Source organism: Callospermophilus lateralis, chromosome 19 (genome assembly GCF_048772815.1).
Source record: "Callospermophilus lateralis isolate mCalLat2 chromosome 19, mCalLat2.hap1, whole genome shotgun sequence".
Taxonomy (NCBI): Eukaryota; Metazoa; Chordata; class Mammalia; order Rodentia; family Sciuridae; genus Callospermophilus; species Callospermophilus lateralis.
The window spans coordinates 4,930,348-5,052,243 of NC_135323.1; the positions used below are offsets into that span (position 1 = coordinate 4,930,348).

At 55.9% G+C, this 121,896-nt stretch overlaps 4 protein-coding genes across 6 annotated transcripts; 3 read left to right on the forward strand and 1 right to left on the reverse strand.

Annotated features, from left to right (window-relative positions):
• Positions 1 to 74,128: 74,128 nt before the first annotated feature.
• On the forward strand, positions 74,129 to 83,414 carry Eef2kmt (eukaryotic elongation factor 2 lysine methyltransferase). Its single transcript, XM_076840616.2, has 8 exons — positions 74,129 to 74,247; positions 76,044 to 76,106; positions 77,732 to 77,812; positions 78,873 to 78,974; positions 79,859 to 79,992; positions 80,069 to 80,334; positions 81,377 to 81,523; positions 83,050 to 83,414. The coding sequence occupies exons 1-8, from the start codon at positions 74,152 to 74,154 to the stop codon at positions 83,148 to 83,150; spliced, it is 990 nt and encodes a 329-aa protein (XP_076696731.2). The 5' UTR covers positions 74,129 to 74,151; the 3' UTR covers positions 83,151 to 83,414.
• Alg1 (ALG1 chitobiosyldiphosphodolichol beta-mannosyltransferase) lies at positions 82,727 to 91,630 on the reverse strand. Of its 2 annotated transcripts, none has more exons than XM_076840614.2 (13): positions 91,419 to 91,630; positions 90,674 to 90,751; positions 90,457 to 90,560; positions 89,283 to 89,431; positions 88,328 to 88,417; positions 87,880 to 87,990; positions 87,146 to 87,267; positions 87,001 to 87,039; positions 86,701 to 86,760; positions 86,287 to 86,397; positions 85,237 to 85,351; positions 84,528 to 84,603; positions 82,727 to 83,882 (listed from the first exon to the last, which is right to left on the reverse strand). In XM_076840614.2, the coding sequence occupies exons 1-13, from the start codon at positions 91,624 to 91,626 to the stop codon at positions 83,751 to 83,753; spliced, it is 1,395 nt and encodes a 464-aa protein (XP_076696729.2). In that variant the 5' UTR covers positions 91,627 to 91,630; the 3' UTR covers positions 82,727 to 83,750. The 2 variants fall into 2 exon arrangements, with proteins under 2 accessions (XP_076696729.2, XP_076696730.2); XM_076840615.2 differs by lacking the exon at positions 91,419 to 91,630 and adding an exon at positions 90,913 to 91,174.
• Positions 91,631 to 93,344: 1,714 nt separating this feature from the next.
• C19H16orf89 (chromosome 19 C16orf89 homolog) lies at positions 93,345 to 103,593 on the forward strand. The gene is made up of 8 exons (XM_076840855.2): positions 93,345 to 93,552; positions 94,969 to 95,118; positions 96,838 to 96,988; positions 98,019 to 98,133; positions 99,621 to 99,756; positions 100,605 to 100,709; positions 101,757 to 101,840; positions 103,463 to 103,593. Exons 1-8 carry the CDS (start codon positions 93,345 to 93,347, stop codon positions 103,591 to 103,593), a joined length of 1,080 nt encoding a protein of 359 aa, XP_076696970.2.
• Positions 103,594 to 110,021: 6,428 nt separating this feature from the next.
• Positions 110,022 to 117,894, forward strand: Nagpa (N-acetylglucosamine-1-phosphodiester alpha-N-acetylglucosaminidase). 2 transcript variants are annotated; one of them, XM_076839899.2, is made up of 10 exons: positions 110,022 to 110,113; positions 110,189 to 110,644; positions 111,561 to 111,700; positions 112,621 to 112,729; positions 113,679 to 113,807; positions 114,173 to 114,378; positions 114,468 to 114,515; positions 115,108 to 115,209; positions 115,291 to 115,354; positions 117,235 to 117,894. In XM_076839899.2, the coding sequence occupies exons 1-10, from the start codon at positions 110,028 to 110,030 to the stop codon at positions 117,380 to 117,382; spliced, it is 1,488 nt and encodes a 495-aa protein (XP_076696014.2). In that variant the 5' UTR covers positions 110,022 to 110,027; the 3' UTR covers positions 117,383 to 117,894. The 2 variants fall into 2 exon arrangements, with proteins under 2 accessions (XP_076696014.2, XP_076696013.2); XM_076839898.2 differs by having other exon boundaries at positions 117,096 to 117,402.
• The last annotated feature ends 4,002 nt before the right edge of the window (positions 117,895 to 121,896 follow it).

Here is a 121,896-nt window from a genome sequence, read left to right on the forward strand (position 1 = left end):
CCGTGCCCAGAGGGGGATGTGAGTGGCAAAGACCACGGCGGCTGGGTCCCGGGTGACGCACCCCACACACAGGAGGGAGCTGGCGGTCAAGGGCAGGAGCCCAGCGGGAAGCCCAGGGCTCTCGTGGGACGCAGTAGGAGAGCCACTGTCCTCGAGGACAGCAACCATGGACCGAGGGCTCAGACGCCTGGGCCCAATGACGTCTCCACGCGGCACCTGGAGACCTCAGCTCCCCTGGCCGCGGCAGGTGCGGGAACTCAGGGAGCTGCTGAGGGTGGACATGGGCCCTGCCGGCCTCGTGGGAAGGGGTGGAAGGCGATGGCGGGGACTTCACCCCCAGCAGGCGGAGGAGCCCCTCGAAGTGCCCAGTGGGGCGGGGCAGGGCCTGGAAGCCAGTGTCCAAGCCACTCCAGCCCAAGCAAAGGGTGGGGGACAAACGGGTCAGACTCCGGCAGCACTGTCCACAGCTCGCTCCAGGTCCTCCGAAGAGCCAGGGTCTTGAGGGTGCCTCCACCTGCAGGCAAGGGGCTCATCCCTGTGACAGGCACCTTCTGGCCACCCCCGGCCTCCCGCACGGCTTGCTGAGGGCCTCCCCTGCTGACCAGCGACGTGAGAAGCTGCATATGACAACCGTGTGACTGAGCCGGTGAGTGCTAGCTGGACTCGGGGCCACGTGGCCACCAGGCTGGCACACTCTGCGCGGGGCTCCAGCCTTGGGTCCGTCCTCTCCAGCCGGGCAGCCGCAGTGAGGGCTCACCAGACGCTGGCAGCTCATCCAGCGGCCTCCGCCCGCTGGCTCCACCAGCCTGGCCTTCAGCTCCGGCGCTGCTCCAGGCTCCTGCAGGCCCTGAGCTGACCCTGGCAAAGGCGGGCCCATCAGACTCTCCACTGCCCCCTTTCCCGAGGCTCCCCTCCGCCCAGCCTTCACCAAAGGCTGGAACAGTCGTTGACAATGTTCCAAGGTGAGGATGGGTGGGGCAGGTCCCGGCTCTGGGGAAAGAGAGTGAGCAATCGTGGAAACGGAACAGAAACTGCACAGCGACCAAGCGCGACAGTGAGGATCCTGCATAATGAGCCCCAGGATAATCAGGGGCCATGGTCGCCCACAGGCTGAGTGCACCGTAGGCTTTGCTGGTTCTAACTGTAACCATCGACCCACCCACTAACAGGGACGGCAAGTCGGAAAGGCAGGCATTCCGTGTACACAACAAGAAGGCCACAGGCCCAGCACCGCCTTCCAGGACGACCCCTGGGTCCTGGTGACCCGTGTTCTAAGAGCCGGCTCGCACGCCCCTGTGGGAGAGCCACAACAGAGGAGCACACACACGGGCACACGCACACGTGTGCACACCCAAACACACACACGTGCACACATGCTCCAACACGCATGTGCACACACTCACACCCACCGGCCCGTGAGCCCTGCAGAGTCCAGAGAGGCAGCTGGAGCCTGCTGAGGTCCCCGGGCTCCCACACTGCCCTGTGCTGGCTCTGGGCGCAGGACAGCAGGGTCCCTCCCAGCGGGGGTCACTTGCTGTCCAGGTCCACACTGGGGTTGGAGGGGCCCTGATGAAGGGACGTGACTGACACTCTCCCAGGGCCACCTGGAAGACAGCTGAGCCCTCCGGGTGGCAGGGTGGGCAGGCGAGGGGCACACTGGGGACCCACCAGGGGCCTGCTTCTCCCCCCTGACCCCTCCCCTGCCACCACCCCCCTCACACATGGCTCACGGCGGCACAGCGTGCCTGACGTCACAAGAGCCCCGTCCACTCCTGCGGACTGCATGGCCAGGGCAGGGAAGAGCTCTCGCTGGGCCTGCCTCCCCGGGCCCCGGGCAGCGCCAAGAGCCACACGGCACCACTGCATCCCGTCCCCACTTACCTGGAGGAACCGAAGCCAAGGGAGGCACACACGGGCTTTGGAATGGGCAGCGACGTCCCCAGGAACGTCACCAGGAACGTCTGGAAAAGCAAACCTCCTTCCAGGGCGAGGTGCCCTCCAGCGCTGGGCAGCTGAGCCGGCCACTGGGTGGCTGGACACACGGGGCACTGTGGAGGGCAAGGAGGTGGGCCGCCAGCCAGTGTCCTTCAGGCTGCAGAGGAGGCCACCGGGGAGGATGGTGGGGACATTTAACCCGGAGGGGTACCCGGCAGTCGTCCCTCCCCTGCACAGCCCACTTCTGGGAGCGTCTGACCACAACGCGGCCTGGAGCACAGAGCAGCTGACTGTTGGACGTCGTCCATCCCCTCCACCACAGGAAGAGGCAGAAGATGGACAAAGACCTAGCAGCACAGGCCGGGTTCAAGTAGCACGTCCACAAGTCAGAGTGACTGTCACAGGGGACAGGAGCCGGGTTCCAACCAGACAGGAAAAGGAGGGTTTTCTAAATGACACATTGTCCACCACCATCATTACCATATCACTATCATCAGATGGACCAGGGATCGACTGGACCCAGTCTCTACCACTGAGCTACATTTACTTAGAGACAGGGTCTCACTGAGTTGCTTAGGACCTCACTAAGTCACTGAGGCTGGCCTTGACTTGGGATCCTCCTGCCTCAGCCTCCTAAGCCACCGGGATCACAGGCCCGTGCCACCATGCCCAGCTAATCCCGTATGATCTTTAAAAAGAGTAAAATTAACCTGCCTGTGCTCAGAGAGGGAGGTGCGTGCTGCCTCCGAGGCAAAACCAAAGAGAAGAAAGCAAAGGGAGAGTCTTGCTTTTTCATTCACAATTGTCTAAATTCTCCACAGATGAGTAAATAATGATTTCCAGTTGAGTAAACAGAACAAAGACTGAGAATCAGCCTCAGACCCCGCGGACCTCCACCGAGGACACGGAGCCAACAGAAGGCCCAGCCGTGGACGCCCAGGGCAGCAGGTCCCCGGCACCCGACCCTGCAGCCTCGCCAGGTCTCCACACGGTGCAGCTGCCCTCACCAGACGGGAGCCAAGAGCCCCCCGCCCAGGCTCTCCAGGAGGCGCCAGGGCCCAGGCCGGGTGGCAGCAGGGACCAGACCCACACAGATGCCCAGAGCGCATCCCTGGGCCCCCTGAGACGCGAGAGAAGGCAAGTGAGGTGGAGTCACCAAGTCACAAGCCCCGCTCAGCCGGGGCGTCAGGCCACTGGCCCGGCTCCGCTGTCCAGGAGGGGCGGCCTTCCCACCTGCCCAGGGCCTCTTCTCCCCTCCTTGGGCTCTCCGCCCAGCCTCTCTGGAGCCCCACCAGCGGCCTGCCCAGCCCTGCTCCTTCCCGGGGCTGCGCCCCAGGACCCTGGCCTGCCCAGGGCCCTGCTCCTTGGCCGATGGGGTCAGATGGCACCGAGGGTCCCCGGGGAAACAAGGCCGAGGCCTTGTGTGGGCTGGGGGGATCCCGCAGGGTGACAGGGGGGCGCCTGCTCCTGGAGCAGCCCCAGGAACCCAGAGCACCCGGGAGACCCGCGAGGGTCAGAGGTGCCGTCACCTCCACACGCGGCTGCCTCAGAGGACGGCTGCGGGGAGCTGCGAGTCGCTCAGAGAACAAACCATGGAAATCTGGGAGGAAGAGACTCATCACGTGGCATTCTGTGTGATATGACCTGACGAATCCCGCTGCTGAGCACAGTCGTGACGCGCCACACGAGGAAGGAGCCTGGGGCAGGCTCCATGTCTGATCATGAGGGTCCCACCCGCTGAGGACCAGGGAACCGAGGCCATCCTGAGGCAGCCTGGAAAACGCTCCAAGAAGCACAACCTGTCCCTTGGAACCCCGCGGATGGACCTGGAAGATGTCACGTTAAGTGGAAGAAGCCAGGCACAGAAAGACCACAACCCGCCATCTCCGCTAAACGAGGGGCTGAGAGCCTCGCGCTCTTCAAAGCCCAGAGCAGCGGTGGATCCCGTGGCCCGAGGCAGAGACCGGGGATGTGGGCGGAAGTACAAGGGCTCGGTTGGACAATCTCAGGGGACTGATTTCACAGCAAGGGACTGTCACCAAGAACATTGTCTCTGCATCTGACAATCACTGAGAGCAGAGTTCAAGGCCAGTGAGGTTCTGCATCCGTTAATCAGCCCAGCCTAGCCGGCGCACGGAGCTCGCGCACTTCAAAACCTGGACACTCACCACTTTCTGTGTCGACTAAAAACTAGTAAAAATATCTAAAAACATGTTTTCTTCGCAAAAATGTTATTAAAAATAATATGAAAGTAAAAATAATATAAAATTGGTCCACTCAACTAGAACATTATATATTGCTTCTGTTAAATAGTAACTGTGCTCCCTGCGGCCAAAAGGGTCCCCTATCCATGATTATCTGTTTCCACTGAATCTTGGTGAAGTTACCAAGCCGTCACTGGTTTTTCCGATGTGCCTGTAAAATGTGTTTGAAAGATTCATTATTAAAATTCCCTATTTGGGGCTGGGGATGTGGCTCAAGTGGTAGCGCGCTCGCCTGGCATGCGTGCGGCCCGGGTTCGGTCCTCAGCACCACATACAAACAAAGATGTTGTGTCTGCCGAAAACTAAAAAATAAATATTAAAATTCTCTCTCTCTCAAAAAAAAAAAAAAAAAAAAATTCCCTATTTCAACATGGAGACCACCCGGTGGCAGCCAGGGGGCACCCTAACAGCCTGCTCCTGCTTGGTCCTCGGCCTTCAGAGCCCCCTCAGCCACTGCCCCTTCACCCTGAGGAGAAGCCCCTTCCCCTACCACGCCACCTCTTCGCAGGTCGTCCCCCGCCCTCCACGACCACCCCAGGCCCTGACTCCTGAGTCTGAACACCTGCCCCAACGGGCCCTTCTGGCCCCAGCCCCTCACCCTGTCGGCATGGCCACGGGGTCCAGGGACGCTCAGCCAGCGAGTCCAAAAGCAAGCTCTAACTCTCCCCGCCACCTGGGGTGGACCTGCACCTGCCCCTTCCCCACCCAGTGCTGGACAGATGGAAAGTCCCCAGGACACTCCTCAGTGCGGCACTCACCCCGCTATCAGCCAAGCCCCCAGCACGGGACCTAGTCACCTCCCGCCCCTTCAGCCCCAGGTCATCTTATAGACGTCAGGAGGGCAAGAGCCACCACCCCACTGTGGCTCACAGTCAGGAAGACACTTGCCTGCAGCCAAGTCACTCCCGCTGAGAAGCCTGGGGGGCCAGCCTGCGGAGGAGCGGGGGACGCCATTAGACCCCAGGACAACCCAGCTCACTCCCCCACACCCCCACCCAGGCCCAGGAGGCTCCCCTCTGCAGAGGGGTGAAAGGAACACTCTGTCTACAGGAAGAGGCATGTCCTGTGCCTGCCCCCTCCCAGAGCGGCCCTGCTCCCTCCTGCTCTGTACTTTCAGCCCCCGGAGCAGGACTGAGCGACCCACCATTTCCTACTCACACACCGCAGCCCTCAGAAGCTGCTGTACAAATTACAGACACGCCGCGTTCCGGTGGGCGGCCATGTCTTCATGTCAGCTTGAGAGATCGTTGCCAGGGAAATATCTATATCTCGGCAGAGAGGGCTTCCGCCTGTGGAGTCCAGCTGTGCTCAAATGGGAACCGAGAAGCCCAGATGTTGGCCCAAATGCTCTGCCTTGGCAGGCCGGCACCGGGAGCCTCCAGGACGGGAGTGAACTCCGGTGCCACCTGCTCTGCCCACCACATCCCTGGCTCTGGGGCTCCTGCACCAGAGAGCCTGGGGGGCGGGGGGTGGGGGGTGGGAACCAGTGAGTCTCATGCAAAAAGTCAAGATGCCACCAGAATCCCCTGGAAGGTCCAAGCAGATGACATTCCTCTGTGCATCTCAGCAGTGGTTAAGGAAACGGAGGCAGAGTCTGAATGACCCAAATCATCTGGAAAGGTACTCCCCATTTCTTCCGTGCACCCTCTGTGTTTGGCACCATGCCAATCATTTTCCCACTTACTACCTCATTATCTCAAGGAATCTCCACGTAACTTTCCTGTGACATTGCATCCCATCATAGACAGTTATAGCGAAGGACACCGAGCCCTGGGGAGGCCCAAAGGCACACGTCTCCTAAGAGTACAGCAGAGACACACAGACAACTTTCACACTCGTAGACGTCTGCACGAGTGTAGACCAGTGGCTCTCAACCAGGATGGTCTCCCCGTCCCACCCCCAGGAGACAGTGACATTTAGAGACATTTCTAGTTGTCACAGGGGCCAGGGATGATGAGGCTCAGGACAGCCCCAGAATGGTCTAGTCCCAAATGCTACCAGTGCCGAGGTTAAGAAACCCAGGTGCAGTTCGTCACCCACAAGAGGGGGACAGACTGGCCATCTAGATGCACCACCTAGAGTCCCATGCTGACCGTGGCCTTCCTACAGTCCCAGCCCCGGGTGGCCCTGCCCAGTGAGTCCACCAGGGATTTCAAGGACTCAGATGATCTATTAACCTTGAACGCTCAGTTCTGCCCAGCACAACCCAGAAATGCCCACCCACTGCCTGGCCCTGAGGACAGCCGAGCCCGCAGCTGAGGTGGATCAGCAGTTCCCTAGGAGAGACCTCCTCCCCCGCAGGAAGACCCGTGGGCTGGAATCACCTGAGGTCTCTGGAGAGGGGTCAGTAAAGGCTCTGGGAGGACTAGGCGTTCTCTACCTTTTCAGCAGCCCTGCGCTGGAGAATGCAAGAGAAGCCAAAGCCTCCTTCCACACACATCCTGCAAGACTCGACGCCCGGGGAACCTGAGGGTTCTGATTAGCCTTCTAAACACATCCTCTAGCAACCAACACGCAAAGCAAGCCCCCCACCCAGAGGCAAAGGGAGATCCCGGGAGCCACTCAGAGGGACAACCAGTCACCAGAGGGTTGAGCCTGGTGATGAGAAAGGACATTTTATCTTAAAAATATCTGGGCATAGCATGGGCAGGGAGATGAAGCTCACGCAGCTTTGCAGAGAGGAGTCCAAAATGACCCGTCATTAAAGAACAAGGACGGCTCTGACACTCTCACCAGGTTAATGGTCTACCAGAAAAAAGAAAAAAAAAAAAAAAACTAGTGAAAGGACATTCTGTTCTTAAACCATTAGGACCAGGCCCACGAGTGGAGAAGCAGGCTCTCCTCCAAAAGGAAATCGCTGCTGATCCTCACACCAGCCCGAAACTGCTTCTTGAGGTTTTAAAGAGAACATTTCTATAGAAATTAAAAAGAAAGGGAAATCTGCCAGGCGGGTGCTGTGCAGGGCTTTGGCCGATCTTTAAACACAAAACCCCAGATTCTATCTGTGCCAGGGACCCCAAGACCAGAAGACCCAGACACCCCAAAAAGAAAAGAAGATACTCAGCTTCAGAAAGCAAGGATCATCTCTGCCCAGCTGTTACATAATCCTCCCAACCATGGGTTCCCATTTCCCTTTGTGGACCAAAATCCTCAGTGGGGCTTTTCTGCCTTTTACAAATTCCATCAGGTACCTACCCTTCTTCAAGCCTCCAGAAAGCCCTTAGTGTGGAGATGCTACCGAAGGACCCCCAGACCCAAACCGCACACCAGCCACGCTGCCTCAAGGAAACGTTGGTGCTAAATCACATTTATTGATCACATACTATGTGCCGGGGGCAATGCAAAGAGCCTCCAAGGAACAAGCCTTACTCAATCTCAGAAATAATAACCCCAGGAAATGGGACCTATTGGCATATCCATTTTGCCAATGAGGACCCTAGGGCTCAGAGGGGTCAACTGACTTGCCCCAGGTCACCCGGCCAAGGAGGGGCAGAGCCAGGATACAATCCCAAGCCTCCCAGCTTCCTCCCCACTCCCCTGCACTTGGCTGCTTTGCTTCATCCTGGTCCCCGGTCTTTGGCAGAGTTCCATGGAAAAGAGAGATCTGAAGGGAGGAAGAAGCGATGTCCAACCACAAAAGTCTCACACTGCCCCCACAGTTGTGTTGGGACCAGGACCTCCCTTCACCACACCCGGACAGTACTCTCTTCTCATCCTGTCCATCGTGTGCCCAGAAATCCTCCTGTAAGTACCCCCCTCCTCCTCCTGGGATCTCAGAGAGAATCCACTGGGTTCCAGTGCCCAAGTGGCCAAGCTCTAAATACAGACACCCACAGGGACACCAGGGCGTCACCAGCAGCAGCTGGCGCAGCCAGGCCTGGGCATTTGGGCTTCCACGCAGCCAGGTGAAGAGGGCTGCCCGCTGGCCAGCTGCTGCCCACATGCACTGGGGAAGGAGACACCGCTCGGCCAAGCAAGTGGTCAAGAATAAAAATACTTGGAAGGAACAAAGAGGTCAACCCCATTATCCATTAGAAACTATCAAGGTGGCAGCCCTGGCTAAGGGGAGCAGCTGTCCTGCCAGCCCTCATCTGTCCTCCAAATGTCCTGGGCCCCAAATGTCCTGGAAGTCACCACAGGGTAGGAAGCAGAAAGTGAATCCCAGGAGGGTCAGCTGGTCACTGAGCTTGGTCCCACACACAGCTGGTGACTCCAGACCTACACATGCCCAGGGCCACCACCCACACCTCGGGCTCTCAGGGACCACGGCCCACAGTGCCAACGGGGATGGGAGAACTTTGCTGACCATGCCTCTCTGTAGGGAGGGGACCGGAGAGTGATTTCTGGGATAGGACCCATCTGCCTCTGATCAACTCTCACTGCCCCACCAGAAAGGGGAGCCATAACAGGAAGACGCAGGGCAGGTGAGCAGCTGGGCGAGCTGCTGCCAGCCCATGTGTGACCAGCGCCGGTTTGGGGAAGCCTGGTGCCCGGGGCCTGCCACCTAAGCCCCTGGCCAGGGCAGTAGGCACAACCAGCGAAGTCCCAGAGCGGCGCCCCACTCAGCCCTGGCCAGCAAGGGGGTGCATGGGGCGGGCCCCGACCTCCGTCCCCCGGGGGCCCCAGGACGCCCTGTCCCCCTTATGGCCACCCGCACGGCCCAGCGGGTAACGGGCCAGCCACGTCGTGGCGAACCGGGAAGTCAGAGCCACATAAACAAGAAGGCGCCCGCCGTGACAGGGGCGCCCGCGGCCCGGGAGAGTTGCTGCCCGGTCCGCAACTTCACCCCACGGCCGAGCCTCCTGCCCCCCGCCGCCTGGGCGGCCGTCACTTACGCCGCCGCCTTCGCCACCTGTCTGGGTGCCGGTCTCCTCCCAGCCCAGACGTGGCGCGCCGCCGTCCTCCGGCCCCGCGCCGCCTCCGGCCAGCCCCAGCCTCAGCCTCTTCTGCTCCGGAGGGGCGTCCTCCTCCTCCGTCCGCGGCCAGCCGGCCCTGTCGCGGAGCTGGCCCGCGTCCTCGGGGCTGCCTGCGGGGCTGGCCATGGCTCCGGGCGCAGCCTGCACTTCGCTGAGAGCGCGGAGCCGGCGCCTCTGCTGCAGGCGGCTCGCGCGGGGCGCGGAGTGGGCGCGGGGCGCGCGGGGCGTCGGAGCCGGCGCGGGCTGCTGGGCGCCGCTCCCGGCCCCCGGCCGCCCTCTGCCGGCCGCTCCACGCACTGCGCCCCGGGCGCGCGGGCCTCACCTGCCCGGCCAGCCAGGGTCGCCCTGCGCGACCCGCCACTCCCACGCTCGCGAAGCCGCGGGCCTGGTCGCAGCCTACGCCCCAGGAAGCCTGGAGAGAGGGGGCGTCCGGAGAGGGTGGGCAGCGACATTCTTCCTAGTCCTGGGTCCTATTCTTTGGAATGAGGTGGAGGCTGCGGAAACGCGTGGGGGACTCGGCGTGGAGGACCTTCTGGGTGCAGAGGCAGGTACTGAGCATCACCATGGGCCAGGCGTGGCCACCCCAGAGGAGGGAGCAGTGGACATGGCAGGCATTGTCCTGCACAGCTCGCAGTGCAGCGCCATGGGACCGCAGAGATACTGCCAATGAGGCCGAGGGTGCAGATAAATGCTGGGTGTGTGGGAACCAAGGGGCAGGAGCCTCGGCAGGGCTGGAGCTGGGAGAGGGGCAGCAGAGGGAACCGCATATGCAAACGCTCCACTTGGTGGCCAGAGGCAGGTGGGCGTGGTTCCCGACCTGGATGTAGGGTCAAAGCAGCGTGTGGCATCAGCCAGTTCTGTCCAGTGCTCCTGGAGGTGGAGTAGACTGGAAGCCTCCCATGGTCTCACTTGTCCAGATGAGCACAGGAGATCTGGCCAAGTGAGCAGAGATCTAACTTGAATCAGAACACCAAGGAGTCCTGACTCCAGAGTCAATTCCCAGAACCAAATTGGTTTACAGACCCTGAATGCTTGACCAAGGCGGGGGTTGCAGGTCCCCCTGAAGAAGGCACTCCACCGTCAGGAATGTACGTTCTTGATCTTTCTCCCAGCCTGCTGCAAAGGGATCTCTGTCCTGCTACCAGGGTGGCCGTGCACCAGAGAAAGGGAAAGGATCAGACCTTCCCAGGATCCCTGGACAGGGGCTCTGAACCGGGGGACCCATGACTCGCCAGGGTCCACCAGCTAGAGATGGACTTTATGAAGTAAGGTAGCCAATGGCGTGTTAGCGCAAGTCTGCCTCAGAGGGTCCAGTGGGTCCCCTGGATTTATCCTGTGGTTTTTGAAGCCTGGCAGAGGTGGGATTCAACCCAGGGTGTCCAACGGGAGGCTGTGCTCTTGAACCTTAAAACAGTCTGACATCTCTGGGAAGAGAGCGTCACTCAGGCCTCCAGTCCTCACCCGCCAGCCCAGCCCAACTCCTACACCCGGGGTCAGAGTCCCAACCCCCTTCTTTGCAGCATTTGAAACTAGGCAGGAAAACGAGGGACAATCCAAAGGACAAAGGGCAGCCGGCTGGGCACAGGCTCTCTGATGTGGATAGTAGATGCTGCGGTTTCTCGGGTTTAATTCAGCCAGCCTCTCCCAGGACGCATCACCGACAAGAGCTGCTGCTCCACTTGTGTCCTCTTTCCCTGGACAGTGGATCCTGTAAGGGCAAAGGCTGTGGCTTGTTCGCTTTTGTTGTTTAATCATAGACTATTTTTAGAGCCATTTCAGGTTTGCAGAAAAAAGGAGCAGGTAGTACGGCGTTCCCTTACCCCCACACACACTCCCATTCCTGGATTCCCTGATTATCATCGCGTAGCTTTAGTGTGGCACATTGGTCACAACAGCTGAGCCAGTATGGATAGGTTGTTATTGATTAAAGTGTGGTTTACATTAGGTTTCATTCTTGGTGCCCTACACTGATGGGTTTGGACAAGTGTAAAATGACACGTATCAACCATGACAGGGTCGTGCGGAATAATCTCACTGCCTTCCAAACCTCCTGTGCTCGACTGGCCTTTCTCGGATCTCTTGCTTGCGGTGCCGCCCAGCACTTTGCTGGAGTGCATTTGATGTTCCAAATGACCTTCAACAATGACATCAAAAGGAAAGGTGTGCGTTCATCAAGCCACTGGGGTTAGATCCCCCTGGACCACTCCTCAGCTTCTAGGCAACGGGACCAGATCTGATGGTCGAGGCAGGAAAAGGGCCAAAGGGAGACCGTTTCCTCTCACCTCGTAAACGGACACCCTGGCCATCAGCCCAAAGTGGAAATGTCCAGAGAGAGAAGACGTGGATCTGTATCTGCCAGTCTGAACAGGACTCCCCACACCTCGGGCTTAGAGGAAATAAGTAATTGATAATGAAACAGCAGGTGGAGGGACGGGAACTGTGAGCAGGACTCCTTGTGCACTGGGGGGGGGGGGGTCTCTGGGTTGCCCTTGAACCCACACACCGCAGAGAAGATGCACCTGGCCCAGTGAGACCTGGGTCCCCCAAAAGCAGAGCCCAGAACAGGGACCCAAGTGCAGGTGTTTGTTTGGGGGCCTTCCAGGGAGCGCTGGCGACGGATGGGGGAGGGGACAGAACTGCAGTACCACTGCCACCTTCAGTGCCTGATCCAGCTGGGGAAGAGGAGAGAGTTCACTTCAGGCCCATCGACCCCAGGTGCAGAGCTGGGGCACTCCTTCTCAAAGTCCCCGGCACGACTGAGACCTGCTCCCGGGGGGGGGGGGGGGGTCCACGTCCCCAAGTGCTTCTCTCAAAATGGGCCACACAGGACGTTGACGACATCTGCTAGGAGCCTAGCCCAGCTGTGGACAGGCCAGCTCCCGCCAGACACTCATCAGCCGGGTCCTGTCGCTAGCACATCAGGGTGCTGACGAGCCCCCCTCTGGCAGTGCTACAGCTCCTGGGATCCTCGTCCTTCCCAGGACAGCCCCTGGCCCCGCTCTAGTTAGCCACGTAACCTGGGTGGGGGGGTGGGGGGGATCAGAGCGTTCCTGCGCGATGTCCTGGGACCCTGAGAATCCAGTGTGACCGCGCACGTATCGCTCTAAGCCTGACACATAACAAAGGCCCCAAACCCGGAATCTATTTTTAAATATCATGAATCCGCAGACCTTTCTATTAAAGAAGGCAGGTTTGGCCATTGGCAAGTTGGGGAGCTGGAGGGTCAAGAGATGGTGTCATGGTGAAAGGGAGAGCCGGCTGAACGACCAAGAGACCGTGAGACGCGACAGGAAGTCAGCGGCAAGGGCTCAGGGGGACAGCTGCAGCCGAGGCGCAGAGCAAGACGCTCCAAGCCTGACCTCCTGAGCTGGTCATGAATCAGGACAAGGAAACGAAGCCCCCCGGAGCGTTCCTCTGAAATCCCAGTTCAGACGTCCGTCACCTTCAGGAGGTGTGGGGGCACCCATCACCAAGGCCTGCAGAGGCCAAGGCCCGCGGCTGAGTCCCAGGCTCCACCAGGAAGAGACAACACCAGCCCCACCCCCGCCCCATCCAAGCCATGGGGGTCCCTCCCGAACCAAGGGCAGGTCCCTAAGCCCAGCAGGTGCCACCGGGGAGCCAGGACCTCCAAGTCCACAGGCCCCTCAGGCAGCTGCACGGGAACCTAGTAACTCAGGATGCCGTTTGCACACCCCTGCAGCTGGGCAGCCGGCTGTCCCCAAACTCCCGTAGGACACTGAGTGGAACAGGGCTTCCACGGCTCCGCACCGCTGCTGAGGAGACCGTAAACCCCGTCTTGCTTGCGTGTTCCCGGGGACAAGCAGCTTTCTTATCCCCAACGATACCCAAGGCGCCCATCTCTGCCGACAACTTCACGGCTTCGACCTCACTTGAAATACGTGTGGCTCTGTGTGACCAGTACTCAGGGACCCATAGCTCCCTCCAGGGTCCCCAACAGCTTTCCATCGGCTCCAGGCATGATCCCGCCGGAGAGAGAGCCTTGATTCCGAGCGTTCTTGTCATTTATCAAGAGGCCAGGGACCTCCCAGCCAGCGTCAGCTTCGGGTCACAACGGCTTCCTCTGCCCATGTCACCTTTCCTTCGGGGTGTGGCAGGGACCTTGCCTGCTCCTGTTCTCCCAAGAATCATGGCAACCCAGCTCTTTGTCTACTTCAGTGACACGTGTGGGGGTTCCAAGGGCCCCTCATTTCTTCCCCCCTCAGCTCTGAGCCAGCTTGGTAAGCGGGCACCTGCCAGGACGAGAGAGCAGAGCCCGCCCCCAGCACCTCCCTGCATCGTTCTGCCAGAGCTTCCTGGGCCCCGGGCACGCGGGTCCTGACCCTCCAGAGCCCCTCCTCTTGCTCTGGCTAAGTGGGCCCAGGCCGCGTCCCGCTGTTTCCTGCCGCGGGGAGCTGATGGCTGCAAGAGCCTTTCAGTACACGCCAGGCTCCTGCAGCAGGCTGAGTCCTGCCTCCCGCCAGGGGGTAGGGGGGCTGCACTGAGAATTGCAGAGTTTGGAGAGGAGGCCGTTCAGGGCAGCCCACACTGCCCCTGCGCCTGGAGGAGGCAAGCAGGGTCCCCCACCCCAGCACAGCCTCACGGGGGGCCGGGGCAGCTGCAGGGGTGGGAGTGGTGGTGGCAGGAGAGGCCCTGGGCAGGAAGGCTCCGCACCCACCTCACCCAGCTCTCTGGGCCTCGGGTTCTCAGCCCCACCCCTGATGTGTAAGAGCTGGTTCTTGTGGGTCCCATTTCTGTTTTTTGTTTTTGTTTTTGGGGGGTTTGGGTTTTTGTTGGGGTTTTGTTGTTGTTGTTGTTTGTTGTTGTTCAGAAAATTCTACATTATTTATCGTGTGAAGGGGATGAAGAGGGGTTTCTGTGGGCAATGGAAAGAGAACCATAATCGTTCAGGGAACTCCGGAACCCTCTGAAATTACATGTCACAATTCCATATTTCTGAGAGGAATATGTAATCCAATTTATGCCCCCCCCCAAAAACAACAGCAAGAACTTCCAAAATGTGCCTTTACTCCAACAGTGAATGGACTGACCCTAAAGGTGCTCGGGGGAGGTGGTGGCTGCGAGGCAGGTGGGGCCCGAGCCTGTCCCCTTTCTCTCCGCACTGGAGAGGAAACCCTTAGAGCTCTTTTCCAGGTAAGGCAACTGAGGACCAAAAGCACAGCCAATCCCCGATGCCGTCCATGGATAAGGGCCAGGGCGTCGTTATTAGTGAAGTAACAGGAGCTGGGTTTGTGTCAGGCACTGCACTGAACTGTTCCTAGTATTAGTCCATTTAATCCACCCAGTGAGGTGGACGCTGTTGTGATCCACACTACATAGATGAGGATGCTGAAGCTCTGAGAGGTCCACAGTAGGTCCACACCTCAGCACCATGAGCCACCAAGCACAGCACCACAGGCCACCATGCTCAGCACCATGAGCCACCAAGCACAGCACCACAGGCCACCAAGCTCAGTACCAAGAGCCACCAAGCCCCAGCACCATGAGCCTGGCCACAGAGCCAGTGGCCAAGACCTCCCGTGTCAGGAGCAGCCACGCTACCCTGTAGCACAGACACAGGGAGAGAGTGTCCCAGCGATGCCTCCAACACATAGTAATGACGATCCTTGCTCCCCCACACAGGCGCACCTGTGTGCCCACACACATGCTATTTAAGGAATTTGAGGATTCTGGGGGAAATGAATGGAAATGCTATTTAAAAAAAAAAAAAAACAACAAGGTGTCTGCTGGGTGCCAAGCTGCACCTGTGCCTGGAGCCCCGCGCAGGCAGCGCCCCCGCCGTCTCTTCCCTCCCCGTCGACTCTCCCCCCTTCCTGCCCTGACTACTGCCTCTCGTCCTTCCGCCCTCCTGGGATCCCGTCCACACCTCCCCTGCTGACCCAGCCCTGACCCCAGCACCCACCCTCTTCTGCTGACCGGTCACTGCTCCAGCCCCTGGCGTCAGGACAGGACTGCAGCCCCCTGGGCAGAGCCAACTTCCCTTCTCCTTCCCCGCGGTGGGAGGCACTGACTCAGGCCCCCTCCCCGTCCACCCCTCTGCCCCTCCTGCTCCCTCTCTCGGCCCTGACCGCCCTGCCTGTCCCCTTCCCTCTGCCTGATCCTGCTGGACCTCACCTGTGCCATGTCAAATCGTGCCCAAGGAGGAAGTATCTGTGGCAGACACAGGGACACCCCCAGCTGGCCGATGTGCAGCTGTGCGGCCCCAGACACGAGCCTGGCTGAGGGCTGGCCGCTGGGGGCACCGGGGCCTGGAGAAGGCACAGACTCAGAGGTCAGATCCAAGGCCCGCCCTGCACGTGTCAGTCCATGAGCATGAGGCCTCCCGTTACAGGCCAGAGCAATGCAGGGGACAAACAGCTGGGAGACTCGGGTCTCTGCCCACACTCGGTTCTGTCTCGCTCTCCTGGAGACGGAAGGAGGGCTTCGGTCCCAGAGGCGGGGTGCTCTCAGCCCACGTGCACTGTGGGTGGGGCAGGGAGGGCCGCAGACAGGCGACACAAAGGACCCAGCGGCAGGAGGAAGCCGAGCCAGCGCCGCCAGAGAGCAGAACGAGGAACCACAGGCTCGCTCTCTTCCCTGCGCAAATAACTTCTAAAAGCTAACATTCTGAGCCAGTGCCGCCGTCAGGCACCGCTAACTGCGCCATACGCATCACGCCTGCCGTCATGATGACGCTGGGGTTGGCACTAAGCCATTGCAGGGGCGAGATACAGAGGCTCAGAGAGGTTGAATAACCTCATCACAGTCACACAGCTTGTAAGCAACAGAGACAGCAGGAGGATAAAAAAGGCCAGAGAGATGCGCCCCGTGTGGAGGAGGCGCGTGAACTGGGATGGAGCAGGCTTAGAGGTGAGTTCTTCAACCAACAGTCTCCTTAGACACAGTCCTTCTCCGTGTGTTCGGAGCCCCAAGGAAATAGGAACGGGGTGAACTCAAAGCTCCTGTTTTGGTTGGATAAAGCGTGACCCTTGCGGTCAGGGTGGTTTGGTTCGGGTTGGGTCTGGGTTTTTAAGCTGGGACACAGGTTCTGTGCGTGAACAGCCTTGTGCGGGGAGTGGGGAGACCTGAACCCGAAGTCTGGCTCTTTCGCTGCCTTGGGGGTGACCTTGGGAAAGCTGCTGTGACCTTGGGTCTTAGCCGCCCGCCTGTCTGCTGCCAGGTGACCTGGTGATCCTCCGTCCAGCTCTGACTTCAGCTTCTGTCCCCAAAAGGGGCCTGGAGGGCCCTCCTTCCCTGCAAGGTCAGAACTGAAGCTCAGGAGAGCTCACGTCCAGCGGGGCTCAGGGAGCGGAGGCCACTGGACAGGAAGCCGGCTCTGGGGCCCTGGGTGCTCATCCGCCCGCTGGGCTCCTGGGGAGCTGCTCATTCTCCGGCTCTCTGTTACGGCTTCTGCCCAGAATGGATCTGAGTAAATCAGCCTGATGCTCTCAACGGAACCGACTGCAGGAGAGCTTCATTTGCTCAGCTTTGAACCACGTTGGAGCTGCTGGCGCAGGGCATTTGGCGGAGGGGGACTCCGACCCCCCAAAAGGAGGGGGCCCCGAAGCCCCTTGGGTTCCCCGGCAGAGGGTCCCACACCTGGAGAACAAGGCAGCGGCACCGAAGGGAGTTCCCTGTGCTACAGCCAGGCCTCGAGGAAGCATCTGGTCACCAGTCTCACCCTCGGGAAGGACACGGGGAGACTAGCCTCTACCCGGCTGGGCCAAGGCCGCTCCAAGGCAGGGGCCTCTCCATCCTGCTGACCCAGCACCGTCTGCCCTGGCCCTGCCCCGGCAGCTCCTGCCCTCAGCCACCTCAGAGGCCAGCTGCTTCTCTCCCCCCATGTCACTGTCCCCGGACACTGTGGCATGAACCAGGCCCTCACCATCACCTCTCAGGCCACCCTGCTCTCTACGTGACTCAGTAGCTCAGAAGGGAGAAGGGTCTTGTTTAGGGGGACAGTTGGGGAGCCTGGGGATCCCTGCTCCTCCTCTCGGGACTGTGGAAAAGCACCTCATGGTCCCGGGCCTCCGGCTCCTCTCCTGGGAGATGGCACTTCCAGGGGCACCCACCTCCTGGAGCTGACCCCTGGAAACAGGTTTGCTGTCCCTCGGGCTGGACCGCGCCCTGCCTCTGTCACCCACCGGCCAGCGCCCGTGCTGTCCATCACACGTGGGCCCCGAGCAGGCTGGCTGAGTGGACGGGAACCCTCCTGTCCCCTGGTGGGCTTGTCCCGTGTACTTCGCACGCATTTCAAAGGAGCGAGGAGGGAACAGCACCAATTTGGCCATTTTGTAAAGGAGCCCACTGATGAGAGGGCCCGAAGCTCACCAGGCGTGGCTGGCCTTTGGGGGGACACCCACGGGTCCGTTTGGCCTCCACAGAGGCAGGTCCGTGGGCACTTTCTCACCGTCGTCCCCAGGGCTCCTAATAAAGAGCTGCTGGATAACACTGTGGACTGGTGGAGTGGGGAGCCTGGCGGCGACAGAGAGGAGGGTTGAAGAAGTGAGCAACAGTGAGTGTCCTCATCTGTCCAGCTTCATCTTCCCTCTGACCCTGACTCTGCACCGTCACTAGCAGGACCGACGCTGGCCCCAGCTTGCTTTGGTCCAAACCCCAACTGCATCACTTGCTGTGTGTCTCTGAACTAGTTAGCGAATCTCTCTGTGCCTCGGTTTCTCCCTCTACAGAAGGTGGGCATTAAGAGTCCCTTCCTAATGGGATGATTCAGGGAAGTCCGTCCATATGAACTCTGGGAACAGTGCTGGCACCTGGTAAGTGCTCAAAATAAGGGCCAGCTATGACTGTCCCCATACGGGCTTCTCGACAGACTGATTGGGTTTCTGAGTGTTCGCTATTTCAGCCTTACTTGATCTGCCTGTCCCCAAAGCTTCCTGGAGCCCTTTAGGAGAGGAGGGAGAACACGAGTGAGTGTCCTAAGTGAACTTCTCCAGTGACTTTCACCCTGTGGCCTCGGGACTAACAGGCTTCCTGCGAGTAAGACACACGTGTCAAGGGCCCACGCTCCTCCGCCAGGTCCCCCTCTAGGAGTGGAGCCTGCAGGGACCCTAAGCCAAGAGAGCACCCAGGAAGCTCACAGCAGCACCTGGGAAAGCAGACGGCCCACACGTCCCCACGGGGGACAGGTGACCAGCACCTGACGGGGCCTAGCCAGACGCGCAGTGCCTGTGTGACTTCTCAGCACACAGGTGCACAGCACGGTCACTGTCCACATGTCACCCGTCACCGGAGGCTGGTGTCCCACCGCTCTGCCTCCCGACAGGGGCTGGCACAGAGGGACGCAGACCCCACACAGCTCTGGGGGGCAAAGCTGCAGACACCGAAGAGACCCCAGGAGGCTGAGGCGCTGGCCTCATGTCCGCTGGTGCCCTCTCCTGCCTCCCTCCTCCCAAACTGGGCATTCGGAGTAGATTTTCTAAAAACGGGCCCTTGTCAAAAAAGAAGAACCAAAGTAACAGGATAAAATGCAGAAAAAAGATGAAAACCAGCCATGTGGCAGTCGCCTACGAGAGAAGAGCGTCCCGGCCGGGAGAGGGATGAAGAGGACACAGAGGGCCTGAGAAGACCTGTGCTGTGGAACGAGCCCCCGAGGGTGGCACCGTGACCCCCCGTCTGTGACGTGCGCACGTAGTCATATTCACGGGGACAGAAAGCAGGACGGTGCTTGGGGAGGGGAGAACAAGACGTCGGCATTTCGTGGGGACGGAACTTCAGTTTGAAAAGATGAAGAAGTCCAGGAACGCGACGTGAATGTCCTTAAATGCCATGAACTGCACCCTCAAAAGTGGTTAAAATGGTGGATTTTATGATGTGTGTATGTTAACCACAAAAAAAAAAAAAAATTGACGTGCTGTTCTCCTAAACCACATTTAAATAGAATAGATATAGATGGGAATCCCTGGGGGGAACCTGGGGTAGGGGACTGGATGGCCAGCCGGAGACCGCGGGCCAGGCGGTGGCTCAGTGGTGGAGCGCTTGCCTGGTGTGCGCCAGGCCCGGGCTGCACCCAGACCAGCACCGCAGGGGAGAAAGCACACCCCGGCCTCAGCAGTCACCACCAGCCACGCCCCTCCGTGGGAGGACAGGCATCGCGCCATTGTCAGCAGAGCACAGAGCTGGAAGACACGTCCTGGTCCCCTCTGGATAATGTGACCCACGGTGGCTGTGTCTCTGGAGACTTTTTGCCAGTTCTTTTATTTCTAACCTTTCTCGATCGCTCTATTTTAGACAGCATTGGAGTCTGGTTGCTCCCGAGGCCCCTGTTCTGCCCTCTTCCCTGTAGTCACACTGGGTGCCATGGATGTGACCCGATCACGTCGGCTTCCCACCCCGTGGACCTGGTACCGGCTTTGACGGACAGAGTGACAGTGTGGAGCCCAGGTGACAGTGGGCAGCAACAAGCAGGGTGCTCCAGACACCCGGCACACATCTGCCCTCCGCCGGCCATCAGGAGGAGCCCCGTAGCCTTCTAGACAGCAGAGACTGCAGGAAGGAGAGCTCAGATGCCCCAGGCAAGGCCCCTGAAGACCACACCACAACCACTCAACCTCCAAAATCAACACAGAGCCCACCCAGGGAAGCAGACCCGCCTTCCCAACCCGCAGCTGACCCAAGACGTCGGGATGAGCCCAACCAAGATTGCAAGAATCACCCTGGACCCAGAATCACACAAGCTTATTTCTCCAAGTCACGGTTTCGGGGTTAGTCTTTTATGCGGTATTAGCTAGACGTTTCAATGGATTTTGGTTTTTTAAACCCAACTAACAATCACTGTCTTTTAATGAAAAAAAAAAAAAGTATGATCCATTTAGGTTTAGTGTGATAGTCCGGATTCTGATATTCTTGACTCTATACTTATGACATATTTCCCTTTATTTCCCATTTTTCATTTTCCCCTGGTTGGATCCAATTTTCACTTTAGGAATTGACTCCCTCGGTGCTGCTAAATAAATATGCTTCTCTATCTTTCTATGGAAATAAGACGGCAAGTCGAGACCTCACCCAAATGCTCCTAACTCCTCCTTCCCCCGCCTCCCTCTCCCCAGCAAGATGAAGCCTTTTGAATCCTTTCAACATCTCCCATTCCCCATCCTCCTGAGAACCTACTCCAACCCGAGCTGTTAGATATTCTTATTCGAGTGAAAATAATTCAGCACCATGATTCTGCCTTATGTGTGGAGACCACCTTCTTTCTCTGAGTTAAGCAACCCGTTTGAAGGTTTCCAGACTAGACCAACACCTTTATTAAGCCTCTGACTTTGCAAATAACCAAAGTACGAGTCAAACCAGTGCCTGCTAGAGTGTCACTGACTTACGAACACAGGGAATGTGAGCGGGCGGACGGTCCCAGCTTCAGGGTCAGCTGGATCTAAGTTTAGATATTGCCGTCTTCGTCCCTTTTCATCCCTCACCTCCGCTTTGCCTTATTTCCAGACAAGTTCTATCCAAATGGACACAAGGTGCCCCAAGCCTTTGTCCCCCACACACACAAGCTCTCAAAGCGGCTTAAGAAAACGCATCAACTTCTGCAAAAACCTCTGAGAAGAGACTCTTGCAAAACCATGACTGGCCCATCTTAGGATCCTCCGGTTCGCCAAGGGGAGAGGTGCTGATCCCTATCATCAAGCCGAATCTGAAATCCAGAAAATCACCAAGACTCCCCAAAATTCCAGGAAAGTGACAAGAAAGGAACATTCGATGCTCTGGGTGGCCTCTCCTTAGCCTCTCCTCGCGCAGACGTTGAAGAGCCACAGCCATTCCCAGGTCCCAAGAGGACCGCCAGGAGAGCCGTTTATTAGTTTTGATTTAGAAAAGAGACATGTGAGCTCCAGGATCCTTTGGGCGGCTGCCAGAGAGCCGCGAGGTTAAAATCCCCTCTCGGATCCCACACTCGTGACAAATGCCATCACGGCTTTGTATGTCTGGTGTCAAGAAGCAGCCGTCCTTCGGCAAGTCTGAAATCTCGCTTGGCGTGGCTTTCTGGGCTGGGCACCAGGCCCCGCATTGCACCTGAAGATGGCCCTGTGTTCGGGAGAAGCTCAACCGTGTCTCTTGCCCGAAAAATCCTGGGGCTTCAGTCTAGCTATGCCCAGGAGCACAGGGCGACCCCTTGTCGGGGAGGTGCTGCCGTGGCCCCCCACCGTCGGGGCCGTGACTCACCACGTACAGCGAGGCTTCTCCCGGAGAGAGAGAGATGTCCCCTGTACTCCAAAGCCCAGGGAGGAAATAAAACACAGATTCTCACAAATAGAAGGAGGTCGGGTGGCGTTTGTGATTCTCAACTTTGAGGCTGCATTGATTGCTTCTGGACAAAAAAATAAATAAACAAGTTCTGTTCCTAATATGCACTTCACCCCACATCTGATTTATATACCTGAGTTTAAAGGGAGCCAAGCAAAGTTATCTGCTCCTGTTGTACCTGATTAACCCCAATACACAAATTCTAAAAATCAATAGTTAATTAAAAATGTGCCCTGCTCCGTAGTCGAGATGCCCCATCCCCCCGCAGACACTACCCACCTTGCATGTTATCGAGCTTGAATCCAAGCCGCCCAACCTCCCAGGTCTCAAGGCCATGTCTTCTGCAGCCTCAAAGTCTGAGAAGATGCTCCCAGGGCGACCGAAAGTACGGTTTCCACTTTCAGCCTTCCTCCGGGCCGAGAGCCCTGGCCCCCTATTCATCCCTGCCTTTGAGTCAAGAACGAAGACGGCAGAGTTGATTTATGGGTCATTTCCTGGTTACCAGCAGGTCTGTGTGGGTTTCTTTGTTTTAACTTTGCACTCATTTCTGCCATAACAAAACCATATATCTTACTGATAAATGTATTCAGTCCCCTGCCTTGATCCACAGCAGGGCTGGAGTGGATGAGAAACCAGTCACAGGAAACGACTTTGTCGGAAGTCTCGGCCATGCGGAGTCACTTCCCCGGTGATTTCTCCTGGTGGCTTCTCTGGGCCCTCCACTCCCCCACTTCCTCTGGTGACAGGTGCGACCCAGCCTACCCCTGGCTATGGAGGTACTTGTGTTAGGGACCCCAAACCCCTGCTCTAGGGGTAGACAAGTAACCCCCAGGGACCGAGTTTCCAAACTGGAGCTGAGAGAGGGAGCGTCTATCTTCCTTCTGGCCACAAAGCTGCAAGTCGAGATGGCCAGAGACTTCCGCCAAGGTCCTCACGGTGTGCAGTACGGGGAGGGAGAAGCCGGAGAGAGAGTGAGAACAGGTGGAGCTCGCTGCCCCATGCCGCCAACACACTCCCTTCCCTCCTTCAGAAGAATGTTCTGTTCCATGAAGGGAGGCCAGGCACCCAGCCCCAGCCCTGGCTGGACTCAGTGTCCCCGACACCCAGCAGGGCTAGTACTCCTCCGCCGCAGAACAGGGCTTTCCAAGGAGCAGCCTGTGATCCACCAGCCAGGAGCCAAGGCTGGTCCCTGCCCCTCCACCCTCCTCAGCAGCGGGCACTGAGGAAGACCCCAGCCCGCTGTCCCCAAACCTGTCCCAGCAGAAAACCGAGCAGTCAAGAGCGCAGCCCTTCCCCATCTGGGAACCCAGGCTCAGAGCACGGTGGGTGCCTGTAGCCCACAGGACACCTAAAGAGGCACCGCCAGGGGAAGGCAGGAGGCAGGCTGGACACCCTGGACTCTCGGCAGAAACAAGGACCCGAGGATCCCAGGGGAGGAGCCTCAGGAACCCCCCCCCCCCGTGGAGATGAGGAGTCAGCAAGCACCAGCTCACCTCCCGCTCCTAGGAGAAGTGTTGGCCATGGTCCTGGGGCAAGTGGAAGCCCCCTCCCGCCACATGCCCACCAAGCCACAGCCACCCGTCTTCCCTAACAGCAGCCAGGTGCGGAGATCTTTGCAGGTGCCAGGAGCTTAGCGGGCGCACCCACAGCATCAGTTCCTGCGAGATCCCTGCGAATATGGATTCCATCTCTATCTCCATATCACAGACAAAAACTGAGATCCAGAGAGATGGAGTCCCTTTCACCAAGTCAAGGTCATAACCAGGATTCCAAGTAAGTCCCTTCCGACCCCAGGATACCCCTCTGCTCAGTCCCCCAGCTTCCCACCAAGACTAGACCATACCTCAGGCACTGAAGGAGACTTGTCCCCAATTCTCAGATAACTGAAATTCAATCAAAGGTCAGAACTTTTCCAAACTGTGGCTGCCGGTCCCACCCCCACGGCTGGACCCCCTGGGATAGCACCCCGGCCCCAAGCCCGCCCACATCCTCTGTGCCCGTCTGCACACACGGCTGAGGACGCTGGGGCCACCACCCTCATGGAGGTGGTTCTCCAACCAGCCTCCTGCCCAGCCTCCCTGATCCCCCCACTGCCCACCCTGTGAGACTGGAATGTGGCCGAGTCCACAGACATATTGACAGAGTCACAAACGTCCATCCTGAGTTCAGAGCCAAGGTCTCCGCTGGACACGGAGGAGAGCAGACTCTGGCTTAATTCCAACAAGAAGCCAGCGCAGGGCGGAGGAGAGACGGGGAAGGCCAGCCCCGGGCCGCACTGGGTCCCATAAATGACAGACGCCGGGCACTCATGTCGGGAAGCCAAGCTATAAAAGCCACCAGTGAATTAGGACCGAGTCCAGAGAGCTGATGTCATGTGAGAGCGTCCCGTGTCTGCCCGGGGAGCAGGCGGGCGCTCCTCCGCTGTCAGCTGGAGACCTCAGCCCCCCGGCGCAGACTCCAAAGGGTAGAACAAAGCCACAGCCAATTTGGAGTCCCTGCTTCTCTCAAGGAGGCCAGGTGGCCAGGGACACAGCCACCCACTCGGTCTCCATGAGAAGCATTCCAAGAAGGGCAGCGGCCTGACGCCCCTGTGAGCATCTCGATTTAAGATCCGTCTTGACCAGATCCTTCCTGGGGAGAAGGAGGTCACAGGAGACCAGCGCTTTGCCGCTTGAAAGAGAGACACAAAGACAGGGACTTCTATTCTGTTTGGGTGGCTCCCTGGTTGGCTCCACCTCCCACTCCTGCCCACTCCCCAGCCCTGGTCCTGCAGCTGCTGGTGGACTCTGCGAGCCCCCGAGACCTTCCGGTCAGGTCCCTTCAGGCTTCATGGGCAGGACTGGCCGCTGTTGCTGGCAGCCAGGGCCTGACACAGGCTCCACTGTCCACTGTGTCCTGTTTTGGGAGCCAGCAGCCCGAGGATATTTCCAACAGTGGGACCTGGTACAATTCTACGAAAAAGAACCAGAATCCATTTAGATGTTTGCCAGGAAGAAGCCCTCAGAGACACTTGAGGGAAGATGCAAAATCTCCAGGCATGGAGGGAGGCCCAGGTTTGGGATCCAAGTCCTCTCTGTCGGACCTCAGGGCCTTTGCATATGCTTTGCTCAGGGACTTCCATCTGGTCTCAACCTAAATGTCACTTCCTCAGAAAAACAACCATAATCTGTCATCATATGTGAACCTGTTCACTTGTTTAGAGTCCATGTGCCCATTAGACTGGAAGTTCTGAGTGGCAAGGACCAGGGATGTGCTCACAGCTCTCTCCCCAGAGCCTACCCCAGCCTGGCATGCAATTGGCATCCCATGAACATTTGTGAAGGAACTCACGACCCCAGGAAGGAACCACCCATCGGAGATGGTGTGATCATGGCGCCCATGGGACCCAGGTTGTTATGACCTCCCCTATTTTGCAGGCAGGAATTGGAGAAACAAGGAGTTCAAGAAACTTGTCCCAAGTCACCAGATGATACAGTGGGGAGGGGACTGGACCAGGTTTTCCAACTCTGAGTCCTCCTCATGCTCATAGAGCAAGGGCTTTATGCAAAGCGAATGTCATCGTGACTTGTGGCTGCAGGACAAACCACATCCTTTGTCCCCACAGTCAGTCTGCTGGGGGGGGGCGGTCAGCAGGAGAGGTGGGCTTCTGTCCCTGGCAGTATGGGCAGGGCTGTCTTCTCTGGGGCTGAGGAACCCCTGTCAAGGACGCCTTGTGCATGGCTGGAGTGTGCAGCCAGTGTCACCGGGAGCTGAGCCGGAGGGCTGCGGGCTGCTTGGGCTTCCTCACAGCATGGTGACATCCAAAGAGAGCCGAGGTGGGGGTGGGGGGGACAGCCTTTCCTGACAGCCCCCAGGCACACAGCGCTATGCCACTGCTTCCTGCTTGCTCAGATTCAAGGGGAGGGGACTTGGGCTCCACCTCTCAATGGAGGTGTGACAGGCTTCCAGAAGAATCCACAGGGTGGGGCCAGCGTTGGGTGTGACTTCACCAGGCACCTCGAGATCACAGACTCAATTTTCTTTCTTTGTTTGTATCCTTTTTCCTTTTAGTTGTTCAAAACATTACATAGCTCTTGACATGTTTCATACATTTGATTTAAGTGGGTCAATTTTTAAAAGCCACCTCTGGGGGCGGGGATTGTGGCTCAGCGGCAGAGCGCTCGCCTGGCACACGCGAGGATCCTGGGTTCGATCCTCAGCACCACATAAACTACAGCTAAAGAATTACAATATTTTTAACAAGCCACCTCTGAGGTCACCCCCCAGGGGCCCCACTGAGAGTTTATAAGAAAATCACTGGAGCCAAAAAAAAAAAAAAGAAGCTAGGAAAAGCCAGAGCCACCTTTGAGGCGGCTTCCCCAGAATATTTACATATTTTCGCTTCATTTCCTGACCCTGCCTGGAGCTCCACTAATTAGAAACTCATTGGAGATAACTAGTGACCAATTTGAAAATGCAAACACCTGGGGGCCAGCCGGGTCCTGCAAACAGTCCTGTAAGAGGGTTTCATGAGGACTGCCTCCCACCCTCCGCTGAGAGCCAGAGAGCAGGGAACTTGCTGGAAGCACTGCAGATAGAGCGGTGGGGGGCGGCCAGTGGAGTCCCGCCCAGGAGGGAGGACAGGCTTGTTCAGGAGTCTGGGCAGCATCCTGGCTTGGGGACTCCGCGCACGACCCCAGTCAGGCTACGAGATGTTGTGGCAGCAACATTTACACTTGGCCACTCCTGGGGGCCTGAGCCGCTTTTCAAAACACCCCTGCCCAGCTCTGCAGAGGGGCGCCGCGCTGGCAAGTGGCAGGGCCATTATTCACAGTGCCACCGGGCCCCTCAAGCCCCTCTGCATGCACTTTTCATCAGTGCAACTGGGTGAACACTTGCTACGGAGCGGAAGGGGGATGGTTCCACCCGGGCTCAGAAAGCCCTACCTGAGGGTCTGCAGGCACCGGAGAGCCCCCAGCCAAAGCCCCAGCTCAGGTGTGACTGCCAGGCTCCAGCTTCTGCCCCAAGGGGTGATCTGTGCCCTGAGGGGCCACCTATCAACTGCACCATCTCCAGCTGACGTTTCAAAACATCCCTGCTCTCTAGATGGACACCAACCCTGCCCCGCAGGCCTCGGGCGATTTGAACTCGAACAGGTTGCAGGGCAGAGTTCTGTGTGTAGTGGAAGCTTTTCCCCAACCGTGGGCTGTGCCCTTCTTTGTCATCTGGTTGGTTGCTGGGGACTTGGAGACCCATTTTCCTGGAAGCCCCGTGAGGTGGGCGCCTTTGTGAGTCCCACTTCACAGACGCAGAGGGACCTCAGAGAGGCTCAGCAGCCCACGGAGGTCACCGGTCAGTGAGAGCGGGAGATGGGGTTCAGAATCTTCCCTTCCTCCCCCTCAGCCCCTGCTCGAGGCCCTTCCGCTAGTGGTGCAGGGAGGGGCCACCTGCTCCTGGGGGAGAGCAGGAGATGAGCGAGGGGAGAATAAGAGAAAGGAGTCTTGGGGGCAGCCAGGTTCTGCCCATGGAGACAAAGGCGAGCCTCGTGGACGGAAGCCCAGGGACTCGGACCAAGGTGACACTTGAAGTGGCGATGGTGGGGACTGAGAGGAGTGGGCAGCCTGGAAGGGGGATGGCCGGGAGACAGAGCCAGTGAGATGAGGCGTAGGCTGGACCACCTGTGGCCGTGCGTGTGGAGAGGCCCGAGTGCACTGCCCTGCTGCAGGGCGGAGGGACGCAGGACACAGGAGAGGACGGTGTTTTGGAAACTGGGGGAATGGTGGCCTGAGACAGCCCTGAGCATCCCGGGGAGGGGGGAGGGGAGGGTGAGCTGAGGATGTGCCAGCCAAGAGGACCAGGAGCGGGCACTCACGTGGGTCCAGAGTTCTACAGAGGGTTCTGGGGTAGACGTAAAGATGGGAGAGAAGGGAGAATAAGCGAATCCCCCCTGAAGATGGTGCAGAGGACTCGACCCCGGAGACAGGAGAAGAAGAGAGTCGTGGTCCCAGCCACCAGCCAGCCACCAGCCACTACATGTCCCAGTAAAACGCTAGTTGGTTTCCTGGGGCTGGGGTGTTCAAGACCACACCTACAGATCACCCCTGCAAACAAAATAACTCAGAAAGCCTTCCACGCTGGGTGGGGAGGGGTCGGAGCTAGAGCACTCTCCTGGCACACCCAAGACCCCGGGCTCCACCCCCAGCACAGCACGTAGGCCCACAGGCCAAGAAGGAAAAACTAGAGATGCCTCAGCAACAAACAAGAGTTCAGCTCCTGCACGGACCCTAGGGGAAGTTATCACCCTCAAACAAGAATCAGCCGGCTGGAGGGGGAGTCACGTCAAGGGTAAGGATTCAATTCCATTGTCCCTAAGCGTCTTTCTGCCAGGTCCAGGGCCCTAATCCAGCCGGGGTGAATTTCTACTGATTAACAGGGGGGGACACACACGCTGTGAGTTTTCAAGAGTCCCTTCTCGGTGGCTTCACGTCAGCTTCCAGTAATTTTCAAAGTCAAAAGGCTCCCCACTGTCAAAATAAAAATACCCCTGGTGGCAGCGGGGAAGGGAGATCATAGGTCAATCACCTTGATTACTTTTAACTGTGAGAAGCCATTAATGTTACTGAATAAGCAAATCTGTTTGCATAACCAGATTTTTATAGGCGACTGGGAATAAAGGTTTTTCCTAAGTGAATGATTTGTACAACAATAGCCTTTGGGTCTCTGACGGAACAGCTCTGATGAGAAAATGCTCCTTTAATTACGTGGAAGGCCAATTACCACGTTATGGCCGCATTGTTTTGCAGATTGCATATAATTTCCCCCATTTCCACAGCTTCAGCACTATAATTCCGGAGAAAACCCAGGCACCAAGAAGGCACTGGAGGCACATTACGCTGGAGATGAAGATGTTTTAGCGAATTCAATTTAAGCTACAACATTAAAGTTATTTTGTTGAATAAAACATAACGCAATAATGAGCTTGTGTGTGTCAACTCTACAGTGGAGGTAATAATAGCTGGAGCACGTCCCTCGCCCCTGTCCCTGCTCATTAGGGTGACAGATAAGGCCGGGGAGAGAGCCTTCTCCGGGACGTGCTGCGTCTCAGGTTAAGCGCACCCCCCTGCACCTGTCGCCTCCTTCACGGGAAGGAGAAGGCAGCAAAGGACTAATTCGGGACCCCTTTGCAGAAGGGCTACCAACTGCAGTTTCTTCATCCTCTGAGATTCTTGCCCCCAAGGCCAACCAGGAAAGGACTTCGCGTGAAGCTCAGATTAATCACCATCTTTACACACTCAGCGCTGCGCACGTTGGAGGAAGAAACTGAAGGAATCCGCGGGAACAGGGAGCGTTATGGTCTAGATGTGAGGCGTCCCCCAAAAGCTCGTGTGTGGGGCAGTGAAAGAAAGTTCAGAGGTGAATGGCGGGGTTAGGCGAGCCCGAACCTAAGGGTGATTCACCCACTGACCTGGACAACTGGTGGTGACTGTAGGCAGGCAGGGTGTGGCTGGAGGAGCGGGTCGTGGGGGGAGCCTTGAGGGTTTCCGTTCTGTCCCTGGTGAGTGGCGCGCTCTCTGCTTCCTGGTTGCCGCGTCCTGAGCTGCTTTCTCCTGCACACCCTTCTTCTGTGGTTTCTGCCTCACCCTGGGCTCAGAGTAATGGAGTCGACCACCTGTGGACTGAGACCTCTGAACCATGAGCCAAGTAAACTTTTCCTCCTCTAAATTGTTCTGGCCGGGTCTTTTGGTCCCAGATGAACATGACGGGGCACAGGAGTCGAAGTTGTTGCAATGTCGGTCTCAGCTCCACCACTGAGGAGCAGGACCAGTGACCTCCCCCTGCCCGGGACTCAATTCTAGGTGTCTATGAAGAGGACGGGGAGGGACCTCAAGACCCGTGTGACACGGTTTGCACTTCCTGCCCCACCCATCTATAGAGCACTTTCCATTCATACTGACAAGAACCTTGACTGCTTTTGCTGAATGCACCAAAAACGTTAAGCTGGAGCTGTGTGGGCAACCAATGAGCAAGTGTGGAAAGACAGACAAATCCCAGGTGAGAGTAAGAATTGTTGAGCACGCTGTCGGCGAGCCAGAGACGACACAGTCTATCAGGCCGTCCTGCTTCCAGGTCAGACAGGCTGGCTGGGCCTGAATTTCCACCCACAGGAGAACCTCAGTGCCACCCCAGGATGAGATGGGGGTGCTAAGGCGACTTTGGGGCTTATTTGTCTCAGCGGCATTGCCTAATGCCACCCTGATTAGTGTACTAAGGACCTACGAGGCCTGGCAGACAGAAAGGGAAGCCAGCCCCCATGAGGCGGCTACCTTGATGAATGCTCTCACCTGAAAAACAGATTATCCACATTCCTTTTACACACCTGGCACACTTGCAAAAGGAGACCAATGGGAGACCCACAAAAATCTCAGCCAAAGTGTCCGAGTTTCAACAAAATGCATTACATGTTTGACACTGTCCAGATCACACGTTCTGACCCTGATGCAACAAAATGAGAAATCACCAGCAAGAAGACGGCGCAACACAGGTAGATGTTTGGAAAGCAGAAAACATCCTTTGAAATCATCTGTGAGTTTAAGGAGACAGCACAACAGAAACGAGTAGGAGCAGTATTTATAACCAAATGACATATACCCCTAGGTACGTGTGTGTGTGGATTTTATATGGTTTTGTCAATTGGATATGTTTAGCTACTTGGTTTTGCTGTCAAATCATCATTTTAGAAGCCAGTGGTTGCTTATTCTATTTCTGCTTTCATTGCAACCTGGAATTGATAAGAACATACCTCTTTCTTCCAGTTAAACAGAGAACTGAATTACAGCACCACCCATCCGCGTGCTATGCTGTAGGGCTGGGGGGCAGGTAGGGAAGCACCCATACCTGCAAAGCTGCATCACAAAGGCCAGTGCTTGGGTTAATCCTCTTATACTGAGCATCCAGACCAAAGCCAAAACCAGAAGCCAACCACTAGCCATCTGGAGACTCTCTCCTTTCTTTTGTACTAGGGATTGAACCCAGGGACATTTTACCGCTGAGTCACATCCCCAGCCCTTTGGGTTTTTTAGTTGATCAAGTCTTGGCTAAGTTGCTGAGACTGGTTTTGAACTTGAGATCCTGTGTCTCAGCCTCCCGAGTCACTGGGATGACAGGCGTCCACCACCACCCCTGGCAGCACTGTATTTTGACTTTGGGCTGCAGGTTGAAATTGAGAGAAAGAAAAAAGTGCCTAAGATCATAAGATTATGTGCAAAAGAGAACAAGGCAGTGGGGTGAATCTTCATCTGTCTTGGGTTCCTCTGTATCTTGGGGTCTGTTTCACCTATGTCCGAGCCCATCATGTCCCTCTGTCCAGCCTGGTTAGGGCCAGGCACTGGCTGCCCACTGCCTTGGTGGCCCCTCCCACGGTCCCCTCCTGCACTGCCTGGCAGGACCTCGGCAGCCGGTGGTACTCCCTCCTGGAACTGTGATTCTGAGCCAGGGAGAGCGGGGTGCAGAGACTGAAGGTCTGTCATGGTATTCTGTTGCCTTTAAGGACATTTTCAGGACACTAAGTGGAACCATCTTAACACATAAGGAAAGAAAGAGCCAGCTGCAGGGGACCTCTGTCTCCGTGGGTGACACGGAGGGATGCACATACCTAAGTGGGAGCCTCGTTAGGCCCCGTGTGAGTGCAGGTAAAACCTTGAGGAGATGTCATCTGCCTCCTCCATCTCCGCAGAGACGGCTTAAAGACAGACTGTGTCACTTGGTTCCTCTGCAGCCTCAGAACTCCATGTGCCTGTACTGGTGAGCTGCTGGCCGTCATCCAGCTTGAGATCACCAGCCACGCTGGACGGAGCCCAGGCGGTGGTGGCACGGATGGGGGTGGGGGCCGCAGTAGAACAGACGGCCACACTCCAGCTGCCCTGCCTGGTCTCAGTCCTCAGGGTCCCTCCTGGGGGTGGGCAGGCAGGGTCCCCAGGCTGGAGTGCAGGTGAGAAGTCCGCTCACCACTCACCAGCTGAGTCTCCCGGAAGTCGGAGGACACTCGGTGGTCTCATCTGCAGTGCAGACGTCACCATCCCTGGAGATTCCTGAGCTAGAAACTTGAGCCCCCGGTGGTGTTGGGAGGCCTTGAATGTCGGCCTTGAATGGACAAAAGCCATAACTTAAGGGGCTCCTGCAAGCCTGCTGCTGTCACCCTCACCCCCCACCCCACCAGAGGACACCCCAAGGAAGGCCCCGCCGGCTGCAGCACCTGGGTTCTGGGCCTCCAGCCTCCGGCCTCCAGAGGGGCATGAAATAACTCTTTGTTGCTTCAACCACTCAGTCTATGGTGGTTTTGTTACAGCAGTTGGGACAGACTAAGATGGAGGACACAGATGGAGGGACAAGGTGGTCAGGCACGGCCTTCCTGACGGGGCGCGGACTAGTTTCCCACGGCGGCGGTAGCCAATTACACAAACTCGTGACTCACACGGCACAACTCGATTTGCTCATAGTTCCGCAGGCTGGAAATCCAAACTGTGTCTCACTGGGCTCCAAGGGGCCAGCGGTGACATGGCTCCTAGGTCACCAAGCCGTGCAGCCAGCCCACTAGTCCCTTCCGAGAAGCAGCAGGGGAGAAGTGAAGCGGCAGAGCGGCGGCGGGCGGCTGAGGCACAGGCAGCAAGCACAGGCTGTCCTGTGGAGCCCGCCTTGCGGGCGCAGGCCTGAGGCTTGGCAGGTGAACGGCAAGATGAGCTGGGGCCAGCGACCTGTCACCCCAGCCCAGCCTGCTCACAGCTGGACGCCAGAGGCCCCCACCCCGCCCAGCAGGCACAATTCACTGACTTCAAGCTCCCACTTCCCCAGAAGCAGAGAAAGATGGAAGGCAAGCCTTTCCAAACCCTAGTTAGCATAACCCTGAGCCCACAGCATTGGTACTTTTCTCAGAACCTGATTAGCGTAAGTTTGGACCAGAAGCATTGACCCAGGTGCTCCATAAACCCCTTGCACGTGCAGACAGCAGCCCGGGTCGGGTCCCCTCCCCTGAGGGGGTTCTCTTTGATGCACACTAGAATAATCCTAGGTTCTGCTCCCTGAATCCATGAGTCAAGAACTCAGAAATGAGAAGTTGGACAGCAGATTGGGGGCTCTGCTGCGACCCTGGAGGGCAGAGGCCACCTTTAAGAACGGCAGCACCCTGCGCAGACCCCACCTGCCAGTGGGGGCAGAGACACGCGGGTCCCACCTGCCAACAGAAGCAGAGAATCCAGTTTCACCTCGACACTCTGGTTTCAGCAGCCCTGTGCTCCTTCCAGAAACTCCTGGGGAGAACCCTCCCTGGTCCGCCACCACGTTCCCCAGCTTATGCACCCCACAGCAGCTGTGGGCCAAGACTTCCTCACAAAGCACGTCTCCAGTTCTGTCTCTTCTTCCTCCTCGACCACCTTTCAATGCTCCTGTGACTGCTCTGGGAGCACCCAGAGAATCCAGGGTCTCCCCTAGTTTCGAGGTCAGCTGATCCACATCCTCATATCCATTGGCAACGTGAATTCTCCTTCACCGTGAACCTGACACATTTGCAGGATCCTGGAACTGGGAGTGGACGTCTTTGGGGGAGAAGGGTATTGTTCCACCCACCTTAGGGCAGCGTCCGAGCAGAGACCCTGGAGCTAGCCCTCAACGTGAAGACAGGGTGTGAATACAGCTCCTCCTACATGAGGAGTGGGGACAGAGGGGACTCGGAGTGCACAGAGCCTCCTACAGGACAGACATCTGCACAGAAACCTGCCTACAGCTCCCCACAACTCCTGGGGTGCCCTGGAGGTGGAAGTACCATTGGCCTCTGCAGTGAATGTCTTATCACAGGGGCAAAGCACGGTGTCCCAGCCATCGGAGGTCCCAGGACCTAACTCCAGAGCATCTCCAGGAGCCACCCTCGCAGGGTGATCCCTGAGTGACAAACACTCTGTGCCCTGACAGAGGTGATGGGAAGGAGGGTGGACGGCGGCTCCTGGGCAGGGGAGCGAGGAAGTAGGGAACAGAACAGAGTGTCGCTTCAGCTGGGTCTGTGAGCTCGTTTCTTAAGAAATCCGAAGGGGACCAAAGCGGATGTCACCCAACCGCACTGTCAGTGGAGGGGTCTTTTTCCCCCTGTTCTTTCCTATGTTTGAAATATTGCACAATGGAAAAGAAAATAATCAATCACCTACAAATGAACAGAGAGACTGACCCCGAAGTTGCTAAAGGCACCTCCAGCCAAGAACCGGACTGAAAAGTAGACTGCAAACACCTCAAAGGAAGGAGAGGGCCCTGGAGAGACCCTAATGCGTCCCGGCTGCTGTGGGACCCCTGCCCTGCCAAGGCTGAATTCCAGAATGTGTGGCATCATGTGTGTTCACCACCCTGAGGTCAAGGTCACGGGTGGTGACCCAGGATCGGGAGGCCCAGGACAGCAGCACGGCCTCGTCCTCCCACACTCACAGGTGCCCTCGGTGCCAGCTGCCCCGGAGAGGCCCCCGTGCCCCTCCACCTGCCCAGCCTGCACCCCTCTCCCTGTGCAAACCCGCAGGGCCGACCTCTGGGCATTTTCTGATCCATCTCAGACCCCAGAAAAGCTCAAGCCCCCTCCTCTCCTGGAACACCAACGTCCACCACAGGTTCCAACCTGAACCGGAACAGTCCAGTGTGGGTACCACCAGGCCAGCTGACACTGGCCATCCTCGGTCTGGGCAAACGGTCAGTAAGTAAGCATCCAGGCTTCCAGGCACAGCTTCACGCGCTGGCCAACACAGGCCCCTGACAGCCGCGAGCCAGACGGCAAAGACTGTGGGTCCCATGGAGTGAGTCCCAACTGAGTGAGCCAGAAAACGAACAAGGTGTCATTTAGCACACTGACCTGTGTCATGATGAGTCACACGTGTAGATGATGACACTAGTTAGTGAATAAATATCAATGCGACAGCGTGTCTATATGACCATATTGACACATTACATATATACACACACGTCTGCAGCTAGACAGCTGGTTGGTTAGTGGTAAGTGCTGAGGTCTCCCTAGTGCAAGGAAGGGGAACAGGCTGTGAGAGTGCTGGGTAGGTCTCAGCTGGGGGCCGGTGGGCTTCCCTGAAAGGCCACCCTGAACAGGGCCAGAGCAAGCACTGCAGCCCTCCTGGGAAGAGCTGTCCAGGTGGAGGGACGTGCCCCACGGCTGGCTTACAGGGGAAGAGGCAGGAGACTGAGGCTTGGCCAAGTGAGACACGAGCCCCTGAAGGCAGGTGAGCACCGAAAGGGCACGCCCTGCTGCTGGGAGCAGGAGGCCAGAGGCAGGAGGTCAAGGGCAGGGAGGCCAGAGGCAGGGAGGCCAGAGGCAGGGAGGCAGGCGGAGGTGCTGCAGTGGCCCAGGAGGGGTGAGGCCAGGCCAAGGTGCAGGGTGCAGCACAGAGGCAAAGGCAGGGAGGGCGATTGGGTGCCGGAGGCTTCCTGGTCACTGTGGAGAGCAGCAGGCGAAAACCACAGCAGGACTGGGGGAGGGGTGGGCTGCTGGAATCCCAGGAGCCAGTTGTTTTCTATGACCTCACACACTTTGTACTTGAAATTGGACACAACCTCGCCCGGGCCTCCCGGATTCCCCGGGGTGCTTCGTCACATTCCATGACTCCCTGGCAAGAGCCAGCTCCAGTGACTGACGGGCAGGGCACCTTGCCGCTCCAGATGGCACCCTCAGGTTCACTGATAGAGAATAAGCCCTTGGACAAGATCTCGTGGCGGAAGAGCCACCCCCTCCCCGAGAGCCGTCTCTTCTCGGATCTGGGTTTATCACTCTCAGCGAGGTGGTGTGAAAATTTGATAAGGCAAGATATCCAGGTTCTGGGGTGTTGCCGAGAGGCCCTTTCTTGCTAATATTGTGCAGAGACGGCAGGTCAAAAAGTTCCCTCTTATTGCTTTGGGGCTCACGCTCAGCGCAGAGCAGCCGGCTGAGTCAGCTCTTCTTAGCCGTTCAACCTCCCAGAGCGCTTCCCCGCGGAACGGCCTCTGAGACTCTCCTCTGGGTAAAAAGAGGCATCTCCAGGTGGCAGGATGGGGTGGGCCATCAGCTCCACAGCCACCCCCATGGCACAGACAAGGGGTCCTCCAGGCAGATGGCCACCGTCCCAGGAGCACAAGTGCCACGTGGAGCTCCCTCTCGGAGGAGGGAGCTGCCCACAGAAACTCATGGACATACTCTTTAAATTGTTAAGCGTCTCTCTTGGAATATGCCACGAGAGGGTTTTGCTGCTCGATAACTGAAGCAAGGCAGGGAGCCCACGGAGATGTGGGTGAAGCAAGATGGCTGTGAGCTGGTCATTGTTACTGTTGAAGGTGGAGGATGGGGAGGCACACTGCAGGCATTCAACTATTCTCTCGACTTTCAGTGTCTTTGATATTTTCTATAAAAAATGTTAACCCTTCTTAGAGCAATTCAGCAACGTTTAATAAAATGGCAAGTGTACATACCCTTGGAATCACTTTGAATCACTCTGAATCCATTTCCTGACACTCACACCGCAGATCTGTGAGCAACAGGGCCAAATGAAGCATTGCCGCTAAGCACTCCAAGAGCAAAAGACTGGAAACAACCTAACTGCTCAACCGGAGGGGATCGGCTTAGTAAAATATGGCACAGCCAAGCGATGGAATAGTGTGCACCTGATAACAGGAAAAGGACACTCTTAGAGGTAACTCTGGTGGGCAGAATCATGTCCTCTGTCATGGAGGGGCTCAGACCCAGGAAACAGATTGAGGGTCCCAGCAGGTGGAAGAAGATGCAATTGGGATAGGAGACACCCTTTACTCAGAGGTGGCAGGAGCCTCCAGCTTCAGCTGTAGCCCCCGGCCAGTTCCGTTCTGCCCCCATTAGCCCCTGAGTTTTTTTCCATAGACCCTTTTAACATACCACCCAAACAAAGAAGGCACACAGCCAACAGGTTACATAGGGGGTGCATGCTCACAAGCTAACGTTCATGACCTTGAGCCCACACACTGAATCAGGTTTCCAGCCCTGACTGACCATGACACAGCCGGCTCCCAGCCCTGGCTACACACGAGAAACCACATAAAACATAACATAACCCGCCAGAAGTCTCAGCGAGTGAGCCTAACTATAACTGTTTTGGGCCTGCCCCAACACGCCCCCAAAAAAGATGTCCACATTCTCATTAATCCCTGGAACCCGGGACTATGTCGTGTTATATGGCAGAATGGAGCTTTGCAGACATGATAACGTTTAAGGATGTTGAGACGAGATCATCCTGGATCCCGTAGATAAACTCCATGTAATCACAAAGGTCCTCCAACAGGGAGGGAAGAGGTAGAGAGAGATGTGCAGCTATTGCTGGCTGGTGGTTTCCAACAGAGAGGAGGGGCCGCAAGACAAAGAAGGCAAGCTGTCCGCAGGAGCCGGAGCGCCTTGATCTTGGCCTGTGAAGCCCATTTCAGGTGGCCTCCTGGACACGCACACCAAATAACTGTGTTGTCTTAAGCACTGAGTTTGGGTGATTTGTTACAACAGCACTAAAATCGCCTATGACCCAGTTTAGATGGAAAATCAAGGTTCAAAACAGTGCCCACAGTCAGCTGTGGTTTCCAGGCAATGGACAGATGGCAGACAGCGACAGAGACGGTGACCAACAGGCCCTGTGGACGGAGACACTGCAGCCTGCGGAGACGGGAACCGGTGGCCGGGGCGGAGTGTGGAAGGATGGCACCCCATGGCACCTCTTGGATGTCGTACCAGCGGAATGCACTGGTCAGTACAAACAAGAAAGTTTCAGCTGGAACAATTCTCCCTGGATGACCATGACATACAGACTTTCAACGTTGATCTGTGTTTAAAGCATGATCTCAAGTAGCACAGAACAGAGTTGTCACCACCAAGACTCCTAGGCTGCAGCTGGGCCCCTGGGAACCCAGAGAAGGAGAAACAAAAATGGTAGCGAAACCAGATTTCCTTCACCACGTGGCATCTGCCAACCCAAAGGGAGCCAGCCAGTGTCCCTTTAAGACGGGCTTAAAGGGGAATCTGTCCTCCATACACGGCCGTGTTCTGTACCTTCATCAGTCACCTCCAGATTCTGCCTCCCCCTGCACAACCCGAAGTGGCAGGAGGGACAGGTTTTAATGCATCTTTTCCCAGGGCTGGCGTGACCTTCAGTGCTCCACGTAGGCCAAGGGTACACTCTCCAAGTCCCCTGGCTTTACCTTAGAACGCTTCAGGCACCCCTTTTACTCTGTCAGCGAGGACGAGGACACTGAGGAGGGGTTCAGAGCCTCTAGGCCTAAGGGCTGAGCTGCACGAAAGCCGGGGTGCAAACGCCACGTGACCACGTCACCACCCTGCAGCCTTGGGGAGCCCTCTGCAGAGCAGGGGGCGCAGGATTCAAGGGTTTCTGATCACCCAGGTTCACTTGAATTCTCCTCTGGATGTTAAACCTGCCGCCGTCGACACGTGGCCTGCGCACTGTCAGCTGGTTTTTTTCTTTTGCGGTTCTAGGGCTGGAACCGGGACCTCACCCACTCACTCTAGGCAAGAGCCCCACCACTGAGCTGCACCCCAGCCCCCACTAGATCCTTGTACACTTTACATTCGTCATGCCCAAAATCAGGGCTGTAAAGAATTCAAAGTAGTGACAGAGGGTGGTCTTGCTGCCATGGGCCGGGGGGTGGGGTGCTTCCTCCCGTGCCCTCCCTACACCTGGGCCAACCTCAGCAGCAGCTTGATCGCACCACGTGTCTCTTGGAAAATCCAGACTGCAGCTCTGGACGATTCTCCACGCTGGACAGGGGAGCCCTAAAGCTTTGGACCTCCAGAGGCTACCCTGCGGGCAAGTGGCACATCCCAGGTGACCAGTAACTGTTTAGGAAAAATAAATAAATAAATCACAGGAAGCCAGGGGCAGGGGTACATGGCTGTCATCCCAGCAACCTGGAAATGGAAAGTTTGAGGCCAGCCTCAGCAACTTAGCAAGCTGCTGTCTCCCAACAGTGCCGCAAGTTCCCACGGGTGCACTCCGGGGTGGCTCTGACTGGTGCCCTGTTGTCCTGGAGGTGCAGTAACAGAAGCATCTGGGCTCACGGTCCTGGAGGCCGTCAGTCTGAAATCAGGGGACGGACCAGGGCCTGCTCACCCGGATGGCTCCGGGGAGAGTCCTTCCTGCCCCTTCTCAGAGTCCCTCCTCTTCCATCTTCCCATGCGCTCTCCGGGGGCAGGGAGGCGGGTGACAGAATCCTACGGGAACACCAACCCTACCACACCAGGTCCGCCCCAATCCAGCGTGACTTCTTAACTAATCGCAGCTACAAGGATCCTGTTTCCAGATGTGCCCAGGAGCTGAGGGTGAGAACTTCTCTGTGGGGAACACAATCCAACCCACAATGAGGGTGTGGATATAGATGCTTGTAGAAGTCATCAGGTTTGCACATTTGAGATGAGTTCACTTTATAAAAATCATACCTCAATTAAAAAATAAAATGGAAGGAAAAAATTTTAAAAGCAATAACCACCAAGTCCCTCCTCTGTCAGTTTCTGAGAGAGAGAGCCAAAAATAATACTCCCTCTACTTACTGAGGCAATAAAAGGCCCTTAAAAAATTACCTACCTCTCTCTCTCTCTCTCTCTCTCTCTCTCTCTCTCTCTCTCTCTCTCGTGGCATCAGACACACGCTGCCTCCCCGTAAAGTCTGCCAGGGCTCCCGGGATCTGCCCTTTCCAGAGCTCGGGCGAGGCGGAAGTGAAGCCACCCGCATTTCGAAGCAAAGCCGCCTCTAAATTAGCGGGACCAGCCAGCTGCTACCCTCCCCGCCCCTCGCCGCACTTGGCAGACAAGAAGGAATTTTTAAAGGCTGATTACACATTCTTTTTCATTGGTGCCCTGTTTGTAGTATTTGTTGTCCCCAGCTGGTGCCGTGGTAGGTGATATAAAAAGATGCATGAATAATGTATTCCACAGCCCCCAAGTCATCAGAGAAGCTCCCTGCCAAGCAGGGAGGGCACGGCGAGCCGAGAGCCCGGATCAGAGGGTCTCCGGGGCAACGCGCCCCCAGCCCTGTTCCTCCCTGAGTGCTGTGGGCCTCGGTTGGCCTGGAGAGCAGTGGGACCTTCACGTGGCCCTAAGGAAGCCCCGACAAGCACCTCTGGGGGGTCCAAACGTGACAACTCACGTCTGGAAAGCCAACAGGCTGAAGCGTGGTGGTAGATGCACAGATATTCATGGACCCGGGGGTTCGTGCTGCGCTGCTGAGTGTGGGGTGAGGGGTCCGCCTAAAACTCCAGCAGGACACGCTTGGGGCATGAGCCTCCAGACAACTGCTGCCTCTGAAAGAGACTGTCCCGACAGTAGCCCATGCCTGGGGGTCTTAGTGACAGACATGACAATGTGACTTCGTAGAGTAGGTGTTCAAATGCAGGGAAATGGAAGGGGGCCATGGGCAACTTGGTGATGCATTCAGAGGCCGAATGCACGGCACCAGCTGGGGACAACAAATACTACAAACAGATGCATTTGTCCATGGGTGGTCACGGCCCCTCCTGAGCTCCTTCCTCGCCTCCTCTACAGAGGCTGCAAAAAAGAGATGCTTACCTTCCCAGCCTCCCTTGCAGCTAGGGTGACCATGTGACCTGGCCTGACCAATGAGACGTAAAGATTTCCTGCTTGGTTCTCAGCATCCCTTTTGCAACCATGAGGGAAGAAGCAAGAGAACCGTGGAGTCGCCAGTGGAGTGCTGGGCCAACTCTAGGCACACCAACCTCCCGGCTCCTCGCGGATCCTCCACCTACCACCAAGAGCTGAGGTGCTTGCCAGCAAGTACATGCCACTGCTCCGGGGCCAGGATGTGACTGCCTGCCTGCTTCAGTTACCACCATGTGGCCTCAGAAAAGAAGGAAAGTCCTGGCCTCTGGACACTCCAAAAAGTCACGCCTACCTGGAACCTCAGAGTGTGACCTTATCTGGAAACAGGGTGTGTGCAGATGTGATGAGTGAGGGATGGAGAGGAGACCACACGGGGTTAGGTGATGGGAATCCTAATGACTGGTGTCCTTGGAGGAGACCGGAGGGACACACAGGGGAGAAGGCCCTGGGAAGACGGCAGCAGAGGCTGGAGTGACCTGCCGCAGGTCGAGGAATTCAGCACCTACCTGGAGAGGCAGAAGGACCCTCCCTTAGAGCCATCGAGGGAGTGTGGCCCTCCAGTGCCTGGACGGCAGCCCCCTGGCTTCCGGAACTGTGAGAAGTGCATTTCTGTTGCTGTAAGCCACCAAACTGAGGCCATCTGTTACAGCAGCCTAGGAAACGGAGATGACCAGTCTGGGCTGGTCTGTGGCCCTGGCATGCACTGGGACCCGCTGGTACGATGGCAGCTCCTCTGTAACCAGGAGGCCCGACTCACACTCCCTGGGACCCCCCCCCCCGGCTTTGGGGATGGCCACCCCACAGTTGGCAGACCTCATCCCTCTGAGGCCAGAGACCCTCCCTTCCTTCCCACGGGGTCGGGGACAGGCACGGCCTGTCCACGGCAGCACGGGCCTCTCTCGCCTTTCGCCCAGGTCTAGAGGGCTGGGCCCTGAGGACGGGGCTCCTCGGAGGAGAAACGGAAACTCACGTGTCCCACATTCCCCCTGGCAGGTGTGTCTTCACGCCACCCCACAGAACCAAGCGGACATCGTCGGGGACTGAACAGCAAGGCGTCAGTGGGATGGGGGACGCTGGCTGAGCGCAGTGGGGTTCTCTATAAATGCAGCCTCGGGGTGTTCTGGGTTTCCTTCAGAGGAACCTGGGGAGGGGGCCAGCCAAGCGTGGTCCCTGCTGAAGTGGGGTGGGGGTTCACTGCGTTACCCCCCTCACTTCTGTACTTATCGGAAAGTGCTCATCATGAGGCTTCTTTTAAAGGGAGCCGTTCACCCGCGCTGTCTTGGAAAGAGGTCTGGAATGTATCCTAAAGAAACAGAAACCGCTGGCTGAAGAGTAAGATGCGCAGTAGAATTCCTCGGCTTTCTGTGTGTGCATGTGTGTTTAATAGGAAGGTAAGTGCAGAGAATGGTCTAGAAAACTGTGCATCAAAACAAAAAAAGTGGTCTTAAAACCGGGGCCACTGCGCTCCCCTCTGATGTCAGCACCCCTCTTCCGTAACAGTGCCTCGCGGCTGCCGCAGCATCCACAGGCCTGGGCGTGTGAATCGCTCCGTGCACATCTGCCCATGCGTGTTGGACTTCGCGCCTTCCAACCTGTGGAGCCAGAACTCCTGAGTTGGCCCCGCGAGTGAGGGGGAGACTGGCGTCATCAGCAATTCCTGAGCCGCTCATTATTTCTTCTTTTAAAATAGAAATTCTACCCTTGACGGAACAGCCTGGGGATACCAGTGCAGAGTTTCCCTTGTCCCGTGTCCGGGGACCAGATCACAGGCGGCCAGTGGAGGAGGAGGGCGCCCTGGAGGGCCTTCCCACCAGGAAGTCCTGGAGCCACCCAGTGCTGCCTGGGAGCCCGCTCCAGGGCACTGTCCTCAGGCCCCAGGGTGCAGGGGCGGGACTCGGCTGGAGGGGTGCATTTGTCCAGTTGGGCTCAGGGGTTGTCACCAGGCTGCTCAGGAACCAGCCAGGCCTGAGGGGCCCACGGCTGAGCCAGCCCACAGGGAGGCCTGAGTGGAGGCTCACCCTGTCAGAAATGCAGACGGGAGAAGGGAGGTGGGGGCTCACCCAACCCCAGCGCACACCCCACAACACCCAGCACTCACCCACAGACCCCCACGGTGCAAAGCAGGGGCTAGGAGCTGGGCATTGGTGCCTGCAGGCCCCGCCCCAGCCCTTCCTTGGCTCTGAAGCCCCCCCAAGGGGTTTCCATTACCATCTAGAAATTGGGCTGATGGAGACTCCTACAGGGCAAGGCTGATGGGAGAGTCAGTGGGTCCAAAGCAAGGTGAGCACATTGCGTCCCAGAGGTAGATGACCTGAGATGAGGGACTAGGACAATGGCGGGCTTGGGAGCGACCCCGGGAGGCAGTTAGGGAGGTGGGGCGGGGAGGTGGGCACAAGAGGAAGCCGATACTGGAGGTGTGAGGAGCAGGCCCTGCTCCGGGCACCCAGGGTCCATCCCCCCGATGAGGCCGAGCATCCCTGGCAGGTGTGTCCAGGTGAATCGCGGGTTTGTTGACAGAGCACGAGAAAAGGAAGCTGAGCAGCAGAGATCCTAACCGGGCCACCAGGGTCAGGGTAGAAGACAACCTGGTGGTCCCCAGGAAGCAGAGCCCCTTGTCACATAAAACACAAGTGTAAACCAGGAGTGGTGGCACACTCCTGTAATCCCAGCAGCTCAGGAGGCTGAGGCAGAGGATCCAAGGTTCAAGGTCAGCCTCAGCAACTCAGTGAGACCATGAATTAAAATAGAAAATAAAAGAAGTGGAGTAAATTGCCACTGAGTTCAATTCCCAACACCAAAATGAACTAAATGAAATTAAAATTCCAGTATATTCTAAAAACAGGCAACAACCCGAAGATATGGGAATGGCCCAGCTGGCATGAGCCCCACCACCAGCCAAGACTCTCCACATCTCTGGACATCAGGGTCATCAGAGAGAGTCCATAGAATGCAGGCCCCGGGGTCCCGCCCAGAGACCCTAACCCAGCAGGTCCCTGGCAGGTCCTGGGGTCTGCATCTTGACAGGCTTTCCAGGGGACTCTCTGCTGTGGGCAAAGGACCCACCTGCTCCTAGGGACATGGTTCTCATCAAACCCTTGGCAACGGCTTTGCCATCTGCTGGCAGCGCAGGTGGGTACAAGGCACCTTCAGGGAGAGGTTCTGGAAAAGTGGACACTTGGAATGTGCCCACTCAGACACCCGTGAAACAGCCCTGTCCTGGTGTCCACTGGAAAGCAGTTCCAGGACCCTGCCTGGCTACCAACATGCGCGGGTGCTCAAGTCCTTCCTACAAATGGCACCGTATCAGCAGATAACCTGCACACCCTCCTGGGCACTTTGGGTCATCTCCAGATTCACTGTGTAAGTGGTGTTCCACTGTAATTTTTTTGTGTGTGTCTGTCGTTGCATTGCTTTCTATTGGTTTTCTTTTTCTTTTTTGGTTTTCTTTTTTCAAATAGTTTTTGATCTGTGGTTGGTGCAATCTGCTGATGCAGGACCCGGGGATACAGAGGGCCGACTTCTACACACACACACGCACACACACACACACACACACACCTACCTATCAACAAGAACAAACAGCAAGGAGAGCTTGAAACGCCAGCCAGCTGTTCATTAGGGGAAATGAGCAACTTCACTCCTAACGTTCTCAAGTCACCAAAAAATGATTCGGAGCTCTACCAGCACCACACCCCATGACCTCCGGGAAGGCACCAAGGATGAGGAGGCCGGGGGCCATCTGCTGAGCCCGCCGCTGCCCGAAGGTGGGTTCCATTTACAGGTCCAATTTTTCCAGGATGGCTGAGAAAACAAGAACTGAGAGAACTGAGGCCAGAGAAGGCAGGCCCGGGTGAGCGGCACAGGGGCAGCGTCCCACCCGGCGGCGGGCCTGGAAGTCAGCCGCTGGTTTCAAACCCGTGTCAGACTCATCCCTTCCCGCTCCAGCTACGGAGCCAAGGCGGCAAGAGGGACCCTCCCCGGTCCTTGGGCCACCTCTCCCATACCCCGCTTCTTTCCCCATTTTCTTGTTGGAGCATTTGTAGTTGTACATATGAAGGGGTTTGTTGTGCACATTCTCACACGCACACAATGTGTGTGTGTGACTGGGCCAATGTCACTCCCCAAAGGTTCTCTCCTCCCTCCCCCTCTCCCAGCGCCTAGTACTTCCCTCTGCTGATCTCCTTGGGTGTTCATGGGACGTCCCCATCTTTCTTTGCCTTTTCCTTCTCGGGATTTGACAGATGAGAGAAAACATATGACCCTTGACCCAGAGTCTGACTGATTTTTTTTTTTAAATATTTTATTAGTTTTTTTAAACATAAAGTTCTCAAGTTTCATCCATTTTCCTGCAAATGACATCATTTCATTCTTCTTTCTGGCTGAGTAAAACCTCACTGTGTACATACCCACATGTTCTCTATCCACTCGTCCACTGATGGACACCGAGGCTACTTCCACAGCTAGGTGACTGTGAACTGTGCTGCCATGATCATGGGTGTGCGTGTGTCACCGGGGTGTGATGACTTTCAGTCTCTGGGATAAATACCGAGGATGGGTATATCGGGGGTCATACCGTGGTTCCCTGACTTGTCTTTTGAGGAACCTCCTACTAGTTTACAATCCCACCAAGAGTGTAGAACTGTTCTTTTTCTCCTCCTCTCCAGAGTGTATTACGGTCCGCCTTCTTGATGACGGCCGTTCTGCTGGGGTGAGATGAGATCTCAGTGTAGTTTCGATTGCATTTCCCTAATTGCTGATAATGTTGAACATGATTTCATAGGCTGTTGGCCATTTGTAGTTCTTCTTTTTTGAGAAGTGTCTGTTTACGAATTGAGTTACTTGGGGTTTGGGTTTTTTTTTTTTTTTTTTTTGGTGTAAAGGTTTTTTGGAGTTCTTTATATATTCTAGATATTACTCCTCTGTCAGAAAAGGGGCTAGCAGAGATTTCCTCCCATTCTGTAGGTTCTCTCTTCACATTCATAATTTTTTTCCCTGTGCAGAACCTTTTTAATTTGATACCACCCCATTTATTAAACTCTTGGCATTATCTCCTGAGCTCCTGGGGTCCTAGTGGCAAAGCCATTGCCTGTGCTGTATGCTGGAGAGTTGACCCTACGTTTTCTTCAAGGAATTGCATAGATTCTAGTCTAATTCCTAGGTCTTGGATCCGTTTTGAGTTAAATTTTGTGCAGGGTGAGAGATAAGGGTCTAGTCTCATTCTTCTTATGGATAACCAGTTTCCCAGCACCATTTGTTTAAAAAGCCATCTTTTCTCCAGTGTATATTGTTGGCACATTTGTCAAGGATCAAATGACTGTCGATGTGTGGGTTTGTCTCTGTGCCTTCTATTCTGTACCACTGATCTATGTGTCTCTTAATGCCAGTGCCATGCTGTTTTTGTTACAATAGCTCTGTTGTATAATTTGAAGTCAGGTATTGTGAGCCACCAGCCTTGCTTTTTTTTTTTTTTTTTTTTTTTGGTTACTCTGGGTCTTTTATTCTTCCAGATGAGTTTTAGGACTCTTTTCTAGTCTGTGACTAGCCCATGTCCATGAGCTGCTGAGAAGAAAGTCTATTCAGCTGTTGTTGGATGAAACATTCTATAGATATCTGTTAAGTCCATTTGATCTATAATATTTTTCAGGTCCAAAAGTTTTGACTGAGTTTATGTCTGGGTGACCCCTCTCATGATGAGAGAGGTGGGTGGAAATCGCCCAGTATTATTGTACTGGGTTCTGTCTGAAGCTTCAACTTGAATAGCGTCTATTTTATATGATTAGTTGCACCCACATTTAGGGCATAAATATTCAATATTGTCATATCTTCTTGTTGGATTCTTCTCTTTACCAGTATAGAATGACCTTCTTTGTCTTTTCTGATTAATCTGGGTTTGAAGTCTGCTTTGTCGGACAGGAGAGTTGCTGCTGCTGTTTACTTCCCAGCTCTATTCACGTGGTGTATCCATCTCCACCCTTCCACCTTCAGTCGGTGGTGCTCTTAGCCGTAAGGTGGGTCAAGGAGAGGAATGAAAGCAGGTGGGGAGAGGAGGAGAAACGGCACAGGTCACCCTAGATGAACAAGCCCTTCTGCTGAGGCAAAGAGTCTCTAGGCAAAATGCACCCGATGCCTTGAACGGCCACCAACTGCCGGGTGCTCTGTTTCCTCCTGATCAATACTGCCCAAGCTCAGCGCCTGCTCCCGTCTCAGCATCTCCCCCAGCGCTCAATGGCACATGGCGCTTTACAGTTGTTTACCGACTCTGCATTTTTAGTTCATCTCACAAGTGGCCCATTTAGCAAGGGTGAAGACAAAGTCCCCTGCCCCCATGTCCCACTGATTATCCCTGGGATTCCTCCAAGCACAGAGGCCCAAGTACACCTCCCCCGTTAGAATCACATCAATTCCAACAGTCCTCGGAGATGCAAACCAAGGCTCCATCTTACACGACCATGCCTTCCCTCATGGTCACCAGGGGAGGGTCATTTCTCCATCCCGGCCCCAGTGGTGTGCCCAGAGGCAGGGCTCGTCTGTTTCTGAGGGCAGATGCTGGCAGGAGCTTGGAGGGACGTCAACCTGCAGGACCCAGTTCACTGCGCAGGGTGTGGCCTCACTAAGTACCTCCCGGGACATCGGAGTGACCCGGGAGGGACCAGACAGTGCTCAAGGCTTTGCTGAGAAGAGTCTAGAGGCTTCGGGTCTCTGGCCAACCTTGACCTCTCTCTTGCTTGTTACAGTCTACCCTGAACCGTGTGAGCAAGAGGAGATGGTTTCCCGGCACAAGCGGTCAGGCACTAGGCTCTCGGCTCACCTCACCGGCCTCCGTGGGCCTCCGTCTGTGGAACCCGGAGAGAGCCATTCATTTCAACTCAAACATCTACAGATCCTTAAAACCCGTCTTCTCCCGGGGGTTCCCTTCGTGTGAGTTCTAGCTTCCTCTGCCAGCCTGCAGCCCACAGAGCTACTGGAAGAGCTTCTTGGGTGTCCTGGGGTCCCCCCTCCAATGCTCCCCTGCTCCTCTCAGTGGCCGTTAGAACCAGTGCGACCTGCCATGGTGTCCGGCTGACAAACCTGAGCAATGCCAGCAGCCACACGAGCAGCAGATCGCCGGGCCGGAAGCAGAACCACAGGAGTGGGCAAGGTGGCTGATCCAGTGACCGGTGAGGCACACACGGGGTGGTCAGCACCATCTACTGTCCTCCACCAAGATACTGACAGTGACCTCCGAGGGACTGGAAACCCTGAGATAGAGCTGAGATCACAGGACTTGCTGATGGGAGTAGGGAGCCAAAGAGGAGTTAGGGACCACGCCCAGGCACTGCACAGGACAGCCGGCGGGCGGTGGTGCCACGCGCGGGGCGTGGGGAGCACACGGGGCAGGGGGATGGAAAGCAGGAGACCGCCTCGGATGGGATCAGCTTGAGGTCTGTGTGATCTGTCCAGCGGAAGGACTGAGAGACAGCCTGGATGTGTGAGCCTGGGCTTCAAAGGAGAAGGCTAAGCGGAAGATGGAAATCCAAGTCCACCGGCTGGGGACTAAAGCTACGGAAGGACAGGCTCACCGAGGGAGCAGGTCCAGGGGAGCAGGAAAGGCACCCACTGAAGATCCCATGCCAAGTCCAGCGCCAGCTCCATCTCCCAACCCCTGCATGATGCCAAGCGAGGGCTTGGTGACCTCCAGTGCCCCACACATGGCCTGTCTTCTGAGATGTTCTCTAAAGTCTCTCTCCCACATTTGGTGGATGGAATTCTCTTCCCACCCAGAGGAAGCAAAAGCTTTGGGCCATGAGGGGGGACGAGGGTGCGCTTGGCATCCGTCCTGCACTCCGATCCACCGACGATTTCCCGTTGTTCGTGACTGGCAGCCTCGTTTTCCTCTCTCACCTTTCACAGCTTGGTCACAGCCTTAATTACCGACCTTTCCACCTCCGATCGCCAGCTTCCTCGCCATCTCAGCTCTCAGGAAGTTCTGCTCACAGAATCAACGGCTGGAGCCTCGCCTGGAGGGGAGGTGGTTCTCTGTAACCACGTTGCCCTCCCCGAGTCCCCGTCGGCCACGTCGGCCATCTCTGAGCATCGGCACTGACCTGGGCTTGAGCGGCCGGGCTGCAGGTTCCTCTCCCTCTGGCTGTGGATCCACACGTTTGCACCTTCACAGGGAAGGCTCACCAAAGTCTCATGAGGCCGGGGTTTCCAAGAGTCCTGGTCACTCTTGCTCTCCTTCTCCTGCTTGAAATGTGGACTGAGGGAATGTCCACCATTGCACCTGCGTGGTGCGCACCCAGCCCGAGGCCACATGTTGAGAGCAAGCACTCTGAAGTTAGCACAGTGGGGAAGAAAAGGAAGCCCCAGTGAAGGCAAGGCCAAAAGTACTGGGGATGTGCAAGTTGAATAGAATATTCTGGGAGAGCAACACACTATGGCCCACGGGCCAAATCTGGCCTGCCTACACATCTTGCTACATTTTTTTGTTTGTTTGTTTTGTTTTTATTTATTTATTTTTGTAGTTGTGTACGGACAGCATGCCTTTATTTTATTCATTTTTATGTGGTGCTGAAGATCAAACCCAGTGCCTCACACGGGCGAGGCAAGCGCTCTACCACTGAGCCACAGCCCCAGCTTCTAAATAAAGTTTTATTGGAACACCAGCCTGCACATTCATTTCCACATCAACTGTGGCTGCTTTCACAGTGCAGTAGAGAGATGAGTAACCGCCACAAGAGAACACATGGCCCACGAGGACTACCTCACTCACTATCTGACCTTTTACAGGAAAAAATCTGATAACCTCTGCTCTGGAGAAGAAAGGGAAAGAAGAACAGACGAGGGAGGGAGGTGCAGAGAGGGCAGGCAGCAGGGGGAATCCTCTGCTCAAGGTAGTCTTCTCCTAAACCCATGTGGAGAGTCTCACCACAAAACAGAAGAGATTTCAAAACCGGCTGAGGCCCCAGTGATTAATCTTCAATCCTTAGACTCCATCTCCTTATCCTGGCTGCCCATCACGGACACCCATTGCTTTTCAGCACACTACCAACCCCTTGCAGGGAGACTGACACCTCTTCCTATTCCAGCCACGTGGCTCTGGTGGGGCTGCCATGTTTTTGCATGACCCCGCCCCCACGGCCACGGTTGATTGGTCCAGGAATGAGCATTTGACTCAAATAGACCAATCAGAGTTCTTCCTTAGGATTTTGTTTTCCCAAACCGAATCTGGAAAAAGATTGTCATTCTCTGTGATGGCAGGAACCGTGGAGTGAGGTATAACAAGAGTTTCTGTGGCCGCGGTCCTCTGGAGAAAATAAAGCCTTTGAGAGAAGAAATCATGCAGACAAAAAGCAGAGGTAGAGATCTAGTGTGCCTCTGTCCCTGGATCCTGGCACCCAGCTGCACCCCTGCCGAAGGTCTTCAGTGGCACAGGAATCACCCCCCACAAGGCCTATAACAGACGCCCTGCGCGCACAGTGGGCGCCACTCATCCCAGCACATGCTTCCTGCTGCATGCACCCGAGACTGTCCCCTGAGGCCCATCTCAAAGTGAGCATGGAGTGGGTCAGAGGAGCCGACCAGCAGATGTCTCAGGGGCCGGCCTCAGCCAGGGATGAGAGGGAGTCAGGGTACAAATGCTTCGACATCTTGTCCCTCGAGGGAAGGACTTTGAGGGGCACCAAGGTTGAATGTGGCATGTCCCCCAACATTTCATGGGTTGGCGCTTCGTCCCAGAGTGGCTATCCTGGGAGTGACGTGGATCCTCGAAGAGGCAGGACCTAGAAAGAGGTCCTCCGGTCACATGCCCCGGGGGACATGCCCTCAGAAGGGACTCGAGGTACTTCTGATGGGACCCCTGAGTTGGTGCTCACAGGAACCAGCTGCTGTAGAAGCCTGGGTCTGGCCCCTGGGTTCCGGTTTGGCTCCCTTGCTGGTGACGTGATCTCTTTCTCACGCGTGAGCTCCCTCCATTGTGAGCCACCTGCCGCGAGGTCCCCTCACAGCCAATCGGATGCCAACACCAGGCCCTTGAGCCTCCAGAACCAGGAGCTGGGCGAGCCTTTCCTCCTGTAGTCTGTCCTGGGTGTTTCGTTACAGTGATGGAAAGCATCCTAACACAAGATGCACTGCCCGTCACCGCCCAGGTCCCCAGCAGCCTGAGCCCTCGGTGCCCAGAACGGGAATCTGCCGTTGAAACCTCCTGCGTGGCCTCCTTCCCCCTCGTGCCTCACTTGCCCACCCCGCACTGGGTTCCCTGGGATCACCTCCCAAACAACCCCTTGCAGTCCTGCCCTTGACTCAGGGTCGGCTTTTGGGAGCCCGGGGGAGAAACCAGATTTAAACATGATGCCTCCTCTCACCCACATTCATCAGATGGATTTCTGCTGCCAAGTTCTATTTCCTCCTCAGGGATAAATCCTAGAACAAGTTTGGGGTCTCCCCACCTCCACCCAGTAGCTACGTCATGAATATGTAGAAGTTGCATGGCGCCCTTGGATCAACCTTGAGCTTCACAAAAGGTGCTGCTCCTATGTGGCAGCCCCCCATGAATCATACACCAGCCACTCGGAGATGGCTGACTGGACATCAAGGCAGAATCTGGGTCAGGGTGGCTTGGCTGGGAAATGCTTCTGGAAATCTGGGGCCCTCGTGCCAACCCCTGTCCCTGAGCTGAGTACTAGGACCCAGCGGCAGGAAAATATTTACTCTCCCCAATATTTCTCTCCCCCACTCCTTCCAAAGTGCTCGTAAATACCTGTCGACTGGATGATGGATCCACTCCTTCCAAACCACAGCTCACCCACGAGAGACCCCGATGTGGCAGTGTGGGGACAACACACATCCGTGACTGTGCTGAATACAGCGAACTCCCTGTAGCCAGCCACCTCTGCTGAACGCCACTGTTTACACCAGGTGATGCACTTTGAGCGCGTCTTTGTGGCTGTGGAGACTGCCACAGGACTGCTGGGCTTTGTTTGGAGATGGAGTCTCGCCTCACTGCCCAGACTGGCCTTCACCTCGCCGTCATCTGGCCTCAGCCTCCCGAGTGGGTGGGTCACCAGTGTGCACGCCGGGCCGGGCCTGGCCTCTGGCAGCTCTTTCCATCTCCGGAGCGCAGAGATGTTCGTGGATGATCTCTCCAGGGGCGTGACTGAGCACGCACAATCTCAAAGGCCAAACCACTTAGTCAAAGCATTCATGTTCCCCTGGAGAATCTACCCACCAGGGACCTGCGGTCCTCTCCAGATCAGGGAATGCCTGGCTCAGACTGTCCCAGTCCTGGCACCAGTAGCCAAGCTCCCCATAGGCCTGGCTTTCTCAGCAGAGGGTCCCCTGGTCATTGCCGTCAAGGTTCCTATGAGCTAGGCAGGCACTCCGCCACGGAGCTGTAGCCCCAGGGCCCTCGTTTACGTTAAGTCATCTCTGGATACTCATAAAACCTAACGCAAATGTAAATGTGATGCAAATAGTTGCTATACTGTATTGTTTACAAAATAACGGCAAGAAAAAGCCAAAACACTCGCGTACAGATAGGACTTCTCTCCTTGAGTATTTCAGTTCGTGCCTGGTTGAACCATGGATGTGGAACCGTGGGCACAGAGGGCCAACCATACCTAGAATGAGACTCGTTGAGCATTGGCCAGCCCTTGGGCCACACCCGGTATTCATTAGGAGGATGCCTTCGAACACGTCTTCTTGGCTAGGATGGGGGGTTTTGTGTGCCCGGTGCTTCTGGGGCCACCCACCCTGTGTTAAGTGGCACCTCGTGGTCTTGGCAAGGTTGACTCACTCCACTCTGATATGAGCATGTGACCCAGGGGTCACCAAATGGAAGATTCCATCCCTGGCCCGGTTCACTCACCCGGACCTGAGCCAAGAAACAGAGGGAGATGAATTCCCTGATATTTTCAGAACCCTAGATTTAACTGAAAGTCCGTCCCACCCTATCCTAGACTTCCCATTACATGAATCAATAATGCCTTTTGTTTGCTTAAACATATTGAGTTGACCTCCTACTACTTTTAACCAATTTCCATAATACATTATCATCTACTTGTATTACAAACATTTATTGAGCATACAGCACACAACAAAGGCTATAGACTCTGGAAGTCAAAGACGATCACTGATCATGATAACAGCTGACACAAGCGCTTAGTCTACTAATCCCTATGAAGTAGGACCAAAACCCAACCCTATCGTACAGATGGGGAGCATGTCAGCTTTTCATGACTGTGACAAAATACCTGAGATGGTCAAGTTATAAGGAAGAAAGGTGTGCTTTGTCTCAACGTCTCAGAGATTTCAGCCCATGGTCACTTCAGTGACTGCTTTTGGACCTGTGGCAAGACAGCTCCTCATGGGTAGGAAGTACGTGGCAGAGAAAGATGCCTACCTCATGATGCCAGGAAACAGAAGTCCAGGGTCCCAATATCTCCTTCAAGGGCTTACCCCAATGACTCAACTAGAGTTGGGTGAGGCCCCAACTCTTAATGCTTGAAAAATCATTTTAGTTGTGGATGGACACGATACCTTCATTTTACTTATTTATTTTTATGTGGTGCTGATAAAACCAGTGCCTCATACATGCTGGGCAAGCGCTCTGCCACAGAGCTACAACCGCAGTCCCCTAGGCCCCAACTCTAAAAGCTACCCCACTGTGCCACAAGCTAGTGACCAAGCCTTCAACACATGAGTCCTGCAGGGACATTTCAAATCCCAACGATAGCGCTAAGTTTGAAGGACAGAAGGGTTAAGTAACTTGCCCAAGGTCACACAGTATACAGTAGGTCTTGGGTTCACCTCAGGCAGGCCACGTTCATCTACTTCTCCACACCCCCAGAGACCCCCAGAGACTCTGGCTCTAGAACACCCGGCTCCCGCTTCCCACTTCCCCAGCCTGGGCTTCGTGCTGGCCCGGTACGGGGCACTTGCCTTGGTTGTCTCTGCCACCCCAGGGCTGCCAGACCAGTGCCGTCCCCTTCCACAGGGAGGAAGCCAAGTCCAGAGAGGCAGAGGGACTGGCCGGTTGCCTGTCCAGGAGGGGGTGGGGGGACCTGGAATCAGGAGTCTCTGGCCTCACAAACTCGTTCCACTCAGCTTCCCGTCCACGGGCCCCTCCTGAGGTGGCCCTCAGACCCAGGCAGGATGGGTGCCCCTCACCTTGACCTGAAGACAGGACAGCTTCCTGCCGTACAGCGAGACCCTAGAGGCTGAGGCCACGCGGCTGCGTGGAGCAGAAGCCGGGTTCTAACTCGGCCCCGGGAGCTTTCAGAAACGGGGCCGCCAGCCCCTGCCCTGTGCCTGCGCCCTGGCTGTCTTTGGTTCTGATTAAATCATCATCCCGACTCCTTTAAATCTGGTCCATCTCAGAGCTCCCAGGCCGTCAGTGCACATCCCGAACACGCTGCCTCCATGCATCAGGGCCCCCGCACCCAGCAGACGGCGGCCATCTGTCTTCATGAGCTGGGCTCAGGCCGACCTCTGTCTGACTCCAGAGTGGAAAATCATCATCCATAATAGAAGAAATAATGGATGAAAATTGGTACTGCCAGCACCCCAAGACCTCGTCAGACTCCAGAGGGTGGCCAACCCCACCGTGACAGAGGGTCTCCGGCCCCGGGACTTATTATCTGTGCTCTCGGGAACACGGCTGGCAGCTTAGGGAGGGCAGGGAGGTGGCGGGAGGGGATCCCTGCTCCTGAAGCTGCAGGGCCATGCACAGATCCTCTCAGGACTGGTCACCAGCACACGGCCCATCCTCCCAGCCTCCAGGTAGAGTCCAGGGGCCAGGAGGCAGATGGTCCCAAGCACGAAGCAAAGCCAGCCGATGCCCCGGCCCTGGGGCCCCTGGGAGAGCCCCGGGCGCGTCCACCTCTGGAAGGCAGGCAGGGGGCCCTCTGGGGCTGGAAAGGTGGTCAGCCTGCACCCGGAGACAGGGCCCTGTGGCCCTCGGGCGAGTGATCTGGGCTTGGGCTGTGCCCCTCTTTCCTCAAGTGACCCACCTTGAACACCGACTGTGGGTCAGGCCACAGGGACAGTGGCAGACCGTATGACCAAGTGTGCTCCGGATCAGGCCATCTTCCAGGGCTTGTCCCAAGATCGGGGTGCAGGCCCTCTACTCAGACCCCGTGGACCCTTCGGGAGGATGACCGAGAGCCCTTCCTGAGGACGAAGGATCTTGGTCCCTCGGCGTCTGCGGCCACGACCCTTTCCCTGCGCCAGCTTCTCCTTGTCTCCCTGGAGGGCCTCAGTGGCTCCTTAGCCTCCAGTCTGCCCCCCGGGGCCACCTCAAGAAGATGGAAGTGGGGTTCCGCCTCGGCCCGTGACTCCCAGGTGGAAGGAAGAGCGGCCGGGGGAGACAGCACCCCCATGTCCCCCAGGCTGAGGACGGGGCAAGCTGCACCTGGCCCCGTCTCAAGGGCCTTACCTCCTGCGAGACCGTCCCCTCTCCCACTCCCTCCATGTCCCCGCCCACTCTTCCCCACATGTGTCCCTCCAGTGCCGCGGGGGACTTGGCCACAGCACCTGGGAGTCCCTTAAAATGGAAGGACATACTAAATTCTCCTGCTGCATGACAAAGGGCCACACACGTGGTGACTTAAAGCACCACCTATTTATTGTCTCGGGCTTCTGTGCCCCAGGAGTCGAGGAGGGCTGGGGGGTCCTTGCCCAGGGTCTCACAAGGCTCAGATAAAGGTGGCAGAAGGGCTGGGGCTCCTCTGAGGCTTGAGGTCCTCGCCAAGCTCTGGTGGCTGTGGGCACAATCCACTTCCACACAGCTGTGAGCTTGGGGTTGCTGGCCTCTTCAAAACCAGGAATCTCTTGAAGACCCTCTTTGAAGGCCTCGCCCGATCATGCAGCCCCCCCCCGCCCCCGACAACCTCCCTTTTGGTTACTCAGAGAAGACTGACGGGCCTGAGTGACATCGGCAAACCCCTTCGTCTTCTTTCCATTCTCCTGGCTTCCTGCCTGCCGGCCAGGGAAGGGCAGATCACACCCGGCACTCACCCGGGGGCAGGAGCCGTCAGGGCAGGAGCCAATGTGGTGTTCCGCCTCCCGCAAACAGGCCTGAGTGGGCTCTCCCGCCCAGAGGACGAGCATCAGCCTGACACTGGGGAGCCAGTGGCAGGGGACAGAGCCCCGGGTCATCTCCAGACAGCCACCGCCCCCAGGATGGTGGTCCAGTCCAGGAGCAGCTGTGAGCGTCCACGGAGGCCAGGCTCCTGCTACATAGCCGGCCCACGCCAGTGTGGGACCTCTTCTGCTGGGTCGGGGAGGTGACCAGGCTGACTTGGAAGGCGGAGAGGGGGAGGGTTAACTAGAGGCGTCTCATCCTTTCCCAGGACCTCTGTGACAAGGACCACAAACCGGGTGGCTTGAGGTTTTTAGGAATTCACTGTCTGGAGACCAGCGGTGTGAGATCCAGACGTGTGCAGGGCCCAGGCCCCTCACGCCGGCCGAGGGTCCTCTCTGCCCCTCCTGGCTGCTGAGGTTGGTGGCGCGCCGTGGCGTCCCCAGGCCGGCAGCTCCATCACCCCAACCCCCACCCAGTTCAGGGCCTCTTCTCTGTGGTTCAGTGTGACCTCTCCTGTGGCAGGGACACGTCACTGGACGCAGTGTGACCGCCTCCTAATCGCATCTGCAATGGTCCTGCTTCCAACGAGGCCACCCTCCGAGGTGCTGGGGTCAGGACTTTGACATCTGGGGGACGGCAGGTGGACCAGGACAGCACTCTAGCCCACCATCGACCGCTGCCACCAGAACGTGCTCCCTCTCGGCTGCGGGCAGTGGCACTCGCCTGCGATCCCCGTGACTTGGGAGGCTGAGGCGGGAAGATCGCAAGTCCAGCCCCGGCGACTTGGCAGGGCCGTAAGCAACTTGGCAGGACCCGCCTCAAATTAAAAAAAAAAAAATGTTAAAAAAGAAGGCGCTGCCCGTCCTCCCTCTCCTGTTCTTTCCATCACTCTTTCTTGACAGGACCAAAGCTCCCAGGATGGAGGAATTGGGTGAATCTGCTCCCCAGATCCAATCACCAAGGCCAGGAGGTGCACGGATTCTGGGCACCAAGTGCCCACGCCCAGGTCAGGGCAGGGAGTGGCCAGCCCCACACAGACCAGTGGACTGAGACTGGAGCACCAGTGACTGCCCAGTGGAAAGTCGGGGACTGTTGTGGAAGGACAGATGGAAGACAGACTGAGGAGTGGGCCCCGACGGGCTCGGGGAGGGGGCTGCGGCCCTGCAACCCAGTGCTCAGCCCTGGAAACCAAAATCCTGCCTTGGGCTGCCACCGCACAGGGGCTTCCAGAGGGCTTGGACACCTCGGCGCATCGGCCACCCACCAGCACCGCCCCTCCAGCCTCCCCAGCCGCTGTCCCGATTCCCTTCAGCTCTCGCCAGAATGAAGAGCAGACCTCTGAGGCTCAGCAGCCCGTGTGCTGTCAAGAGGCTCCACCCCCCTCCCAGAGCCGTGGTCACTGCTCCGTCACTGTCACCGGCACTGTCACCAGCGATGGCAATGAACATTTTTGCATTTTCGGTTTTCATTGGAAAGTGCTTGAGCACCAGGAAGAATAAGTCACGCCTCTGGAACCAAGGAAATCCCGCCAAGCAGGAGGGGCGTGGGTGGGCATCCTAGGGCAGCTGCCCTCTTGTCTCCCTGTGAGTCAGTTGGAAATAGGCGACTTCAGGCTGCACTTGAGACGAAAGCTACCCAGACACAGGCCGTGACGCCATCGTTTCATAGTTTAGGTCCAGTCGAACGGATGGGGCCCAGGGGTGGAGTGGGTGCTCCCTAACCAGGCAGTGGTCAAGAGCACAGAAGTGAGGGCCCCTGCTCAACAGTCCATCCTTCTGGAAGAATACTCAGTGTCATGCTTAGGGGCTCTGGTGGCCAGAAAGGAGATCTCTCCCGGTTCCAGAGCTACCTTAGAGCAACTCCAGAACAAAGTGACCACTAACAGCCGTGGGGACCACGTTCTGTATGGTTCTGGGCGCGTCTTCCTGGACACCGTGGGGGTGGTGCCCGGGGTGCACGCCCAGCTTGCAAAAATGCATTCTATCCCAAGTCGCCCGCTAAAGGAAAACATGGGGGCTGAGGTGGGATCCGCCGTACTGCACAAGCCTGGCGCACGAGGCCCTGGATTGGGAACCCAGCACTGAAAAAAGAGGGGGTCCTGCCCTCACCATGAGTCCACCTCGCCTTCCACATGAGACAGGAGATGGCCAAGGTGCCCGGGTGATCAGAGGACTAACTGGGGGTCTTTCCACCTGGCGCTGCTATGGAAACAGCCGGCCCGCGCCACGGTTCTCTGTGCCCAGTGGACTAGGAACTGCCGCCCCGAGAGCATCGGCGGCAGAGCGTCCAGGGCCAGTGCCACCACTGTCACAGGCTGCACCACTGCCCGCCCCAACACCTGTTGCTGGAGCTGCACTTTCTCCAAGACCCCCCAAAGCCAGTGTTTCAGAAGAGAGCCTCTGGGTCCCCCCAAGCCCCAGATTCACCCCGAGCCTGTCCCTGGCACCCGACCTCATCTCCAACTCCGAGCCCGTCCCGGGCACGCCAGACTGCAGGGTGCCAGCGCACAGCAGAGTGGACTCAGGTAACCACTCTGGGAAGCAGTAACCACTGTCCTTCCCGTCCCCGGAGCGGGTCCCCCAGGCACATCCTTCCCCAGCTGTGCCACCTCGGGGAGCCCCATGTGCACTACGAAGACTGTCACCGTCCCTGCTTCACAGGGCCAATGGGAGGATTCGCTGAGAGGACACCCATAACCACACGCTCCCCAAAAGCCCGTCCTCCTGATGGAGCTGAAGCAGGGGCTCGGCTGGTGGCCGCTCTCCAACAGGATGCCACACAGCGACAGCTCCTTCCTGTGGTCCCCTGGGGAAGCCACATGGAGCTGCTGGGCCCTGGACGTGCGGCTGCTGAGATCCAGAGGCCAACCATTATTTATTTTATTTTTTTAATTTACTTATGTATTTACTTTTCAGTAGAAGGCATCTGGCACCCAGTACAGAGACGAGCACAGCTTCTCCTTCCTCCGGCTGTACGTGGTGCAGAGTCACCCCAGAGTGTGATCACACGGGCACATGGGGTGATAATGTCTGTCTCCTTCTACTGTCCCTCTGTCCCCACAGCCCCACCCCTCCTCTCACTCCCCTCTACACCAACCAAAGTGCCTTCATTCTTCCCTCTCCCCCGGCCCCACTATGGATCAGCATCCGCTGATCAGAGAAAACATTCAGCTTTTGGTTTGGGGGGATGGGCTTATTTCACTTAGCCTGAGGTTCTCTAGTTCCATCCATTTACCTGCAAATGCCATAATTTCATTCTTCTTTAAGGCTGAGTAATATTCCACTGTATATATGTACCACAGTTTCTTTATCCATTCCTCTGTGGAACGGCATCTAGGTTGGTTCCATAGTTTAGCTATTGTGAATTGAGCTGCTATAAACATTGATGTGGCTGTGTCATTGTAGTATGCTAATTTTAAGTCCTCTGGGTGTAAACTGAGGAGTGGGATAGCGGGGTCAAATGGTGGCTCCACTCCAAGTTTTCTGAGGTGTCTCCCTACTGCTTCCCAGAGTGGTTGCACCAATTCTCAGTCCCACCAGCAATGGATGAGTGTGCCTTTTCCCCCACATCCTCATCAACACTTATTGCTTGTGTTCTTGATAATTGCCATTCTGACTGGAGTGAGATGAAATCTTCGTTTTGATTTACATTTTCTCCAATTTGCTAGAGATGTTGACCATTTTTTCACATTTGTTGATCAATTGTAAAGTGTCTTCTGTAAAATGTCTGTTCAGTTCCTTAGCCCATTTATTGATTAGGTTATTAGGGTTTTTGTTTTGACGTTTGTTTGGTGTTAAGTTTTTTGAGTTCCTTATATATCCTGGAGATTAGTGGTCTGTCGGAGGTGCAGGTGGTAAAGAATTTTTCCCCTTCGGTAGACTCTCTCATCACATAATTGATTGTTTCCTTTGCTGAGAAGCTTTTCAGTTTAAATCCATCCCATTGATTGATTCTTGATTTTACTTCTTGCGCTTTGGGAGTCCTGTTCAGGGGGTCAGATCCTAGGCCGACATGGTGAAGATTTGGGTCTCTGTTTCTAGGGTCTAAATCTTTGATCCACTTTGAGTTGATTTTTGTGCAGGGTGAGAGATCAGGGCTTAATTTCATTCTGCTACATATGGGTTTCCACTTTTCCCAGCGCCCCCTGCTGAAGAGGCTGTCTGTTCTCCACTGTACGTTTTCAGCACCCTTGTCTAGTATGAGACAGCCATATCATGTGGGTTTCCCTCTGTGTCCTCTGTTCTGTACCCTTGGTCTGCAAGTCTGTTTTGGTGCCAATGTCATGCCGTTTTGTGACTATTTCTCTGTAGTTTAGCTTAAGATCTGGTGGTGTGCTGCCTCCTGCTTCAGAGAAAGTGAATTTTAAAATTTAAGATTAATTAAATTTCATTTTAATTGATTTCCAGCTAAAAATAAATACCACCAATGGTCAGTGGCTACTATACTTGACAATGTAGCCCTAGAAGAATCACAGGGGGCTGTCCATGACCCTATCCTACCTGGGGTTCATCCCCTCCCCTGAAACTATTGGGTTCTGGGTTTTTTCCCTCTTATTACACTTTTAAATTTTCAGGCCTGAACCACACAAATCCTGTCCTCCCAAGAAAACGATGTTTGTAACCCCAAGGACGCGCCAGGCACTATTTACATAGATCCGTGGGCAACAACTCCGAGGTAGGGCTCCGCTGGCACCCATTCCGCAGTGAGCAAGCTGATTCACAGCGTGCTGTGACCACTCAAAGCCACGCAGCCACCGAGAGGCAGAGCTCAGATGAACTCGTCCTGGATCCTGGCGACTCTTAATCACGACGGGACACAACTTCTGTGGTCAGTCCCTCATCCCCAGATCTCAGGGCCAGTCATGTGTTGGCCCAGCTGCCAGGAGGTCTGGGCAGCCTTTCGTGATGCGCTGCTGGGAGCCCGGCCTCTCCAGCCTCTGGCCACGGAGGCCGGGCCTGGCAGAGGCTCCGGTGGCGTTCCGCGGCCATCCTCCCCCTCACTGGTGGCTCTTGTTGGCTGCCATTCATTTGCAGGACTTGGTTCCTTGTGCTCGATGCATAATGAGAGCTTTTTCCCTCCTGGCTGAATCCCCAAGTGGCTGTGCAGAAAGAGGGTCTGGTACAAGGCCAGCAGTTGATGACATGCCACTCGTTTGGCAAGTGACCATCAAATGGTTGTGTCTGCCGTTGGCAGCCCCTGCCATGGGGTAGGGTAGGGCCACCAGCCAGGTCCCCAAGGAGCTGGAGGGAAAACCACGGCCACAGAGCACAGCTGTGGCCCTAGCGCTCCAGCCAGCCCCGGGGCCTCGAGGGGCAGGGCCTCCATCTCGGGGATCCATCCTTTCCCTCGTCCCTCCCAGGCAGCCTGGGTGGAAACTGACACGTTGGCCTTTGACACGGCTAAATGTTCTCCTTCCACGGCACTGATGCTGCCGGGCTCCTTCAAGACCCCAGAACCCGCGTGCCTTGGCGGGCGATGCAGAAAAGGTGGGGATTTCTGGCTGCCTTTGCGCCGGATCCCCACAGCCCTTGAGCATCTCTCTGTTCCAGCAGGACAGCGCTAACGGTCAGGGCACAACAGGGGAGGGTCCATTTGGAGCAGACTCAGGATTTAAATGAGCGTCCCCGGTCATGTCGCATGGCTGAGGTACTGTGCACCAAGTTGGGAAGTCCTCCTTCTCCGAGAGAGGTGGGCAGCCTCGACCGTGAGACTCGGAGGCCAGGCCCAGCCCAGGGCAGGCTGAGCTGTAGACGGGACGGAAGGAGGAGGGACACAGGAGGGACGGAGGAGGGACAGAGGAGGGACAGAGGGACGGAGGAGGGACAGAGGAGGGAATGAGGAGGGACAGAGGGACGGAGGAGGGAATGAGGAGGGACCCAGGAGTGAAGGGCAGGGCTGGTCTGAGCGAGGTTGTCATGCGGGCAAGTGTGACACTGCCACAGGGTGCAGAGGGAGGGGCTGGGAGGGCAGCTAGCGCTCACCTGGGCCACATCTCCACCAGCTGACCCCCAACCACTCCTACTTCCCACGCACCCAACTGACAGGCTGGTCCCGGACACGGTCCACCACCCACGGGAAGAGACCAGGGAAAATGCAGAGACGCAGTGGGACCTCCCTGAGTCACCGCTTTCGAGGAGCTTGGTGGACTCCACACAAGACTCAGGAGCCAGGATTCTCCTGCAGGAAGGTCCAGGCCTTAAAGGCGACTTAAAAGTGGCAGCCGCACAGACACCACTGGGGACAATAATGAACCTCGTGAAGCAGGCGATTCTACCATGGCTGTTGCTGCGGAGGCCCTGGTCCCGCTAATTAAAGGGTAGAATAGTAAATATCTGCTCTTCTGCATCCAATTAAGGACTCAGATTATTTCTCAGAAGTGTTGTTGAAAATAGCACTTTTGATGATCGCGGCTCCCAAATAAACAGAGTCAAGTGCCGTGCGGCGTGTCCCCCTGCGCACACCAGCCGCTCTCCAGAGCTCCTCTCACGGAGCAGCACAGCTCCCAAAAGTCCTATGAGACCAAATGAGAAAAATCAGTTTCCTAAGGCGACAGCTTGGGACGTCTTTGGAGAAGGTGTGTGTTGAGGACACAGCACAAGGAGACGATTTCAAGTTGGGAACATCTGTGACTGAGAGAGCAAACATCAGGAGAGCAACTAGATTTCAGAGCGCCCAGACCCCCGGTAATGTCAGCGTCAGCCTCCTCGAAATAACAAAATAGCCAGTTCTACAAAACTTCAGGGGTGTCATCCTTCCGGTCAACTCTATATTTGGGGGCAAAGACAATTTATATGTAAGTTCAACAAACGGCCCATCACTGAAAACTGAGAATTGTGTCTAATGCCAATCAGAAATGCAATAAGTAAATATTAGAGGATTTGCAAGTTAAAGCAACCGTAGCAATTCTATCATCAGAAAGGGAAAATGTGTGACCTGTAGAGGTTACAAATAAGATGCTGGAACCCAAGAGAGAAAGAATTTTGGATTTTCATTTTTCTGGGGTTTTGTCTTGTTTTGGGTACCAGGGATTGAACCCAGGGGTGCTTAACCACTGAGCCACATCCCCAGCCCTTTTTATTTTATTTTATCAATTATTTTGAGACAGGCTCTTGCTAAGATGCCTAGGGCCTCACTTGGTTGCTAAGGCTGGCCTTGAACTTGTGATCCTCCTGTCTCAGCCTCCCAAGCTGCTGGGATCACAGGCCAGTGCCAGCATGCCTGGTGGAGAGGAATCTGTATAACTATTTTTGCAGGTTCATCCCGGTGAGACTAGGATGAGCTTCTGTTATTGTTGTTGGCGGTGGGGGAGTGGTTTTGGGTTGGTTGGTGGGACCTTCACCTGGAGCCTTGGTCTGAGCCTGGCCCTCGTCTCTGCCTTTGGTCCATGTTTGGGAACGTGCTGATTCCACCTCAGGATCCAAGGTGGGATGCAGCTCCGGCCTGGCCACTCAGGACATCGTGGCCCCGACGAGGGCAACTGACTCAGCCTCGGACCCTTGTCCCCATCAGAACCAGTGAGATCAGCTCTTGGGTCTTCTGCTGGGGAAGAGGAGACGGACCCCGTCATTCCCATCTCCAATACTGGGGTGTCCAAGAAAAATGTGGGGTGTTTGGGAGAGGGTGAGACTGGCCCCTTATTCCCTGTGTAGACGTAGGCTCAGCTCCTGGCCCCACGAACCTACCCAGAGGCAGAGCTACGTGGTGGTCAAAGCGTGCTCTTGACGCCAGACTCCCAGTCAGACCAGCTCCGCCGCGTGGATGCAGATGGTGTGACCCCTCTCCACCGCGGCTTCCTCGTCTGCGAAATGGGGATGACGGTCCCCCCTCGAGGGGTGGCTGCAAAGACTACGTCCGCGTGGGCCCGTTGGTAAGTGTCCTGTCTCCTGCATCGAGTCAGAGGACTTGTCGGGGGAAGAGGGCGAGGATTATCTCCTCCAGTCCCCGTCTCTGGGGGGTGCTCGCTGATGTCTGTCTGCTACACACCCAAACTCAGTGCCCAACACTTTATCTTAAAGCTGGCTGGACAATCCTCGCAAAGATCCCTTCAACTCTGGGGCATTTCGCAGGGAGCCTAGGTCACTGAGACAGAAGACGCAGCATTACCAAGAAGAACCATTTCCCTCCCTGCCCGGAGCCCACCTTTTCCTCCTGGATCTCACAGCCAGGTGGTTTCTGGCGGTGTTTTTCTTCTGAGCAGCACATAGGATCGCAGCACCTCCTGCAACTAACAGTGCTTTAGAGTCGATGAGATCCTGGTGAAACCCAGCATCGGTTCCGACCACGGCCCACGCCAAGTCCCCTGTGTTTTCTGTGCCTCTGAGCGGGGCAGGGACATCAGGTGACAGAACTTTGCTTACTGTGAGAGGACAGGTGACATGGCCCTGATGGGACTCTCTCCTTGAACTTGCAGGGCAGGAGAAGGGCACCACTGCACGACCCCAGGGGAGGGACTACAGTCCTGGGGGAGGCCGTCCAGGGCCCTGGGGGAGACCTGCACTCACCCAGACAGCGACCAGAGCAGAGGGAGATCATTCATACTGGCCTGAGCAGGTTTGCTCAGGAGGACTTTGACTTTGTGACTCTATGCTATGGAGAATCAGGTAACAGGGGACATGGATTCCAGCCCGAGTCGGACAGCAGGAGGGTGATGATTCAGCAAAGAGGCAGGAGCACCAGGTACCTGCTGGGAGCCATTGTGAGGCATCCACAGGGCACCTCGACGTCCTCAATGTCACAACAGGTCCAGCTCACGGACTGGTCGAGGGTGGTACCGTGGACTGAGGTGGACTAGGGATGCTCCTACCCCAGCCGGAGCCAGAAGCCAGGTGCTGGGGACGCACACCCGCACCTTACCTCCTACGAGAAGGCGGGATTTCCACATCACTTTCATTTTGCTACAGATGAGCAGGTTCTACCAGTGGTGATGTGTGCTGATGCTGGGGACGTTTAATGGAGTGAGTGGATTCTAATATACGATCATCTTGGATCTGGGAGATAACTGATAGAAAAAGAATACTAAAACTTGAGTGCACACACTATACCCCACTTCTGCCCTAGATCTGCCCAAGCAACATGCCCCAGGCTGCCCTCACTCAAGAGCAATGACCAACACCCTATGCATCAAAATGCTAGGGTCACCAGTGGCTCATTGGTGGAGCGCTTGCCTGGCATGCACGAGGCACAGGGTTCAATCTTCAGCACCACATAAAAAAAAAATAATCATATGGTATTGTTTCCATCTGCAACTAAGAAGAAATTGTTAAAAAAAAATCCTGCCTGGCACCACAAGAAACATTTAACAAGAGTTACTCCATCTTGGTCTTCCCAAAAACCCGATAAAATATGTGCTCCCAGGCCCTTCAATTTAATGAAGAAAATGCAGAGCCCAGAGAGAAGTGACTTAAAATGTAAAATGTAAGGTTGAAGTTTTAACCCCAAGCCTTCATTGCCGCAATCTGGCTGGGCACAATTCGGGAGCCACTTGTCAAAGGAAACGAACTTTATTTTTAGAACACACACACCACACCACACAGCTCCTCAGGAAAAACCTTCAGAGCCCAACTGCCACCACCAGCTTCCCACAAGCCTCTCCACCTCCCCCCACTCCTGCTCTTGAGGCCGATTGGCTGGGTCGTGTGGGCGGAGCCAAAAAAAGTCCCCCAGTGAGCATCTCTGTGGTCTGAAAGGGCGGGGAAACAGCCCAATGAGCATCACCGCAGAGGAGCCAATCAGTTGGCAGCTAGAAGTTTGCTGGGGCCGCTGTGAGCCAATCATCAGCTGGCAGCTGGAAGTTTGCTGGCAGTTGGAAGTTTGCTGGGGCCCCTTCGGCTGTGGCTCTCAACATCTCCCCCTCTCTGTTTAAACAACAAGCATGTGGCTTAGGGACCGTGCCTGCCTTAGGTTGTCCAATATTACATATAGTCCTTACCCGTCATCGGATGAGCTGACCTCAAGGCGTCAGCCTCCTGTCTTAGGTTGGTACCATTGCAATTGGATCTTACCCGTCATTGACTACTGGTCCAGCATACAGCTACACCTGTGGATAGGTCTTTGTACCAGCATGGGGGGGGGGGGGGCAGGTGAGGTTCTTTGCCTCACCTCTGTTGGCCCCCAAATTTTAGCTGAACAACCATCACAAGCAGAAGGGAGGAAGATACACCAAGCCAATTGACGGCTCCTTTTGGAAAAATTGTACCACCGATGACACCATCAGCAAAAATACCCCAACACTACCACAAGTCGCTGCACCAACAGATAGTTCACAATGCATACAAGTGAGTTCACAATGCATACAAGTGATACATAGTCCAGGCAAGTTCTGCAAGCAGTTCAGTGATGGCTATTGCAGAAGCTGTAGATTGGTTTTATCTTTGTCTTCACCGGCACTGGGATGAAGATAGGAATTCTGGCAATAATGGCTAAAGAAAAAATTATGTAACATTCCAGAAGGCACTAAAAGAAAACAATTTTCTGAACAATTTACATTATCTTGAACAGAATTATTAAATATAATGAAAAGGAAAGGTGAAAGTAAACAAACAGATCTGTTAACCTTTTTTGTTCACATATTAAAACAATCCTCAACAGCTGTTTACCCAATTTAAATTAAACCATTTAAATCACGTGAATAAAAAAAATATTTGGATCCATTTTTTCATGAGCGCTCATCATATATGACATATGGACATACGTACATACAAACATACAACACAAAACACAAGTGTGCATACATAATATAATATATACAACACATAATAGTAAAGGCCTTGTAACTTTTTACAGGTGAAATCTCCACTGCAATGTTTAAAAACTTCATAGTCAAAAAATAGAACTGATCAGCAAAACATTAACCTAGGTCTGTATGAGCTCAAAAAACAAAATAGAACTTCATGATGTGGGAAAGGGTAATAATAAAATAGATATTGAAAAAAGCATCCTGGTTCTGTCGCAGATGTAAGAATAGCCAAACTGGAGTTTTGGATATCAGCTGTTACGGATTTGAGCCAAATCATCTTCTTTTTGGTCTGTAGAAATCGCTCTAGTTAGTCTCTCTGGAATCCAAATCGGCTGCTGTTCTCCCTGTGGAAACACACAAACAGACCCCCAACTCCAGACAATCACTGGGTCAGGACCTTAATTAATCTCTCTGGAATCCAAATCAGCTGCTATTCTCCCTCTACGGCATCATGGAAAAATACCCGGTATTCTACCCCTTTGATACCTAGTTTTGTTAAACCCTCCTTCTATGGGGGCAATTCCTTTTAAAATGTCCTGTTTGTTCACAATTGTAGCATATTTTTGGCCTGGCATCTAAAACCTGTTGTACTGCAGCTGCCAAGACTTGCCATTGTTCATTAATGTCTCTACATAATTTAATATATGTGTTTAAATCTTCATGTTTCCACGGTCTAATGACCTCTCTGCACCAACGATTCGCTTGCTCATAAGCCAGTTGTTTTATTAATGGCATTGCTTGTTCTGTATTCCCAAAAACTCTGGTAGCTGTTTAAATAAGCCTATCTACAAATTCAGTGTAAGGTTCATTAGCTCCTTGTATTACCTTAGATAACTGACCTTGTAAACCTCCGTGTCCTTGTAAAGTCTTCCATGCCCTAACCGCATCTGCAGCAATTTGTGCATATACGCCAGGATCATATGCAATTTGTTGCTGCTGATCCTCATAAGGTCCCTTTCTTAACAAAATATCTAGATTTCTCTGAGGATAACCAGCTGCTGCATTTCGCCTAGCCATCTCCGTGCAAAATTCCTCATTGGCAACCTTCCATAACAGGTATTGCCCTCCATTTAGCACAGCTTTACACATATTAGCCCAATCTGCTGGCGTCATGTTCAAGTTGGTAATGGATTCGACCATGCTTACAGTGAAGGGTGCTTGAGGACCATAGGTTGTTACAGCCTCTTTTAGCTGCTTCACTGTTTTGAAATCTAAAACATGGTGAATTCGCTGCCCTCCTGACTGTTCAAATACAGGGCATGCTGATCTTTGAGGTCCTGTCTCAGGATCCCATCTATCAACTACGGGGGTTGGGGGCCTCCCAGCATATGGAGGTGGCGCTGTTGGTTGGACACTTACGCCCTCTGGTGATAGAAAGGTGTTAGTAGCAGTCTCCTGGTGTAACTTTCCCCCTGGTGGCTTTTTCTGCTCTAAACTTTCTTTCTCTGTCTGTCTAGCTCGAGAGACCTTCTCTTTTACTTGAATTTTTTTCTCTGACTGACTAGCTCGAGAGACCTTCTCTTTTACTTGAATATTTCTACTATAACTATAATACAACCCAACAAGATAACGCCAAACAAAACTGAAACAGAGTGAAACAAAATTGGAACAACAGAAAATCATTATAGCCTTTCTATCCTCCTGAAATGTCCATCCGTCCTTTCTCCCTATCTGTTCCTCAGACGTGAGCGGTTTTTCTTCCGACTCACTCATCTCCAGGGACAGGCAACTTAAAACAAAAGTGAAGCAAAACCAAAGAAGAATCTTAAAATGGCTCCCCATCCTCTCGCCCTGCCCTCGGGGTGAGCAGTTTACCTTATCACTTACCCTCAGTCGTTCCCCGGGCGGCCCATCAAATGCCGAAGTCTGGCTGGGCACAATTCAGGAGCCACTTGTCAAAGGAAACGAACTTTATTTTTAGAACCACACACACCACACCACACAGCTCCTCAGGAAAAACCCTCAGAGCCCAACTGCCACCACCGGCTTCCCACAAGCCTCTCCACCTCCCCCCACTCCTGCTCTTGAGGCCGATTGACTGCGTCGTGTGGGCGGAGCCAAAAAAAGTTCCCCAATGAGCATCTCTGTGGTCTGAAAGGCCGGGAAACAGCCCAATGAGCATCACCACAGAGGAGCCAATCAGTTGGCAGCTAGAAGTTTGCTGGGGCCGCTGTGAGCCAATCATCAGCTGGCAGCTGGAAGTTTGCTGGGGCCCCTTCGACTGTGGCTCTCAACACTTCATGCTGGATCCTTTTGCATAGATCACCAACGAGATTCCCCCCAAATCACTCTACTGATCCTCATGTGCCCCTATCAAAAAATGAGCAAGTCTGTTCATATAAAAACAAATGCTCACAGCAGCATTATTGATACTTGTCAACAGGAAGGAAGGACGTGCACCAACAGAGGAAGGACCCAACGTGCACCAACAGAAGAATGAGTAAGAAAATATGAAGTGTCCACACAGTAGAATATTACACAGCTAAGAAAAGGAAGCAAGCACTGATGCAGGCTGCGAGGTGAATAGAACCTGCACACAGCATGCTAAGAGAAAGGAGCCAGACACAAAGGCCATGTCATGACTCCTCTAGATAAACGTCCAGAAGAGGCAAATCTAAGAGAAAGCAAGCAGAGTGATGGTGGCCAGAGCTGGAGGTAGAGGGGGTCGGGAGAGTGACGGATGAGCCCTGATGGAACGGGGTTTCTTGGGGTGAAGAGAGTGTTCTAATATCGACTGTGGTGTCAGAGGCACAGGCTGGGGATGCACTGAGCCGAGCCCCTGGAATGTGTGAACCGCGTGGCATGTGAAGTACACTCCCGCCCACGGTTACGGACATAAGCACTATATCATCCTCCGGAGGAACACAGTGCAACCAGCACTCAATGAGAGGCGCGAGGGAGGTGTCTGGTTCACTATCTCCAACGATGGTCACAGCAGCAACGAGGTCTGGTTGATGCTGGAAGCAGGGGAGACAGACCCTGGCCAGGCACGGTGCAAAGGACCCGTGAGAACAGGAGCCAGACACCATCTTCATTTTGTCACTTAACAGGTGTCAGAAAGCCCTGGGGATTCTCACCCAGGTTGGTGCCAATGTTCAGGTAAAACGTAACTCTCTGTCACCTCAGCCACCCCGATCCCTCTTGCACCCAGAACCCCACGGAGCACCGCGGCCCAGCGCCCAGGCCTCCATTCCCCTGACACCCAGTGTCTGTAAACCAGGTTCACAAGTTTGTGACCCAACAGGTGCAGAGTGACTTGGGGGTACTTAAAGGAGGAGTGTCTGACGGACCAGACAGTTTGAGGGAGCGGGCAGCTGTTTGCGGGTCCATCTCGGCTGAACTGACCAACAGGCAGAAAATCCTTTGGTCTCAGGGGCTGTTAGGCAGCTGTCTGGCACTGTGACAAAATACCTGAGACAAGCAACTCAGCAGGAGGGAAGGTTCATTTTGGCTCTGTTTGGGGGCTTGGGTCCAAGTCAGTTGTCTCTGGTGCTTCTAAGCCTGTGGTCAGGCGGTCGTCAAGTCTGGGAGCCATAGTGGAGCCAGCCGCTCACTTCCTGGCGGCCCAGTGACCTCACCTCTTCCAGGTAGGCGCGTGCTTTAAAGGCCCCCACCTCCCAGTGCAGGCTCCTGTCCACACCACAGGCTGCCTCTGGCTGGGCACACTTCCCCAGAGTCCATCCCCCTGCCTGCCCTGAAGCTCCGGTCGAGGCGTTTGTCCCTTCTCTGGAGCATGCGAGGCCATCATCTGGGCACTGGGTCCTGACGGGGTACCCGTGCGCCTGCTTTTGAGTCTCACCTGGCTGCTGGTGGCGAGAGTCCAGGAGCAGCTCCTGGGTGACTGCAGTCTGTTCTGTCCTGAGTAGAAAAGAATCAAAAAGGGAGCAGGGCACGGTGGCACACACCGGTAATCCCAGAGGCTCCAGAGGCTGAGGCAGGAGGACGGAGAGTCCAAAGTCAGCCTCAGCAACTCAGCAAGGCCCTAGGCCACTCAGCAAGGCCCTGTCTCTAAGTAAAAATTAAAAGGGCTGAGGATGTGGCCCCATGGTTAAGCTCCCCCGGGTTCAGTCCCCAGTACCAAAAAATGAAAAATATAAAAGGGTTCTCTGGCGGGGAGGGGGAGGGGGGCAAGAATTCAAGCAGAACCATTCTGTTTCCCAGCAGCTTTGGAGCCCTCAGAGCAAGGGGAGAGCAGCTCTAAACACGGGCCTGAGGAAGCCGGGATCCTCCGCGATTTCCATGTGCCGACGGAGTCACGCCATCTGCCCCAGGACGTCCCTGCTCAATACAGAAAACAGGCTCCTCCAGGGGAAGGGAGGGCCGCCCAGAGTGGGGGAAACCTCACACTTCCACTCCTTGCTGAAAAGAGAGAGGAAGGGCCTGAAATGAGATTGGCCAACCTCGCGAGGTCAAGACGCCACCCGTGGCCACGTAGCAAGGGAACGGAGTCTTCTCTGGAATTCCGCGCCACCCTCCTCGGGAGGCTGTTTACAAACACTGGCCATCTTAAGACTTAACTACTGTCCAGTGACTTACGGGGTGCTCACAGCAGTTACACTCACAAAGGTACACGGCCTCTCCCCTCTGAGCACTGCCCACAGCTTGGCTCTTAGGACCTTACGGGAAACAGCCTGTTTTCTAGGGAAGTGGCTAAATGAATGAAGAGGTCACCAAATCCTTGAGGGTGTTCTCCTTTTGAGTTTTAGAGTTTTGCTCCAACTATTCTGCAGCACTTGTCAGGAACCTGGGGTAGGTCAGGTGCTTCACTGTCCGTCACTGAGAAGCTGGACATCCCACAAACTGATTTTCAGCAAATTGGCTTTTAGCAAATGGGTCATTTGGTAAAGTGGTCATTAAGCAAATGGGTCATTTGGCGAAGAGGTCATTTAGTAAATCGGCTTTCAACGACTTGCCCTCTGAGAATTCTCTACAGTGAGCACTTTCTGGGCTAAAATGGACATTTCATTTCCATATTTAATATTCACTCACAGGGCTGGGGATGTGGCTCAAGCGGTAGCGCGCTCGCCTGGCATGCGGGCAGCCCGGGTTCGATCCTCAGCACCACACACAAACAAAGATGTTGTGTCCGCCGAAAACTAAAAAATAAATATTAAAATTCTCTCTCTCTCTCTCTCTCTCTCTCTCTCTCTCTCTCTCTCTCTCTTTCTCTCTCTCTCTCTCTCTCTCTCTCTCTCTCTTAAAAAAAGAAAAAAATTCACTCACGCTCGCATGGGAGACTTCCCAGGGACCTAGGAGCAGTCAGAACAGCCTCTTAAGAACGAGATGATTTAAAACCCTCTGATTTTTTTAACAGGATCAGAGACTGAGGGCGCCTGCTCTCCAAAACACAGCAATTGGACTCGGTGTCATCCTGGGGGGTCTCGGGGTCCTGTGTATCGCTAGTGGGACATACACAGTCATTCACCGGAAGGAGTGACTGGTCTTTGGGTTTCCTGTGGTTGATCCTTGTGCTTTGCAATATCCCACGGCCAACCGCTTCCTGCAGCCACCAGCCTGGGGCATGTTGAGAACCCAGAACCAGGGCAGCTTCCTGGACCTGCAACCTGCACAGTTCCACTGGGGCCAGGGCTCAGAAGAGCCCATCATCTGCTGCCACCATTTTTAAATGCCTCGTTGGGTAGCAAAGGCCCTGCACTTTTACTCTGCACTGAGTCCCAGAAGGCGGGTAGCCACTTGCATTACCTTTCCAGGGCTCCTGTAACAAAGCACTACAACCCGGGTGGCTTAAACAAGAGTGAGTCACCACTGCACAGACCTGTAGACAGAAAGTCCAAAGCCAGGTGTCAGTGGGGTCATGCTCCCTGGATCCCCCGGGTCCTTCCCGCTTCATCGGGCCTCGGGTGCTTGCCTGCAGTACTTGGTGCTCTTTGGCTTGTGGCTGCATCACTCCATTCTGTCTCTAAGGCCACGTGGACATCTTCCCCTGTGTCTTTGATTTTCTGTGGCACATTCCTCTCTCCTAAGGACGCCAGATGATGGATTCAGGGCCTCCTCTAATCTACTACGACTGCATCTGAACTTGATTCCATCTCCCAACTGTATTCCTTATTACACCCCGCCCTAACCAGCAGGACGCTAGAAACAGCCTAAGGAAAGTCGAAACATTACTTAACCTTAAATTCCATTACAGAGTCCACGTTTAATGTAATTTATATTTGAACTATAAAATTTTTCTATAAGTTGAAACATGCCCTATAAATGTCTGCACCCCCTGAAGCAACATTTTAAAAAGAAATCAATTGGCCCTTTTTTACAGAACCCATTAGCCACAGGAGAGAGAAAGGAAAGACCTCAATGTACTGATTGAACTACCATGACCACAGCATCATTTCTCAAAGGCCACCATTCCATACAGCTAAAATGCATTGGGTTATTATTACTGCATTATAGAAAGCCTCGAATCCGGAACTTGAATCCTTCATCTGGTTTGTATACATGCTCCCCCTTGCATCAGGGCGGGACCGCATCGATAAGGCCTTATCCTGCTCTCCAGATCAACACCACCTGGACGTCACTTACACCTGAACACACCACACTGCACGGCGAGACCTAAAAGATTAAGGGGTAAATTTCCTTTACCCCAGATTTAGATCTAAGACACGTCCCTCCTGAGAGCCTACACTCCAAGACGTCTTCTCCATGCGCAGGTCAAACCTGTGACCAAATAGAGTCCTTCCTCAATCTGCTCCTGTCTGGCATCAGGAAAGGCTGGATATTCATATTGGAGAAGTGTACCCCATAGCACTATCGTGGCATTTGGTTCCACAGAGAAATGGTGATTAATAACTAATATGCATGTTCAGAGAATGAGCCCAGGTTTATGAGTGCACCTAACCATTCCCGTTGGTGTGCACTGTCTACTAAGGCAAGACAGCAAGAGCCAGCCAGGGTCCTTGCCCCAGCTCTCAAGCCAGCCTTCCTTAACCACCAAGACCCAGCCCACTTCCAGCACATCAGTGTCTCAGACCACAGCCTCATAGAGCTGCAACTGAGGATCTGTGCAACATCTCGGACTCACAAACTCTTCATTCTGGGTAAAAACACAGCAATAACCATGGTCCACTGTCTTTATTCAAATCAGCAGTGTTCAGGAAATAAAAGATGAACTTTTGGTTTTGGTTTTTGTTGTTGTTGGTCCAGAGAGGAACAACAGACAGAGCTAATACTTGCATTCAATTAAAATTAATTCCCCTCTCTAGTTCGAAAAGCTGATCAGAGCTCAAGTATTTCTCATCCAAAGGAGATAATAAGGCTTAATCTGTCCCCTCATCTACCTTCTGCAAGTATATTCAACAAATTAAAGCTCGGAACTCTTCCAAATGGAGTTTTATGAGAGATTCTGCTAAGGTAAACATGTTAGACCTTGAACACGGAGCAAACTGCAGGGGCTGTGCCATGAGCTGCTAGCTGTCCCGCCTTGAAGGGAAATCATTATTCCTCTGCAAACCACTCCCAGAAGCCAGCTCCCACTCTTCCTTCAGACCCCCTTCCATGGCGAGAGAACTGATTCGGAGGCCACCTCCCGGCCCGCCCGAGGCCCTGAGCCCCCGCCCCGGGAGGGCACGACCCACACCTGGATTTTCCCAGCTACAGCCCCAGTGCCTGACAGAGCCACGCATGCAGTGGGCGCTTAGCAGCGTTTGGTGCACAAAAAACTTGTTGGGTGACAGATCCAAAGGCTAGGACAGGAGTGCGGGGTGCTTCTGCCGGGCCGGGAGAGGCGGCCTGATGGGCAGGGTGCTGTCAAGGAGAGGGCGGCCCGGCGCCCCGCAAGCGCCCGCTCCTCTGTCCCCCACCGAGACCCACCTGGAGGCACCGAAGGGCTGACTGGACCCTCCCGGCTCCCAGACCCGGTCTCGGGAGTGCGTGAAGATCCGCACCCAGGGCCCAAACCCTGACCCCGCCTTCTGCAGGCCCAGGCCCGACAGCACCGCCCACAGGCCGCTTGCTGGACTCCCGGGCCCCCCTCGAGTCCTCCAGAACCCCAGCCGCACGGGGACACCTCCCAAGTCCCCTCGCCAAGCCCCGCCTCTGCCCCACTCCAAGCGTCCCCAAGACCCTCAACGCTTAGCTCCGCCCCAAGCCTCGCCTCCTGGCCCTGCCCCTCGGCTGGCCTCGGCCTCGCCCTAAGCCCACCATGTGGGCGGGGCGTCCCGCCTCACGCACTCCAAGCCCCGCCCTGGGTGCCCCTGGCCACGCCCCTAGCGCCGTCTCTCGGACCCGAGCCTCGCCTAGCCCCGCCCCGGAGCCGCACCTGGCCACGCCCCTAGCCCCGCCTCCGGCCGAGTGGGCCCCGCTTCCGCCCGGTCTCCCGGCAACGCCGGCCCCGCCCCGCCATGGCGCCAGAGGAGTGCGCCGAGACCGCGCGCTTGCTGCAGAGTTTCGAGCGCCGCTTCCTGGCGGCGCGCACGCTGCGCTCCTTCCCCTGGCAGGTGGGCTCGGGGCGCGGGGAGACAGGGGGCGCGACTCGGCCCCAGCGGGGTGGAGCCAGCCCGGGCCTCTGTCCCCAGCCTGCGGGCTCCTCCCGGCTCGCTGATGAGTGGCCTCCAGGGTCGCGGGCGCTGCCCGACCGGTTTCCTGCTGTCTCATGCCGTCGGCCACCTGGGAGTGCTGCCCTCGAGCCTCCGGGAAGGTGGGCGTCCTCAGCAGGAGCCGCGCTCTCCGGCGCGCGGGCCTGGTCGCAGGACCCCACCAGCGGTGGCCTCCGCGGTGTCGAGCAAGGGACAACTCCCGCAGCTTAGGCCAAGAGACCAAGGGGCGGCCTCCCGTGTCCTGGGTCAGCGAGCGGTCCGGCTGCCCACAGAGGGGCTTAGTGGACCCGCCTCGTAGATAATCATGTGCACTGAGCTCACTGGAGTGAGCTTGTTTGGATACCCATTCCTCCGGGCCTGCCGTCAGATGGAGTGGTGGTCAGTCTCCTGTGTTATTTCATCAACATAAAATAACAGATCAGATCATTTCCGGTGAGGAGGGAAGTGTACATTTTTTAAACCAAAATTGAAAGCCTAACAGCATCTTTAGGTCCCCATTCACATGGAGAGTAATTGTTCGCAAACCGTGTTAGATACTTACTTGGGCTCACCCACAACACCCATGCAGTGGGGCCTCTTATTGTCGCTCAGTTTGAGCAAAGGCTTCATGAAGAAAGGAAAAGAATGCGGTAGATGAGAGGCAGGCCAGAGAGACACCTGAATCCTGACCTAACCCCCAGTGCACTGTGTGACCATGGAAAAGTGACTACATCTCTCAGTGCCATAGTTTTAGTTAGTAAAATGGGGGATATAATGACACCAACCTCATATTATTTTGTACTCAGAATCACTTGAGTACAAAACCCCTTGAAGCAGTGCTTAGCTTGTGCTAAATGCATACAAGTGTTACCTGGTGTTTTTATTCAGCATCCAAATGTTTTTTGAATGCTTTCTATGAGCCAGGGGTCAGCAGTACACATTAGACATGAGGACCTGCTCAGATGAGAGAAGATAAATAGACAACTAGTAAGAAGCAGCCAGGAGATGAGCGTGGCCAGAAAACCAATAGAACAGGAAAATAGAGAACTGGGAGGAAGATTCATCAAAGTAGGGGACTCAGGGAAGGCCTCCCCAAAAATCATCATTTGACCTGGGCCCTGAACGGTGACACAGTGGACAGTAAGAAGCCTCAAGGAATGTCCTGTGTTGGGACCACCTGGGCACAGATGGGGCAGGGTGGTGGGAGATGGAGTCAGAGCAGCCAGGCCGGGTGGGCCTTTTAGGGCATGGCAAGGGGCCCTGGGGTTACATACAAGCGAAGGCTGGCGGAGGCCATCTGCCTGACTGCAGCTTGAGCTCACTGGTGGGCTTGAGTCCCCGGAGAAAGAGGACAGCATGACTGGACCTGGCATCTGCACATTCTGAACCTCATTTTAACTCAGATGTCAGGTCCCAGACAAGCCTATCCGACCTCATGCCATGGCTTTCCAATTCAGCTGTGGAGCTGCTCTGTGACCCAGGTGACCACTGAACAGCCGGGGCTAACGGGAACCAAGAGTCAGCCCCTGACATTTCCCGTGACTCATCCCGGTGTGACCTCTGACATCTGAAGGTCAGGCCTTAGCCTCATGGCTTCCATTTCCAAGTGACTCCAGGTCCCAGGGGAGAGATCACTTAGTGCTTTGCCAGCATGTTCTACTGCGTGTTTAATGTTCCTACGAAAATGCCCTTGAGATTTCTTTTTCTCCTCCAAATAGAGCCTAGAAGAGAAACTAAGGACGTCATCAGATTCTGAGCTGCTGCTGGATATTCTGCAGAAGGTAAGAACCCCAGGATCACTGGGCACATATCGGGACAGAAGAGCCACAAGTGCACACGTACCCTTAGAAAACACCATGTTCAAAGAACAAAACCATCCAGCACTGTGCATAATGTCAGAGCCTCCGACAGCTCTGGCTCCTTTGTTTTCTTGGATGAAGACATCAGAATATACAAAACTCTGCATGAGAGGAGGGAAGCTGGGGGATGTTTTTAAACCATCCGCAGTGAAAACAGACCTGACAGGTGCAGGGACAGCCTCCAGCAAGTGGTAGCTGCTCAGAGAATTTCTTCTTTGCATTTAAAGCAAAGTAAAGACCCCGTCTTACCAACTCCTGTCTCTCACACACACGCAGGGACCCTTGCTCTGCTGAAGTGGTGTTTGGACTCTGAAGTGCATCTCCACACAGGGTAGAAGTGTGGCCCACCCTGACCCTGGCCATGTGGGTCAAGGGCACTTCACAAACTTCTCAGGGTCATGAGGCTTCTCACAGCCCAAAGTTAGAGTCTCCCTTTCTGGAAAGACACATCTGAAACATATGTTCTGCATACAAATTCAGGGGTGACACAGACATTCACCCCCAACAACAAAACCCATCCAAGGAGCCCAGGTGAGAAATTCCTGTGCTGGGGGTGAGTGTGGGAAAGACGCAGCCAGAGCAGGGGAAGACCTTGAGGGTGGTGCAGTGGTTGGGGCTTTGTTCACTTCCACCCAGTGTCACACCTACAGGCAGTAGAGGATAAACAAACAGCTGCTTTAAAAGCCTACTATGGGGCCAAGGGCAGCTCAGTGCTAGAGCACTTGCCCAGCATTTGGGAGCCCTGGGTTCAGTTCCTAGCAAAGCAAAGGAAAAAAACCTACTGTGGTTGTCCATTAAATCTAATGAATCAATCTTAACATGGACCTCCTAGAAAGCCCCTAGGGCTTGTGTGAGTATCCTGTGGCCCTTGTGAAGCTCTGGGTCCCTCCTGGCAGCAGCCCTGCCTCTCCCCCAGGCCCACTTCCCCACCTGCCTTTCCCCAAGCACCAGTCTCTTCCTGCTCCTTCCCACAGTGCCAGCTGTGCTGCCTGGAATTGTACAGGCTGCTGCTGCTCCTCCTGCTCCTGCCTTCTGAGGCCGCCTCTGAGGCATCAGCCCAGAGAACCTTCCTCCGCCTACCCTGGTCCAGGCTCCGCCCTGGCCTCTTCCCTCTTTGGTCTCCAGGTCTGCTTCATGGCTAGGACTCTCCCTCCAGGAGCACAGGTGCCTGGGTCTGGTTCATACTGCTGTATTCTCGCCTCTTCTGTGAAGCCAGAAAATCTGACCACTGTCCTCCCTTCAGACTCCAGTTCTTACTGGCTGCCCTGGAAGGAAGGGAGCCAGTCACTGTGCCTGTGTCCCTGCCCAGAGTGGGTGTTAGAAACCGCAGTTGTGTGACTAGGGTAGGAGCATTTTTAGGAGAGAGCTTAAGTCTTCAGGCTCAGTCTTGCAGGTGCCTGGGGTACATCTTGCCATAGCCCTGTGTCCCTGCACACCCTTGTCAAGGCAGTGGATAACTGGGCTCACCCTCTAATTGCCTGAAGCTCACAGGACACTTGATACAGGGTGTCTCCAGCAACCAACTTTTTTTTTTTCCTTTTTCATAGACAGTGAAACATCCTGTGTGTATAAGGCACCCACCATCGGTGAAGTACACCCAGAGCTTTCTCTTGGAGCTCATCAAAAAGGTCAGTGGTGGGCAGTGTCTCCTGTAACCAGACCACAAGTGGAACTAGGCTGGTTCTGTAGAGGGGGGTCCCCGCCAGCGTTTTGCCTCTTGGAGCTCATGTCCCTCCCTGCTCTTCATACCTGCTGGGCAGGGGCCTTCTGGACAGTGGGCTGCCAGCAGGATTTGTGCAATAGGCAAGGCTGGGCATTTCTCCCTCACCTGCTTGCAGGGTCTTGGCAGCAGCTGCGTCTCCTCTGGGCCCCTCCCACCAGGCAGGTCCTCATCCTGCCAGGCAGCCCTGGCCCTAAGTGCTGGAAGCCCCTCCTCCCTCCATCTTGCCCGTGTGGCAGGCTCTGACAGCGTCCTGCCCTTGCCAGCCCTGGGTGGCCCACCAGCCTCTATTGGAAGTGCCTTCAGAGCTGGTTCCTCACTGAATTCTCCCCATTGAGCTGAGCAGGTTTCCTGACTGGCACAGGACGTGTGCCCGTCGGGCTCAGTGCTAGACGGCATTAGAGGCGGTTCCTCCATGGCAGTAGTACACGCCTCAGCTGCCACCAACTGACAGGGCCACACCTCACTGAGCTTAGCACACAAATAACCCTTGCTTCTCATCACCCCTGTCCCCAGGGTCTCATCACATGGTGCTTCTGTGGTGGTCTCAGCACCACCTGAAGTGTGTCTGCCCTCCAGCGGACCCTGCGCTAACCTGGGAAGCCCGGGTTGCCAGGGTTGGTTGCCACTGGGAAGCAGCTTGGAAGGCACGCTGCCCTGTGGGCACCTTACTGTGGCTTCTGCTGGACTCCCTTCAGATCGCCTCCATGTGAAAATGGCAGAGCTTCCTCTCAGTGGAATCTGCTCTCCTAGACTGTGCCACCCTCACTCTGCACCCTGCTACCCACAACTGAGAATTTACATACTAGCTGTTCTCTGTTAAGTCATTTCACCAAATCTCCTAACTTTGGTGCAGGTCCCCTCTAACACAGCGCAGGTTGGCGCAGAGGCAAACAGACAGAATCTGGTATTATTTCTGAGGGTCACACTGATCCTCTCCACCGAAGCTGTCACTCTTTCCCCCACAGCACGAGGTTGTCCACGCAGAGCCTTTGGACGAGCTGTACGAGGCGCTGGCAGAGGTCCTGACCACAGAGGAGCCCACCCAGTGCCACCGAAGCTATGTGCTGGTAGGAGATGTACTCAGGCCAAACAGCCATTCTCCAGGGGGTGACAGCAGGGCTCGGCACAGGGTTGACCCTGACCCCTCCTTTGCCTCGCCTAAAACTAAGCACTCCAACAAACAACAGGACCTGGCTCAGGCAGCCACTCAGTTACTCATTAGCAAGGACCTGGTGTCCAGCCTTCAGTTCACACCTGACTGTGTGGACCTCCCAGGACAGCAGTCTCTGCAGCAGTCTCTTCTTACTCTACTGCCACCACCATCACTGGCCCGACTGCCCCTCCTATTCTGGTCACATGGAAACCCCTTCTGCACACAATAGCCAGAAGGAGGTTGGGGTTGCTTCACTGGTTTGCTTTAAGCTGCTATTATAAAACAGCTACAGAAAACCACACGCAAGAAATACAGAGCTTATAGAGTCACTGCACGGCAGCAGCCACAGTGATCGCCATCCTGCCTGTTAGTCACGTCCCTGAGTTTGTGTACCTCACTCTGCTGTGGGCCACACACACCAGCATTAGTCCTGTCCACTAAATGGGCACAACCCAAGGTCTCCTTCCCACATTCTATCCTTGCCACCCCTCTGCTGAATGGCCCTGGCCGTCAGCTGGGCCTGGGGGCACCTGTGGGGGTGTCCAGTCTGCCCCTCTACTTCCCGCATGCTGACTGGCCCCGAGCTGCACCACCAGAGCTGGGCCTGGGGGCACCTGTGGGGGTGTCCAGTCTGCCCTTCTACTTCCCGCATGCTGACTGGCCCCGAGCTGCACCACGGTTGCTGCATGGGAAGTTTCTTTTCCCTTGCCGGGTGGTGGCTGTGGTGCAGCCGCCACTGTGACTTAACACTAGCCCGTGTCCAGATGGCTGGCTTCATCCCCCCGTCTCTCCGTGCAGCCTTCAGGAGACTCAGTCACCCTCTCGGAGAGCACCGCCATCGTTTCCCACGGCACCACGGGCCTGGTCACGTGGGATGCAGCCCTCTACCTCGCAGAGTGGGCCATAGAGAACCCAGCAGCCTTCAGGCACAGGTGACCTCAGGCACAGGGCAGGCACCAGGCGGGTTGGCCCTGGCACAGATTGACAGGCCCCCTTTCGCCCACCCAGGACTGTGCTAGAGCTGGGCAGTGGCGCTGGCCTCACAGGTGTGGTCATCTGCAAGACATGCCACCCCCGAGCATACACCTTCAGTGACTGTCACAGCCGTGTCCTCAAGCAGCTCCGAGGAAACGTGCTTCTCAACGGCCTCCCACTGGAGCCGGAGGCCACTGCTGACTCAGAGAGCCCCCTGGTGACGGTGGCCCCGCTGGACTGGGATGAGGCAACCGTCCCTCAGCTCTCCGCCTTCCAGCCAGACATTGTCATCGCAGCAGGTAAGCCTGGGCCAGCCCCGCCAGCGCTCTGCTGAGGGCTAGGGAGCAGGGTGCTGCAGACAGGTGGGGAGCAGGGGCGCCCGGGCCTCTGGGAGGCATCAGAGCACCCGGAGCCCCTCCCAGGTGCTGCCGCTGGGTGGCTCCATCAGGAGTGCCCTGGCTGTCCACCAGGGCTTGAGCTGAGCAGAACAGCCCTCTGCCAGGCTCGCCCTGCAGAGGACACCCAGGAGGCCTCTCAGTTGCCATGCAGGTCCTCCATTCAGGGGGGCTGCACACGAGCCCACGTGCTCTGCCCCTCAGAGATGCTGCCACTTCACTGCCAGGCATCCAGTGCTCTGAGCACCATGCCCCAGGTCTTCAGACGCGAGAGCCAGCCATGGCAGCCCTTGGTCATTCCAGGGCCACAGCAGTCTCCCGCCTGTCACCAGCACCCAGTCCCACACCAGGCCTTGACGGGGATCCCAGGGGCAGTCAGGGAACAAGAGCTGAGCAGCCCCACCTGTCAGTGCCAGCTATCTTCTCTGAGCAGGGTTGTCCTGGGATTCACTGCCACCACCATGCTGGGCGACCTGCCTGTCTCTGTCTGCACCTCTCTGCCTGGGTCTAGGCCCCAGGCCTTCCGAGGCCACAGGAAGAGGCTAACCACTTCTGGTACAAGGACAGTGTCCTTAAGAGAAGGCAGAGCGGTTAGGCCACCAAAGGCCCTACGTCCCCTTTCCACTTGACATCATGCCCACTACAGCTGACAGGTTAGAGCTCAGGACACAGAAGCCCAAAGCAGAGCTCAGACAGCGTCACTAAGCAAGCAGCTTCTGAACAGGCGCGGCCGGCGTTCCCAGCAGTACTCCCACGAGGCCAGGGAGTCTCCGCTGGCTCGTGTCCTTAGGATTCCTGTCACCTGAGCAATCTTTCTGAAGAACAGCATAGATCTAATCTAACAGCCACTGCAGGCCCTCACCCTTCCCCAGGGTCAGAGCAGCCTGGCCTTGCCACTTGGTTCTGAGTCCTGAGGCCCCTGAGTAACCGGAGCTCTGCATCACAGATGTGCTATACTGCCCAGAAGTGACCCTCGCACTGGTCGGGGTCCTGCAGAGGCTCTCTGCCTGCCAGAGGGACCGGGTTCCTGACGTCTATGTGGCCTGCACCATGCGCAACCCAGAGACCTGCCAGCTGTTCACCACCGAGCTAGGTGAGTCCCCCAGGCCACAGGCCACCGGCTACCAAGCTATTCCCGTGAGGGATCAAGGGAGGCAGAAACCAGGAAAGTAAGAGAATGGAGCCCTGGGAAAAGCCAGGAAGCCCTGTCTCACACACCAGGCCTGGGCACTCAGCCAAGGCAGTCCAACACAGTGACCCCAGAGGTCGGAGACCACAGCTCTACTGTGTGCTTCAGGCAGGTTCCATCCGGCTTAGGGCCTCATTCCCTGTAAAATGCAGGCAGAGAGATGCCAGCTGGGTTCTGAACCACATGACAACTGTCAGCTCAAGGTAGTCCCACTTCCACCCTCGTGGAGCAGGACTGTCACTTGTCCCCCCATCTGCACCATGGAGATGCAGCCTGAACACACTGAGGCAGTACCTGGCACACAGAGCCCTCAGCAGTGTGGCAGCCATGGTCATGGGCACCCAGTGCAAGTAAGAGAAAGACCTGGCTGCAGAGGTGGCCTAGCGACTGCTGTTTCCAAGCCTCGGGTAATGCCCTGTGGGCCAGCATGTGTCAGCCTAGACCTTGTCTCAGCTGTTAAGACACTGGGCAGACTCCAGTTTCCATGGACTCAGCCAGATCACCCAGCCTGTGTCCCCCTGCCACCTCCCTACAGCCCCAGAATGCCAGGCCCAGCCAGAGCATTCCACACAAAAGCTGGTGCAGGAGGGACCATCTACCAACTGCCCCCCCCCCCCAGCAAGGCCCCTCCTAGGAGCTGTCCAGACTCTGCTGCCCAGCCTCCGTGCAGAAAGACACGCAGATGTCCCTCCACGAGCAGGCAGATATGAGCACTCAGTACTGAGGGAGGCTGTGCAGCCCCAAGAGAGAGCAAGAAAAACATCTCTAACGTGTTTCAAGTGAAAGCAGCAAAGTGCCAATCGGCACACAGAGCACAAGCCCCACTGTGGAAGTTTGTCATTTGGTTTTTGGGAATTGCAGATTGAACCCAGAGATGCTGTACCACCAAGCTACATCCCAGCTGTGTTTTAAGACAGGGTCTCACTAAGTTGCCCAGGCCAGCCTCAAACTTGCGATCCTCCTGCCTTAGCCTCCTGAATACCTGGGATTACAGGTGTGCACCGCCACACCTGGGCTTGTTATTTTATATACCCTATTGCCTAGGGAATTTCTAGAATATACACCAAAAATTATTATACTTAGATGATAGAATTACAGATTTCCTTATTTCACTTTATAAATAGTGACTTTTCACTTATAACTATGACTAAGAAGCCACCTGGCTCGCAGCGCCAGCCACCCTGCTCACAAAGACAGCGCACCTCTTCTGGCCCGTGTGAGGAGTGGTGCTGGCAGAGCAGCCAGGCAGACGTGGGGTCAGTCAGCTCCCCCCACCCTCGCAGACTGATGTGCACATGTGCAGTGACAGGGAACCCAGAGTGCCTGGAGGCAGCCTGGGCACCTGGGTGAGCCCGGGGTCCATGAGCCAAGGAAAACAGACACAGCCCCAGGCCCAGCGCTGCTGTCCTGACGTGTGCGCTCTGTTGCAGGCCGGGCCGCGATCCGCTGGGAGGCAGTGCCTCCTCACAGCCAGAAACTGTTTCCCTATGAAGAGCACTCGGAGATGGCAGTCCTGAGACTCATGCTGTAGCTTCGCCATTTGAATATGTGAAGATGAAGTCACTGCAGTGGGAAGAGCTTTCACGGGGAAAGCTGACCAAGCTTCCTTTGGACTTGAGGGAAGAATGCCACATGCCAAGTCAGGAAACAAACTATCCTGACGGAGTAAGACTGAGCTGTGGCGCACCTCCCGTCCTCAGCTCTGGTTTGTAAGGGAATCGCCATCTGCCCGAAACCAGGCTTTGGCTCAAAAGCAAGAACTACCTTCATAAAAAATAAAAACATCTTTAACAAATAGGGCTCCACAGCTGGGCGCTCACTCCAGAGGCCGCAGGAACCCAGGTGAGGAGCATGACGGGCAGATGCTGGGAGGATGAAGAGGGGACAGGAGGTGCCAGGAGAGCAGCTCGCTCAGAAGACAAGACAGGTTCCACGCGCCTGAGAAACCAGGAAGAGCCAGCTTCCCATCAGTCCCCAGCCGTCCTTCTGGCTTGACCACTGGGGTCACTACATAAAAGCCCGGGTGGCTGTGGGGCAGCAGGCAGGGACAGGGAGGAACAGGCAGTGTCCGTCCCCAGGATGGTGCACCACCCCTCAACTGATCAGGGACGTTGGCCTTGGGCCTGCAGGGTCACGTGTCCATGACCAAAGGGAGCACAGTCCGCTGCCAGCTCTCGTCCCATCGAAGCTGCTCTGACTCCCGAAGGTTCTTCCGAAACTGGTTTAGTTTTCCACCAGGATCAGGAAACTTTGAGAAAAGCATCTACAGAACAGTGAAGACCAGGACTGAGCCCATGGTGGCACCCACCCATGCCAGCCCTCCCTGAGCCTGCCAGCTGCAGGCTGCTCACCCAGCAGCACCCATCCCCCACTTTCCCACACCTGGACCCTGGAGCACATGTGGCCTGGTGTCCTGCACAGGGCATAGTCCCGCCTGACTGCTAGGAAGAAGGCAGGTGATCCCAGGTTCTGGCTTTACCCAAATGTTCCCGGGGGGACTGGCACCCTACAGCTGCAGACCCGATCCAGCCCACCTGACTTTGTAAACAGCTGCACTGGAACTCGGCCCTCTGTGTACAGATGGTCTGCAGCTGTTCACAAAGCAGTTCCCCTGAACATGACAAGGTCTGAAGCGTTTCCTACCTAGACCTGTACAGTGTCCCCTGCAGAACTACCACGTCCCAGGCGGCACACAAACCCCGCTCCTCCCCATGTGGCAGCACGGTTCCCACCTTCTAAGGTGCAGCCTCCATATCCCCAAAGACAGGCAAGCAGGCCCTGACTCCCACCACCCACTGCCTCCCTCAGCCTTCCCTCCAGAGCCCAGCACCCGCCAGGTCCTGTGGGCGGGCAGGGAACAGAGCTAGCTCAGTGTTTTGTGCCCCCGGCCTGCTCAGGGGACACCTACCTGCAGTTGAGCTGCCAGCGCCTCCGCATCCTCAAAGACCAGGCCGTTCTCCCCGTGCTTCACAAGCTCATGCAGGCTGCAGAGAGAACCAGGGGAGGCCTGAGACCCAGCAGCGGTGCCCAGCTGGCCCACCCCACTCGGGCGAGGCTGGGGGCAGGGGCGGGGTTTGGCCCAGCCTGTTCTGAAACAGGGGGAGGGGGGCGAATGCTCAAGATTCGGTGCTTTATTCAGCATGAGCCCAAACCAAAACCAACTTGTCATGCCTCAGCATCTGCAGGGGATTCATTCCCAGAGCCCCTCCCCCAGGTGCCCCAGCTCCTCCTGTGAAATGGTGTGGTATCCTGCACAGATCTCATACTCCCCTTCAGGTTGCTTGGACACCTAAAGCAATCCTAGCGATGTGAACAGTCATTACACTGTACTGTGCAGGAAATAAGGTCAAGAAAAACCTGTGTGCTCTGTACAGGCCTCACCACTGCCGACCTAGCTACAGTGACCCACGCTTGGTTGCATCCGTAGTACAGAGAGCCAACTATACTGAGTGGGGCTCAGCCTGACCCTAGCAGCCACAGCCCCCTCAGCCTCCCTGGATTGCACAGGAGCTGGCCCTGACGGGGCACTTCACAGCAGTTCTGGCCACGCTGCCCACCCCTCAACTGTGCAGCTGACCTGAGAACCCGACCCCAGGGGATTGGGTTTCTGCCCCTACCACTTAAAGTTCACAGCACACACAGGCAGGCAGCACCCAAACATGTCCACCACCTTCATGGGCAGGTCCAGGCCACTGGAGGACTTGTGCAGACAGACACCCAGGTCCGCCGACCCTGCGTGGAAGAAGGGGGGGCAGTCAAGAGTTCAGGGAACACATCCTCCCAGAGTGGAAATCAAAAATGTCCCCAAACAAGTGGCTTACTCTGGCCAAGTGCCAGGGCGAAGGGCAGAGACAACAGCAGGGCTGCCCAATTGCCAGCAGCCATCACCCTGTCCAAAACTGCCACGGTCCTAGTGTTCTTATTTATTCCTTGACTTGCTTTTTCTATTTAACCACCATTTATTTTAAAAAGAAAAGAAGTAGTTATTGAGAGTAGTTATTATGCAGTGGGTAGAGCTTCTGCTCTGGACATGGGGTGAAGGTTGTCCAACAGGGTAAATATAGTGAATGCCACTGACAGACACTGGGATGGTTAAAATGGCAAGCCTAGTTATATGTATTCGACCTCAGTTTTTTAAACCCATGATAAATTTTTTTATATAAAAAAATAAATTGTTTAAAGGAACCCATAGCAGATCCAACAAGAAACACTGTAAAAATAAAGCCAAATAAACAACTGACCTCAGCAAGACCACCCACTTGCCATGGTAAAAGAAGGCAGGAGGGACTTTCCAGCACCAGGCCCCGCCCCCTCCTAGAGCAGAGACAGAAGCCTGTTCTGAGACCCAACATGTAGGGAAGGCGGGCCCCACAACAGCCAGGGCTGGGGACTGAGCACACATGACCCTTGAGCCTGGTCAGGCAGGAGGAGCCGGCACAACAGGAAACTCAGGAGCTCGGCTGGAGTCCCTGGTGGCCACCCAGTCCAGCCTGAGGCCTGTCAACATTAGAGCGTCTGAGCTGGGGATGGCTTTTACATTTTACATTAGGTTGTTTCAAAGAAAAAAAAAAAGACTATGCCACAGAAGCAACTAAAATCTTCACTGTCCCTTTTTTAGAAGAAGCCTGGTCATCTTCTGGAGCCCCTCTGTTGCCCTCAGCTCTCACCTAGAAGCAACGGGTAGTCCTCGGCCTCCAGCCACGGCGTGCACACCTTGATGTGCTGGAACTGCTTCTGGCCAATGAGGCGGCTGTAGTGCTCCTTCAGCGGCCCTTTGCCTGCAGAGGACACCCATTGCACTGGACCCATTTTGGTCCCTGCCACACCATTAGCCCCAGAGGTTCCCACTGGGACTCGGCAGCCACTTCCAGGAAGCTCACCCCTCAACAGCCCCAGTCAGGGCCCCTGGACCTCTTCCAGAGCTGACCTCAGCACCTGAGTCCCCACGGGGCATGTGCCCTCATCACCAAGACCCAGCCCTGGCTTGGGGCCAGCTGGTCTCGGGCTGCAAGTGGAGTCACAATGAACACTGGAATGCTGACCACGGGAGGCGCAGTTGTGACAAGGGTCCCAGGTGGTACCTGTTATCACACAGACTACAGAAGGAAGGCTGTCTCCGTCAGATGCCCGCTGTTCAAACTCTATTTAAAAAATAAAAGAAACATGAACTGGTGTCCTTTCACATGAGTCAGGGGGAGGGGGGAGGAGGGGCTGCTCCCTCAGGGAGGCCACAGAGCTGCCCACATCCCCCTCCCTACTGTCCGCGGGCAGGTCCACCCTGTGGTCCTTGGGGCAGAAGCAGGCTGCAGACCTGCCATGCGCGGCCAGCTGCGCGGCCCCTGCCCCAACAAGCCCAGAGCTGCTGATGCAGCGGCACCTACCTTCCAACGCTGCCAGCAGGATGGAGAAGTCCTCGTCCTCTGCAAGGACAACAGACCAGGTGTCAGGCCTGTCTCCAGACACCCCTCTCCCAACTCATACACTCCCTCCCGTGGTGGGCCAGAACACAGGCCAGGTCAGACAGACCTGTCCAGCTGGTGCTGCTGACCAGCAGTGCTGGCCGCCCACAAAGACGTGTCACCACCCCAGTGCGAGCATCCTTCTCCGTGAAGGCCGACCTCTCTATGGCAGGGCCCGAGGGTTCTGACCTGCAGGAGCAGAGAAAAGACAGTGAGTCGCTGCAGGAAAGGCCAGGGGTCAGGACAGCCACTCCCCGAACAGCAAGGACCACAGGCCCCCAAAGGCTGTCACCCAGGTGACCCTACAGAACCACTGCTGGCAGCTAGGTGCCACAAAACAAGCCACCAGTGCTTGCCCCTGGGCTCACTGCCCCACCCTTCCTCATCATTACAAGGACACTATGCCACCCCCAGATAGCACATCAGTTACTGAGGAGCACAGACAGGACATGTTGAGAACTACACGGGTCCCCTCCTTAGCCCTGAGGGACACCCAGAAGACACAGAGGTCCACAGACCCCTCACAGGCCCAGGAACCCACTGGCAGGAGGGGAAGGTAGTAGATATCTCCTAAGGAGCCAGAGGTTGGATTCTTTAGGCTTTGTGGGCCCTAGACTCCTGGTTGCGAAACCCATTCTGCTGTGTGGCTCACCACAGCCACAGACAATGCCAGTCAGACTCAGTTCACAGAAACAGGCAGCAGGTCTCTGCCTCCATCCCACCCCTGGATCAGGTCTGCAGGAGCGGATGGAAGAGCCAGGGCAGCAGAAAGCATCGGAGAAGGCAGCAGGACAGACACACCAGGCCCTGAACGGAGAGTAGGTGCAGCCCAGCTTCATGAAGAGCTCGTGCTGCAGGTCCAGCGGTGTCTCCTTAAAGAACGATGCCGGCTTGTCGTAGACAGTCACAGCCCTGCAAGGAGAGGAAGGGGCAGGGTAGCGAGAGGCTAAGGAACAGAGAACCCAAAAGGATCCAGAAAAACAAGGGCACTTGGGGAATCCAGGTCTCCACGACAAAAGCTTTAGAATTCCTTGGGAAACAGACGTTCTAACACCAGAACTTCCAGGGATTCTTCCTGGAAGAATTCCAGTCACCTCACCCCACTTAGCTCCCCAAACCAGCAACTATCTCCAAGGCCCAGGTACTTCAAAATGCCTTTCCAACATGACACGGTAGACACTGAAGCTCTCGGCCATTCCTGGGACCCGGCACCACCCACAGGCTGAAAGGTGTCCCAGGCCCTTCGTACTTGATGTGCCAGTTCTCAGCCAGGTCTTCCCGCATTGCATTGGTCACACACAGGTTCAAGTGGGACAGGCGCCCGAAGAGCCTCTCATACCTGCAGGGACATATGGGGGTCAGGGAGTTAGCAGAGAGCCCTGGGCTGGGCCCAGATGCCAGTGTCCGCACGACCTGACACCCCTCACAGAGAAGAGGCTGCAGAGCTAGGGGCTCACAAACCCACAGGTTTGCACCCCCTGAGCTCCCCATGCCCTCTCATCTTCACATCTTCCTAAGTGCTGTCACTGTGCAGCTTAATGCAATCACTTTAAAGGAAGCCACCTACCCCTGCCGGAGTGGAGATCCAGTATCTTGGGCAAAAAAGCAGAAATAAAAAGGCTGCATCTCACCACCCCGTGCTACTGCTGCAGGGCTGCAGCTTGCTCTCTGAGTGTACAAAGGAGTTTAGCAAATGCTAGGCATGAAAAACAAGCGGACTGCAAACCAAGATGGAAGCCCTGGTCACAGGAGAGAGCTGGAAAGGGCAGCAGCAATTTAGGATTACTGAGCACCACCAGAGAAAGCTCTGGAGTGGGTCTGCCTGACAAGAAGGCATCATCATTTACAGCCCAGCCTCCCTGACTTGTAAAAGGACAATGACCACCAGGCACCTCTACTGCGATGTGGTGGAGACCAAATGGAATAAAGTGCATAAAAGGCTCAGCCCAAGGCCTGGCACACAGCAGTGATTATTAGAGCTGCCACAGCTGCTTTCACCACTGCCGATAAACAAGGCCCTCAGGGCAAAGGCTATAGTCCACTACAGCCTGAGGCTGGAAAAACACACCAAAGTGGACATTACAGCGGGGCTCAGCGTAGGACAAGGATTCTTCCTGCTCCAGGTCCAACCTGCTCCCCCGCCTTCGTCCCACCCATCCTGATGGAGTTTGGGGAAAGCATTCACACCTCACCCAGACTCTCACCACTTGGCCAGTAGAACAAGGGGGTGCTTAGGGCCATGCACCAGGCCCATGATGGAGTAGCCATAGTTGTGCCAGTCGATGACCAGTTTGCTCCCACAAAGGCAGCCCACAAACCAGCAGACGGCAATGCTCGGCAGGCCTGGGGGGTTCTAGGAAAGAGAAGCAGACAAAGAGAAGGAAACCCAGACATTCATGGCAGAGCGTCAGTGATCTTCAGAATTCTTGATAACAAATGAGCAGCTCTCTACCACCAATGAAACAGAACTGCAGACTAGAAAAACTCCAAGCTTCTCAAAGAAATACCATTTTCCTGTCAGAATGCAAACTCTGAGGAAGCGCAACATCGGTGGGTGATGGTAAACACAGTGGGGGGGGGTCCCCCATCAGTGGGGACCCAGCCAGGATCATACCACAGCATCTTACAAGCACATCAACTTTGAACAAGCAACTCCACTGCCAGCAATGTATTCTAAGGCCCAGTCACAGATGCGTGCTCACTGTGCTCTAGCCATACTATGTGTTCAGGCAAAAAAATCAGGAAGAATCCAGATGTCCCTCAAGATGAAACTAAATAGCTTGCGGTTCATCACATATTGGAAGTGAGTGCAGCCCACTAACAGAAGGTACTTCTGGACTTTAAAAACTGGTAAAGGGAAGAAGTTAAAAGTTTAACTCTAGAACCAAACTGACCACCTCTGTTCAAGTCCTGACTCTATTACTTCCTATCTGTGTGACAGTGCACTACTTACAGAAATTTTAATTTCCTCATCATTATGGACGTGATACCAGAATCCACTTCTTAGGGTTCTTGAGAGGATTAAAGGAGACAGAACCCTAGTGAAACACTTAGATAAGTATGAAATGCAACGTAAGACTCTGTTATGACTGGAAAAATAGCATGGACGGATACCAGAAATAACAGACACATGCTATAGAAGCCTATTCACAGGGTCCTGCCCATGGCTTTATGTTTGTGCACACACAAAGTTGCACTTTAACAATTAGTGCATATTTTTTATGTTTGGTGCTGGGAATCAAACCAGCATCTTGCCAATGCTTAGCATGCACCCTACCACTGAGCTACAACTCCAGCCCAATTTGTGCATTTTTAAAAGGCTAGAAAGTAATCTGTTAATAGTTGTTCTCACAGAGGGAGGCAAGCGCTGACACATACCTGAAGAAAGATATAGGCTGCTGGTTCCCTCCACATCAACTTCCACAGCAAGTACACTGTCTGAAAAACAACTTTGACTCCATACCGCAGAACCGAGGGCCCAACTGTAAGTCAAAAAAAAAAAAAATCACTACTGAAGGAGCTCCTGGCCATCTGCAGGTTACCCCACACCCAACCCCGACCAATGTAACGGAACCTGGAGGTGACAACACGCTACCTGCGGGACTCTGAAGTTCCATCAACTTCACAATCTGTATTCTGTCGCTCTGCAAGAGCTCATGGTGGGGTCTGGAATCTGAAAGAGAATGTCCCGATGACTGGATGAAGCAATCTAATTTAAAGTCAGGTTTTGGGAAAAGACCTTTTCAAAACCCTTCTCTGTTCCTCAGTAACCAGAGAACGGGGTCAAATCCGGTCCACTAGAATGGCCAGTAGGAAGTCCCAAATCTTACCCACCTTTACTTAATATGATGCCTGGCACATAGTAAGTACTCAATTAAACTGATCTAGGCTTGAGGTTGGGGAAATCTTCCCACCGCAGAGACACGTCAAGGAAGTCCCACTCCACCCGCATTTTCACACAGGGACCTAAAGCAGTGGTGCCGTTTCCACTGTTTCGTGAGATGGGGTGAAGTCAACCTCTGGAATCATCCACAAGGAGCATAGTGAAGGAGCAGACACCTCCGCCTGCACACAGCTGGACAAGGACAGCAGCACGCAGATGTCACAGAAACCGCAGTCCAGTTCCAGTCTTTCCACTTCATTAGAAGAATCAGACCATGCGACGGAGTCGCTTACCACAGCCACAACATACGGCAACCAGGAACCGGGCTCCTCCAGTCTGAGGACTACCCAAGGGAGCAGTGACGGAAGCGCCGCTCCCACCTCGGCCCCCCAGGGCGCTCGGGGCCGAGGGGTCAGACTGAGAGAACAGCCTCCCTCCCAGGCCCCCGGACACTCACTGCAGAACCCCAAGAGAGTCACCGAGAAGCCGCGCTTGGCCAAGGACAGCGCGTGGTACTGCATGCGGGGGCTGCGGCCCACGTCGCCCAGCACCACAATGACCACGTGCTGGGCCGCGCGCCCCCGCCGCCAGCGCTTCCACCCGCCCAGAAGCAGCAGCGGCAGCAGCAGGCACAGCGCCAGGAGAGCCACGCTGGACGGCGCCATCTTGGCCGCTAGACAGCGGTCATGTGACGGATTACCCAGGCACGCTTTGCGCAGGCGCAGGGGCGAGGCGAAGAGAGGAGGGGCAGGGAGGGGAGGGGAGGTGGTTCCCTAAGTGGGTCCCCGGGAACTGCCAAGGAGCCCCTGGGGGCCAAGAGTTAATGGCGCGTGCACACCTGCGCGGTTCCCGAACTCTGTATTTCTCCTATCAAAGTGAATACTTCCTTATGGGGCTCTAGGAACTTTTTTTCAGCGTTCTAGGATAATTTCAAAATACAGTTAGAAGCCAAGCGATGTGATGCACATTTATAATCCCAGCCACTGGGAAGCTGAGGCAGGAGGATGGCAAGTTTGAGGGCAGCCTCAGCAACTTAGCGAGGCCCTGTCTTGAATTTTTTTTTAAAGGGCTATTTAAAAAAAGGCGGGGGGGGGGGGTGGAGGGCTAGGGATGAAGCTCAGTGGTAGAGTACTCCTGGGTCCAATCCAGTAGTGGAGGGGGGTAAATGAGACAAGAACTTGGAGGAATCTCATAAGGTGATAATGAGAAAGGAACCAAGTGCTGAAAGTACATAGTGCAGGGTGCTCTCACACCAATCAGTCTTTGCTGTTAGAAGTCAGGAGAGTGAGCCAAAGCAGCCGGGGCCAGGAGGGCTTGCTGTGTGTTCCATCTGGGGAAACTCATCCAGCAGAAAATGTGTCTCTTTATTTGTCAGGATGTATGTAGTATTTGAAGAAAACCTTTCAAATATAAAGGGGGGGGGGTAAGTATATAAAGGCGGTAAAAGCCATAATGATTTTTAAGTATCCCTAGGAAGAAGGGAAATTTCCCTGTTGATCCTTCAATTTCACCTCCCAAAGTAACTACAGTAGTTAATTGTGTCCATGTGATAGCCTATTGCTCAGAAAACTGTCCTCTTGCTGAGAAACACCGAGAACACACTGGTGAAGCCACCCTCCCTCCAGTCCAACAGACAGCACCTTTGAATGTCGGCAGTAGCCCCTGGACAAGATGGCCTGTGCTGATGTGATTCCCAGTGTCCCCAGAGCTCAGCTCAGGACTCAGCAGAGGTGGAATTGAAATGTGAGTGTAAAATACCAGATTGCAAATATTCAGTACAAGAAAAATGATGTCAGCCATTTTTATACCGACTACATGTTCAAATAATAATATACTAGAATGATTGACTCAAATGAGATAGAGCGTTGGATTTACCTGCATTTTGCTGTTCTAATGTGGCTATGAGAACATTTTGAAGTGCCCACGTGGCTCGCCTTTGCAGCTGGAATCCTCAAACAGTGCCCCCATGAGGGAGCTTTCAGAGCCGGATGTGCCCTCCCACTAACTCATTCCAAACTTTTTAAAACAAACAAATTCTGCCTTGCAGGGCTTTTGATTTCTGAGTTGCTATTGCTATTGCTCAATCAAGGACCTAGCGTGTGGGCTGGAGGCTCAGGTGCAAGAAGAACCAGAAGGGCTCCTCTCCCCAGGGGACAGCCAGGGGGCTCCACATAAGGATTGCCCCCCACCCCCACCATCTGTCTCCTGCTGCATCCTGCCCAGAGCCCTCTGCCCAGCCACCCAAGCTGCAGATCAGTCCCGCCCGGCCACTTGTCCACGGGTCTGCTGGGGAAGGCGGTGGAGCAGGAGGCGGAGGAAGGCGTGCAGAGGTACCTGGGTGAGAGTGCCACAGGTGTGACCGGCTACACGCAGAAGGCCAGTCATGGCGAGGCCAGGGCTGCTGCTCCTGCTCCTGCTGCTGGCTCTGCGGACACTACAGCCCTCCTCACTGCCCAGGCCAGACACCACAGAGGGCAAGGTCACCATCGTGGGCCTGATCCTGTCTGCACTGGAGAGAGCCACCTTGTTCCTGGAGGAGAGGCTACCTGGAGTCAACCTGGACGGTGTGGTGGGGTTCCGGGTGCTAGAAGGTGCGTGAGCCCCATTCCCCAGGATGGTCACTGGGAAACCAGTTCTCCTTGTCACCTGCCTTGCTCTGACCCCTAGGACCTGGTGACCACCTGGCGTGGGAAAAGCCTGCTGTGGCTATAAAGAAAGGGGAGGGGTAGGAGCTGCTTTTCTTGGTTTTGGGGCTCAGCCCGCTGTTATCGAGTCTTTTGGAAGGAGGAAGGATTTAAAGGCAACATGAGCAAAGATTTGGAAATTATATTCTCAGAAGGAAATGATCCATTTGACAGCCCTTCCTGCCATACCGTGAACACGGGGGGCGGGGGCGTGCAGAGAAAGCCCTTTTACCAAGAAGGCCACTCCCCTGCATGAGGCTAAGCAGGGACTCTCTCAGGGTTCCTCTCAGCTTCCTCCACTTCCAGCCAAAGCCACCTGAAGGACCTGAGAAAACAGCCAAGTGTTTGTTCAATTTCGAGATATAAAATCCTTAAGGAGAGGGCTGGAGACAGGCCAGGGCCAGCAGCGAGCTCCTCCCTGCAGGCCACCTGACCAAAGCAACAAAGAGCCCAGGCTGGCGGCAGCCAAGGCTGAGAGAAGGCAACCCCAGTCAATCTCCTCTGTCTAAGGCTCTCTGCCCACCAGACCCGGGCAGTGCGCCTCCTCACAGCCCCCCCTGCTCCTCTAGGTAGGACCCTGAGGAGACCCAAGACCCTGTCCCCTCCCCTCCAAGCCAGGAAAGAGACATACCCAGGGTCTCCTTCATCTGACCCCAGCCCCGTCTCAAACTCCTGTAGAAATCAACGAATTGACCCCCAGGGCTGGCTTCCCCAGCAAGCACAGGAGGTGCAGTACCTGAGCAGAACGTTTAGGGACCACGAGAATGTCTTAGGTGGTAAGGAGCCAACACTGACCTAAAAGCAAAGGGTCCCTCAGCTGCCCCACCCGCCCTGAGCCCTCCCTGGTTTCCGGGTAGGCAGCAGACCCCAAGTTCCTTAGTTAATAGCAATGGCTAAATTTTATTAAGTGCTTACTTTGCAGGTGGGTCGTGCTACATCCTCGCTACACATTAGATCATTTAATTCTTAACACCTCTCCCCAAGAAGTAGTAATCGTCACTGTCCCCATTTTACAAATGAGAAAAGTGAAGCAGAGAGAAATCAAATGACTATTTCTGGTCACCCGATGCAAAAATGTTCAATCAGGACCTGAACCTTGAGACGGTGGGGCACTGCCTCAGAGACCAGGCTCTTGTCTGAAACAACCTTCTATCCCTTGGAGCCCTACCCATCACTCAGATCCAGGGCCAATACTGGCTCTGCCATAGCCTCTAAGCGCCCAAGGCAGAGGGACTGACGGCCAGCGGCCAGCGTTAGCGCCGCCCACGGGGGGTGGTTGGGACGGCGCAGTGATCACCTCTTCTCCTCTCTTCTCCCTCGCAGCGCAGCTTCGGGGTGTGCAGGAAGAGTGGGCAGCCGACCCCCTGCTGCGGCCCCTGAGCCTGCGCACCAGGCGGCTGGCGGACAAGCTGGCGGCTCTCCTGCGCAGATCCGTCTTCTACCTGGAGCTGAGTGACCCCGGATACCTTAGAGGTAATAGCGGAGCGGGCCCAGTGCGTCAGGAAGGCAGTGCTGGGGTGTTTGCTTCAATACCCCTGGGCCGGCTCTTCCTGGTGGGGACAGGGAGGTTCTGCCACTGCCCCTTTTTGCCCAGCAAACTGCAGGCAGAGCTGGGAGTGTCCCAGTCACCCCTGACATGGATCCAGGGTCCAGGGCCTTCTCCCACCCACACAGACAGGCAGGACATAGGCAGGGTCAGCACAGGCCCAGGCATGGGCCCTTCATCCTGCACCAGAGGGGAGGTCTGGTCTGGACTGTTCCCCAGGTAGAATTTCTAAAAGGGAAGGTGCTCCTTTGCCCCTGAAACCTTAGTGCTGTGCCAGCCACGCAACAAGGTCTTCTGCCTCCTGATGCCAAGCGCTGTCCTCACCAGGCTTGAGGGACCCTTACAGGGGGACCCATCCTAGAGCCTGGCCTCAGTTGTTCTGTCTCCAGACCAGTGGATCCTTTAGCTCAGACAGGACAGAAGCCAAACACAGCTAACAAAGAGAAGGTAAGAATGACTTCTTGCATCAGTTCACACAGCAAGGTGGCTGCCCCATGGGCAGAGTAGCAAGGAGGTAGGATCGTAGTCTTGGGGCTAGAAGTTAACGTTCCCATAAACGATGTGCCATCTCTCCTTGCAGCTGCATCAGTTGGCACACAGTCAAAAATGTGTCTAAAATTATGTTAGGTCTGCTGCAAGGGGCAGCGGTCGGATCTGCATGCACCAGTTCTATGCTTTCTTATGTCTTAACCAGGGACTGTGCACAGTGGGGCACTCCTGCAATCCCAGCGGCTTGGGAGACTGAGGCAGGAGGGTCAAAACTTCAGGGCTAGCTTCAGCAACTTATTGAGTCCCTAAGCAACTTACCAAGACCCTGTCTCCAAACAAAAAAATTAAAAAGGCTGGGATGTAGCTCAGTAGTAAAAGTGTCCTTGGATTCAATCCCCAGAACCCAAAAAAGAAGTTGTTTGTTGGGGGCGGGGCACTTGTAAACCAGTTCCTCTCCAGGGGCCCCCTTCCTCACTCTCACTTGCCAGGGTGATGGGGGTCATGAGCCACGGCGCTCCTCATTCTGTAGGGCAGCCCAGCTAGCTGCAGGAGACCTAGCCTTCCTGGCCCCTCTGCAGCTGAGTTCTCCATCCTCTTTTAATCCTTATGCACACACCCCTCAGAAATAAGAGCTGTCGCCACATTACAGATGGAGAAAGTGAGATGGGAGACCTGAGCCCTAACACCGGCCCAGCCTGTCTCCCTGAAGTCGACCCGGGCTGCTGCCTGTCTTATAAGAGCTCCACTGTGCGATGGGATCCAAGGAGTCTGCCAGCACTTTCAGTGTGTCTGAGCCGCAGAGGGATGCCCTGGTGTCAATCAAAGCCTATCCCAACACTGCACCCATGGTTTAGGGAAAAAATGTCCTGGGGGTTTTGTGTGTCTGTATGGGAGTGATTGTGTGTGTAGTGTGTGGTGTGTGTGTGGTGTGTGTGTGTGTGTATTGTTTAAAAAGAGATTTAGGCCAGATCATAGCTGGGTCCACCCAGGAGCTTCTGGGGGATTCAAACACTGGCGGAGCAGAAGGCGGGCTTAGAGCTGAACTGGCTGCTACTATGGGCAGTGCCTGGGGCTACCCAGTTCCCCCTGCGGTGGTCTGGGTGGCCCAGGTGGCAGCGCTCTGGTGGCTCACACCTCCCACCTCTCCCCTCTGCCAGAGTTCCGGCCAAGTCTCCAGCCCGGATTTTGGAAGCTGCCCCGCACCTGGACGCACACCAACACCTCGCTGGTCTACCCCGTGCTGGAGCCCGAGGACTCGTTCTCAGAGGAAAGCAGCGACGCATGCCTGGTGCAGCTGCTGGGAACCGGGTGGGTGCCCGAGGACCCCGCTGGATGAAAATTTCACTCACTCCCGACACCCCCAGGCTGCATCCAGGGAATTTATGCAAAAACACACACAGCTCATCCAAGAGTCAGCCCCACAATGCCTGGGGACTCCTTCCCCAGCCTGAAGTTTCCCTGAGTCCCACTGGTCCAGGACAAAGCATCCAGCAGCTCCCGCCGCCCTGCCAGGTCCCAGTCCCCTAGGATCCAACCTCAGGGTCCTCTTTGCAGGCTCTCAAAGGCACCATCCACTCCACTGCAAAGCTTTTGCTCCAACTGCTTGTCCGCCCCCTCACTCAGACCTGTCCTCAGGGCCCACCCTGCCCCTGCACACTGCACACTTTGTACCTGGGCTGCGGGCTCCCAGAACCTCTGTAGCTGTTTTACAGTCCTGTCTCCCCGAGGGGCTTCAGGTCTGCGGGACTGGGAAGGCAGGGCTGAGCCTTAGCTCACTAGCCATTTTATTCTGCTGTAAGGTGGACTTGGAGCAAGTGCCAGGGCAGCACTCCCTCCAGTGCAGGGTCGCAGAGCAGAATGGGCAGCGAGGGTCCCCCTCCACTCAGCATCCTTCAGAGAGGGGTTGGGCCAGGCCACAGCTGGGTCCACCCAGGAGCAGTGCTCTGGTGAGGGTCCCACCCCTGCTACCTGTCTTTATGAGGCAGGTTTGTCATAGGGTACAGGAGCATTTGGGGCCTAGAACCCCAGGCTGCCTAGATCCGAGAGTCTAGGCATGTTTAGGGCCATGATGGGAAAGATGTCATTTGAGGACTCCACAGAGTCATAGAAGTCTCGGCCCTTGGTGGCTTTCCAAACTCAAGACAGCTCCAACATGCTGTTCCCTGAGGTAGAGGTACAGATTTAGGAGATCAAGACACTGGACACCTGTATTTTATTTGGCACCTGCTGTGCCCAGCCTGGAGCCTACTAAGGCTCATACAGTAGGCTGGGGGATCGGCCAGGGCAGACCTGGTGGCAATGGAGCACCACCCTGAACAGACGCGACTGCACTCCCCAGGAACAGCAGCCAGCCCTGCAGGGTCCCAGACTTCTGCAGGACACTCGTGACCCAGCCCAGCTGCTCAGGCTACAGGCTGTCCCACCAGCTGCTCTTCTTCCTCTGGGCCAGAATGGTGAGTGTCAGGGGGGACAGGAGGGAAGACAAGAAGGGCTCACGGAAGGCAGTGTGTCTGCTGCATGCCAGGAAATTAAGTGGCTTTTGGGATTTGTGCCTCAGCCCTCAGGAGGGAGAGGTGAGAGTCAGCTGCCACCTTGGGCTCCATCGCTGAGCCGATTAGATGGTGATGGGTGGGGATGGACTGGGACTCGCTGAGCTGGATCTGAGGACCTCAGAAAAACAGAGAGCGAGAGGATAAAATAGAGGAGGCGGGGAGGAACCCTGCAAAGGACAAATGAGTGGAAGAGGACACTCCCTGCAGGACAGACCAAGCCAGGGCCCTGGTGAGTGGCAGCAGTGTCCTTCACCAGGGCCAGCAGGGAGAGGGAGCCAGAGAGGAGGGAAGGGAGGATGCCCAAGGTGGCCTTGCTGTGGTTCTGGTGTGACCCACCCTGGAAATTCCTTACAATTTCTGTGGTAAAGTGACGCTAGGCAACAACTTGAAATACCAACGAGGCTAAGGCTTTTATATTCGTTTGTTTGTTTTAGCCTGTTTTTCAAAACACTTGAACTTGGAGGAAAGGAGAGCGGGTTTTAAAGGGTGTGACCCACGGCTTCAGGGAAAAGGTGCCCAGCAACCCCAGCAGCTCCCCTGGTGTCTCGGGCCTCCAGGATGCACAGCAGCCCCTGTGGTCATGGAGCTGGGCAGACGTGTTCTAGGTCTGGGGGTGCTCCTGTCCTTGGGGTCCTGAGGACTGAAACCTGGGAGAAGGGACACCCAGCTCCACCTCTTCTACACCCAACATCCTTCTAAACCTAGAATTGTAATCATAATAATGATAAAAATGCTAAAAAAAATGTTTCTTTAAGGGCCTGGGGTCACAATTCAGTAGTAGGCTGTGTGCTTAATATGTGTGACCCCTGGGTTCAGCACACATTGATGTGGAAAATTAGAGCTAATGATCTTCATTCCGAAAATGTTAGTGCCCAGCAGTCCTTGGTTTGATGGTTTTTTAAATTAACATTTCTTTGCAAGCTGCTACAGATCAATGTTATTAGATTCAACAGGTAAAAAGTTAGTCTCACCATTGCAACAGAAGGTTCTAAAGCCTGTTCTCGATTCCTGTTCTTCTCTTCCTGTGCTGGAGAATCATCAGCCAGGTCCAGGGCCCATATTTGAGTAGCCCTGAAGCTGCCCTAGGGGTTCGTCCCTGATTGCACCACAAGGGAGCGTTTGCAGAATGCCTTCTGGGGTGTTGTCCACCCAAGCCAGAGACCCTCTAGTGCCGTTCCTAGTGACCTCTTCCTTTCTGATGACCTTAAGGCAGGGCCAGGCCCCAGCCCAGCGCTTTCAGGCCTCAGTGATGGAGCAGGCTGAGAGAGTGGGTGGAGAAGGAGGAAAGTGGTGGAAAGAGAAGTCCTGGCCCAGACACAGCCCCCAAGACATCTCAGAACTGCGAGTTGAGTGTGTGTGTGTTCCCTGTCCCTGGTGTTTGTCCCCAGCAAGGATGCACAGAGGGACTGTTCCACCAGAGTCAGCACTACATCAGTGTCTTCTGTGCCAACATGATGGAGCTGAACCGGAGAGCTGAGGCCATCGGATACGCCTACCCCACCAGGGATCTCTTCATGGAAAACAGTGCGCTGGCCTTCTGCCCTCAGGATAAAGCAGGGGGTGTTCATGGGTGGTCAGACTCACACATACACACATGTTCTCTCTCTCTCTCTCTCTCACACACACACACACACACACACACACACACACGAGTAGGATTGCCAAGTTAAACAAATAAAAATACAAAGTGCCCAATTAAATATGCACTTCAAATAAGCAGTGGATAAACTTTGGTATAAGTATATCCTAAATATCACATGGGATATACTTATACTAAAAATGTGTTCATTGTTTATCAGAAACTCAGATGTAGCTGAACATCTTATCTCACTGCGTGACCACTTCCTTCCCCCAAGAGCTGTCCCAATGACAGAGCTCACTAAGTAATCCCAGTGACTCAGGAGACTGAGGCAGGAAGCTTACTTTTCAGGTCAACCTCAGCAATTTAGCAAGGCAGTATGCAAACTAGTGAAACCCTGTCTCAAAATAAAAAAAGGGAAAGGGCTGGGGATGTATTCCAGAGGTAAAGCTCCCCTGGGTTCAATCCCAGTAAAATAAAAAAGAGATGGGGAGGGAGGGGGAGAGAGAAAAGGGGAAAAAAGAAATCAGGCCCCAAAGCCTAAAGATGAGGCAGAGAGGAGCCCCTGCGTGGCCACTTGTTGGCTTAGTTGTCAAATCCCTCCCTGTGATCAAGACCCTAAGTGGAGCAGGACACGGGCCTGGGAGCCCCTCCAGGGGGGTCTCTGGCTGCCTCCCTCCCGCCCCTGTGTGGCCTGCGTACCTCCTGCTCTTCCTCCCCTGCGGTGGCCCTGGAGAGGGGAAGGAGCTGGCCTGGGGGTCAGGCCTGCAGAGGGCCCCCTGTTCGCTTCCAGTCATGCTCTGTGGAATCAGCGGCTTCTCTGACTTCTACAAGCTCCGGTGGCTGGAGGCCATTCTCAGCTGGCAGAGGCCTTGGGAGGGATGCTTCGGGAAGCCTGGTGAGCTGTACAGCTGCCCTGGCTGGGAGGGAGTGCGTTTCGGGTGGGAAAGGACGTGTTGGTGTTGGGGCACCGGGAGAGGTGGTGGCATGCCTGTGCAGGCGTGGGCTCACACACAGGCAGAAATGGGCTTGGAGCTTTGGGAGCCAAAATTTTGCAGGTTGTGAGGCAGTACCCCACTTGGTCGGGTCTGCGCAGGAGACTAGAACTGCATCAGCCACCTCGACAGAGGGGATTCTGTGTGCTGGGGTTGGGCAAGGAAAGGCAGAGAGGGCCTGAGGTTTTGTTGCATCAGCAAAGTCAACAGGTAACCAGTGCTTACTGAGCACCTGCTCCTGGGCCCACCCTGGGCTGCGGGGGACGTTGAGGCCTGAGGGAAAGAGGCAGAAACCTCCTACGCCTCCAGTAAGTGAAGCAGTGACCAGTTCTCGAGAGGGTGAGGAAAGAGAGGGACCTGGGAAGGTTCTGTGGGCAGCAGCGGCAGGGGAAGCTCCTGGGAGGAGGCGGCGCACCTCAGAGCTGAGCGGCCCAGGGCTCAGGCTGTAGGTGGCCCCTGCCAGCCCCTCGCCTTTGGAGTATGTCATTTTGCTCTAGGCCCAAATTTCTTCCTCTGAAATAAATGCGATAATCAGCCACCTTCCCAGGTGTGAAAGGACAGACAGGACCCACACTGAGGCTCCCAGGAAATGCTGGTGTCCTCCTGGGAAGCTTGGGATCCCCAAAGACGCAAACACTTTTGAATTAAGGGGATGTGGTTTTTAGGACGGAGTTGATGGACTGAGAAGTCCCCAGCCCCAGACCTCCACGGGGAGCAGGTTGGGGCAGGAACTTGTGTTTCTCATAAGCATGTCCACGGTTCCCCGGGGACGGGTTGGGAACTACAGTTCGAGAAGTCATCAGTCGAGGCCACAGGAAAGGATCTGCAGACAGGTGCAGGAAGAAGCTTCTAGAATAGCCTCAGAATTCCAGAGAAGATCTGAACAGCTTGCGTTGTTAAGAGGGGATGACGTTTATTAAGTAATGTTTCAAACGCTGTCTCTTCTCCAGCTGCCAAGGAGGAGGACCCCCCCACGGCCCCTCCACACCGCCCGCACGTTCTCAGAGTGAAGAGGAGAGAGAAGCAATTCACAGGTAACGAAGCGCCCACAGGCCTTGGTGTGAAGCCAGGGCACCCTAGAAAGGCCAGGCAGACGCTCGTTCTCCTCTGGCACAGGTGCCCTCAGTGGGAAAAGGCCCCTGCACACTGAGGCCCTGGGCGCCAGGCCTCCGTGTCTGGGAGGCAGAGGGAAGGGTGGGCACCTCTCATCACCTCCTCTCAGGAAGTGGGGGTCCAGAGATACTGTGTCCAGTTGGAAGAGCGTGAGGGGCATTCACGGCCTGTTGAAGATCACAGAAGTCCCCACTTGGTCGGGTCTGCGCAGGAGACTAGAACCTGCATCAGCCACCTCAGCAGAGGGGATTCTGTGTGCTGGGGTTGAGCAGGGAAAGGCAGAGAGGGCCTGAGAGCCAGTGGACAAGTGACCAGGCAGGCCTGGTGGCCCTGGAGCCTGGTGACCCCAGAACTGCCCCAAGTTACGCCTGTTGTCCAGGGCCTGAGGAACAGTGCCCCTCTCCCACCAGTGTCCTGGCTGTGATGAGAGCGTAGGGTGGGCGCAGCAGAAGACTGGAGAAGACTGAGAGTAGAATGTGCTCGGGGAAAAGACAAGGAAAACCGCAGAGGGAAGAGGGGCAGGAAGGGAGGCTTCCATTTTATCAATAAATAATAAAACTGCAAAGTTTACAAGGCAAAACCAGAGGGGGAGGTGGACTAGTCAGCCCTCAGCTAGGCCTCCAGTGGACCTTGGTAAAAGATTCCAGCCACCAAACACCTGTCCATCAGCCCTGACGCGGCCTCAGCATCTGCCCACAGGTAGCCAAGGGAGGAAGAGAAACGCAAACCCAAAGAGCCCATTTTGTGGCCACCATCAAAGTCGCACAGGAAGAGAGAGGTTCCCTGGCCAGGCCTGCCTAACAGAGGACACTGGGGCTGCCTGTGTCCAGGCTAGCAGGGGGCTGTGGTCCCTCCCCAAATAGCTGCTTGTCCCCAGAGACTGACAGCCTGGCTGTGGCACTGTCCTGAGGGCCAGAAAGAGCAACAGAATCCCAAAGCCCCAGGCCTTTCCAGCGGCCTAGGAAAGGCCCAGGAGTGCGTGCCCCCTTCACTTCGGCCACGCCGTGATCCCAGTGGCTCAGGAGGCTGAGGCAGGAGGACGGGTTGCGAGTTCACGGCCACCCCAGCAATTTAGCCAGGCTCTAAACAACTTAGTGAGACCCCGTTTCAAAAGGGCTAGGGGCATGGCTGGGTGGCACAGCACCCCTGGGTTCTGTCCCCAGTACCCAAACCAGAAAGGTCTCCCTGGAGCGGGATCTGGACCAGGGTGGGGCCTCAGGTCAGATCCCACCTGGCTGAGGAGGTGGTTCCCCCACAAACAGAGAGTCCTCCCAAGACGAGCAGCCAGGATTCACTTCCTGCACTCTTAGGTCAGCCGGGAGGGAGGGACACAACTCCCAGATGAGCTGGCCCGTCACTGCAGGGGCCCCTGGCAGCCCCCAGTCAGCAGCAGGGGGATGGGTGCCAGCCCAGCAAGGCGGGTCTGACAGGGCATCGAAGCCTCCTCAGGGCGCCAGGCGAGCTGGCTGGGGGACATCTGGGCAGCGCTCATGCTGGTGTGTTGAAGAAAAGGCCAGCACTCAGCAGGGCCCCTCTCCTGCAGATGGCTGCTCCTGCCACAGCACAGCCGTGGCGGTCGCAGCCCTGGGGGGCTTCCTGTATGTCCTGGCGGAATCCCCACCAGCAAAGGGAGAGCTGCGTCTGTCCACAAGACCACCACTGAGCGGCTCCTAGGATGGACGCTCCCACCCCTGCTTCCTGCAGGATGAACAAGCCCCTTCAGCCTTTCCGTGGGTCTTGGAGCCAAGGCCACATCCTGAGAAGGAGGCAGCCGAGGAAACCGACAGCAGGAAACTGTCACTATCTGGGGTTGTCTGAAGCCCTGAGTGAGCAGGGCCAGGGAAGGCAGGGCACATGAATACATTTAGAGCACCATCCTGAGTTGAGTCTTGTGTTCTAAGTCTCCAGCAGCCTCTCGGTCTCTGTTTCTAGTCTCCGGTTTCACTCAAGGAGAATTCTAGGGAGTTATTGCTTCAGTCTGCTTTCTGCTACTCTAACAGAATACCCCAGACAGGGTGATTTATAAACCATAGAAGTTTATTTGTTCTACAGTTCTGGAGGCTGGAAAATCCAAGGGAATGGAGTGGGCATCTAGTAAGGGCCTCATGCCACGTCATAACACAGCAGAGGCAAGGGGGCATGTGTGAGAGGGACAGAGGGGGGACTAACACCGCCAGGTCACGATGCCACATCATCATGCATCATACACCAGCAATGGGCAGCAGTGTGGCTCTGTGCCCAAGCTGCCTGGCTTCAAACCCCAGCTCTGTGTGCTCAAGAAAGTCACAATTTTCTCTGTGACTCATTCTCCTCCTCAATGACATTGTGTCAGCCCCACACTGCAGCAAGGATGATGTGAGTAGCAGACTGAGAGCAGCGCCCACCCCATGCTGGGAGCCAGGTGCTACCTGCTGCACAGAGGGCCAAGTGACAGGGCTCCTGAGCCTCCCACTCCCAGCCCCGGATTCTTCTGTCTTCTGACTCAGCACACGAGCCAGAGCTCAGACCTGGCTTAGCTTTTGAGAGCAGAACTCAGGACTGGCCCAGCCGCTATCTGGGAGCTGCGACGGGTGGTGCACAGAACGTGTGGCACCTTGACTCCAGGGGGGAAGCCTAGCCAACAGCCCTGTCCTCGGGCTGGAAGGCTTTAGTACATCGTCCTGTGCTGGTCCCTGTGACAACCCCACTCCTGCCACGCCCAGCTCCACAGCAGGGAGAGGCCCTCCTAAACCTCAGCAGTCTGCCCTGGACACTGTCCCACAGTGGTGCTTAAGCCGTTGGGCCCAGAGCATCCTGCTCCTGAAGAGTGCCTTCTTTTGAGGCGCTTGTTGTCTTAGGGAACCAGAAGCCAGAATGCACGCCCCTTGGCCCCCCAGTGCTTGGAGGATTTCTCTCCGTTGCCTGTTGCCTTGCAAGAGATGTGACTGTGCCAGGAGTCAGCTGCACATAACGGGATTAGGGGCCAACCACGCCCACCCCATCCTTCCTGAATGGGACGTGGACATCCCTGGGGCCTGACTGCTGCACTTCAGGAGGCTTTAGTTACCAAACAGGACAGGAAGTGACCACAGGCAAACCTGTGCTTAAGTCACCTTCAGGAAAAGGGAGTCCTAATGGAAGAAAAATGCCTGAGACACACCCCCCTGGATGACCACTTCCCCTTGAACCACCTTTGTCACCAAAGGTATTGAAAGGGGCACAGACGAGGCAGAGGAGTCCTCTCACCTCTCCGTGAACACCGCGTGGACCTGAGGCTTCCTGTCCTGTGTTCCGATGTGCTCGTCCTACCTGCCACCACCCCTCCCTACGTGGGTTTCTCAGAGTGTGGCCTGTGGCCACCTCCATTAGAATCACCTGGGGGATGGAGCAAGACGTGCAGATTCCTGGGCCCTCTTCTGGCCAGCCAGGAAGGACCTGGGGACCTGCATGTCTGGCAGGCTCCCACAGAATGCTGGGGCTCACCAAGGTTGAGAACTGCAGGGTCCCCAGGGCATGGAGCTGTATGACAGGATGTGGCAGACAGACAGAACACCTCCACTTGGCATGGGGCGGTGGCCCGGTCGCTGTACATCCTTCCCCTTCACACCCTCCTCACACTCCTTTATGGAGCATGCCTGTTACGAGCTGCACTGTGTCCCCCCAAATTCATATGCTCAGGTCCTGACCCCCAGGACCGCAGAACAGACTGCATTTGAAAACAGGGTTTTGGCAGAGATCATTAGTTAAGATGAGGTCGCACTGAGGTAGGAGACCCCTAATTCAGTGTGACCGCTGGATTTAGGAAAGGGGGGCATTTGGGCACAGAAGCGACACACAGAGAAAGCCCCAGGAGAAGCCGGCGGGGATCAGGTGGACCTCGGCAGCGCTTCTGCCAGCCAGGGGTGCCGGGATCTCCAGGGATCCTTGAGAGGCAGGATGGGAAAGATCCTCCCCAGCTCCCAGGAGAAGCCAACATGGCAACACCTTCATCTCTGACTTCTAGCCTCCAGGACTCTGAGGCCACACAATGCTGTGGCTGAGGCGTACAGGCTATGGCAGTCCCTGGTACAGCAGCCCCAGCAAACTCACCGGGCATCAGGAGCAGCTAGGTCCCTGCAACTCACACCTGATGCAAAGCAAAGCCCCCTTCTGATTGTTCACAGTCTGGTCTTTGTTAAAATGACTGACGCTAAGTGGGCATGGTGGTGCATGCCTGTAATCCCAAAGCTCAGGAGGCTGAGGCAGGAGGATGCAAATTCAAGGCCAACCTTAGCAATTTAGCAAGGCCGTATTTCAATAAATAAATAAATAGGGGCTGAGCTTGTGGCTCAGAGGTAGAGCACTTGCCTCCCATGCATGAGGCCCTGGGACTGATCCTCAACACCACACACACACACACACAAAATAAAGATATTGTGTCCATCTACAACTAAAAAATTATTTAAAAATAAATAAATAAGGGCTGGGGATGTGGCTCAGTACTCTGGGTTCAACCCCAGGTGCAAAAAAAAAAAATCTTCCTGGGGGGTCCCTGGAGGAGGGAGGGGGAGGGGAGAGGGAGGCCGTGCTTGGCTTGCCACCCCACACTCCAGCCTCTGCCTTGTCTTCATGTGGCCTTTTTCTCTGTGTGTGTCTCGGTCTCTTCTCATAAGGACACCAATCAGATTGGTGTCCGCTCCATCCCAGTGTGACCTCATCTTAACTGATTATGTCTGCAAAGTTCCAATATTCAAATAAGGTCTTACCCAGAGGTTCTGGCATCTGACCCTGTCACACACTAGATCACAACAGTGGCCCCTAGAGGGGCCTGGCCTGGCCAACTAGGCTCGCCAGGGCGCCTAGGAGGGCCACACATGGCCCAGGCACCCGGGCCCTGTCTAACCTGGACACTGTCATGGGACAAGAGCCCTGAGAGGCTCTTGCCCCCAGGGCCAGCTCCAGGGCTTCACCCAGGACCCTGCAGAGGGTCCTGGGCTGCTTTAACCCTCTGTTCTCACCACCTGTTGTGAGCTAACCATGCCATTAACTTAGGCAAAACGTGTCTTTCCACAATTTCAAGAGTTTATCAAATGACAAATTCACAGGCGGGAAGCAGGTGTGGGTCAGCTGGTAGTCATAAACTGGACAAATAGGTCTTTATTCCAATCTTAATTTTTTTTTTTTTTTTTTGGTGGTACCAGGGATTGAACTCAAGGGCACTCAACCACTGAGCCACATCCCCAGCCCATTTTTGTGTTTTGTTAGAGACAGGGTCTCACTGAGTTGCTTAGCGACTCACTAAATTGCTGAGACTGGCTTTGAACTTGCGATTCTCCTGCCTCTCCTCCAGAGCAGCTGGGATTACAGGCGTGCACCACCACGCCTGGCCTCCAATCTTAATTTCTAATATGGACAACGTTCAAGTCACACATCGTACTTCACACGGTTGCTAAGAGCCACAGCCAATTAATATGATGCATGGCATTTTTGATTGAAAGGTGATGCCAGCTAGCCATAGAGATGATATGATTATGTTAAAAATTACATTCATATGGATACCGGACTCCTGCTGTTTACCTCGGGCCTGCTGCGGGACTCCTGGAGAGTTCCCATTGGTTGGGAAAGTGCAGTAGGAGGGAATTCCGGGGGAGGAACTTGCGCTGGGGTTCCGGGAGGAGACCGGAGAAACGCCGCGTGGAATCTTCCCGGGCACGAACGTGGTATTGGCGGTTATTTCAAAAATAAAGTTTGTTCCTGTTTGAGTGGCTCGTGATCTTGTGCCCAGCCAGACTGCGGCAACAGTGACATATAAGTGGGTCACAGAAACACTAAGAAAGGGTTAAGGCAGCCGCAGGGTGACAGGATGCTGAGCACAGGCAGAGAGGATGTGAGTGCAGAGTCACTGTAGGTGGCAGATAAGGGTTTCAACAAGGCAGGTCCTCAGAGTGCTCAAAGCAGAGGGTCCTGACAGATGGCAGTTTCCGTTTCAGTCAACTTGAAGCGGGTCACGCGTGGTCATCACAGGCAGGAGAAAGCGCGTTCAGCTAAAGCCTGAGGGGGACAGGAAATCAGAAGTTCACCCTGTGGCGATGATCCTGGGCAAGTCTCATAAGGAGTGACCAGGTAACAGGGTCAGGGGATGCTGTGATCAGCTTCAGGGTCTTAGTGAGGGATTCACATCTGCTGATGGTGAAAAGCTCAGCTTGTGTGGGTTCCTGATTTGGGACGTCCCTGTGTGCAGCTACTCCTTAGTTTAGTTTGATAAGTTGGTACCTGTATGTTGTTCATCAATTTGCACCTGTGATTGTACAGGCAGATGGTGGTTGTTTACTTGTAGAAAAAAAGTGTGGAGTCATCCTACCTTAGCTCGTACTCAAAATGGAGGAGCTCATAGCAAACTAGTGTTTTACAAAATGAAATACAAAGGTTTAGGCATAGCTGAAGGCCACTGTTCAAGCAGGGCAGGCCTGCACTTTCACATTCATTTTACTTTTCCTTTTTTTGGGGGGGGGAGGGGTGTTGCTGGGAGTAAACCCAGGGTGGGGACAGAACACAGGGCACTTTTCCACTGAGCTACCTCCACAGGACTTTTTATTTTTTGAGACAGGCTCTTGCTAAGGTGCTCAAACTTGTGAACCTCCTGTCTCAGCTTCTGGGATTATAGGTGTGCATCATCATGCCCTCCTGAAATTCTAAATATTTTTTATAGCAAGGACCCCTGTTTTTGTGGTACACAAATAATGTAGCTGACCTTGCCTGTCTCTCATCAAAAATGCCCAGGTCATAAGTCAAAGCCAGGATGAGGAAGTGTTCTAGGTCAAGGGAGACCACAGAGGATAACTAAATGCAGCTCCCACCTGGATCCTGGATTGGGATGGAGGGACAGTTACAAAGGACATTACAGGGACAACTGGCAAAATTTGAAGATGAACTAGGGATTAAACAAACAATATAAGTACTATCAATGCAAAACGTCCTAATTTCACTTGTCCAGCAGCACACGCCTGTAATCCCAGCAGTTTGGGAGGCTGAGGCAGGAGGATTGTAAATTCAAACCCAGCCTGAGAAACTTAGCCGAGCACTTAGCAACTCAGTGAGACCCTTTCTCTAAATAAAATGTAAAGAAGGGTTGGGGATGTGACTCAGTGTGGTTAAGCACCCCTGGGTTCAATCGTAAGTACCAAAGAAAAAAAAAAAAAGAAAGAAAGAAAATGTCATTGTCCCATTGTCCTGGAAGGTCATAGTGAAGTATTGAGGTAAAGGACCGTGTCTGCAACATAGCTGCAACTTGCTCAAGAAAAAAGGTGTATGAATAACGTAACAATATTAAATAGGGCAAATGTTAACAATTGAGAAATCTGAGCAAACTGTATAAGGGAGTTCTTTATAATTTTTTTTAATAAAGAGGAAACATCAACTTATTCGGCTATTTTAAAGAATAGAGCTTAGTTTTCAAAGAAGTGGAGTTCATGCAGAGGTAATGTTTTACTGACTTTTATCACTGATGTCACTATCTAAGGAAGACCTTAAATTAGACTCCAACCAGGGATTTCCAGAGAGCCACCATCATCACTCATTATTTTGTGTGTGTGTGTGTGTGTGTGTGTGTGTATTTAGTTGTCAATGGACCTTTATTTTTCTTACTTAGAGGTGGTGCTGAGAACCGAACCCGGTGCCTCACACGGGCCAGGCAACGCTCTACCACTGAGCCCCCCAGCCCCTCCTCACTCGTGTTTAAGCACTTGCTAGGTCGACGGGTGCAGGGTAGGAGCGCTGGGGTCTCCCACGCGGGTGCAGAGACGCTGAGGGCGGGACTGAGACGTAGGAAAGGACGCGGCGCGGGGAACAGGGTCCTCGGGAACCAGACCCAGGGGGGGTCCGCCGGCCGGCTCCCGCTGCAGGGGCTGCTGCCCCCCTGCCCGGGGCGGGGCGGGCCCCCACGGCCTGCAACCACGTCGGGGTAAGAAGTGCCTTTCCACCAGCGACTCAGCCCGACCCGCCCGGATTTTAAAAGAGGAGCCCGCACGTCCTTGGGAAGAGAGTTCTCGCGAGACCGGGAAGGAGCTGAGCCGTTCCGAGGGGGAAGGCGCCACCCGAGGGTCTCGAGTCACGTGAGGCGGGCCCACGTGACCGGAGGCCCGACCCCCAACATGGCGACGCCCACGGGTCGAGGTCTTCTCTTCCTGATCGCGCTGCTCGGCTTCCTCGGGGCAGCGTCCGGCGGCCTTGGCGCTGGGTGAGTGGGCTGGCCAGGCGGGCGGGCGCGGCGCGGGGACCCCTGCCCTCCGTGCTCACCTGCGCGTGCCCGCAGGGCCTCCCGCGACGACGACCTGCTGTTGCCCTATCCCCGCGCGCGCGCGCGCCTCGCCCGGGACTGCACGCGGGTCCGCTCCGGCAGCCGCGAGCACGAGAGCTGGCCCCCGCCCGCCGCGAGCCCCGGCGCCGGCAGCCCGAGCGTGCGCGCCTTCGTCTCGCACTTCGGCGGGCGCGCGGTGGCCGGCCACCTGACGCGGGTCGCCGCGCCCCTGCGTACCTTCTCCGTGCTGGAGCCCGGCGGGTCCGGAGGCTGTTCCGAGCGGCGCCGCGCCACGGTGGAGGAGACCGCGCGGACCGCCGGCTGCCGCGTCGCCCAGAACGGCGGGTTCTTCCGCATGAACTCGGGCGAGTGCCTGGGGAACGTGGTGAGCGACGGGCGACTGGTGAGCAGCTCCGGGGGGCTGCAGAACGCGCAGTTCGGGATCCGGCGCGACGGGACCCTGGTCACCGGGTGAGGAGGCACGGAGTTCCGTGGCTGTCGAGGGCAGAGGGCCTGAGATTTGGGTTGTAGTTCTGCAGCTGTGTTCAAGTCACCTAACCGGACTGAGCCTCCTTTTCCTCCTCTGCAGAATGGGGATAGTAAAGTGGCTCACGCTGTGTCTTTGGGTGCTTGTTTGATGTCAGGCAGTGTGATGTGCCCTGGCGGGGACAGCAGTGAAGGGCACGCACGCTTTTGCCTTCCTTAACAGACCGTCCCCATTACTAAGAAAAGTAAACCAAGGTCAGGTAAATAGTGAAGATGAATTCAGATTCAAAAGATCAGGGTGAACCCACCATAGTTGGAAATTGGGGTTTTTGGGTAGGGTGGTGAGGAATAGGCCTGAGAAAGTGACCTTGGACTTGAGACCTGAGGATTAATCAGCCAAGGTCAGAACTCAAGAAAAAGCATTCCAGGCAGAGGGAACAGGTGCCTGTATGTGAGGGACCCACAAAAGGAGCCTGTTATCAGAGGGTGACAGACTGATTAAGAGTCTGGGGGAGCTGGGCAGAGGCTGGATTGGGGAAACAAGGAGACCAGCTGAGAGCCTGCTACAGGCAAGAGGGGTAGCTTTGCTGGAGTGACAGCTAGAGATCGAAGGCCACACATGGAGTTGAGATCGGTGGGGTGGCTTTTTCTATTAAATGAAGTATAGACTATTTGCAGAGTTGTGACAGAACCCTGCCCAACTTCAGTCCTATTGGTCTTGGCTGTTAGAACAAGAGGATTCCACAGAGTTGCAGAGCACCATAGCTATTCTCAGGTGCAGGCCCTTCCTGGGGCAGGAGGAAGAATCAGGGAGCCGGGATGAGGAGGGAAGGGAAAAGCAGCCCCACCACCCACGGTTAGCCCAGTTGGTGAGTGAGCCTCACGCCTTCCCTGGGTCCAGGTACCTGTCCGAGGAGGAGGTGCTGGACACTGAGAATCCATTTGTGCAGCTGCTGAGTGGGGTCGTGTGGCTGATTCGCAATGGAAGCATCTACATCAATGAGAGCCAGGCCACCGAGTGCGATGAGACCCAGGAGACAGGTGAGGGGCGAGGAGGCGGACAGTGTGGGGAAGGGGAGGCTGGGCAGCAGCTCTCTTGAGAACCAGACATAGGAGGATCTATTTTTAAGTCTTTAGACAAGTGTTTATATAGCAGCTAGTTTGTGCTGCACGATATCTTAAAGAGACAATTATGATAAACTGAAAACAACCAAGCGCTAAGAAAGAAAAAGTTGGGAGAAAGGGGCAGGATGTTCGTGGATCAGCAACCTCAGCATCATCCAGGAGCTTGTTTAAATGCAAAGCCATGAGCCCACCCACCTCATACTTGCCGCCTCAGGATCTCTGGAGGTGATGTCCAAGGGTCTGTGCTTTAAGGACCACCCCGCCACCTTGGTGATTCTAATGGATACTCAGGTTTGGGAGCCACTGGAGAGCAGACTACTGGCATGGAGAAGGGGATGCCCTGGCCCTGACTTGTGGGCTATCTTAGGGTGGGCAGTCAGGGAAGGCTTCACTGAGGAGGTGCTCTTGGAACAGAAGGGCAAGCCATGGGAGGAACTCAGGAGGAGGAGGTTCTCCGTGAGCCGGGGACAGGAAGTGCAGTGTTCCTGAGGAGAAGTGACTGGGGGCTGGTGAAGCTCGTCCCAGGAGATGAGGCAGGACAGCACTGGAGAGGTCATGCAGCCTGGGATTTTGTTCTGAGTGGCGGAAGTCATTCAGGAGTTCCTGCTGGAGCTCACCCCTCCTTGGGTGCCCTGAAGACAAGCCTTCAAGCTGTGGCATGGACACTGACTGGGACAGGGCAGATGGGAGGCCGAGAGACCAGTGAGGCAGCCATCATGCATCCAGGGGACAGGCCAGGCGGCCTGGACCTGGAGGTGGAGAGTGGCAAGAAGTAGGAACAGAGCCCAGGAGGCCTCTGAGGGGCCGGGTGGTCAGCCAGGCTGCCTCTCCTCCAGGTTCCTTTAGCAAATTTATAAATGTGATGTCGGCCAGGACAGCTGTGGGCCATGACCGTAAGGGGCAACTGGTGCTCTTCCATGCAGACGGACAGACAGAACAGCGTGGGTAAGTTCCAGAAACTAGGGCCTCCAGACCTAGGCGGAGTCTGCTTTGAGAAACCTCAGCACACCAGCAGTCATCCTGACACAACCATTTTCAGACATGTCCACACCCTCTGTCCTGCCTTCTGACAGGAGGAGGGACTCTAGGTCTCCCCAGTTCCCAGAACTTCTCTCCTCTACACACTTCATCTCAGTCCCTCAGTGCTAGGGTCCCTTCCAAGCCCCAGTTGGCCACAGGATTAGCAGATGAAGACCTTGGCTCCAGTTCCAGCTCAGTGTGGCCAACTCTGTGGCTTTAGGTAAGTCACTCAGCCACTCTGAGCTGCAGGTTCGTCCCCCACAGGTAAAGTGTAGCATTACTACTGCTGCGTAGCAAATTAGCACAAGCATATCAGCCTAAGCAGTGATCCCAGTTCTTTCTGTAGGTTAGAAATCAGAAACGCTAGACTGAGAGTATTCTGTCCCAGGACCAGATCACGATGTGGGGGCTTTCATCTGGAACTTCTGGGAAGAGTCCTCTTCCTGGCACATTTGGGTGCGTGGCAGCATCCTTCTGTGCAGGACTGAGCCTTTGTTCCCTTGCTGGTCCCCAGCTGGGATCCTTCAGCTTCCTGAATTGTCCTTCTCATGAGGACCCTCCCCGGTCTCCAGGCCACAGAGGTGTGTCCAGGCTTTCACTTCCTCCTCTGCTGCCAGCCGGAGAGCTCTCTGCTTGTAAGGGTTCCTGTGGTCCCTCTGGGCTCACCCAGGAAGTCAGGATGTCCCCCGCAAGGACACTTGGGCCACCTGACAGCATGATCACGGGCGTGATGCCTCATATTCACAGCTGCCTAGGATTAGGGTGGGCGTTGCTGGGGGCCCGTTCAGAGATGTACCTGCCCTAGCGGGCACAATACCGTGCGCTGTCAAAGGCAAGAGGAGTCGCGCTCAGCGGCACTGCTCTTGTGCCGCAGCGTCAACCTGTGGGAGATGGCCGAGTTCCTGCTGAAACTCGACGTGGTCAACGCCATCAACCTGGATGGAGGTGGCTCTGCTACCTTTGTGCTCAACGGGACCTTGGCCAATTACCCGTCAGATCATTGGTGAGGGCACAGAGCCTGCCTCTGACTGTCTCATTCAGCCAGTGAGTGTGAGCGGAAGACTCAGGATCCCCACCCTGGGATCTGCCCACGCCCTTGAGCAGGGTTGGGAAAGACCTCCCTGCAAATGGTGAATAGGAGCAGAGATTGAGGGTGAGGAGGTGGCTGGGGGTGGGGGCGGGGCTTCCAGGCAGAGGGCACAGCATACACCTAGGCGCGGGGTGGGAAGGTCAGCAGGGATTGAGGAGGGGCCTGTAAACAGCCAGAAGGTGAGACTGGGGGTGGGGGGAGCCCTCGTTGGCTGGGGACTTGAGGGACCTGCTGGGCCGGCACTGTGGCCCCTTCTCATCCCCTTCATCCCCCCGCAGCCAGGACAACATGTGGCGTTGTCCCCGGCATGTGTCCACCGTGGTGTGTGTGCATGCGCCCTCCTGCCAGCCACCGGACTGCAGCGGCCACGGGACCTGTGTGGAGGGCCGCTGCGTGTGCACCGGGCACTTCTGGCGGGACGCTGCCTGCAGCGAGCTGGACTGCGGCCCCTCCAACTGCAGCGGCCACGGGCTGTGCACGGAGAGTGAGTGGGGGCCTGGGGGCCTGACGGGGTCCGTCTTCCCGGTGCCTGGCCTGACCTCTCACCTGGCCTCCTGGGTCTTGTCTTGGCAGCCGGCTGCCACTGCGATGCTGGATGGATGGGGTCCAATTGCAGTGAAGGTGAGGCCACCGGCCGCCCCTGCCCACTGGCCCTGCCCGCTGGCTCTCCCGCTGGCCCTCCGGGAGAGGGAGCTGCTCTGCTGCCTCTGCCCCGCCCTCCATCTGGGAAACTGCTCTCGCCGCCCGTGTGAATCCCTGTCTGATTTCCTGTGGCTGTTGGACACCACCAAGCAGGTGGCCAGGAGAGCAGAAAGGTGTCCTCTCACAGTTCTGGAGACCGGGACTCAAAACCCAGGTGTGGGCAGAGCCACACCCCCTCCTCCTGTCCCTGTGAAGCAGCTGCTGGGGGCTCCTGGTCCCTGGGCTTGGGGCAGCAGCACCTGTCTCAGCCTCCCTTGCCCATGGCCACTTCCCTGTTCTGTCCAGTCTGCTCTCTCAAGAACCCGGGGTTCTCAGCTTTGGGACCCACCTTAAATCCAGGATGATGTCTTCTTGAGACTCTTAACTTAGTGACTCTGCAAAGACCCTGTTTCCAGATAAGGTCACCTTCAGGGACTGGCCTGGGAGGAGCAGGGGCTGACCACACCGAGTCCTGCAGAAGGAGGCCCTGGCACCTGAAGCCTGATCTTTGTCCCCCGTCTCCTCTCTGCAGAGTGTCCCCTTGGCTGGCACGGGCCAGGCTGCCAGAGGCCTTGCCAGTGTGAGCACCAGTGTCCCTGCGACCCACAGACTGGCAACTGCAGTATCTCCCGAGGTACGGGGCCTCCCGGGACCCCCAGATGGGGGGGCAGGCCTTTGTCCCCCAGCCCTGCAGCCTGTCTCTGGTTTCTTACAGCGAAGCAGTGTCTCCAGCCACCCGAGGCCACCCCGAAGGCAGGAGAGCTGTCCTTTTTCACCAGGTGCGTGCTTCCGTGGGACTGAGGGAGGCCAGGACATGGTGTCCGCACACCCAGGGGGTATGTCTCCATTGCAAGCCCAGGGCAGTGGCAGCTGACCGACAGTCCAGAGAGCCGTGAGAACGCCCGGGCCACCGCGCTGGTGGGAGCGGAGGAGGCCTGTGGCTCCCGTCGCCCTGTGGCTCCCGTCGCCCTGGCTGCAAAGACTGGGGACTCTTTTTCCCAGCTCAGACTCTGCTGAACGCGAGGTCCTGTCCCCCTGGGCCCTCAGTGCTCAGGGCGAGCTGCTGCACCTTTCCCTGTTCTCTCCCTGGCCTCAGACTCCAACCCCGGGGGCTTGGTCCAGAGACTTCTGCCCCGCCCCCACTGGGGTCTTGGGCGGAGCCAAGAGCCTCATTTCCCCACGATCCTGGACGCTGCTCTCCTCTCCTTGAGGCCCTCTCTCCTGTTGTTGCCACCTTGATAGCGCAGTCCCAGGCACTGGCGCTCCCTTGACTGGAGGTGGCGTTGCTGTGAAAGCAGAGCTCCCCGGCCTTCCTAGAGGGAGCCCGGGAGCTCCTCAGAAGGGCAGATGGCAGGTCCCCCCTGGAGTCCTGACTTGGAGAGTCTGAGGGTCCAGACCTGGAGGCCCAGGATCACATCACTCGAGGTGCCGTCTGAAATGCACCAGGGCAGGGACAAGTGGAGTCCCTGGAGTCCCGGCTGCAGGTCCAGGCTCCTGCAGAAGTGAGACTCCAAGCCCCGCTGCCCTACCCACCTGAAACCCAGCAGCACCTGGCGGCCAGGGAAGGGCGGTGGGGGACTGGCGGGCGGGGCTGCAGTCCCCTGAGCATCTGCAGGTGGATGCTTGTGCCCTGAGGGCTGCGGCCTAAGACCTGAGCGACTGTCATCCAAAGACCCAGCCTGTTCTTTGCCAGCTCCCTGACCTGGAAAGGGGACCGCTCTCCCTGCTCTGCCTGCACAGCCCAGTCTTGGTTGCCAGTTGGAGCACAGCTTGCCAACTTGCCGGCAGGAAGTGGTCCTCCCCGGTTTTATTTGGCACACAACTTGGCGTCTGAGATATAAGCAATACCTGACCAGACTCAGTGGTGTACTCCTGTGATCACAGCAGCCTGGGAGGCTGAGGCAAGAGGATTACAAGCCAGCCTCAGCAACTCAGCAAGGCCCTGTCTCAATAAGATAAAGGGCTGGGTGTGTGGCTCAGTGATAAGTACCCTAGGGTCCAGTCCCCAGTACCAAGATAATAGAGTGTGTGTGTGTGTGTGTGTGTGTATGGATGGATAGAAAGAATCTGAAAATGAGTAACATTCACGCTTTTCTTTAAGTTATTTATTTTTATGTGGTGCTAAGAATCAAACTCCATGCTTCACACATGCTTCTGCCACTCAGCTACAGCCCCTCATGTTTTCTTCCAAAAGTTGTTTTTTTTTTAATTGTTGATGGACTCTTAATTTTTATTTTATTTGTATGTGGTGCTGAGAATTGAACCCAGTGCCTGACACATGCTAGGCAAGTGCTCTGGCACTGAGCCACAATCCCAGCCCATCTTTCAAAAGTTTTAATGGTTTGGAAGTATCAGGGGATGTGGGCCCACAGCCTCGGCCCCTGTTGCTCGGGCACAAATCTTCATGTCCCCGTACTCCCCCACCCCACCCATTTGGCTCGGTGCTCCCAGGTCTGGGGTGTGGGAACCTTCCCCTGCTTCTCCGGCCTGAACCCCCAGCAGCCCCTTCTCTCCACCCAGGACCACCTGGCTGGCCCTCACCCTGGCCTTGGTCTTCCTACTGCTGCTCAGTATTGTGGCCAACGTGTCCTTGCTGCTTGGCTCCAGAGCAGAGAGGAAACGGCACCTGGACGGGGACTACGTGTACCACCCACTGCAGGAGATCAACGGGGAGCTCCTGGCCTCGGAGAAGGAGCAGGCTGGGGACACCCATGACCCCTTCAAGGACTGACCCCGAGCTGCCCCAGCGGCCTGTCCTGAAGGATTGTGTTGTCCACACGGACCAGCTTCTGCAGGAGGGATTCTGAGGCCACCGACGCGGACCTGCAGATAGCCTCAGCCCCAGCACTGTGGCCAAGCTTCCAGTGGCACTGTGCCACCTCCCACCTGGCCCTGGCCCTGGCCCTGGCCTGTGCCCACCTGTCCGCCTGCCACGGCACATGCGACCCCAGCAATCCCGGAAGACTGCTTCTCCTCCCCCGCCTGCCTATGTCTGCTGCCCGCGAGGCCTGTCCTCCTGGAGGGCCTGGGCACTGCCAGAGTCCCCAGCATCCTGGGGACAGGGCCCTGGTGAACCTGTGTTCAGTTCCTGTGTGGCGAGTCCCAACCATGTCCCCACAGGATGGAGTAAAGGGATCCGCCTGCCTTTCTGGTCACGTCACAGAGCCCCTTTCTACGGACTCTCCGGATTTGCCGGCTGGAACTCTGTTCCTGTCCTAGGGGCCCTCAGGAGAGCTGGGAGGGGTGAGGTGGGGCCAGGCCGCGGTCATCCTGCCTCAGGAAGGTTCTCTTCCTTGAATAAACGGATATCCTGAAGGGAGCCACCAGGGGGCGTCTGAGGTCTGACTCCCGGAGCTGGCCCCCCCTGGGTCTGAGCAGATGGGGATTCTTAGCCTGCTGCCCCCTGACAGCTGTGTGGGACCCTGCACGCCTACTGTGCACACGGTGGCTGGGGACTTGGTAAAACCAGACCCTGGCCAATGCACAGGTGAGGATTTGGAGTGGAGACAGACCCCACAGGTCTGGGCTGCCCTGCCCGCCGGCCGCAGCACCAGCAGTGGTGTCCGCCCAGCTCTGAGTGGGTCTTTCACTTCTGAAGGCTTCCGGTGGGCCCAGGGCCCCTGTGCTTCACAAGCCCTTTGGGGAGGGGTTGGGGCACAGCTCTCAGCAGGTCCTCATGCAGTCCCAAGCCCCCAAGCATGGCCCGAGTCACCTGGTGAGCAGCCATCCGCCCCAGAACTTCACAGCACAGACCGGCCAGGTGCTGCTGCTGTCCTCTAACGTCACTGCTGATTGCAGGGTCACTGGCGGGCTCCAGCAGCCTGCACCAGGGTCCGTGTCTGGTGGGCTAATGGACCAGGCGGGGGCTGCCAAGGCAGCAGCACACAGCTGGGCTCTGCGGGGCGCCTGGTCCTCCAGAGGTAGCTCAGGCTTGGTCAGAGGAGGCAGGTCCCGGAGGGAGGAGAGGTGTCCAGAGCTGCTCTGACCTCGCCTGGCCACGTTCGGTCAGAGCAGGTCACCAGGCTGGCCCAAGCTCAGGGCTAAGGGACTTCGCAGTGAGTTGCTGTGAGTCGGGATCTTGGTGCGTTCCTAAGAGCAGTTCCCAGACCTGGCTGCAGTTGGGATGTCCTCTTCTGGAATTCTCTGCAGTTTCAGGCTCTCAACTCGACTGTCCAGACCCACTGAGTCCAAATACAGAAGTGGGAAAGAGGATGCGAAGTCCCAGGAGCAGCCCCAGGTGTGAGAGGCAGCAGCAGGAGTGATGGGCAGCCCCGAATGACCCTGGGCCTGCAGGGGACACCTCTTGCCTCTTGGTCCTTGCTGGGCCACCAGCTCTTGGGCGAGGGACAGTGCTGTGCTTTGTGGAACCCAGGCCCAGAGGGAGACAGCAGCCCCTGAACAGAGCCAGGCATGGTGAGCTGGAGTGGCCCCCGGTAAAGTCAGGACACACTGGGCAGTCCGACCTCCCAGGATTCTCCCTGCAGAACTTTAGAACACTTTGTCACAGGGACATCTATTACCTTTACCTGCCCCACATCCAGTTCCTCTTCTTTCAGGAACAGCCCTGTCTTAGGCTGGATGCTTCCGAACCCTGGGCAGAAATCAAACAAGGAGATGGGAACAAGTGGTTTGGTTCAGGTCACCTGGAAGCTCTGGTGGGGACGGGAGGGCACAGTGGGGAGCAGGCGCAGTCCTGCTGGGACCCTGCACAGAACAGAGCTGCCTCGTGCCTTGGGGTCCACTCCAGGGCAGGGGAGCGCTGTCTTCCAGCAGGGCTGCTCCTGGGGGTCCCCGCCTGGGCACTTCGGGCTGCCCTCCCCAGAGCTGCGAGCTCCAGCCAGAGGGAGCAGAAGAGGTGCAGTGGTCCCCTGCACCGGAAGCCGGGGCGCTGCCTCCCCCCCTTGGCCACCAGGTGGTGTCGTGGGCACTGTGTGCCCCACTCATTCAAGGCAGGCCTTGGGGATCAGGCGGCCTCTGCCTAGGTCAGCCAGTCAGAGCCCACCCCGGAACTTCTGCCGGAGTTGTCCAACTTCCAGGGTGTGAGCCGCATGGAGGAGAGCAAACCAGTGTGAAGAAGACAAACCATGAAATGGGGAGAGCCAGACGGTGTGGAGAGGAACCAGAGGGGGGGGCGGCAAGATGTGAGCCCCTGGGTCCAGCCATACCTGACTTCCAATACGGAATGTGGACCGATAAAGCTTCATTTTTGTTTGGGGCAGTTTGTGTGGGGTGCTCTTGCAACCCAAAAAGTGTGACACTCATGCTGTCACGGGACAGGCACATTTTTGACACAGGCATTTGTAGAGCGTCATTGGAGAATGAGCAGGAGGCGAAGCAGTGTCTGGGATCCTGGCACCTGGGGGCGGGGGGACACAGGGCACAGACACACAAGGCAGGACGCCGGGAGTCACACCAAGGACCCCTCTGTGACCTTGGCAGTTAGGAAGACCCCAGAGCAGAGGCACAGACTGCCTCAGAGCCCCGGGGCCCTGTGTGCGGGATGGTGACCTTGGTGACATGCTAGTGGCTGAGTCCTCACAGAACCTCACCTCAGTGGAGACCCCACAGAGTCACTGATCGGCGGTCACTGGGCAGCGCTGAGGGCCCCCCAGAGCCCTGAGATGGGTGAAAACGGGAGCCTCTGCGCCTCCCACCAGGTTCTTGACTCCGTAGAACGAACTCAAAGCCCTGAAACTCTGCTTCCCTAACAGTCCCTGCGGGTCCTGCCGGGGCAGGGAGGGCGAGGAGAAAGGCACAGCCTCCCCGGCCTTCGGGCCCTTCCCAGATCCCCCGAGAGGTCCCGAGGGTTTGCGCCCCAGGGACAGTCTCTGGGCCTCATGGGAACCCTGGTGTGTTTTGGCCTCTCAGGCCCAGGCCCCAGGAGGCCTCCTGGGAGGAGCAAAGGCCCAGAGACGTCAGCGGTGACACACAGCTCAGCCCTCGGGAGCTGTCCCCGGTGCCGCTGTCCTTTCCCAATACTGCAGTGCCCACAGGTCAGCTGGCCGCCCCTTTTGAGATCGGTCGCCCACAGTGCGGGAGACGCCATGGAGAAGTCACCGCGAGTGGATGAGCACTGTGGGAGCAGGCGACGGCTGTGTCCTCCCCTCACTGCACAAGTGACCCAAGGCTACCCCACCTCCCACTCCCCCAGTGACAGTCCCGGCCTCCAGCTCCAACACGAGGGAGGCTTTTCAGTCCCATGAGGTATACAGCAGCCAGCGCCCTTGGTCCCGTGCCCAGGAGACCCCCCTAGGGAAGGGCAGGCAGTGCCCGCAACTTAGGTACAGCTGTCTCAAAATGAATAATTAAAAGGAGCCAGGCGCAGCTTGGGAGGCTGAGGCAGGAGGATGGCAAGTTCAAAACCAGCCTCAGCAAAAGAGGCGCCAAGCATCTCAGTGAGACCTGTCTCTAAATAAGATGCAAAATAGGGCTGGGGATGGGGCTCAGTGGTGGAGTGCTCCTGAGTTTGATCCCAGTACCACATAAATAAATAAAATAGAGAGCTGAGAACGTGGCTCAGTGGTAAAGGTTCAATTCCTAGCACCAAAATAAATAAATACAAGGACTGCAGGTCCTCACTGTCCCCTGAGTAGCTGAAGAGTGGCAGGTGGAATTCAGGAACCCTGCCTGCAACATCCCAGGTGGCGGTGCTGAGCGAGCCTGGGAAACCTGGGCGCTAGCAGCATGGATAAACCCTGCGCCCGTTTCTGTAGGGTCCCCGCGTTCTGATGGGTCGACCAGCACCCCCAACCCAAGTTCACCCAGAGCCTGGCTGAGAGCTCATGTGCAGTGAGGGTCTCAGCAGGTGGCTTCAGCTGTTGAGATGACACCCTGCCTCAATGACCAGTGTCCTCCTGAGAGATGCCGAGGGCAGAAGGCACCTGAGGGGGCAGGTGGAGTGATGTGGCCACCAGGGGAGGCAAGGAAGGACCTGGACACCGCAGGGGGAGTGCTGCTCTGAGGACAGCTGACTCCAGACTCTGGCCTCCAGACCTTGGGCAGAATAAAGGTCTGTGGTCTTTAGCCTCATTTTTATTTGGAGGGGGGGTAATTTGTTCCAGAAGCCCCAGGAAGCTAATGCAGTGTGCCTGAGCTTCACAGCTAAGAAGCTGGGCCCTGCGCACCAGTGTGCAAGCCCTCGGTGACGCCACTCTTTCCCGGTGTGCAAGCCCTCGGTGACGCCACTCTTTCCCCGGGTGCAAGCCTTTGGTGACGCCACTCTTTCCCAGTGTGCCAGCCCTCGGTGACGCCACTCTTTCCCAAGTGTGCAAGCCCTCGGTGACGCCACTCTTTCCCAGTGTGCAAGCCCTCGGTGACGCCA

Coding starts and splice junctions, on each gene's coding strand:
- Eef2kmt (XM_076840616.2), top strand. CDS start 74,152: ATGGCGCCAGAGGAGTGCGCCGAGACCGCGCGCTTGCTGCAGAGTTTC. Junction 78,975..79,858: donor GCCACCGAAGCTATGTGCTG/GTAGGAGATGTA, acceptor CTCTCCGTGCAG/CCTTCAGGAGACTCAGTCAC. Junction 80,335..81,376: donor AGACATTGTCATCGCAGCAG/GTAAGCCTGGGC, acceptor TCTGCATCACAG/ATGTGCTATACTGCCCAGAA.
- Alg1 (XM_076840614.2), bottom strand. CDS start 91,626: ATGGCGCCGTCCAGCGTGGCTCTCCTGGCGCTGTGCCTGCTGCTGCCG. Junction 89,432..90,456: donor CAGCCTATATCTTTCTTCAG/GTATGTGTCAGC, acceptor TCTCTTTCCTAG/AACCCCCCAGGCCTGCCGAG. Junction 85,352..86,286: donor GGACTACCCGTTGCTTCTAG/GTGAGAGCTGAG, acceptor TCTTCCACGCAG/GGTCGGCGGACCTGGGTGTC.
- C19H16orf89 (XM_076840855.2), top strand. CDS start 93,345: ATGGCGAGGCCAGGGCTGCTGCTCCTGCTCCTGCTGCTGGCTCTGCGG. Junction 96,989..98,018: donor GTGCAGCTGCTGGGAACCGG/GTGGGTGCCCGA, acceptor TGCACTCCCCAG/GAACAGCAGCCAGCCCTGCA. Junction 98,134..99,620: donor TCTTCCTCTGGGCCAGAATG/GTGAGTGTCAGG, acceptor GTTTGTCCCCAG/CAAGGATGCACAGAGGGACT.
- Nagpa (XM_076839898.2), top strand. CDS start 110,028: ATGGCGACGCCCACGGGTCGAGGTCTTCTCTTCCTGATCGCGCTGCTC. Junction 110,645..111,560: donor GACGGGACCCTGGTCACCGG/GTGAGGAGGCAC, acceptor CCCTGGGTCCAG/GTACCTGTCCGAGGAGGAGG. Junction 111,701..112,620: donor CGATGAGACCCAGGAGACAG/GTGAGGGGCGAG, acceptor CCTCTCCTCCAG/GTTCCTTTAGCAAATTTATA.